At 39.2% G+C, this 144,179-nt stretch overlaps 1 protein-coding gene and 2 pseudogenes across 3 annotated transcripts; all 3 read left to right on the top strand.

Annotated features, from left to right (window-relative positions):
- Positions 1–29,497: 29,497 nt before the first annotated feature.
- TMEM38B (transmembrane protein 38B) lies at positions 29,498–120,123 on the top strand. 2 transcript variants are annotated; one of them, XM_030920112.1, is made up of 7 exons: positions 29,633–29,740; positions 50,434–50,550; positions 52,410–52,566; positions 65,903–66,087; positions 66,911–66,998; positions 88,329–88,446; positions 118,184–120,123. In XM_030920112.1, exons 3-7 carry the CDS (start codon positions 52,460–52,462, stop codon positions 118,397–118,399), a joined length of 714 nt encoding a protein of 237 aa, XP_030775972.1. In that variant the 5' UTR covers positions 29,633–29,740; positions 50,434–50,550; positions 52,410–52,459; the 3' UTR covers positions 118,400–120,123. The 2 variants fall into 2 exon arrangements, with proteins under 2 accessions (XP_030775971.1, XP_030775972.1); XM_030920111.1 differs by lacking the exon at positions 50,434–50,550 and having other exon boundaries at positions 29,498–29,740.
- LOC115893982 lies at positions 98,040–101,645 on the top strand (annotated as a pseudogene). The gene has a single exon (XR_004054033.1). The product of XR_004054033.1 is annotated as a DEP domain-containing protein 1A pseudogene (transcript).
- On the top strand, positions 98,775–99,780 carry LOC104654208 (annotated as a pseudogene).
- Positions 120,124–144,179: the final 24,056 nt, after the last annotated feature.

Below are 144,179 nucleotides of genomic sequence, written 5' to 3'. Positions count from 1 at the left end.
AGACTGGAAGCTAACTCAAAAATCATTCTAGATTCTTCTCTGGTGTCCTCTACTTAAGGCTTGGTGATGGCAGTAGCAAGAATTTATGATTCAAAAACATTATGGTTCCCTGGATGCTACATCCGTTTATAGATCATTTGAGCCCAACAGAATAGTTTCAACAGATTATATAACCTGTGCTACTCTATAACTTAAACAAAAGTGGGGGTGGGCGCCACGGCTCACACCTGTAATCCCAGCACTTTGGGAGGCCGAGGTGGGAGGATCACCTGAGGCCAGGAGTTCGAGACCAGCCCGGACAACATGTTGAAACCCCATATCTAAAAATAATTAGCTGGGTGTGGTGGCGAGTGCCTGTAATCCCAGCTACTCGGGAGGCTGAGGAGGAAGAATCGCTTGAACCTGAGAGGCGGCGGTTGCAGTGAGCCGAGATCGCACCACTGCACTCCAGCAGAGAGCAGACTCTGTCTCAAAAAAAAAAAAAAAAAAAAGAAAAAGTGTTTAGTCTGCAATGGACACCACTAGAAACTTCTAGAAACCAGGTATAAAGAGGTCCATTGATTCATATAGATCATTTGATGGGCTAATGCCAGTCCCTCATTTTACGGAGGAGAAAATGGTTCTAGAGGGATTTGAAGTGACTTCCAGAGGTCACATGCAGAGTTAGTGGAAACCCAGGACCCAGATCCAGGTCTGCAGACACTGTGTTTAGCCTTTCTAGAGCCCTGATCAGCCACCAAGGATTTTAGGATTGAAAATGAAAAAGCACCTTATCATTTTGCTAGTCTCTTTTCAATAGCATTCAGTAATCTTCTTCATATGTCTTTTTACTGAAATTCAATTATTGTACTATGTAAAATGTGATTAGATATATCAACCAAAGATTTTATTTGTTGATGTTTTGTGAATTTTTAACCATTGATTATACTTTGTTATTTAACTGTTAATTTATTGCAAATAAATTATTTAAGAAAAGAAATTGTTCTTTTCATTTAAAGAAAAATATCATAAATTTACTAAGCACATTCACCCCTTCTCTCATCTTCACAGCCACTATCCTGGCTTTGACACGTCCCCGCGACCTCCCACCAGCTCCCCCATGGACTTTAGTATAGAAAAAAGCCCAGCATCACCTGAAATCAGTCTTCTTCCTCTTCATGTCACTTTTCTCACAGCTCCCTAATGGTCCTTCTCAAATCACGGCTGTAGTCATATCACTTCTCTACTACAAAACCTTCAGTATCTTGTCGACCAGATTGAGACAAATGCCATCCCCTAGCAAACCAGGCCCTCTGCAGCCTGGCCCCAGTGTGTCCTTCCCTTCACCCTTCACAATGCCTATACGTAGTCTACATGCCAATGAAACTGCTTTACTTAAAGATCCCTGAACATGCCCACTCTTTGCTACTTGTGACTTTACTCCTGTGATGCCAGATGCTTGGATTAATGCCCCCATTCTCACTTGTTCTACTCACCCCTCCATGTGTGCCAAATTCCACATGGCTGATCTTTTTTCTTCTGGTTGGAGTGCAGTGGCACCATCACTGCAGCCTCAAACTCCGGGGCTCAAGGGATCCTCCTGTCTCAGCCTCCTGAGTAGCTGGGACTACAGGTGCATGTCACCACGCCTGGCTAATTTTTTTATTTTTTATTTTTTTGTAGAAACGGTTTCACCGTCTTGCTCAGGCTGGTCTCAACCTCTTGGGCTCAAGCAATCCTCCTGCCTTGGCCTCCCAAAGTGAGGGGACTACAGGCATGAGCCACTGCACCAGCCCATGGCTGATCTTAAACACCCTCTCTTACGTGAAGTCCTCCTAGATTTCTACTACTTAATCTAATCTCTCCTTCCTTAGAATCCCCTTATGTGTTTTATGATCCTTACTTCTTCTACCTTATGTTATAGATATCTGTGTGTATTGTTTCCCCTAAAAAGCTAAAATCTGCTTGAGTTCAGGAAGAGTTTCTAATATTTAATCCCTACAGCAGCACTGCAAATGACCCCCACTTTCAAAATGTGAAAACTTATGTCAAGACTGGCTCTGTTAAAAGTACTCTTTTAGCTTTCTCTAAAAGATGACTTTGAAATGAAACTTGAACAGGCTGAATTTTTCTGAGAAACCCAAAGTCTAATACTCTTCTTAAAAGTTAGTTTCTCATAATTCCTATTCAAGGATACCCCTGGCAGCACCTGCCTTATGAGGTTTCGTCACCTAAGAATGGCTTGAGATGACCAAAATAAGTATTAAGTTATGCATGACTGGCTTTGTCCCTAAAAAGGCAAAAGATGAAAGAGCCTGGGAGAATGGACAGCTTAACTGCTGACCCACAGGCCAAAGGTTAGCCAAAAGTCACATCCTTAAATTAAAAGGTCAAAGATAAGGAGGAAATCTAAAAGTCCAATGGCAATGCAAAGTGAAGGATTTAAAGGGCAGGTGTTAGGAAGGGAATGCCAAGGAATGAATGCAGTTAAGGGATTACAGAAAGCAGGGGCAGGGTCTCCTGAATGACACTTGCACTTCTGCGCCCATTAGAGTTTACTGTAAACAGAGAAACGCTCCATTTTATTTTCTCTTTATTGCTAATGACTTATCACAAAGAGATTTTGAAGAGCACTAGATTTATAGATAAACCTTATGTTTGTAATCTACCAGCTAGCATTTATTCTAAGAATTTAATTTCCAGAGCCAACAATTCCCTGATAGTCCAATGAAGCAAGCTATTTAATTGTCTTTACTGGTAAGCTTTAAAAACAGAATGTAGTCAATATGCTCATACACTTGAACCTAAGTCATTATCCTTCTAGGAACCTATCAAAAAATAATTGGGCCGGGTGCGGTGGCTCACGCTTGTAATCCCAGCACTTTGGGAGGCCGAGGTGGGTGGATCACAAGGTCAAGAGATCGAGACCATCCTGGTCAACATGGTGAAACCCTGTCTCTACTGAAAATTGTGTACATAAGTACCTATTTCACAATTATTTACAACACTTATAAAATTACAATATTAAGAGGTAAAATCAAGATTGGCTGAGTGCTTCCTTTTTTATTTTATTTTTACTTATTATTTGTTCTTGGAAATAGGGTCTCACTATGTTGCCCAGGCTGGTCTTGAACCCCTGGCCTCAAGTGATCCTCCTGCCTTGGCCTCCCAAAGTGTTGGGATTATAGGCATGAGCCACCACACCCGGCTGGCTGAGTACTTTCTACATGCCAGCACTCTGCCAAGAGCTTCCTGTGTATCAGCTCATCTAATCTTTGTAACAATATTATATTGTTAATATAATATGAGCTATGTTATATTATATGAATAGACTATATCAATATCACTGTTCCCATTTTGCAGATAAAGAAACTGAAGTGTAGAAGGTTATCTAACTTGCCCACATTTCCACTGCAGAGCCCGAATTTGACCCTCAGTTTTTTTTGCTCAAAATCACTGCATTCTGTAAAGCCAGGGTTACTTTTTACAGATAGCGTTCTGTTTTAACATCAGAATTCTTAATTCTTTTTCATCCTACCCACCTTAATGGAACCTTGTGGACTAGGTATATTACCCAATAATGATATTGGATAAACAAACACAACCCCTGAAAAAAAAAAAAAGCTTCCTATTTGGAAACACCAGGCTGGAGTTGACACCATGATGAGACACCATGAAAAGACCGTCATACTGCGCCAGGCTTGAATGTGATACCTACAGGTACAACTTGTTAGTTCCATGGTCTGGACATGGTGACGTGCCAACTTGACATGGTTTTGTTGTTTTCCAGTCACTGCCTTTAACAATGCTCTGCCTAGTCTTCCCTTCCCATCCAGTCATGACGTGTTGAGCTAGTCTGGGCCAATTTGAAAGTCCATCTCATCTCCTTCCTACCTCCAACTCCACCCTGGCTCAAGCTTGACCTAGGTCTCAAGTGTGTGCGCTGGGTAGGTGCACACTCCCAGGGTGGGAGATCCACTCCTCCACCTCTTCTGCTGTCCCCCTTTCGCTTTTAGCTCCTCTGGAGTTGGGGAGGAAGGAGGGTTTAAGGAAACGGACAGTGTTTTGTTCACTAGATATGGAATTGAATTCTTGCTCTCTTCATATATTTTTAAGACTTTTTGCATCAGTTCTTTTTAACTAGTGATATACAAGTACCTGGTTTTAAAAGACTGAAGAACAGCATAGAACAGCCTCTTGGATTCAACAACACTCTACCTTGCACATAGTCTCATAGCCATTGAGATCCTCTTTCCACTTTGGAGGAAGTGGAATGTTGTGGTGAAATACTTTGCGTCTGCGCCAGTAGCCAGATCACTGAAGCATACTTTTTGAACCTTTCACTAAATAAATCAAGATTTGATTTTACCTTATGGCGTGTATATATGTGTGTATACACATATGTTTGTGTGTGTGTACCTGTTCTCTCTCCGCTGACTATAGTACACTGGAGATGGTACAATTGTGCCCCTCACACCTCATACTGGCAATACACAGAGTATGGATTTTGAAAGAGATGTTGACAGTAAGACAGTGGTGACTGAAAAATGCCTGGAAGGGCTGGATAGTCTGTTACATGAGATTGTTTGGTCTGTGAGAGAAAGTAGGGGATGTCATATCCGTGAAAGCTACTGGCATTCCCCTTACTCCTTTCAGTTTGGACTAGTGAATGACTAGAGAAGGTGAGAGATGAGGCTTAGGTGGCCTCAGACCCAGGGTCTTGGGTTCTCTTTAACATTCTAGCCAAAGAGTTGGAGAGCATAGAAGATCTACATAATGAGCCAAATCCCGCAGGAAGGAGGAGCCTGGAGCAAGGGCTGTAAGTAACCTAGGTGTTCTGGGGATGTTCCCAATCTCGTCACCTGGTATGGTAATATTACAGATGGAATATTACCCTAGAGACACCCCCTCCTCAGCTCCTGCTAGACTGAAGATCAGTAACTTTCCCTGCAAAAACTGGCTCCATGCTCAGTTTTTCAGCAGTATGTGGGAGGAGAGCCAAAATGCTCTAATTATTCCTGGATGAGTAGATTTGAAAAGGAAGAAGAGAAAGGGCAACTGAGGACAAAACAATCAAGTAAACAAATGAACAAACAACGCGTTTGCCAAACTGCAGCAGGAAGCCTCTAAAAATCAGTTTTTACCTTGGAACCCTAATCTGGGCAAATGCACTGTGAAATACTCAGGTGTAAAAATTTGTTTTCAGAATACAGTCACATTTATACTTAAAGTGGGGTCTTTTTAAAATTATTATTATACTTCAAGTTCTGGGATACATGTGCAGAATGTGCAGGTTTGTTACACAGGTACACACGTGCCATAGTGATTCGCTGCACCCATGAACCCCTCATCTACATTAGGTATGAAATGGGGTCTTTTTAAGCAAAACTTTAAAAAACACCAAACTTTCAAGGTGTAAACATAATTTTTTCCCCTAAGTACTCCTGTTTAAAAAAATAAGTGTGACCTGGTCAGGTTTAAGTTGATGAGCTGTGTAAAAATTTAAAAATCTGTACATCTTATCATGTGTGGGTTATAATTATATTAAATTAAACTTATTAAATTATTAAATTATATATAAAATAAACTTTTATAAGTTGATGGTGTTTTAAGATCTATAATTTAAATATTTTAGAAGTAATGTTTAAGATACAATTAAGATGAGAGAGAAAAATGATAATATGCCCAAAAAATGGTTATTGAAAAGTTATTTTCTAAAGCTATTTTTAAAGGAAGAAAAAAGGTAAGAGTGGGATTAATAACAGGAGTATTTTTTCTTTTGGAAAATATTTTTGAGTAGATAATTTACTTATATGGTATAAGAATCCAAATTATACTAAAAGACAATTATTGAAAAGTCTTGTTTCTACCTTGTATCTATCAACCCTATCTCCCATCCCTTTTCAGAGTTTAATTATCTTTCAGTAGTTCCTTATGCAAATACAGATGGTTCCCAATTTACAGTGGTTCGAATTAGGATTTTTCAACTTTAAGATGATGAGAAAGTGAAATGCATTCAGTAGAAACAGTACTTTGAGGACCCGTACAACGTTTGTTTTTCACTTTCAGTACAGTATGCAGTAAATTACATAGTAAAGTAAATTACATGTACTTTCAGAACAGTATTCAATAAACAGTCAACACTTTATTTTAAAATCGGCTTTGTGTTAGATGATTTTTGCCCAATACTATTGTTAAGTATCCTGAGTATGTCTTAGGCAAGCTAGGCTAAGTTATGATGTTTGGTAGGTTAAGTGCATTAAATGCATTTTCAACTTAGGATATTTTCAGTTTACAGTGGGTTTATTAAGATGTAATCCTAAATTGAGGAGCATCTGTATAACTCTATATTCTCATGTCCTCCTCTTTTTCACACCATCTTGCTTTTTCTTTTTTTTTTTTTTTTTTAAGACAGAGTCTTACTCTGTTGACCAGGCTGGAGTGCAGTGGTGTGATCTCGGCTCACTGCAACCTCCACCTCCCGGGCTTAAGTAATTCTCCTGCCTCAGCCTCCCAAGCAGCTGGGATTATAGGTGCGCACCACCATACCCAGCTAATTTTTGTATGTTTAGTAGAGATGGGGTTTCGCCATGTTGGCCAGGCTGGCCTCTAACTCCTGGACTCAAGTGATCCACCTGCCTTTTCCTCCCAAAGTACTGAGCTACCATGTCTGGCCTGCTTTTCTCTGGTAAGACTATAACCTAAAGATCTTCCCAAATCATAGGGGACTTTCTCATTCTTTTTAATATCCGCATGTATTACATCATGTCCATTGTGTTGTTTCCAGTCTTTTGCTGATACTAATGCTGCTGCAATGAATAACGTGTAACACGCGATTTCCCAAGTGGGCAGGTACACCTGTAGAATGAATGCAATCTTAGCAGCAATGTATGGGTGCTCTTGTTTCTGCACAAATTCACCTTCAGGTTATGTTGACAATTGCTGGGATACTTGCCAATCTGATAGGTGAAAATGTTGTCTCAAGGTGGTTTTAGTTTTCCTTTTTCTTATTATGAATGAGGCTGACATCGTATGTGATAAAAGAAAAACTTCAGCCAAATTAAATTTAAAGGAGCTTAATTGAGCAACAAACAATTTGCAAATCAGGCAGCTTTCCGAGCCAGAGTAGGCTCTGAGGCTCCAGCACAGCCATGTGGTGAAAGATTTATGGACAGAAACAGGAAAGTGACATACAGAAAAGGGAAGTGAAGTACAGAAATAGCTGCATTGGTTACAGGTGGGCGTTTGCCTTATTTGAACATGGTTTGAACAGTTGGCCACATTTGATTGGCCAAAACTCAGTGATTGGCACAAGTGTAGGCTATGATGGGTTTACTTGTTAAGGTTCACGATGTACAGAGAAACTTTTAGGCTGAACTTAAAATATGTAAGGAGGCAGCAATATGCTCAACTTGATTTAACATGTTTGTGAGTTGTTTGTATTTCTGTTTCTGTGGACTCTCTTAAATGTCCTTTGCCCTTTGTTCCTACTGGGCTGTTGGTCTTTTTTTCTTCCCCAATTTCTAAAAGCTCTTTATCTATGAAGGAGATCAACTCCTTTTCTGTGCTGTGGGCTACAAATATTTTCCCCCAATATTTCATTCGTCCTATGACTTTGTTTATGGTATGTGCCATATATTCAAATTTTATTTTAATATAGTACAATTAATCAATTTGATGGTTCTGGATTTTGAGTTGTAGTTAGAAAGTCTTCCTTTATTCTGAGGTTTTTGTCTTTCTGGATTCAGTTTAAAATCTTGCTGTGAGGTCCTATCTTTGAGGCTTCTGATGCAGGAAATGGGGGGCCAGGAGATGCTGAATATTCCCTCTCTTTTAATAAGACTTCTTACGAACTTAAAATTACATTTTTAAAGTAAATTCCAATTGAAAAAAATATTGCTCCCTCACCACATTCTAAATTTGGCTCTAAAAAAAGGAGTTTCAAAAACGTGCTCCCTGGAACTCTGACACAAGGAAGAGAGAGGACCCTGGGTCCACTAGGTCTTGATAGATGAGTACCCTGTACACTGACCCTTAGCAGGCTGAGCTAAGAGGACACATACCCTTGGGCTGGAACAAAAAAAAATCCAAAAGAGGAAGGAAACGACAAAAAAATAAAGTTTCAGTTGACAACAACTGCTTGACAAGTGTGGCCCAGGAGTGAGACTGCTGGGTCAAGGCGAGGCCTAAGTCTCCTGCTACCCACTGCTAGTCCCCAGGGTAACTGGAACCCAGCGAAGGTGTGGCCATGGGAGGGGGAGGGGCTGTCTGATAGCAGCTGTGGTTGTAGATATGGGGAGGGGGATAAATACCGTGACCTCTTTCTCTCCTCCCACCTGCTGTTCTGCCACTGCCTTACATTGGCCACAACCAACCAAGGCAGGGAGGCCAGAGTGATGGAGGCTGAGGTGCGTATAGGTAAACCTCCTGGGGCATAGAGCAGGCAGAGCATCTTCACTACCCTCTCCCCCAAAAAAGAACCAGATAATATATTTTTTTCTTTTTTGCTGAAGGTCATTCTACCTGATGGGTAATAAATTTTAATGAAAGACCTTCTGATAGCTATGGAGATGGATATGATATATAATATTAATATATATTCTTGCATTGTTTGGAGAAATCTTATTTGGTCATGGTATAATTTTATTTTCATATACAGACAAATTATGTTCCTCATCTATATCTAAACCATTATAATAAAATATTTCTGAAAAAGTCAAACATTTCCACAATGAACCTTTACTAAAATCTATATGGGAAAGCACAAAAATAATTTATATCTCCAGAGTGCCTTGTCTGACTAAGGATACCTTGTCCACTTGCTTTTATGCCACTGCCATTCCACCACTCTGTCTCTGTAAGAGGATGCATGAAACACCATGTGTCCACCTGCAGCCTGAGAGAGATTTGGGCTGTCAGAGTCAATGAGCTTCCTAGGCCTTCCCCTGACCTGCTTCTTACCCTTTCCTCTGGATATGAGGCCTCCAGATCCCCATCTCACACTGAAGGTGTTCCGAATGCTTACCTTGGCTTCTAGCAGATAGGAAACCATCCTGGCCAACACGGTGAAACCCCATCTCTACTAAAAATACAAAAATTAGCTGGGCATGATGGTGCACGCCTGCAGTCCTAGTTGCTCAGGAGGCTGAGGCGGGAGAATCGCTTGAACCTGGGAGGCAGAGGTTGCGGTGAGCCGAGATTGTGCCATTGCACTCCAGCCTGGGCAACAAGAGCGAAACTCTGTCTAAAGAAAAAAATAAAACCAACACAAGAAGAAAGTATTTTCCTACCTGCCTTCCCAGACTAAATTTCTTCCCTAGGCTCCAGAGCTTCTGAAAACAACCTTGCAGTGTCTCCTTCATCCCTCTCTAAGAGGCTTTATGGCTCTAGGCTCCAGGGGGAAAGATGCCCCATCACAGAAGTTGAGAAGGATGGATGAACTGGTAAAACAGCAGAGGAAACAGAGCAAAGACACCCTTTGGGACTAGAAAACACCTTGTACTGTGCTTGGGTATCAGGATACACCTTTTTGTACAGACAACATATATGTATCTGAGTATGGCAAGTTTTATTTGGGGAAAGAGTCAAAATATAAACACTTCAAGGAAGTGTTTCATATTCATTGCATGCCTATTACTGATAGTTTATAAAAGTTATCTTTAATCCTTCTAACAACCATTAAATGGAGGTATTTGCTCCAGCTTACGGTTTGGGAAATTGCGGCTTAAAAAAGTTTTAAGAGACAAACTTCAGATCACACAGCCAACAGCAAGGCAGGCTCTGAGCTCATGTCTGCCTTCAGCAAAGGTCAAATTTATTTTAATATGTTCTTTTGCCTCTAAGAAAGAAACTTCCTGTGAGGTAAATGCTAACTGCAGGCAGGCAATGATGGAAATAAAGAAAAAAAAAATACATAGATTAATTTGGTTGGTGGTCTGAGTTTTCTACCCAGAAGAATTCTTTGGTAAGGAAAAATTATCCAAAAGAAGTGATGGGGATGTCTGTTGCTCGCAGCATTTAAATTACTTTGAATGACACTTAGGAAGATATCTCAGCAGAAGCAAGCCTTCTCTAGCTGGAGGTGATTCCTTCTCTTCTGCACCTGACCTTAGAGGTAAATCTTGTCACAGATCAGGCCTAACCTATGGCTTCCTTTCGCTCCCATAGAGTTAAACATATTTTATGTTCCCTGAGAATCATGGAAACATTCTCAGTCCTCAGAAAGTGCAGGGACTTCTGTGTTTCAGGGCTTCTCCATATTTTTTGGGGGGGTGGTGGGGATTGGGGGAAATAGTCTTTTTTCAACTAGGAATGGTAAAAGAAATGACTTGCTTGAAAGGCAACATTTACTTCACAAATACAGTCCCTTTCTTATGAAAACTTTGATCAAACCCATAAACTGTCTATAGCAGAGAAAGGTGCACCCAGTCAAAAATGTTCCTGTGTCACCTCCTCTAACAAGTGGATTGCTGGGTTTTTCTTTGGTAGTTTTAAAAGTACACCTTACCCAAAGGCCTAAAACAACTACCATCGCCTGGCTTTTCCTTTTCCAGAAATAAAGGAAAGATACGGAAGTCCCATTCAGAAAGTACTGAAGTCAAACATCCAATGGACATTATTCCCTGCAAGTAAACCCCTTATCAGTCTCTTGCAGAGATTCTAAAACGTTATCTCGATAGACCAGATTATGAGGCTGACCCACTCTCAATGCTGAGTAGGAATCAAACGGACATTCTTCTCTGTCAGCAACCCCTGCTTTGCCAATCCAGATAAATCAATTAATGGGATGCAGAGCTGCTGTCTTGCCTTTCTCTTCCCCATGCTTACCTCCCTGAGCTCCCCCAGACTCCTCAGTCCCCTGTTTAATACCATCTAAGAGTCCTTATTTACAAGAGGGCTTGTGCAGGTGCAAGCTTTCAGGCCAGCAGCACAGGAGCGATTGCCCGCCCTCCCTCCCCTTCCATCCTCCAGGCTCCCCTCTTTGTGAGACACTTTTTTCTTTTCTCTGCTTTTCAGACCAAAGACGCCCCTCAGCAGCTAATCTAATCGGATTATGCTAATTTGTACTTCATGAACCTAAACAGCATAACTAGATCTGCAGAGGGCTAAGGCCAGGAAGAGAGGGACAATGACTATGTCAGTAAACCTACCCCCGAAAAAGTGCAAAAAGAATGTATGTCCTGTGTTTAGCCACACAAAGCTGCTCCTCTGGGAAGCCTACAGAGCTCTTGACAATTTAGAGTGCTCAGGAGCAGTCTATGTTCAGAACAGAAAAGGCGGCACAGCGAAGGCACAATAAAGACCACAATGGCAAGCCTGTTTCTCCCTGTGAAAAAGTAAGGCCCCTCTTCTTCCTCTTGCCAGTTTACTGACTTTCCCCTCTTAGCTAATCAATTCATAAATTTGGAAGCTGAAGTCAGGTGGTACAATTCAACAAATATTTATTGGCATCTACTACCTGTCAAGGACTACACTCGGTGCTATGGGATGCACAAAGTTGTCTAAGACTTGGTTCTTGCCCTTCAGAATGTATACTCTGATATTTCCTTATCAGATATATCCTTTTTCTAGGTACAGAAATTAGAAAACACCTCAATGGGGTGATTGCAGTTCCTGTATTCTGTCTGCCTCCTGTTGGCTGACTCTGCTAGTCATTTTCCATAATCTTCCACAGATGGTTTTGATGATTATTTTTAGGTTTTTTTCTTTTTTTTTTTTTTGGTTTTGTTTTGTTTTGAGACAAGGTCTCACTCTGCCACCCAAGCTGGAGTACCATGGCACAATCATGGCTCACTGCAGCCTCAAATTCCTGGGCTCAAGCAATCCTCCTGCCTCAGCCTTCCTAATAGCTGGGACTGTAAGTGTGTGCCACCTAGTGCAGCCAATTTATTTTTATTTTTTGTAGAGACAGGGTCTCACTATATTGCCCAGGCTGGTCTCAAACTTCTGGGCTCGAGGAATCCTCCTGCCTTGGCCTCCCAAGGTGCTGGGATTACAGGTGTTAGCCACTGCACCCAGCATCACGGATAGTTTTTAAAGATAATGTATGTTCATACAAAGCTTTATATTTTATCAAAATATATACGTATATAGTGTAATTTTCATAATAGACTATGAGATAAACAAAACTGGTATTTTCAACCCCATTTTGAAGTCTCGAAACTGAGACTTCAGATATTAAGTGGCTCCTCCAAGAGAAATCCTCCAGTTACCAATTGGACTTCTGATTCCAAAGCTAGTGTTCCCTGTCCTCTCAGTATGCTACCTCACATAAGGCTGGAGGGGACATTACAAGGTCAGCAAGTCGGTTCTCATGCATATGAGTAGGACTGTACACAAAACATTAAAAAGTTTACACTAATAGCCTTTAAGAAGCCTTCATGCATTGTGAAATTGGAGAACTGACCCTCTTCCCCATGAGGCTCTTGATGTCCTCAGTGGTTGGCATGCAGTACTTTTGCTAATTAGTTTCTAAGCAGGCTATACCCTTGGATGATGAAGCCCAAGCAGTTGAAGACATCTTCCCTGGAGATTGTCTGCCACACACCTGTCTCTGTCACAGCTGGCAGTGGAACACGCCTTTCTCTTATCCTGAGGACTTGTTCCCTCTGGGTCTCTCACTGAGCTCCTGCTTCTAATCTGAGAGACTTTTGTCATTCACAGTCCATTTACAGAGCTGAAAAGGTTCACTACCCTGAAATTAATGAATTACTGAGGGCTTCTCGGTCAGATGCTCATTTTGCCACACCTTCCTTTCCACCACCCCCGAAACAGTTTAAGCAGACAGCAACAATTATGCAGCAATGATTAGTTTCTGTCAACAGAAGAAAAGGAGGGCATTTTTTCATCTCTGTTTTCATTCCTGCCCCCTCTCCCTTTTCAAGCTAAAGAACATCCTTATGAATTCTCATAGCTTCAGTTGCTCGTTTGGGATGAGAAGTGGAAGGGCAGAGGGTTGGAGGTGGAAGACTTCAGATAAATTTAAATAAATAATTTCTTAACACTAAAATATCCTTATTCAATTCACAATTGCCTTAGGGTAGCTTGTCTGGAAAGTTTCCACTAATAGTTTTAACTCAATTTTCTTAGATGGTTAATTATTACAGATCAATTTCAGACTTTCTTTTACTACTAGCAATCTAAACAATAATGAATATTTAAACACTTTAATCTTGGTGTTAATTTTGCTGTGGATGGCTTTCTTTTGCTGATGTAATGCTGGCCTGTTGGATTTTTGTGCTCCATCCACATTCTTTTGCCAAATTATCATAATGGGCTAAGGACTAAGGGTTAGGGTGGATGTGGGCTGCAGTGTAGATGATTTGCCAAACCAACTACCTTGACCACATTCAAATTAATTATCATAGACATTGCTCTGTGAGTAAGATGATTTGTTTGTGAAAACTGTAGTGATATAGTTTTTTTTCCTAGAAGATTTAAAAAAATCTGGCTAACATTTAAAAATATCCCTGATGAATAGAAAATATTTGTACTGTATAAGGTTAGGTAAGACTTACTAATAAACATTATTATTATGCTAGAAAATGTATTACTGAATCTATTCTGACAGCTTTTTCCCTTTTGTGTTGTTTAGATTCCAGGATTCTCCATGGGCAGAGTCTAGCTGATCCCTGATGTAGAATACCATGGTCAACTATCCTCTGAACCCCGATTACACAGTAGAGTGCAGTCTCTAATAGCTGCTGCTACTGTTAGTGTAATACAGACCAAACGAAGAATGGAAAGGAGTTATATGTTGGGCTAGAATAGGCAGGATGCCAAAAACCAAGCCTAAATAGCTTTGGGTATTTTGCTTAGGATCAGTTTCTAAGGTAGCACAACAGGAATTCCCACATACAAATGCAACGTAAGAATCAAAGTTCACTGTCATCTCTGGGATTAAAGCCAGAGAAAGTTAACAAACAGAAAAGACCAGACAGTTACCAGATCTAGCAGTTTGGTTTATTGGGGCTTCTTTTTTATTTTTATTTTTATTTTTATTTTTATTATACTTTAAGTTCTAGGCTACATGTGCATAATGTGCAGGTTTGCTACATATGTATATTTGTGCCATGTTGGTGTGCTGCACCCATCAACTCGTCAGCACCCATCAATTCATCATTTATATCGTGTATAACTCCCCAATGCAATCCCTCCCCCCTCCCCGCTCCCCATGATAGGCCCCAGTGTGTGATGTTCCCCTTCCCGAGTCCAAGTGATCTCATTGTTCAGTTCCCACCTATGAGTGAGAACATGCGGTGTTTGGTTTTCTCTTCTTGTGATAGTTTGCTAAGAATGATGGTTTCCAGCTGCATCCATGTTCCTACAAAGGACGCAAACTCATCCTTTTTTATGGCTGCATAGTATTCTATTGGGGCTTCTTATAAAGACATGGGGTATCATCTCTGTGACTGTCCTTCATTATTTATAATGACACAGCTCTCTGGACTGGTGTGTGACAGTGGCTTCCCACTATGGCATTCTTTCCCCCAACTTTGTACTAGGTGTCTAGTCAGAGTAGTGCTGGTCTTTGGACTTTGCACGAAGGTGGCTGTGGAAAGATGCCACATGTTTGAGGTATTGCAGAAGTGGGGGGCAACTTTTCAGTTTCACTCATTGACCTTTTCCCCAGCTCCCGACCCCCACCCACTAAGCACTGCAATTGCCCTGATGTCAGAGGGAGTCCTTGAGCTCTTTCTTCCTCATTCTGAAAAATATAAAAGTTTATCTGCTTTCTGAGCCTAGTCTTTGGTAGATGCATATGCCATGGACCAGGGGCCAGTATACCAATGAATATAGCAGTGGGCCTCAGAGATTCCCAATATAATGCTGGGGGAGGGGATATTTGGGGTGCTTGAGACCATGCTTTTGTGGTTAGATATATAAACAGAAACAAGAGAAGGAGACTGTTCTATGGAATAGTCCTTCATATGGTGGCCACCTTGCCTGCACGACACCTGTTCTTCCACCTACTTAATGCAGAAATTTTTGCATCAGTTCATGGACTTGGATTTCAGCTTCTAGGAGACGGCTATTGTGGATGTTGGGGCTCAGAAAACAATACCTCAAAATGAAGGCCTCAGAATCAGCCTTAAGAGCAAAAGTTTTTCTTTGATCTTTTCCTGCTGTCCTGTCTCTCAGTCCCATTCTCCCCTGAGGCTAGCCATAGAAGGTATTACAAGTAATGGCAAAAACCACAATTACTTTTGCACCAACCCAATAGACTCCCTCTTCCCCAGGATGGGTTAAATTAGTAGTAATCTGAACCCGTTTTCCCCAAAGCTAGCCATAAAACCTAAAAATATTACTCTGACTTGCCTTCTGCCTCGTGTCAGTGATTTTCAGCAAAGCTTCAGGGGTTCTCCTTGGACCCCAAACTTGGAGACCAGAGTCCTAATTAACTTTCAAGCTGGGCACACTGTGACTCAAGATCTGGGAGAATGTCTGCTATTTAGTGGCCTAATTTGCTGCCATGTGATTGACTAGGTCCCATCTGAAAGAAATACCTTGTTTTAAATTCAGGGAGGCGGACAAAACACTATAGTATACAAAATCGGGTTATGATTCTAGAGCATTCGACAGCCAGCTAGTTCCCAGACTTTCTTAACCTCTCTAGTTTGAGTTAGCAGCTCAACCTCCAAGAGCTGTCACAATACCTTGTGTTTCCTGCTGTTACAGCATTTATTATGCCATACAATCTTTGTTCATTTATTTGTGTGCTATTAAAGCAAAGCTTCCTGAAAGCCTGGAGATGTTCTTTATCTGGACATACAGTTGATTAGATGCATGACCAGCCTTTGGGAATTTTGTCATAAATATCTTCCAAGAGTCCAATGTAGGCAGTGATGGTGGTGGTTATTTTTTCAAGTAACTATTGAAGCATTCACCATTCCACTTCTCCTGAATGGCAGTCTTTAGGGGAATTGATGTATTCTCATCTCTATCCTCACTGACTCAGGATCTAGCAGCCAGTAGAGAACAGCTGCTTAATGAATTTCGAGGCTGATTTCAGGTATCCTTGCCACTGAGCTCTGAATTCTGGGGGGATGACACATATTTGTAGCTCCTAGCCAGGCACCTCCAAGAGCCTCATAATATTTGCATGTGTCTGCAGCCCAAATTATATGTTTGTTCAAGCAATAACACAATACAAGAATCTTACCCCTACTTAGGTAAAATTACTTCCTTTCAGGAAGGAGAGGAGGGCCCTTGTAGTATGCAGAGGCATATAATTGAGCCCCATAGTAGACATGGAATCTGCCACTCTATCTGCTTTTTAAGCAGCTCTGCCTCTGAATTTAAATAAATAAATAAATAAATAAATAAGTAAATGACATGAAAAGCCAATCATTTTTAAGTCCTTAGATTACTGGCACCTAAAGATGATCTTGGATGATTAACCTGGAATTATTAACTTCATCTGCTCTGGAAGTAATTCTTTGAAAACAGACCTCAGGGAAGCATGGGATTAAGGAAATTGTATACAGTTTAGCTGTTACGTCTCAGGGTTCCAGAAGGAATCTCTGACTGAGCTGATGACACAGCAATGCCTCTGACAAACACTTAAGTGAGCTAGGCTGGGCTGGGCTGGGCTGGGCTAGGCTAGGCTCTTATCCGTTAGTTCACCATGCTACTCCCAGGCCTCTGGAGAGATAGAAAACCTAAACGGAGCCAAACTGCTTACTAGGTCCCAAGTTGCCTTGTATATTTGTTAGAAGATGTCATTTTACCCACTTTATTGAATTTTTTTTTTTGGGACAGTCTTACTCTGTTGCCCAGGCTGGAGAGCAGTGGCACGATCTCTGCTCACTGCAGCCTCAACCTCCTGGGCTCAGTCAATTCTCCCACCTCAGCCTCCCGAGTAGCTGGGATTACAGGCACGTGCCACCACACCCAGCTAATTTTTTTGTATCTTTAGTAGATATGGGGTTTTGCTATATTGCCCAGGCTGGTCCCCAACCCCTGGCCTCATGTGATCTGCCTGCCAGAGTGCTGGGATTACAGGCATGAGCTGCTGCGCCAGGCCTATTGAAATTTTTTGAAGTATGAAATACATACAGAAAAGTACACAAACCATAAAAGTGCAGCTCTATGAATTTTCACAAAGTGAACACCCCAAGCCCCTAAAACAGAACCCAAACTCCAGAACCCCCTTCCTGCATCCAACAGCAAACACGATCTGGACTTCTAATTTCATAAATTGGTTTTGCCTGTTTTCGAACTCTATATAAATGGAATCATGCAGAACATATTTTTTTAAGTCTCTGGCTTCTTTTAATACCACATTTGTCCGATTTATTGATTTTGATGCAGGTAGCATTATTTTATTCATTCTAATTGCTGTAGAGAAAATTGTATATATATTGCAAGTCTAAACCAAGATTTATTCATTTGTACTACTTTTAATGGAATATTTGTGTTGGGGCTATTATAAATATTGCTGCTATGAACACTTGTGTAGATGTTTTTGGTGAACATATGCCCCCTTTAGAAGTGGAATTGCTGGGTCTGAGGACATGTGTATGTTCACTTTTAACATATATCACTAGTTTTCCAAAGTGGTTGTACCAGTTTGTATGCTCACCAATGGTGTGAGACAGTTCAAGTTGCCTAGCATCCTCACCAGCACTTGGTATTACCTCTTTTTTTTTTTTCATTTTAGCCGTTTTGATAAGCATATCTTACTGTAGTTTATTTGACATTTTCATTAGTATTTCCATGATGACTATTGAAATCAATCACGTCTTCAGAAGTTTACTGATTATTTAGATATCCTCTTTCCTGAATTACCTGTAAAGGCTTTTGACTATTTTTGTACTGAGCTTTCTTAAAAAATTAGTTGTCTTTCTTTTATTGATTTATACAAGTTCTTTATATTTTCTGGTAAGAGTCTATTGTTGGAGATAGATATGTGTGTGTGTTTGGGTATGTGTGTGTGCATATAACAAGTATCTTCTTCTTTTCTTGTCTTTTTACTCTTTTTTTTGTTTTGTTTTGTTTTTTTTGAGATATGATCTCACTCTGTCACCCAGGCTGGAGTACAGTGGTGTGATCTCAGCTCATTGCAGCCTCGACAGCCTGGGCTCAAGCGATCCTCCCACCTCAGCTTTCCCAGTAGCTGGGATTACAGGCAAGCACCACTATGCCTGGCTAATTTTTTTTGTTTGTTTGTTTGTTTGTTTGTTTTTTTGTAGAGACCAGGTTTTGCCATGTTGCTTAGGCTGGTCTTGAACTCCTGGGCTCAAGGGATCCACCTGCCTTGGCCTCCCAAAGTGCTGGGATTACAGGAGGGAGCCACTGTGCCAGGCCCCTTTTTACTCTCTTAGAGTGTCTTTTGGTAACTGGAATTTTTCAATGTTAATGTAATCCTATTTATCAGTTTTTTGTTCTCTGATTAGGGCTTTTTGTGAGAAGGTGTCTTTTGGATGGCAAATCTTTTTTGATGCAACTGTTCACCTGCCTGGGAGAAATCTTTTTTTGGCCTCTGCCAGTGTTGGCATCAGTAGGTTTATGTGGCTGGTCATCCACAATGTCCCTGACATGTCTTCTTACCTCATTGAATTTTTCTCACCTACCCTTTTTGCTCTGGTAACATTGATGCCAGCTGACTATACCTCATCTGTCCTTAGTTTGGATTTCTTAGTCTGAGCTATGATCTGACTGACCAAACTTGCCAACTACCCAGTCTAATTAGCCAGTCTCAACCTCCATTTATCTAATTTTATCTTCAGCCTCTCTTCTGATTATGGATTTGCAGCAGCTGTCAGCCCAGTTGTCCTAACCTCAGTCTAGTAGGGAACATTCCCAGCCTTTATTTAGACTATGTCCTGGCTAACAGTATTTTTATTTTGGCATCTCAAGTTTAGGTGAATTTAGAGGACCAGAGAGACCCTATTAATAGAAAACTTTTCCAAACTGAACTAGTATATTTCAATCTAGAGGACTTGTAGCTGGGAGGATGTGAAAACAGAACTAGAAAAACTCAAGAACATGGCTTTAGTCAAAGCAATAACATCATCTTTATGTATTAAAGGAAGCATTACTGTTATTTCTACTTGGGCCTATGTTATTATACATGTGTAACACTTAAAAAAGGATATAAAACTAAAAAACAAAACACAAACCAAAAGAGAGAAAAAGAAAGAAAAAAGTCCCAAACTTTTTTCTTGGAATGTTACAATTTTTCTTAACTACCTGAAGCCTGCAACCTAAGCATCCTTTTTTATTGCACACTGATAATTCTGTTCAGTTCAATTAGGTCAAACAGATCAATACACTAGAACACAAATTTGACTGCTTTTATGCAGTAAGTAGTTTTTATGAAATTAGGTCCAAATTCTATTCATGACAAGAGAAAATTATTCAAAAGGTCATTACGATATTTGGAAAATAAATTTTGAATTATAATAACCAACCTTTACTGAGGGCTTTCTGTGTGCTGGGCACTGTTCTTTACATGTGTTGATATATTTAACATTTACAAAAAAACCCATGAAGTCCAGATTTTTATTTTTGTCATCCTATGAATGAGAAAACAAGTACAAAGAAACTTGCCTAAAGTACTTCAATTAGCAACTGGCAGGGCCAGGCTTTGACTGAGGATGTGTGACATCATCACCTGCAGTCTTAATCACTGAGCCTCTAAAATCAGTATATTCTATACAATGTTAGTAGTTAAGAAAGCAGTAGGAAAGGAACTTCCAAATTCCTGCTAAGAGATTTGGAGATCTGAATAGTCTAGAAGAAGAGTAATAGTTAAGATTTATCAAGCACTTACCTTGTGGCAGGCACTTGTGAAAGCAATTTATGTATCTGATCTCTTAATTTTGAAAACAACACTGTAAAGTAAGTACTGTTATTCTTATGTTAAAGATGAAGACACAGGCTTATAGAGATTTAGCAACTTTTTTTTTTTTTGAGATGGAGTCTCATTCTATTGCTAGGCTAGAGTGCAGTGGCATGATCTCAGCTCACTGAAACCTCTGCCTCCTGGATTCAAGCGATTCTCCTGCCTCAGCCTCCGGAGTAGCTGGGATTATAGGCGTGTGCCACCACGCCCAACTAATTTTTGTATTTTTAGTAGAGACGGGGTTTCACCTTTTTGTCCAGAATGGTCTTGATCTCTTGACCTCATGATCTGCCCGCCTTGGCCTCCCAAAGTGCTGGGATTATAAGCGTGAGCCACTGCGCTAGCCAGCCACCGCACCCGGCCTAGCAACTACTTTCTGTGAAGTTACACAACGAGTGGAGTGTCTGACTTTAAGGCCTGTATGTTTTATGTTACCACCATACTACACTGCCTCCCAAGGTGAGAATATTTCTCAAATGAACTCAAGATGTAGTCAAGGATATAATTTGATATACTGCTAGCGGCTAGTTAAGCCTAATAGAAAAGTAGCTAAAGAGGTGGAAGATGCAGCCATAAAAAAGAATGAGTTCATGTCCTTTGCAGGGAGATGGATGAAGCTGGAAGCCATCATTCTCAGCAAACTAATACAGGAACAGAAAACCAAACACCACATGTTCTCACTCATAAGTGGGAATTGAACAATGAGAACACATAGACACAGTGGGGGGAACATCACACACCAGGGCCTGTTGGGGGGTGGGGGGTTAGAGGAGGGAGAGCATTAGGACAAATACCTAATGCAAGTGGGTCTTAAAACTTAGACGGTGGGTTGGTAAGTGTAGCAAACCACCATGGCACATGTATGCCTATGTAACAAACCTGCATGTCCTGCACATGTATCCCAGAACTTAAAGTAAAATATAAAGAAAAAAGAAAAGAGGTGGAAGAAGAACCTTTGCTATCATAATCTGATGGTTCCTATCTGAAAGATGGGATACATATTTACTGAGTGAATAAACACTACAAATAACCTGATAGTCCAGTTGAAACAGCAGAGATCAGAAAGGTTTTACATGGGGTTCTCCAAGATGGATTTCCAGTTTTATGAACTACTTGCAGGAAAAAAATTGTTTCCAAGGTTAAATTACTGTTGGATATTATCCCCTTCTTAGATAATCATAATGCATATAAAAAGCTCTGCTGTTATTAATAGTAAAAATATTCTCCTTAGCTTTTTTTGGATTGAGGAAGAATTACCAATTTTTGTATGCAAAACTATAAGAATATCCAGCTTAATGGATAAAAAATAGAATACTGGTAGATTTTTACATTTTACAGATTTTATATCTTATGTGATTTATGGTTATTTAAAGCACATACAGTGATTGAAACATTCCTTGGACTATACATGCTATGCATACATATACAATTCCACTAATTGACCATTATCTTTAACAATAGTCCTGAAAATATATGTAATGTAGACACATTCTGTATGAAAGTTAGACAAGTTTGGACTCAACCAATGAAGTCTGTATTTATTGTTAATTGTCACATGGAAACAGCTTACACTGGAATAATTTCTCTCTGTGATTATTAATCCACCTGCAACTGTATTTGTTCTCTATGTATTTATGGACCCTCCTGACCATGCATGCTCTGGTATTTGGATACATTTATAAATCCCTGGGTATTATTCTTTTTATTTGCCCATACATCAAGTACATGTTGTGTTCTCATTGCTAGTGTATTGGTTTGATCAACCCATCTATTCAGATAACTGACACTTTGTAGGTTCCCAGCTGCAGCCATGTGTACTTCCTTTCAAACCTCACCCATCCATCTCATTCTTTTTTGAGACAGGGTCTTGCTGTGTTGCCCAGGCTGGTGTGCAGTGGTACGATCATAACTTACGGTAGCCTCAAACTCCTGGGCTCAAGTGATCCTTCTGCCTAAGCCTCTCCAGTAGCTGGGACCAGGTGCACCTCACCACTCCGGGCTATTTTTTTTTAAAATTTTGTGGAGATGGGGTCTCATTATATTGCCCAGGCTGGTCTCAAACGTCTATCCTCAAGAAATCCTCCCACCTTGGCCTCCCAAAGTGCTGGGATTGTAAGCATCAACTACCACGCCCAGCATCATCCACCCCGTTTTCTAATCTCCTTCCTTTGCCTGTCGTCTAGTATAACAAGATGCTAATTTATCGTGAAATTCCATTAGAGCCCCTAAGACAAAAGATGTTACTTCAACATTCTGAAAAGACAATTAAGCCCTGTCTATGCAGGACTTAATAAAATATAACAACTGGTCCAGAGAACTTCACTTTCAACAACGTAAGAGGTCAAGAATTTGAAGGGAAATTCATGGAAGGGAATTCAGTGGGCTAGAGGCTTTGCTTTCCTACCCCTCTCCCTGTGAAGAAAGAGGTGCTAACTTCCCCCAAGCCAATTCAGACTCTATGTAAACAGATAAGAAGTTATTTTTTCACATAACAGGAAGTCTGAGAAGGATAATTGATAACTTTGATGATCTGCTATTTTCTCTCATGGTCACAACATGGCTGCCCCAGCTCTAGGCAGAAAGACAAGGAGAAGGGCCAATGTCAAGGGCGTAGGTCCCTTTTATCAGAGAAGCCACATATTTTCATTGATCTATTTTTTTATTTTTTCACCAATATCATATGTCTTGATTATCACTGTAGCTTTATAGTAAATATTGAGGCTGGATGGTGTCAGTCTTCCAACTTTGTTTTTCCTTACTTTGTTTTCAGAAGCATGTCATCCTAGGTCCCCTGAAGTTTTATTTGCCAATATCCTAACACAAGTTCGCGCTTTGCTGAGAGGCTGAACAAACTATGTCTAATGTTTTAACCTGATACACAGAGTTGAATACGTGTGCTGGGTGATTCAACCAATGGTGTCTGCCATAATTTTAGAGTTTAGGAGATCTTGCCATGTGAGCTCCATGGCATCATTGGGGAACCCACAAATACACCCCATGCATGAGTCTGCATTGAGAGCCTGCCATAGAGAAGAATATCAATAGCCAAAAGCAAACCAAGACAAAGAAACCAAAAAACAAAAACTATGACCAACATTTGCTAACTAGAAAGTCTTCCCTTCCTTTTCTCTAATTTCCCTCCTCACTGCTCTAACCCTAGAAGACACAGAAGATGAAAGGAACAGAAGATGAAGAGAGGTTGGAGGCTCCACCATGCCCATTGCCCCATCAAAATCTCTGAGACAGGCAGTCCTGAGCAAATGGGAGGAAAGAAGTTCTGTATTGCATGTAAGATGGATGTTTTAACTGGACTGGACTTTTTATTTTATTTTAAAAATATCTTAAGTTAGCTGGGAATGGTGGCAGGCACCTGTAATCCCAGCTATTTGGGAAGCTGAGGCAGGAGAATCACTTGAACCCGGGAGGCAGAGGTTGCAGTGAGCCAAGATCCTACCACTGCACTCCAGCCAGAGCAACGGAGCCAGACTCCGTTTCAAAAAAAAGGACAAAGAAAAAGAAATCTTAAATGACAACAAAGCAATGGGATCTGCTGAGATAATGTCAAACAGTGGTATGGGGTTACTAATGATTACTAATTGGTCTTCCTGGCCCTTATCTGGTAGGTAGCCTTTTCATTGCTGTAGGGATGCTGAATCTATCCGTAAAGGAAAACTTTAAAAGAAGTATTTCGGTTCTGTTGGACAGGAGAAAACCTAGTAGGAGTAGGAGTACATAGGAAGACTGATTGTAACAGAATAGTAACAAATTTTGGTCTGTCACTGCTGGTGGTGACCTTTCTAGAACTTAGTTTCCTACTTTAAAATAAATGGGTTGGCCAAGCGCTGTGACTCACACCTGTAATCCTAGCACTTTGGCAGGCCGAGGTGGGCGGATCACTTGAGGTCAGGAGTTGGAGACCAGCCTGGACAACATGGTGAAACCCCATCTCTACTAAAAATACAAAAATTAGCCTGGCGTGATGGCAGGCGCCTGTAATCTCAGCTACTCGGGAGGCAGAGGCACGGAATCGCTTGAACCCAGGAGGCAGAGGTTACAGTGAGCTGAGATCATGCCACACTGCACTCCAGCTTGGGCAGCAGAGCAAGACTTGCTCTCAAATTAAAAAAAAAAATTAAAAAATAAATAAAATAAAATAAATGGGTTAAAGAAAATGATTATACTAGACATCTCTTGGGACGTCTGCCTATCTCCCTCCTTTCTCTTTATTTTTTTTGAGACAATGTCTCACTATGTTCCTCAGGGTGGTCTCAAACTCCTGGACTCAAGCAATCCTCCTGCCTTGGCCTCTCAAAGTCCTGGGATTACAGGTCGAACCACTGTGAGCAGCCGCTCCCTCCTTTTTCAGGAAATTGCCTCTGATATGTAGGGATGCTTCAGATCTGAACCACATGACCCAGCCTCTCATCAGAAGTGATTAACCAGGAGTGTACAGCTGTCCCAGGTCAGGACACGGTCTCCCTCCTGGCAATATTCAATAGGGGGACCCAGAGGCTAAGAGATGTTGGCATTGAGTATCATCAGTGACTGAGAGAAGTGCACACCCACCTGTTGCTGCTGGGCCCAGAAATGCTCTGCTTCTTGCTCTTCTTGAGCTCAACTTTTCTTGGCTTTCATGAGATTCCCTAGTAGATTTTTGGCAAATTATTCATTTTGCTTAAGCTGTACAAAATGGTTTTCTATTACTTGTACTCCATGTTACTATTTTTTTGGGGGGGTCCATTCAACTTCTGAAACTCATTTATTCTGTGATTTAATGGTACCTGTTACTCTTGAACAGAGATGTTGAAGAGGAATATGTTGAACTTAAGTGTTAATGACCACAGACAACTGACAGCTATGGCATTGGTGGGTGACTACAGTTTTGGAGGTCCTTACGCTGAAGAAAGTTAGAGATATTTCCATAATAACATCAGGCTTTTAATCAGGTAAGTTTGTACTTGTTATACACGGAGAACATTTTTAGTTTACTAGTTTATATTAGTGGTATGAATGACGATTATAGAAAAGGATTTTAGTTTCCAGTGCAATAAATAAGTGAGCCATGTCAGCTTTTCCAAGACACAATATCCAAGGCCCTATTATTAGATACATGCTGAGTCTAAAGAGTTGAATGTATACTTAAATTGGTTTGACTTCAGTCTCATGCACTGGCATCTAATTATACTGATTGAATTCAGTGGGTATTTTGAGGGCAATTGGTGCTCTCTAGCTAATTCTCCTTGATAATCCTGAATAGTAAAAAAGGTTAAATTCAAATTACATATACTTTGTCTTAAATGTCACATATTAATACATTATCATTTGATACAGTGTGGCTATCAAGTGCTTATCAAAATAACTTTAGAATGAGCATGCCTGACCAAGATACTAAGGTTGAGGAGTGCAATTGGTTCCTTTAATATGAAACTTCCATATCGTGGACTCTAAGGTAATTTAACAAGTTCAATAGCATGGTAGGGTGACTATCGTTAATTGTTGTTTATTTCAAAATTGGCTAGAAGAGATGATTTGATTCATAGTCCTTTAAGATTCAAAAGAGAAAAACAAAAAAGATGATTTGAAGTGTTCCCAACACAAGGAAATGATAAATGTTCAAGGTGGTGGATAGGCTAAATGCCCTGATTTGATCATAACACGTTGTATGCATATATCAAAATATCACATGTACCCCATAAATATGTGCAAGTATGATGTATTAATAAAAAGTTATTATTATAGATTTCCCAAAGTGAAAGGCATGCCACTTAGTGGGTAGAAAGCAGTATTGCAAGGAAGAAACAGCTAGGATTGCATGTATGACACTGGGTTTCAGGATATTGTCAGTTTGACCCAGGAAGATGGATGTATAAACTGAGACTAAGAAGGGTTATATGAATTTTTCTAGAATTAAAGAGATAATTAACATTAGTGACATGACCATATTGTTTGTATTAATAGAGGTATATACTGCTGAAGAAAGCATTTATTCATTTATAACAGTAGTTCTGAACCAGGGGTGATCTTGTGCCCCCCAACCCCTGCCCCCGCCCTAGAAGACATTTGGCAAAGCTGAGACGTTTTTGATTGTCACAAGTGGAAAGTGTGTGTGTGTGTGCATGCACGTGGTTCTGGCATCTAGTACCAGTGATGCTGCTAAACGTCATACAATGCAAGCACAGTCCACCATGACAAAGTATTGTTTAGTCCCAAATGTTCATCATGCTGGTGCTGCAAAACCTGGCTTATAAAAATTAGATTCACTATTTTTTTTTTTTTTTTTTTTTTTTTTGAGACGGAGTCTTAGTCTTGCTCTGTCGCCCGGGCTGGAGTGCAGTGGCCGGATCTCAGCTCACTGCAAGCTCCGCCTCCCGGGTTTACGCCATTCTCCTGCCTCAGCCTCCCGAGTAGCTGGGACTACAGGCGCCCGCCACCTCGCCCGGCTAGTTTTTTTTTTTTTCTTTGTATTTTTTTAGTAGAGACGGGGTTTCACCGTGTTAGCCAGGATGGTCTCGATCTCCTGACCTCGTGATCCGCCCATCTGTGCCTCCCAAGTGCTGGGATTACAGGCTTGAGCCACCGAGTCCGGCCTGATTCACTATTTTTTAACCAAAAAGTGCCTCCAACAGGTTTAGTCAAAACTCTTTTTCAAGCGGGGCGTGGTGGCTCATGCATGTAATCCCAGCACTTTGGGAGGCTAAGGTGGGTGGATCACCTGAGTTCAGGAGTTCAACCAGCCTGGGTAGCCTGGCCAACATGGTAAAAACCTGTCTCTACTAAAAATACAAAAAATTAGCCAGGTGTGATGGTGGGCGCCTATAATCCCAGCTACTCTGGAGGCTGAGGCAGGAGAATTGCTTGAACTTGGGAGGTGGAGGTTGCAGTGAGTCATGATTGCACCACTGCACTCCAGCTTGGGCAACAAGAGCGCAACTCAGTCTCAAACAAACAAACAAACAAACAAAACAAAACGAAAAAACACCCCACGAAACTCTTTTTCGGATATTAATACAATTAGACCAGTTTGGCTTCCTAATGAATAAGCTATACTTTGTAATTTGGATTCACTTTGTCACCAATAATTATGTAATTTTGTATACCCCTTCCAAAAGTCAGAAAGACTTTGAATTTTCACATGTAATTTTCCCAAATCTTGCCTTTCCGTCTTACCAATTTAAAGGTAATTGATAATTAAAATGCAATTGGTTCCTTTAATATAAAACTTCCTAACTGTGGACTCTAAGATACTTCAAAAAGTTCAATAGCATGGTAATTTAAAGGTAAGAAGGAAAGGGGTCTTTCCATCCTCCATTTCCTCCTATGATGCTCCTAGACTAAATAAGTCAACCACTGACCAGAAGCAAATATGGTGAGCACATTTAAATGTAGATGGAACTTGTCTTTTTGTGAGATTAGGATTTAATTTCCCCTAGAACTTTATAAGGAAATTTCTTTAGGCTCTAGGCAGATAGGACCAAGCTTATTCTTACTGTTTTGAAATGCAACAATTTTCAAATTATCTGTAGATCTGAGATAATTCCTTTCTATTGGAATTATTCTGTTTAAGGAAGTAAAGTGCTTGATTTACTTTCCTCATAAAACCTCTGATTTTTTTTTTTTAAAATCAGTGATTATTCACTTTTGCCCTATCGGTGTTAATAATGGATTTAATAGTACCCCAGAATAACACTGGTAAAGACACATAACTCAGTGATGTCTTAAGGATTACATCATATTAAGTATTTTTTTAAGCCCAAAGACTAACCATATATTTTGCAAAATTAAAGACTGTTAAAATGTAAAATATTTAAAGAAATAATATCCAGGCCGGGCGTGGTGGCTCACGCCTGTAATTCCAGCACGTTAGGAGGCCAAGGTGGGCGGATCACGAGGTCAGGAGTTCCAAACCATCCTGGCCAACATGATGAAACCCCGTCTCTACTAAAAATACCAAAAAACGTGGTGGCGTGTGCCTGTAACCAGCTACGCGGGAGGCTGAGGCAGGAGAATCGCTTGAATCAGCGAGTTGGGGGTTGTAGTGAGCCGAGATTGCGCCACTGCACTCCAGCCTGGTGACAGAGTGAGACTACATAGCAAAAAAAAAAAAAAAAAAAAAAGGAAAGAAAAGAAAAGAAAAAGAAGTAATATCCAAACTCTGAGCCTAAATTCACAAAACTAAAATTCCAAAAATAAGGGAATGTGTAAAAAGTATGGAAAGAACAGACTTAAACAGGAAAGTATAATTATTCACAGGTGTTTTCTTTCCCCCTTAGTTTTGCTAGAAAGTGTGCTACAGGTCTAAAGACTTTTCTCTACAGGAAGTGCTTGCTTAGAAAACCACACGTGTAAATATTTGAACAAATCTATTCTTTCTTGATAAGTAATGAAGTGTAGAGATTTACTACAATTTTCCTGCGTTTTAAACACTTAGTGTTTAGGGCAGTACTTCTGACATCCAGCAAAATGCTGGCTACATAGTAAGCACGCAAAAAACATTTTGTTAAATGAATTAAAATTAATGAATAAATATTCAGATAAAAAAATTCTCCTCTTGCAGTGCATACTCCTGTGGAGCTGCTTCACCTACCTAGCAGCTAATCACTTTTCTCCGATTTCCTGGTGCCAGCATGGTCTGTTCACACATCAAATGAAAGTTTGCCAAGCTAGTATTTTTTCTTACCCAAAGCTACTCCTTCTTGTTTCCTATTTATCAGAATGCAACCACAATCCTCCTACCCACCTGTTCCTCATTTTCTTTGACAAATGCTGCCTTTCCGGCCTGTACAGACTGACCCTCACTGACGGTATTCTGCTTCTACCCATGTTTCCCACAATTGTCTCAATTTCTGCTGCCACAGCCTCCACTACCTTTTGCTTGGACCAGTGAATACCCTCCGATTTTCCGTTGTCAGTCGCTTCTCATCAATCTATTCTTAATCTTGTTGCTTGGTTGCACTTCCACGCCCTCATCCTCCACCAAACAACCCGGTTAGCGTAATGATTAGGAGAAGGGATTCTGCCTCTGCGCATAACATATTGATTGATCAAGAATTTAACCTCTGGAGCCAAACTGCCTGGCTTTGTCTGCCATTCGGGGACTTTTCCCAACCTCATTTCTCACTTTGTAGTCAACCCAAAACACCCGCCTCCATCTCCCACCTAGCTTTTGCTTCTCACTTAACTTTTAAAGTCCGGGTCACATGTCACTTTACCCACTTCCCAGAATTGTAATCTTCGTCTAGGAACTGCTCTCGCACGGCAGCTTTACCTCTCAGTACCTGATTTTGTACCATTATGTGCGTTTTTTCTCTTTTTATAAAAAATATCTTTCAGGGAAAGCATAGTTCTTTAGGGCAGGATATTACTGTTTTATCTCCAGTAAGTCACTGTGACTTGCACTGTGGTTGCTCGATAAATGTTAGGTGAATGACATCAATTTACAGAAATAAATCCAACTCTGAGCGTCTCCCCTTGAGGACCGTGTTTTGTTCATTTGCATGCTCTTCAGGTCCTGCGCCGCGTCCAGGATGGGGAAGACGCTGGACCCTTATTAGGAGAACCGAGGCCAGAGCCTCCTGCAGCTGCTGAGAACCCGCTCGCCCCGCCCACCCGCCTGCCGCCAGTGAGCCTGCGGCTCCCTCTAAGAGCGGCCCCGCCCCCTCGGCGCCAGGGCGCACGCGCAGGACTGGAGCCGGCGCGGAGGTGCGGGCGGCTGTGGGTGTCCCCTCTCCTACCCTTCACTGTGCGCGCGCGCGGGGAACCAGTCGCCTAGGCTGCTTCGGTTGCCGCGGTCGGTGGTCGTTATGGACTCTCCATGGGACGACTTGGCTCTGGCCTTCTCCCGCACGTCCATGTTTCCCTTTTTTGACATCGCGCACTATCTAGTGTCAGTGATGGCGATGAAACGTCAGCCGGGTGAGTGCGGGGCGCCGCGGGCCGGGCCCCTCAGAGTGCCCCTGACGGCGAGGACCGTCTAAGTCGGGTGGGCGGCTGAGTGGCCGCTAGCCCAGACAGTTCGATGGTAGAGTTGGAGGGGCGCCAAGGGCCGGTAGGTCCGACTTCCTGAGTGCGGATGGGGAAACGGGCTGGGGAGGACGCAGGCTCTAGTACTTGTCAAAGGAGGCGTGACCTGGGGTCCGCGACCCCGCAGCCGGGACGAGCGGGGTCGACCCTGCCAGCCGCCCGCAGAAGTCCCAGGACTGACAGAAGCCGCCGCCGCGTTTCGGAACTATAGTTACCCGCGCCAGCCCAGGGCTTGCGCGGCCTCCTGGCCGTACCGCCACTCCGTCGCACAGTGTTTGAAAGTCGCGTGAGGAGACAGCAGGTTTCTGACTTAGTCTCTTGGAGTAATAGATGGTTGCGGACTACTCTCCAGTTATGAAAGTTGTACAAGCACTGAAACAAAAAGCCTCCTGTAGCCAGACCAGGATTCCCCTTCACGCAGTGTCCTGACATCCTGCCTAGCACGTGAGAAGCGAGTGCGTTCCCCTTTTCACAGTCACTACGAACACAGTACAAGTAAGAGTTACCTGGCATAGTTTGACTATCTGCAGAACGGGGATGTAGCCTTGAAACAGCATTTTGAGTTCTTTCAGCATGCGATCAAGGGACAGTAGTTGTATTTTATTGGATTTTACACCAGGGTGCGTTTGCTCTAATACTGCTTTACTTTTGTAGTTATTCTACTGTCCTTTTAGTTGTATGGACCTCTTCTTTCTTTGAGGTCAGACATTTCTTTGCCTACTTTCTTTGTGTTCTTGCTGTCTTTCATCACCTTGCCCTACAGAGAGTTGATGAGTGAGGTCTGGAGGATGATGCTGTACCTTTTTTATGGACTGCTTACTGGTTTTAAAAACTCATTAGACCTCAGAAATATTTTTCATTTACGTTGAAGTTTGTAGCTCAGTTTAAATCATTGATACAAATTTTGACCTAGGTAAGGATGGTATTACTGTATTAAAGTAGAACACATTATCTGCATAAGATATTATTTCCTTGATTTGAAAAAAAGTTTTGTTGCTACTACATGTTCAGAATTTGATTAAAAAAAAATTTTTTTTTTGTATAGGCTGAATCAGATGTTCAAATTGTGGTCCAGGGACCCATGGGATTCTCTGACACTGCCAGTTTAACATTACTTTTATAATAATATGCAGATGTTATCTTTGTCACTCATTTTTTCAAAAGTGTACAGTGGAGTTTTCCAGAGGCTGAGTTGTGATACTGTAACATAAGGAAGTAGATATGAGAATCTAACAGTTTTCTATTTGAAGCCAGACATTTGTTAAAATGTGCAACACTATGATTCTTCTCACTAAATGTTTTTTGTTTTAGAAAAGTTATTTTTCATGAAGAATACATTATCATAATTATTATTATTGTTTTTGAGAAAGAGTCTCTCTGTTGCCCAGGCAGAAGCGCAGTGGCGCGATCTTGGCTCCCTGCTGCAACCTCTGCCTCCCGGGTTCAAGCAGTTCTCCCTGCCTCAGCCTCCCGAGTAGCTGGGATTGTAGGCGCCTGCCACCACATTCGGCTAATTTTTGTATTTTTAGTAGTTGAGACGGGGTTTCGCCATGTTGGCCAGGCTGGAAGAATACATTATGTTAACATTTAATACATGTACTTTTTAAAAAGTGAAAACGTGAAAAACAATTGTTGCATAGTGGACAGGTCTATGCAGTCCTACCCACAAAGGCTAAGGAAGCTGAGAGGGTGAGGAATTCAGTTTCTCAGAAAGAAACCTTTAAAAGGGACTTAAGAACAGAAGCCATGTCTTGGGTGGCCCCAAGGAGATGGTGGATCACCCCCATTACCCGACCCCCAACCCCCAACCAGGGATGTGTAGGACAGTTGCTTAAGGGCAGGATTTATGGTAAGTGAAATAGCGTCAAGGTTGTTTGACCTAAGGGCAAGATTGGTAAGTATATACTTTTACACAAGGAACAGTAGATAAAATATAAATCTTAGAAGCAATCCCAGAACTGGGGTGAATCATGTCAACATGGCGGATGTTGGAGTTGCTTTAGCCTCCACAACTATTTAAAATTTTCTCAGTTACAATTTCTAAGATGCTAAGTATTGATACTCGTAACCAACATAAACAAAACCCTTTAGGGTTCTCAAAAAATTTAAGTCAGATTGTTTAAAAGATGTAATTTACATAGAGTCTATTCGCCATTTTTAATAAAGTTCTGTGTTTTTGAACAGACACATACAGTCATTTAACCACAATCACAATCAAGATATTGAACAGTTTCCTCACCCACCCCAAATTCCTTCGTGCACTTTTGTGTAAGCTGTCCCCCATCCTTGGCAACCATTAATCTGTTTACTAATTTTTAGGGATGTAGAGGGCTCCTGAGATTCCAAAAATTGAGAACCATGTGATTATTGAATACTAATATAGTATCATACAGTACCAGTACTTGTAAAGAGGTAAAAATGATAGAATTCAGATGCAGGAGTGAACGGTGTACCTGTTTAGCCTTTTACCTGAAGTGCGTTAGATTGCCCATTTCCTTTGACAGTTCTATTATTGGTCTTCAATATCTTGCCATTCTGATGATCAGAAAACAATTTTTCATTTACATTTGTCATGGTACTGATGAGTTTGTGCCTCTTATTGGTCATTTGTATTTCCTGTAAATTGCTTGATTTTTTTGTCCATTTTCTTATTGGGCTGTAGGCTGTTGTCTTCTATTGACTCTCTTTGTGGATCATGGATATTAGTTCTGTTTATGTCTGTAGTCCTTTTTACCCATAACTCTTGCTATCTTTTAACTTTGTTTATATTGTCTTTTATGGCAGAAGTTTAAACAATTTCATAATATTCTTACTTTTTCATAAAAAATCTATTAATTTTTTTTCTCCTATGTCACCATTGGGATTTGTGTATTTTAAGAAGGGCTTTCTCAGGCCTAAGGTTATAAAAATACTCCTCCTTGATCTTTTTTAAAAAAAATTCTATAGTTCTAAAAAAGTATAGGTTCTTAATCTATCTGCAGTATTTTTTGTTGTATAGATGTTCCTTTGCAAGTATGATCATGGCTGGATAGAACAGTTGGAACTCAGTGGTCTCAACAGAGTATGCTCTATGCTCACTGAACTGGTTCTGCTCTCGACCTTTACTAAGATCATCCCTCCTGCATAGACCTCTGGAGTGTCCTTAGTTCTTGTTTGTTTTCATTAGCCTCTCATTTTTATTTATTTATTTTTTTCTGTGAGCTACTGAAATCCTTTCAATGAATTCTTTATGGCTTAAGTTTGTTGGTTTTTGTTGCTTGTAGCCAAGAACCCGGGTTCCATTTCTTTTTCTAGCCTCTTTATATTAAAGTGTGTTTTGTTGAATACTAATGATAGTGGGTGACTTTGTCTTACTCCTGATATTCCTGAATTTAAAGAGAAAGCTTTTAAAGTTTTCTCAAGAGTGATGTTTGCTATAGGTTTTTATGAGGGATACTTTTAAGGAAGTTTTACTTTATTCCCAACTTTCTAGGATATCCCTATATCTTTACACCATCCTGATGAAGGTGACATATTTTATCAAGTGCTATTTTTTTTTCTAAATCTATTGAGATCATATTGTGTTTCCCATTTAAAAATGTAACGTAGTGAATTACATTATTACATTTTTAAAAAGTGATGAATCATCCTTATATTCTTGGACTAAACTACGTGATACATTATTTTAATTCATTAGGGATTTTGATTTGGCAGTACTTCATGTAAAATTTTTGCATTTATGTTTATAATAGAAATGAGCCTATTAGGTTATTTTATTGTGTGACCCTCAGTTTGGGCCCAAGGTTATGCTGTTTTTGTAAAATAGAATGGGAAGCTTTTCATTTTTTAAGCTTGGGATGGTTTATTTAATAGGCATTGCTTGTTCTTTGATATTTGGTAGACTTCAACTATGTAGTTTTATGTTTCTTGGTATATTTTAATGGGTAAATCTTATTTTTTTTCCAATCCAGACTTAAGTCGTTTTGGTAATTTATATCTCTCCCAGGAATCATCTATTTCTTTTGGACTTCCAAATCTATTGGAGTAAATGCTTACATTATATTGTAGAAAATTCCTCTGGATTCTCCAGTAGCTAATTCTTAAGTGTTATCTATTTCACTTGAATCTTCTGGATCTTAATCACTTTATATCCTATAGTAATTTTTACACCCCATATATGTCTTTTTTTCTTCTAACTCATTTTGAGTAAGATACATTTGTTCAGGCTCTGTCAGTAGATGGAGTGAGTAGCTTGTATTACTCTCCTTTTATGTGGTCAGAATTCCTTTTTCATATTCAGAACTGAAGCTAATATGTGTGTACTCCTCCTACTCCAACACCATTTCTTTTAGATTTTTACGTAGAATATGTATCCGTTACTTAATTGGCAACTTTTCCCTGTCCCCCCAGTGATTGATTCTCTAGAACTCACACCTGCAGTAAACTATAATTCATATATATACTACTACCGGAGTTCTTCATATCTTTACCCTCTCAGATGTGTTACTCCTTGAGACTTTGTTTTGGTATGTACTCTACCACTGCCAGTGCCTCACTCCCTACTTTCCCACCATTTGTATCGGATCATTTGTACTGTCTGCCTAGATCTTAAAAAATGCCCCCGGAGGCAAAATGAGAAAGGGGATTAACTCTTTTCTGCCTAAGGTGTGAAGGACTGCATCCCATTTTTGTTTGGTTCAGGTTTTTGGCTTTAAAATCCCAGGAAAGATAATACTCCTCCACCCTTCTCTGTAACTTTTGCTTCATAAGCAAAAACATAAAAGACATCAGGTAATACAACAAGTGGGATTTTTTTCTTTGTTTACCTCCATTTGTCTTGTGAACAAACATGTGAATCCTCCTGAACCCTGGCATGTGATTGGCTATAGTTTTCAGTCTGGGCTGATAGTGTAAGTTTTTTTTGTTTGTTTTTTCTTTTTTATTGTACTTTAAGTTCTAGGGCACATGTGCACAATGTGCAGGTTTGTGACATATGTATACATGTGCCATGTTGGTGTGCTGCACCCATTAACTCGTCGTTTACATTAGGTATATCTCCTAATGATATTGCTCCCCGCTTCCCCCACCCCACAACAGGCCCGGGTGTGAGATGTTCCCCTTCTGTGCCCAAGTGTTCTCATTGTTCATTTCCCATCTATGAGTGAGAACATGCGGTGTTTGGTTTTCTGTTCTTGTGATAGTTTGCTCAGAATGATCGTTTCCAGCTGCATCCATGTCCCTACAAAGGACATGAAATCATCCTTTTTTATGGCTGCATAGTATTCCATGGTGTATATGTGCCACATTTTCTTAATCCAGCCTGTCATTGATGAGCATTTGGGTTGATTCCAAGTCTTTGCTATTGTGAATAGTGCCGCAATAAACATACGTGTGCATGTGTCTTTATAGCAGCATGATTTATAATCCTTTGGATATATACCCAGTAATGGGATGGCTGGGTCAAATGGTATTTCTGGTTCTAGATCCTTGAATCGCCACACTGTCTTCCACAATGGTTGAACTAGTTTACACTCCCACCAACAGTGTAAAAGTGTTCTATTTCTCCACATTCTCTCCGGCATCTGTTGTTTCCTGACTTTTTAATGATTGCCATTCTAACTGGTGTGAGATGGTATTTCATTGTGGTTTTGATTTGCATTTCTCTGATGGCTAGTGATGATGAGCATTTTTTCATGTGTCTGTTGGCTGCATAAATGTCTTCTTTTGAGAAGCGTCTGTTCATACCCTTTGCCCACTTTTTGATGTTTTTTTTTTCTTTTTATTTTTATTTTTATTTTTATTTTATTTTATTTTTTTTATCAATTCATCATTTATATCATGTATAACTCCCCAATGCAATCCCTCCCTCCTCCCCCCTCCCCCCTCCCCATGATAGGCCCCAGTGCGTGACGTTACCCTTCCCGAGTCCAAGTGATCTCATTGTTCAGTTCCCACCTATGAGTGAGAACATGCGGTGTTTGGTTTTCTCTTCTTGTGATAGTTTGCTAAGAATGATTGTTTCCAGCTGCATCCATGTCCCTACAAAGGACGCAAACTCATCCTTTTTTATGGCTGCATAGTATTCCATGGTGTATATGTGCCACATTTTCTTAATCCAGTCTGTCACAGATGGACATTTGGGTTGATTCCAAGTCTTTGCTATTGTGAATAGTGCCGCAATAAACATACGTGTGCATGTGTCTTTGTAGTAGAATAATTTATAATCCTTTGGGTATATACCCAGTAGTGGGATGGCTGGGTCATATGGTACATCTAGTTCTAGATCCTTGAGGAATTGCCATACTGTTTTCCATAATGGTTGAACTAGTTTACAATCCCACCAACAGTGTAAAAGTGTTCCTATTTCTCCACATCCTCTCCAACACCTGTTGTTTCCTGACTTCTTAATGATTGCCATTCTAACTGGTGTGAGATGGTATCTCATTGTGGTTTTGATTTGCATTTCTCTGATGGCGAGTGACGATGAGCATTTTTTCATGTGTCTGTTGGCTGTATGAATATCTTCTTTTGAGAAATGTCTGTTCATATCCTTTCCCCACTTTTTGATGGGGTTGTTTGTTTTTTTCTCGTATATTTGTTTGAGTTCTTTGTAGATTCTGGATATTAGCCCTTTGTCAGATGAGTAGGTTGCAAAAATTTTCTCCCATTCTGTAGGTTGCCTGTTCACTCTGATGGTAGTTTCTTTTGCTGTGCAAAAGCTCTTTAGTTTAATTAGATCCCATTTGTCAATTTTTGCTTTTGCTGCCGTTGCTTTTGGCGTTTTAGACATGAAGTCCTTGCCCATGCCTATGTCCTGAATGGTACTACCTAGATTTTCTTCTAGGGTTTTTATGGTATTAGGTCTAACATTTAAGTCTCTAATCCATCTTGAATTAATCTTCGTATAAGGGGTAAGGAAAGGATCCAGTTTCAGCTTTCTACTTATGGCTAGCCAATTTTCCCAGCACCATTTATTAAATAGGGAATCCTTTCCCCATTTCTTGTTTCTCTCAGGTTTGTCAAAGATCGGATGGCTGTAGATGTGTGGTATTATTTCTGAGGACTCTGTTCTGTTCCATTGGTCTATAGCTCTGTTTTGGTACCAGTACCATGCTGTTTTGGTTACTGTAGCCTTGTAGTATAGTTTGAAGTCAGGTAGCGTGACGCCTCCAGCTTTGTCCTTTTGACTTAGGATTGTCTTGGCAATGCGGGCTCTTTTTTGGTTCCATATGAACTTTAAAGCAGTTTTTTCCAATTCTGTGAAGAAACTCATTGGTAGCTTGATGGGGATGGCATTGAATCTATAAATAACCTTGGGCAGTATGGCCATTTTCACGATATTGATTCTTCCTATCCATGAGCATGGTATGTTCTTCCATTTGTTTGTGTCCTCTTTTATTTCACTGAGCAGTGGTTTGTAGTTCTCCTTGAAGAGGTCCTTTACATCCCTTGTAAGCTGGATTCCTAGGTATTTGATTCTCTTTGAAGCAATTGTGAATGGAAGTTCATTCCTGATTTGGCTCTCTGCTTGTCTGTTACTGGTGTATAAGAATGCTTGTGATTTTTGCACATTAATTTTGTATCCTGAGACTTTGCTGAAGTTGCTTATCAGCTTAAGGAGATTTTGGGCTGAGACGATGGGGTTTTCTAAATATACAATCATGTCATCTGCAAACAGGGACAATTTGACTTCTTCTTTTCCTAACTGGATACCCTTGATTTCTTTCTCTTGCCTGATTGCCCTAGCCAGAACTTCCAACACTATGTTGAATAGGAGTGGTGAGAGAGGGCATCCCTGTCTTGTGCCAGTTTTCAAAGGGAATTTTTCCAGTTTTTGCCCATTCAGTATGATATTAGCTGTGGGTTTGTCATAAATGGCTCTTATTATTTTGAGATACGTTCCATCAATACCGAATTTATTGAGCGTTTTTAGCATGAAGGGCTGTTGAATTTTGTCAAAAGCCTTTTCTGCATCTATTGAGACAATCATGTGGTTCTTGTCTTTGGTTCTGTTTATATGCTGGATTACGTTTATTGATTTGCGAATGTTGAACCAGCCTTGCATCCCAGGGATGAAGCCCACTTGATCATGGTGGATAAGCTTTTTGATGTGCTGCTGAATCCGGTTTGCCAGTATTTTATTGAGAATTTTTGCATCAATGTTCATCAGGGATATTGGTCTAAAATTCTCTTTTTTTGTTGTGTCTCTGCCAGGCTTTGGTATCAGGATGATGTTGGCCTCATAAAATGAGTTAGGGAGGATTCCCTCTTTTTCTATTGATTGGAATAGTTTCAGAAGGAATGGTACCAGCTCCTCCTTGTACCTCTGGTAGAATTCAGCTGTGAATCCATCTGGTCCTGGACTTTTTTTGGTGGGTAGGCTATTAATTGTTGCCTCAATTTCAGAGCCTGCTATTGGTCTATTCAGGGATTCAACTTCTTCCTGGTTTAGCCTTGGGAGAGTGTAAGTGTCCAGGAAATTATCCATTTCTTCTAGATTTTCTAGTCGATTTGCGTAGAGGCGTTTATAGTATTCTCTGATGGTAGTTTGTATTTCTGTGGGGTCAGTGGTGATATCCCCTTTATCATTTTTTATTGCATCTATTTGATTCCTCTCTCTTTTCTTCTTTATTAGCCTTGCTAGCGGTCTGTCAATTTTGTTGATCTTTTCAAAAAACCAACTCCTGGATTCATTGATTTTTTGGAGGGTTTTTTGTGTCTCTATCTCCTTCAGTTCGGCTCTGATCTTAGTTATTTCTTGCCTCCTGCTAGCTTTTGAATGTGTTTGCTCTTGCCTCTCTAGTTCTTTTAATTGTGATGTTAGAGTGTCAATTTTAGATCTTTCCTGCTTTCTCTTGTGGGCATTTAGTGCTATAAATTTCCCTCTACACACTGCTTTAAATGTGTCCCAGAGATTCTGGTATGTTGTATCTTTGTTCTCATTGGTTTCAAAGAACATCTTTATTTCCGCTTTCATTTCGTTATGTACCCAGTAGTCATTCAGGAGCAGGTTGTTCAGTTTCCATGTAGTTGAGCGGTTTTGATTGAGTTTCTTAGTCCTGAGTTCTAGTTTGATTGCACTGTGGTCTGAGAGACAGTTTGTTATAATTTCTGTTCTTTTACATTTGCTGAGGAGTGCTTTACTTCCAATTATGTGGTCAATTTTGGAATAAGTGCGATGTGGTGCTGAGAAGAATGTATATTCTGTTGATTTGGGGTGGAGAGTTCTATAGATGTCTATTAGGTCCGCTTGGTGCAGAGATGAGTTCAATTCCTGGATATCCTTGTTAACTTTCTGTCTCGTTGATCTGTCTAATTTTGACAGCGGCGTGTTGAAGTCTCCCATTATTATTGTATGGGAGTCTAAGTCTCTTTGTAAGTCCCTAAGGACTTGCTTTATGAATCTGGGTGCTCCTGTATTGGGTGCATATATATTTAGGAGAGTTAGCTCTTCCTGTTGAATTGATCCCTTTACCATTATGTAATGGCCTTCTTTGTCTCTTTTGATCTTTGATGGTTTAAAGTCTGTTTTATCAGAGACAAGGATTGCAACCCCTGCTTTTTTTTGTTCTCCATTTGCTTGGTAGATCTTCCTCCATCCCTTTATTTTGAGCCTATGTATGTCTCTGCATGTGAGATGGGTCTCCTGAATACAGCAGACTGATGGGTCTTGACTCTTTATCTAGTTTGCCAGTCTGTGTCTTTTAATTGGAGCATTTAGTCCATTAACATTTAAGGTTAATATTGTTATGTGTGAACTTGATCCTGCCATTAGATATTAACTGGTTATTTTGCTCGTTAGTTGATGCAGTTTCTTCCTAGCCTCGATGGTCTTTACATTTTGGCATGTTTTTGCGATGGCTGGTACTGGTTGTTCCTTTCCATGTTTAGGGCTTCCTTCAGGGTCTCTTGTAAGGCAGGCCTGGTGGTGACAAAATCTCTAAGCATTTGCTTATCTGTAAAGGATTTTATTTCTCCTTCACTTATGAAACTTAGTTTGGCTGGATATGAAATTCTGGGTTTAAAATTCTTTTCTTTAAGAATGTTGAATATTGGCCCCCACTCTCTTCTGGCTTGTAGAGTTTCTGCCGAGAGATCTGCTGTTAGTCTGATGGGCTTCCCTTTGTGGGTAACCCGACCTTTCTCTCTGGCTGCCCTTAAGATTTTTTCCTTCATTTCAACTTTGGTGAATCTGGCAATTATGTGTCTTGGAGTTGCTCTTCTGGAGGAGTATCTTTGTGGCGTTCTCTGTATTTCCTGAATTTGAATGTTGGCCTGCCCTACTAGGTTGGGGAAGTTCTCCTGGATGATTTCCTGAAGAGTGTTTTCCAACTTGGTTCCATTTTCCCCCTCACTTTCAGGCACCCCAATCAGGCGTAGATTTGGTCTTTTTACGTAATCCCATACTTCTTGCAGGCTTTGCTCATTTCTTTTTCTTCTTTTTTCTTTTGGTTTCTCTTCTCGCTTCATTTCATTCATTTGATCTTCAATCGCTGATACTCTTTCTTCCAGTTGATCGAGTCGGTTACTGAAGCTTGTGCATTTGTCACGTATTTCTCGTGTCATGGTTTTCATCTCTGTCATTTCGTTTATGATCTTCTCTGCATTAATTAGTCTAGCTGTCAATTCTTCCACTCTTTTTTCAAGATTTTTAGTTTCTTTGCGCTGGGTACGTAATTCCTCCTTTAGCTCTGATAAGTTTGATAGACTGAAGCCTTCTTCTCTCCTCTCGTCCAAGTCATTCTCTGACCAGCTTTGATCCGTTGCTGGCGATGGGCTGCGCTCCTTTGCAGGGGGAGATGCGCTCTTATTTTTTGAATTTCCAGCTTTTCTGCCCTGCTTCTTCCCCATCTTTGTGGTTTTATCTGTCTCTGGTCTTTGATGGTGGTGACGTACTGATGCGGTTTTGGTATAGGTGTCCTTCCTGTTTGATAGTTTTCCTTCTGACAGTCAAAAGGACTGTCTGTTGGTCTGTTGGAGATTGCTTGAGGTCCACTCCAGACCCTGTTTGCCTGGGTATCAGCAGCAGAGGTTGCCGAAGATAGAATATTGCTGAACAGCGAGTGTACCTGTCTGATTCTTCCTTTGGAAGTTTCCTCTCAGGGGTGTACTCCACCCTGTGAGGTGTGGGGTGTCAGACTGCCCCTAGTGGGGGATTTCTCCCAGCTAGGCTACTCAGGGGTCAGGGACACACCTGAGCAGGCAGTCTGTCCGTTCTCAGATCTCAACCTCCGCGTTGGGAGATCCACGGCTCTCCCCAAAGCTGTCAGACAGAGTCGTTCGCGTCTGCACCGGCTCCTGCTACTTCCCCTGTTGGTCTTCAGCTGTGCGCTGTCCCCAGAGGTGGAGACTACAGAGACAGGCAGGCTTCCTTGAGCTGCTGTGAGCTCCACCCAGTTCGAGCTTCCCAGAGGCTTTGTTTACCTACTTAAGCCTCAGGAATGGCGGGCGCCCCTCCCCCAGCCTCGCTGCTGCCTTGCGGATAGATCGCGGCAGACTGCTGTGTTAGCAGTGAGGGAGGCTTCGTGGGCGTGGGACCCTCCCGGCCAGGTGTGGGATATATTCTGGTGTGCCTGTATGCTTACAGCGCAGTATTGGGGTGGGAGTTACCCGATTTTCCAGGTGTTGTGTGTCTCAGTTCCCCTGGCTAGGAAAACGGATCCCCTTCCCCCTTGCGCTTCCAGGTGAGGCGATGCCTCGCCCTGCTTCAGCTCTCGCTGGTCAGGCTGCAGCAGCTGACCAGCACCGATTGTCCGGCACTCCCTAGTGAGATGACCCCAGTACCTCAGTTGAAAATGCAGAAATCACCGGTCTTCTGTGTCGCTTGCGCTGGGAGTTGGAGACTGGAGCTGTTCCTATTCGGCCATCTTGCTCCGCCCTCCTTTTTTTTTTTCTTATAAATTTGTTTGAGTTCTTTGTAGGTTCTGGATATTAGCCCTTTGTCAGATGAGTAGATTGCAAAAATTTACTCCCATTCTGTAGGTGGCCTGTTCACTCTGATGGTAGTTTCTTTTGGTGTGCAGAAGCTCTTTAGTTTAATTAGATCCCATTTGTCAATTTTGGCTTTTGTTGCCGTTGCTTTTGGTGTTTTAGACATGAAGTCCTTGCCCATGCCTATGTCCTGAATGGTATTGCCTAGGTTTTCTTCTAGGATTTTTATGGTTTTAGGTCTAACATTTAAGTCTCTAATCCATCTTGAATTAATTTTTGTATAAGGTGTAAGGAAGTGATCCGGTTTCGGCTTTCTACATATAGCTAGCCAGTTTTCCCAGCACCATTTATTAAATAGAGAATCCTTTCCCCATTTCTTGTTTTTGTCAGGTTTGTCAAAGATCAGATGGTTGTAGATGTGTGGTATTATTTCTGAGGGCTCTGTTGTGTTCCATTGGTCTATATCTCTGCTTTGGTACCAGTACCATGCTGTTTTGGTTACTGTAGCCTTGTAGTATAGTTTGAAGTTAGGTAGTGTGATGCCTCCAGCTTTGTTCTTTTGGCTTGGGACTGTCTGGGCAATGTGGGCTCTTTTTTGGTTCCATATGAACTTTAAAGTAGTTTTTTCCAATTCTGTGAAGAAAGTCATTGGTAGCTTGGGGATGGCATTGAATCTATAAATTACCTTGGGCAGTATGGCCATTTTCACGATATTGATTCTATCCATGAGCATGGAATGTTCTTCCATTTGTTTGTGTCCTCTTTTATTTCATTGAGCAGTGGTTTGTAGTTCTCCTTGAAGAGGTCCTTCACATCCCATGTAAGTTGGATTTCTAGGTATTTTATTCTCTTTGAAGCAATTGTGAATGGGAGTTCACTCATGATTTGGCTCTCTGTTTGTCTGTTATTGGTGTATAAGAATGCTAGTGACTTTTGCACATTGATTTTGTATCCTGAGACTTTGCTGAAGTTGCTTATCAGCTTAAGGAGATTTTGGGCTGAGATTATGGGGTTTTCTAAATATACCATCATATCATCTGCAAACAGGGACAATTTGACTTCCTCTTTTCCTAACTTGCCTGATTGCCTCCTTTCTTTCTCTTGCCTGATTGCCCTGGCCAGAACTTCCAACACTATGTTGAATAGGAGTGGTGAGAGGGCATCCCTGTCATGTGCCAGTTTTCAAGGGGAATGCTTCCAGTTTTTGCCCATTCAGTATGATATTGGCTGTGGGTTTGTCATAAATAGCTCTTATTATTTTGAGGTATGTTCCATCAATACCGAATTTATTGAGAGTTTTTAGCATGAAGGGCTGTTGAATTTTGTCAAAGGCCTTTTCTGCATCTATTGAGATAATCATGTAGTTTTTGTCTTTGGTTCTGTTTATATGATGGATTACGTTTATTGATTTGCGTATGTTGAACCAGCCTTGCATCCCAGGAATGAAGCCCACTTGATCATGGTGGATAAGCTTTTTGATGTGCTGCTGGATTTGGGTTGCCAGTATTTTATTGAGGATTTTTGCATTGATGTTCATCAGGGATATTGGTCTAAAATTCTCTTTTTTTGTTGTATCTCTGCCAGGCTTTGGTATCAGGATGATGTTGGTATCATAAAATGAGCTAGGGAGGATTCCCTCTTTTTCTGTTGATTGGAATAATTTCGGAAGGAATGGTACCAGCTCCTCCTTGTACCTCTGGTAGAATTCGGCTGTGAATCAGTCTGGTCCTGGACTTTTTTTGGTTGGTAGACAATTATTGCCTCAATTTCAGAGCCTGTTATTGGTCTGTTCAGGGATTCAACTTCTTCCTGGTTTAGTCTTGGGAGAGTGTATGTGTCCAGGAATTTATCCATTTCTTCTAGGTTTTGCGTAGAGGTGTTTATAGTATTCTCTGATGGTAGTTTGTATTTCTTTGGGGTCGATGGTGTTATCCCCTTTATCATTTTTTTATTGAGTCTATTTGATTCTTCTCTGTTTTCTTCTTTACTAGTCTTTCTAGCGGTCTATCAATTTTGTTGATCTTTTCAAAAAACGAGCTCCTGGATTCATTGATGTTTTGAAGGATTTTTTGTGTCTCTATCTCCTTCAGTTCTTCTCTGTTCTTAGTTATTTCTTGCCTTCTGCTAACTTTTGAATGTGTTTGCTCTTGCTTCTCCAGTTCTTTTAATTGTGATGTTAGGGTGTCAATTTTAGATCTTTCCTGCTTTCTCTTGTGGGCATTTAGTGCTATAAATTTCCCACTACACACTGCTTTAAATGTGTCCCAGAGATTCTGGTATGTTGTATCTTTGTTCTCATTGGTTTCAAAGAACATCTTTATTTCTGCCTTCATTTCGTTATGTACCCAGTAGTCATTCAGGAGCAGGTTGTTCAGATTCCATGCAGTTGAGTGGTTTTGATTGAGTTTCTTAATCCTGAGTTCTAGTTTGATTGCACTGTGGTCTGAGAGACAGTTTGTTATAATTTCTGTTCTTTTACATTTGCTGAGTAGTGCTTTACTTCCAACTATGTGGGTCAATTTTGGAATAAGTGCATTGTGATGCTGAGAAGAATGTATATTCTGTTGACTTGGGGTGGAGAGTTCTGTAGATGTCTATTAGGTCTGCTTGGTGCAGAGTTGAGTTCAATTCCTGGATATCCTTGTTAACTTTCTGTCTCGTTGATCTGTCTAATGTTGACAGTGGGGTGTTAAAGTCTCCCAGTATTATTGTGTGGGAGTCTAAGTCTCTTTGTAAGTCTCTAAGGACTTGCTTTATGAATCTGGGTGCTCCTGTATTGGGTGCATATATATTTAGGATAGTTAGCTCTTCTTGTTGAATTGATCCCTTTACCATTATGTAATGGCCTTCTTTGTCTCTTTTGATCTTTGTTGGTTTAAAGTCTGTTTTGTCAGAGACTAGCATTGCATTCCCTGCCTTTTTTTGTTTTCCATTTGCTTGGTAGATCTTCCTCCATCCCTTTATTTTGAGCCTGTGTGTGTCTCTGCATGTGAGATGGGTTTCCTGGATACTGCAAATTGATGGGTCTTGACTCTTCTTCCAATTTGCCAGCCTGTGTCTTTTAATTGGAGCATTTAGCCCATTTACATTTAAGGTTAATATTGTTATGTGTGAACTTGATCCTGTAATTATGATGTTAGCTGGTTATTTTGCTCGTTAGTTGATGCAGTTTCTTCCTAGCATTGATGGTCTTTACATTTTGGCATGTTTTTGCAGTGGCTGGTACTGGTTGTTCCTTTCCATGTTTAGTGCTTCCTTCAGGAGCTCTTGTAGGGCAGGCCAGGTGGTGACAAAATCTCTCAGCATTTGCTTCTCTGCAAAGGATTTTATTTCTCCTTCACTCCTGAAACTTAGTTTGGCTGGATATGAAATTCTGTGTTGAAAATTCTTAAGAATGTTGAATATTGGCCCGCATTCTCTTTTGGCTTGTAGAGTTTCTGCTGAGAGATCCACTGTTAGTCTGATGGGCTTCCCTTTGTGGGTAACCCGACCTTTCTCTCTGGCTGTCCTTAACATTTTTTCCTTCATTTCAACTTTGGTGAATCTGACAATTATGTGTCTTGGAGTTGCTCTTCTCGAGGAGTATCTTTGTGGCGTTCGCTGTGTTTCCTGAATTTGAATGTTGGCCTGCCTTGCTAGGTTGGGAAAGTTCTCCTGGATAATATCCTGCAGAGTGTTTTCCAACTTGGTTCCATTCTCCCTGCCACTTTCAGGTACACCAATCAGGTGTAGATTTGGTCTTTTCACATAGTCCCATATTTCTTGGAGTCTTTGTTCATTTATTTTTACTCTTTTTTCTCTAAACTTCTCTTCTCACTTCATTTCATTCATTTGATCTTCAATCACTGATACCCTTTCTTCCAGTTGATCGATTCGGTTACTGAAGCTTGTGCATTTGTCACGTAGTTCTCATGTCATGGTTTTCATCTCTATCAGTTTGTTTATGGACTTATCTGCATTGGTTATTCTAGTTAGCCATTCATCAAATCTCTTTTCAAGGTTTGTAGTTTCTTTGCGCTAGGTTCGTAATTCCTCCTTTAGCTCGGAGAAGTTTGATTGTTTGAAGTCTTCTTCTCTCAACTTGTCAAGGACGTTTTCCGTCCAGCTTTGTTCCATTGCTGGTGAGGAGCTGTGTTCCTTTGGAGGGGGAGAGGCGCTGTGATTTTTAGAATTTCCAGCTTTTCTGTGCTGCTTTTTCCCAATCTTTGTGGTTTTATCTGCCTTTGGTCTTTGATGATGGTGACATACAGATGGGATTTTGGTGTGGATGTCCTTTCTGTTTGTTATTTTTCCTTCTAACAGTCAGGACCCTCAGCTGCAGGTCTGTTGGAGTTTGCTCCAGGTCCACTCCAGACCCTGTTTGCCTGGGTATCAGCAACGGATGCTGCAGAAGAGTGAATATTGCTGAACAGCAAATGTTGCTGTCTGATTGTTCCTCTGGAAGCTTTGTCTCAGAGGTGTACCCGGCCATGTGAGGTGTGAGGTGTGAGTCTGCCAATTGGGGGATGTCTGCCAGTTAGGCTACTTGGGGGTCAGGGACCCACTTGAGCAGACAATCTGTCCGTTCTCAGATCTCAGACTCCCTGCTGGGAAAACCACTACTCTCTTCAAAGCTCTCAGACAGGGACATTTACAATTGCAGAGGTTTCTGTTGCCTTTTGTTTGGCGATGCCCTGTCCCCAGAGGTGGACTCTACAGAGGCAGGCCAGCCTCCTTGATCTTCGGTGGGCTCCACCCAGTTCGAGCTTCCTGGAGGCTTTGTTTACCTACTTAAGCCTCAGTAATGGCGGGCGCCCCTCCCCCAGCCTTGCTGCTGCCTTTCAGTTAGATCTCAGACTGCTGTGCTAGCAATGAGGCAGGCTCTGTGGGCACGGGACCCTCCGAGCCAGGTGCAGGATATAATCTCCTGGTGTGCCGTTTGCTAAGACCCTTGGTAAAGCGCAGTATTAGGGTGGGAGCGACCCGATTTTCCAGGTGTTGTGTGTCACGGTTTCCCTTGGCTAGGGAAGGGAATTCCCTTCCACCTTGTGCTTCCTGGGTGAGGCGATGCCTCGCCCTGCTTTGGCTGTCACTTGTTGGGCTGCACCCACTGTCCTGCCTTCACAGTCCAACACGCCCCAGTGAGATAAACCTGGTACCTCAGTTGGAAATGCAGAAATCACCCGTCTTCTGTGTCACTCACACTGGGAGCTGGAGGCTGGAGCTGTTCCTATTCGGCCATCTTGGCACCGTTTCTTCTTTTCTCTGTCTCCTGGGCATTTTATTAGGAAGTTGGAATATGCTGTTTTGGTGGTTGCTAGTAAGAAGTCATTTTAATGGGAAGTTTACATCATTAATTTTAATCTCTCTTATCTTACATTTTAAATGTCTCTTAAGTCTTCATTAAAATAAATACATTTCTTCAATCCTACATTCACATCAAACCACCATTTTGTATAAGACTTCCTGACTATAGTAATTTCTATTACACACAGAATGTATTGTTTTACTCTAAATTCTGATGTGACTATTCTGCTAGCCTCTCTCAAATCATACATAATTAATTTTAGCAAATATTCATTGAAACTCTGTATTGGGCATTATATTAGATATTGAGGATACCACAATGAAAGATGCTGTTATAGCTCTAAAGAGACTTATTGGTGCTTTTTCTCTATTTTTGATAGTGTCATATAAGGTTGCATTACCTTTTCTACACAATAATAGTAGGCATGATTGATTTTAGATATAGGGAGAACATTTTAGTATATTCTATTCCTCACACATTCCTGTAAGGTAGGTATTATTTAACTCATTTTATAGATGACGAATAGTTTTAAGGGATAAAATAACCTTCCTTAAGTCATATAGTTTAGTAAATTATGGAGCTAGTTCTTGACTCCAGATCTGGTTAATTCCAAAATTTCTCACTATTCTGTGCCTTACCTTTGCATGCCCATTTAATGTTCTTGGTTTCAATAATTAGCAATTTCTCAATAAGGTATCATTTGACATGGTTATTTTCTCCAATGATTTCTGTCATTTCTGTGAATTAAATCCTGGAATAAAGTTTGTCATTGTTCCTTTCCTCTAATTTATGCGAGATTGCAAGTTTATAGGTCTAGAATTTACCAGTTCTGGGCATCCTGGAAAGGTGGCAGCAGTGGTGGCAGCCCAGTTTTGCAATGTCTTTATGAATCTCCATGTAAAAACAGGGAAAAGTGCAAAAGTTATCAATAGCTCAATGGATTTTTCAAACACACCCACAATCAATATGCAGATAAAAAGAGAACGTTTATGACCCTCCCCACAGCTTTGCCCCTTTGTTACATGATTTGAAGAGCCAGAAGCCATGTGCAGGGGTTCATGCCTGTAATCCCAGCACTTTGGGAGGCTGTGGCGGGTGAATCTCTTGAGTCCAGGAGTTCGAGACCAGCCTGGCCAACATGGTGAAACCCTGCCTCTACTAAAAATACAAAAATTGGCCGGGTGTGGTGGCACACGCCTGTAATCCCAGCTACTCAGGAGGCTGAGGCACAAGAATTGCTTGAACTTGGGAGGTGGAGGTTTGCAGTGAGCCGAGATCGTGCCACTGCACTCCAGCCTGGGTGACAGAACTAGACCCTATCTTAAAAAAAAAAAAAAGAAAAAAGAAAAAAGAAAGCCAGGTTTTACTCCAGTATGTTTCAGAAATGACAGTTCATAATTTACTTCTGTGAGTTTAAAGAATTTTGCTTAAATTTATTTAATATTTTTTAAATGAAAGAAAAGTTAGAATATTTGGGTGACCTGTCAAAAAGTATTAGTCGGGGAGTATGTTGTGGTAGAAAGAGCTCATAAAGTCAGGAGACCTGCATCTAGTTTAGAGTGTATCAGTAATGGGCTAGGTAGCTTGGGATAAGAACTTAAACTCAGTATTTTATTTGTGTGGTACATGAGCTGTCTAGACCACCACCTGAGCAGTGTTTCCTCCACAGGGGTCTCAGTTTGGGCTCTAAAGAGCTCCTCTACCAAGTTTCTAAATTTTAATAATTTCAGTCTATTTTTTGCTCCCCCAGAGTAGTAACTGCTTTCTGGAACTGAACTCTGTGATAACATAGTATTTACTTTTTGCCTTTTCAATAACCTAGTTAACAATTTTATACCTACCGAGTTCTATTTAAATAACAGTGTTTTCTATCTCTGGACTGGACAGAAACCCAGCAGCAGGGTTTGAACTTCCTACTTTCTGGTTTGCATATATCTTATTAAGATAACTAAAGTACTTGCTACTTGCCGCTCATCAGACCCGGCCAGTATAATGTCATCTGTGGAGATCAGTGTGATGTGTGATCTCTCAATGTGATCAAAATCTCTGGGCTATTTTAGAGAGCAAGAGTGTTAACATAGACCTGAAGCAAGACTGTAATGGTTGAACAAAGCACAAAGTGCTTCTGGGATTTTTTGCAAATTAATATAGGAAGAAAAAAGCATTTGCTTCCAAGTTTTAAGAATTGTATTGATTTGACCCCATAAAAATACTACATCTTGAATGCTAGCTGCAATTACAGTCATGACCTTTCTGTGTTTATAATTCATAGCTATTGTCCAAGATCCAATCTGTCTTATATTTAGATCAAACAGTTCAGTTAGTGGAATGTGATAGCTATCACCACCTTTTCGTCTTTGGTTTTGGCACCAATTTCTGTGGTATTGTTTTTGGTTACTTTGTTGGTGAGGAGAGGAATCTCTAGGGGCTTCGATGTGATCCATTCTACCATATTGATCCTTATGCTACCATGTTGATCCTTATGCCATAAATCAAAGAATCTATATGGGCATTGAGTCAGTTGCCAAGTATGTCTGTTCTAAGTACTCATTAAGGAACTGGGGAATAACTACAAGGTGAGTATGTGGATCTGCCTGGTCCACTATGATTCAAACTTGATCTAAGGCTGGGCGCAGTGGCTCACACTATAATCCCAGCACTTTGGGAGCTGAGGCGGGAGGATCACTTGAGCCCGGGAGTTCGAGACCAGCCTGGCCAACATAGTGAGACCCTGTCCCTGAAAAAATTAAAAAAATTTAAAAACCAAAAACATCCCCCAAGCTTGATCTAAAAGGCCTTGAATTGTGTCATAGATAATCTGTAAGCCTCTGTTGCCTACGTGATTATTTTTAAATAATTTTGATGAAAAAGCATACTTGAGGCATATGGGTTGTTCATTTTTGTCTCTTTTTAAAAAGAAGATAAATCTATAAAGGGGAAAGACTAAATCAAAAGTAAACTAATATGCAATTTAAAAATACTTAATATGTAGAGTTGAAGCTTTGAGAAGGCTAGAACATTCCCATGCTTCTTTCTAAAAGTTATGTCAGCCACTAGCAAGTTGAATGTCAACTGTTTTGAAAATAGCTACAATGCAACTAGTTCTTAAAAACAGGGATACACTCTAGAACTAAAATAGACTGAGTACAACAAAATAAAGAAGTCATGTATGCAGTGCATTAACAAACTATATTTCTAAGTTTTGTTATAACTGTAAGTTCATAAAACTATTTTAAGCATAGTCTAATGATTCATTTTGCCAGAATTTGGGATTATTTTGTAGATGTGATTTTAAGTGCATTTATGGAAGTAGAGCGTGACTTTATTTTTCTTTGTAGCTTTCATTTTATGATGAAGGTATTTATTTATTTATTTATTTTCGATACAGGGTCTCACTCTGGTATCCAGGCTGAATGCATTGGCACTGTCATGGCTCACTGCAGCCTGGAACTCCTGGGCTCAAGTGATTCTTCCACTTTAGCCTCCTGAGTAGCTGGGACTACAGGTGTGTACTATCAAGCCTGGCTAATTTTTTATATTTTGTAGAGATGGGGGGGTCTTGCTATGTTGCTTAAGCTGGTCTTGACCTCCTGGACTCAAGCAATCCTGCCAGCTCGGCCTCCCAAACCAAAGTGTTGTGATTACAGGTGTGAGCCACCATGCCTGGCTGAAAGTATTTTGATATTAAAGTTCATGTGTAATTATTTGCGTTTTAAACATCTTATATTTGGAATTAGATTTAGGTCTCAATGTGACAAATGTTGCTAAGAATTTTGGGGAAAATCATTCTATTGATAGCATATTTCAAACATCTTAATGTAGGACAGAGAAATTTTTTTTTTCTCTTCTAAATGACAGTACATTAAAAATAAAATAATTTGAGTTGGAAGCCAGGTGTGGTGGCTCACGCCTGTAATCCCAGCACTTTGGGAGGCTGAGGCGGGTGAATCACTTGAGGCCCAGGAGTTCCAGACCAGCCTGGCCAACATGGCAGAACACTGTCTCTACTAAAAATACAAAAATTAGCCTGACATGGTGGCACCTGCCCATAATCCAAGTGACTCGGGAGACTGAGGCACGAGACTCGCTTGGATTAGGATGCTGAGGTTACAGGGAGCCGAGATCACTCCACTGCACTCCAGCCTGGGCGACAGAGCGAGACACTGTCTCAAAAATAAATAAATAACTAAGTAAATAAATAAATACAATTTGAGTTAGAGACACTGTTCATATCTAGAATGTTTTATTGGCCTTTTTTTGGGTGTTTTTTGACTTTGACATTTAAAAAATATAAGCCAGTTGTTGTTGTTGTTTGTTTTTTGTTTTTGTTTTCTCAGTAGCCCTCAGTTTGGGTTTGTCTGATTCAATTAGTTCAGGTTGTATATTTTTGTTAGAAATACCATAGAAGTGGCCGGGCTCAGTGGCTCATGCTTATAATTCCAGCACTTTGGGAGGCCAAGGTGGGTGGATCACGAAGTCAGGAGTTCGAGACCAGCCTGGCCAACATAGTGAAACCCCGTCTCTACCAAAAATAAAAAAATTAGCTGGGCGTGGTGGCAGACACCTGTAGTCCCAGCTACTCGGGAGGCTGAGGCAGGAGAATTGCTTGAACTCAGGAGGTGGAGGTTGTGGTGAGCCAAGATCGCACCACTGCACTCCAGCCTGGGGAACAGAGCGAGACTCCGTCTTAAAAAAAAAAAAAAAAAAAAAAAAGAGATACCACAGAAGTGATGATGTGTTCTCAGTGCATCATATCAGCAGTCATTTGATGTTTACAGTGATGTCTGCAAGGTTTCCCCCACTCAGAAGTTATTATTTCCCTCTACAATTAATAAGTAATTAGTTAAGACTCATGTTGAGGTAGTATAAATATCTATTCCTAAGAAACCTTTCACCTTTAGGTTTATTTTGTTACTCTGTTTCTCACCTGTCATGTTGAAAGCTTAGTTTGTTTATTTCAGCTTCTTTATTTTCTAATATACTTAAGATTATAAATGATTCTTATTAAGTCACTTTGACATACTGTCTGAGTACTTACTGTAGGGTTTGAGATGAAAGGAGACAATAAGTGAGAATATTGTTTATAATAATCCATTACTAGGAAACTGGCAATGACAGCTTAAACAGAACAGCATATTTTTAAGGTGCCAAAGTGCCAAAAATCACCCATTAACAAAATGTTTCCAGTCTTGCTTTAAAGAATAAAAGATATGGTTTTTAATGATTTTGATTGGTACAACTATGAATAATAGCTGTTGAAAATTATGAATTTAAGAAGTTTATTTGTTTAGTGCAACTTGTACTTTGGGGCTTGTTTAATAAATATATAATGATTGCAGACCATATTTTACTTTACCATTTCAGGAGCAGCTGCACTGGCATGGAAGAATCCTATTTCAAGCTGGTTTACTGCTATGCTCCACTGCTTTGGTGGAGGAATTTTATCCTGTCTACTGCTTGCAGAGCCTCCATTGAAGTTTCTCACAAACAACACTAACATATTACTGGCATCTTCAATCTGGTAAGCTGCCATTATGGTGACCTATGATACATTTAAACAATTGTGTTGTAAATTGTTAGTAAAATGAATTTTTTTTTTCTTTGAACAATATTTTATGTGCTTGAAAAGTTAATGCATCTACAAGGGAGGAACCCAAATAATGCCAAAGGTTTTTTTTGTTTTGTTTTTTTTTTTTTGAGATGGAGTCTCGCTCTGTTGCCCAGGCTGAAGTGCAGTGGCATGATCTCAGCTCACTACAGCCTCTACCTCCTGGGTTCAAGTGATTCTTCCACCTCAGCCTTTGGAGTAGCTGGGATTACAGGTACCCGCCCCCATGCCCAGCTAATTTTTGTATTTTTGTAGAGACGGGGTTTCACCATGTTGGCCAGGCTGGTCTTGAACTCCTGACCTCAGGTGACCTGCCCGCCTCGGCCTCCCAAAGTGCTGGGATTACAGGCGTGAGCCACCGTGCCCAGCCATGCCAAAGGCTTTAAGTGCAAAGTATGTCTCTTTCTTTTTCGTCTCCCCTTATCTTCTCCCAGAAGCAATTATTGTCTGCCATTGTCTTATGTACCTTTTTTGTTGTTGTTTTTTTGAGCATAGTCTTGTTATGTGCAAGACTGCAAGTGCAGTGGCGCGCTCTTGGCTTGTTGAGGGATGCAGAGGATTAGAGAGACCAGAATGGGTGAATACAGGAGGATATTTATTTTGAGGTACGCACCGGATCAGTGGATTTACTTCCAAAAAGCTGGGCCTTGAACAAAGACAGAGCAAGGTTTTTATAAGCGGGCTTATAAGAGCAAAACAAAAGTAGTTAAGCATATAGTGTATAACTTGTGGCCTTGCATAGCTGGTGACCTTGTAGCTGTGTCAAAAGAAAAACAAGAACTGGCTAAATACAGATAGTTGTAAAACATAGTTATGCTTAAGAGGCAAGGGAAAGGAGTAACAGTAAAGGAATTTGTCTTTCTCTCTTTTTTTTTTTTCTTAACCTTGCTCTGGAGAGGGCGGGGGTGTCTGGAGCCCATTCCTTTGGCCTTGGCTTTTTGGACAGTGTTATCTTATAACTGTCCTTGAAGTGAGCTGCTAAGCAGAGGAAAACTTGTTTTTGTGTTTGTTTGTTTTGTTTTTAACCCTTATTACAGGCTCACTGCAACTTCCACCTCCTGGGTTCAAGTGATTCTCCTGTCTCAGCCTCCCGAGTGACTGAGATTACAGGCATGCGCCACCACGTCTGGCTAATTTTTGTATTTTTAGTAGAGACGGGGTTTCACCATGTTGGCCAGGCTATTCTCAAACTCCTGACCTCAAGTGATCTGACCGTGTCAGCCTCCCAAAGTGCTGAGATTACAGGCATGAGCCACCATGCCCAGCCTCTTATGTGTCTTTAATAGAAGCATTTCCAATATGAAAGGGCATTAAGTATTTGGCCCTAGAGTTTATCTTGTGAACCTAACTGATACACACAGATATACAACATGATAAAATCATATATGTGACCAACTGAAACTAACCAAAAAGTCCAAACAATTATGGCTCATATTATTCTTCTCATACTCTGTTGATTTTATGAGATCTTTAAATTTTATAATTTTGAAGTGAAGAAAAAAATGTTACCTGGAATTGCTTTGAATTCTTGCAAATCCAAATTTGTTATCCTTAAGAGGATTGATCCATCAAGTTTAAAAAAATCTATAATACAAATTATACTGCTTTTTTATATATAAAGCAGAAACTGTGTTTTCTATTAAAAACCATATCATTAAATATATAACAGGAACACTTACAGTTCATTTTTACTGTGATAATTTTAAAATGAATATGTAACCAGTTCTGAAAGGGATATTACAAATAATAACTATAGGAAAAAGTAATCCTGGGAACCTATGGCAGTGTTGAGTTGTTACCATATGTCAGTTAAGTTCTTTATATTCATTGTCATATTTAATCACAGGAGTACTGTAAGGTAGCTATTATTATTTCCATTTGACAAATGATAAAATTGAGGCATAGGGAATGCTGCTATAATTTTCTTGTCTAGTAAGTGGTTGAGCTTAAGTTTTTAACTTTAGAGTCTTCCCACTTTATAGCCACTGTCTCTCACAGATTTGTTTAACCGTCTCTTAAAGTGTAGTCTTGCAGTTGCTATGTGTTTTAAAAAACTTTCCCAAAGACTTTTATTTCTATAACAATATTTTTAAAAGTTATTAGCATTTTGGAAGAATTTTTTGATGTGTATAGATGCTGAAACTATACAAAAAGGAAGATATCCAGAATTTGATACTTTCTATTATTTCTACTTCTGTTCCTATAATACTAACCTTCTGGATGATTGCAAGAGCTTCCTAAGTGGTCTTGCTGCTCGTTTGATTATCCCTTTGAGTCTATTCTTTATTCTTCACGGAGCAGACAAAATTATTACAGTTGGCCTTCTATATCCATGGGTTTTGCATGCTTGAATTCAACCAGCTGTGGATCAAAAATATTTGGGAAAAAATCCAATAAAAAATAATGCAACAATAAAAATAATGCAAATAAAAAAATAATGTGTAACAACGATTTATATAGTATTTATACTGTATTAGGTATTATAAATAATCTAGGGATGATTTCAAATATAGCGGAGGATGTGTGTAGGTTATGTGCAAATACTCTGCTACTTTATATAGGGACTCTCACATTCACAGATTTTGGGGGAGAATCCTGAAACCAGTCCCCCACAGATACTGAGGGACAACTTAAGTTAGAACATGTCACTCATGTGCTCAGTAATTTCTTATCTTATTAAGAACGATCGCAAGGACAAAAAAACCAAATACCACACGTTCTCACTCATAGGTAGGAATTGAACAATGAGAACACTTGGACACAGGAAGGGGAACATCACACACCAGGGCCTGTTGTGGGGTTGGGGGAGATGGGAGGGATAGCATTAGGAGATATACCTAATGTAAATGACGAGTTAATGGGTGTAGCACGCCAACATGGCACATGTATACATATGTAACAAACCTGCATGTTGTGCACATGTACCCTAGAACTTAAAGTATAAAAAAAAAAAAAGAACGATATCCCAAACTTTTACCATGGCCTGTAAAATCCTACAAACTATTCTCTTTCACTTTCTTTCATGTAATGTTTTACAACTCTATTCTTGCTCACTTTTCTCTAGTCACATGAGCTTTGCTAGAGCTTTGCAATTTCTTGAACGTTCAAATGTAAGGTATTCTTCTGCCTCAGTGCCTTTGTACTTGCTTGCTTCTCTTTGTAATCTTTTTTTCCTCAGAAGTGTCATATTTTATCAGAGAGGCCTTCACTGACTAAAGTAGCACCTCCTCTTCCATGACTATCACATCATGTTTCTTTATTTTTCCTCTTAGAATTATTGCTATCCAACATGTTATCTGTTGATTTTGTTTTTAAATGTTGTTTTAACTGTACTGGAATAATAGCCCATCAGAGAGTGAGCCACCATGCCTGGCCCCTGGCTAATTTTTAAAATTTTTATATTTGTTGAGGTAAGGTCTCACTATGTTTCCCACATGGGCTATTTTTTTTTACTGTAAAAGTTCTTTATTCACTATACGTAGAACATGTCCCCTGTAAAATGTACATGTAAATCACTAAAAAGTAAAATTTGGTGAACATATTCTCAATTAGAGAACATACTATATCAGTTGGGATAACAGCTGTCTGCCTTTAAATAATCTAATTATAACACCGAGTCTCCTTCGTATGTAATACAAAGTTAAATACTTATTTTGGGGGTTATTTCCTAGTATGTGTTTGGTGAGGCTGAGTAAACAATTTAATATAACTCTAGTATATTACAGTCACTTCACAATAAATCAGTTTATTACAGATTAAAACAAATCATTTTTTCATTATTTGTAATAATAGGATCAAACACTGGATACTTTTAAATGGCATATAACCACACAATTACTTATCTTTGGTAGTATATTGGGTTCTATAATTGTATTAAGATATGAATGGTGTAAAATATTTTTATGAATAATACACCTCAAACAAAACAATGAGGCCATACTGTAATGATTCACTAGATTGTGCTCAGTAGACATTTACTGAATAAGGGAATTATCTATTTTTCTCCTCAATTATCCAGTACAATGTTTTGCCCACAGTAAGCGCTCAATAAATATTTGCTGAACATACTGACTAGGATAGAGATGAGAAGCGATGGGCCCGCTTAGCTGGATGTCGAATATATTGGAATTTACCTGGGAAGGAGAGTAGTTAAGGAAGATGTAAACTGCATGTGGTGTACAAGTAAATAAATGCAGATCCCCTTCTCTCTCTTTTTTTTGGAGATGGAGTCTTGCTCTGTCGCCCAGGTCGGAGTGGAGTGGCTCTTGGCTCACTGCAATCTCCGCCTCCCGGGTTCAAGCCGTTCTCCTGCCTCAGCCTCCTGAGTAGCTGGGACTACAAGTGCATGACACTATGCCCAACTAATTTTTGTATTTTTAGTATAGCTGGGGTTTCACCATGTTGGCCATGCTGGTCTCGAATTCCTGAGCTCAAGTGACTTGCCTGCATTGGCCTCCCAAGGTGCTGGGATTACAGGCGTGAGCCGCTGTGCCCGACCCACTTCCTACTTTAAATAACCATTATGATAACATACCAGTATCTTGACTTTTATGGTAATCACTTCTTTGAATATTTTAATAATTTTATAACTCAATGTTTATCCTTAGATACTATAGTCATGCCTATTTAAAAATTTCATATGTTTCTTAATTTTTTTTTTAAATAGTTATGCCTTCATTTCTTTCTTTTCCTTAAACTTCATCTGTTGAAGATCCAGAGCCAGTCAATCTGTAAAGTTTTCCATAGTCCAGAGTTTGCTGATTGCATAATCATGGTATATAGATCATTATATTCTTCTGTTCTTTGTGTTTCCTTACAATTAGAAGATTGATGCAGAATCCAAATCAGATTAGGCTAGATTCCTTTAGCAAGACTTCTAAGAGGTCCCGTTTTGTGACATTAGCACCCTTTTACACGTAGTGTCTTTTAGGAATTGCAAAGTGAAGATAGTCTAGTTTTATCTTTTCTTCTTATTTATTAGTTGGAATATTACTATGAATGATGACAGCCTCAGGCCATCTGGTGTGGCTGCTGTCATCATGCCAGCTGCTTCAGGGAGGGCACAGGGAGAAGGTGGACAGCCCCCCATCCCCCACAGCCCAACAGCCACCCTTGGGGCCTCCATGATGGGACTGGGCCAGGCTGGTTCCTGCACGGGCCGAGGGGGAGCTTCAGGTCGCCCCTGAGCTTTGGGGCCACAAAGAGAGCTTGTACGGCAATGTTACCCCTGCCCCGGATGCCAGCCCAGGCCCAGTGAGGACCTGGAACACCCACCCTAGACAGTGAGGGGACTCAGCCCAGTGCCATGCCCCACGGAGCGGAGGGAGCTGGGAACATGCGGGAGCCCTGCCCCTTCCAAGTTGGTGGGGCTGGAGCTCCCCAGGTACAAGTGTAGCTGCCCAAGTCATGGCTGCAACCCAGGCACCCCTGTGCTCTTGGGAGCCAGGAGTAGGCAGTAGCCCCGCCCTCTCTGCAGGGACTCCTCTTTGCTGAGAGCTGCAGATGTGGGGATGACCAGCTACAGAGAGGAGCTACCCTCTCTGTTGAGAGCCGAGCACTTGTTGGGATGACCTGCCTACAAACCACAGAGAGGAGCCTCCTCCCTGCTAAGAGCTGCAGAGACAATGGGAGGACCTGCTTGCAGAGAGGAGCCACCCACCCTCCTCTTTGCTGAGAGCTGCACACTCAACAGGATGACCTGCCTACAAAGAGGAGCTACCCACTGTGGGTCTTCTCTGAGCTGCTCTAACACTAAACAAAGGTTCTCTTTGTCTTGCTCACCCTCCACTTGTCTGCGTCCTTCATTCTTCCTGGACGCAGGACAAGAGCTTGGTCAAGGGTGCCACCAGCCACAGAGGTTTCTGCCCAGAAAGGTGACATCCCAAAGATCCCAAAATACAAATAGATACTTCCTATTTAACATCTATTTGGAAACCAGCTATACAGTTCATACTGGAAAGGTAATGCTTGCTTCTTTCCCTTCATTTACCAATTTTCAGTGTAATGAACTGGATCTCTGTCATCCTCTAAAGATACCAGATTAAAGAAAATAATTACGAGCCCATGGACTAACCGTATTTCATTGGTTTCAATAAAATTTCAGTTATTTTCATATTGAAGCTCAAATTATCCCATGTTTAGCCAGTGGAAGCCTCTTTAGGTTGACTCCTGAGACAGATTTTGAATTAGCTTACTTTCTACCTGGTGTTGTAAGATTCATCTTGTGCTTTTCTTCTGGGATCACTTGTTTCTCTAAGATGGTCTGGTTTCTTTTGGTGAGCAATGGCATTTCAAGACCACGATTTGAGTGCTAGAGACTTCATCTGCTCCTTGTTACTGGGTTGATCATTATGTCTCGGCCTTTTTAGTGAACAGAGCTAGGAAAAATGAAGATAAAATAACTCATGAGTTCATATTCATATTTCTAATTCAAATTCAGGACCATATAGCTTTTATTTATTTTTTTCCTATTACATATATATCTCCTTTCTTGTACCCTAAGAATTTGGATTCTTAAGGACATAGGATGTGATTCAATTAATATATTCTAACATTACTGATTTTTTTCTGTATTATGCACACAGTAGTCTTAGAGTAATGTTCAAAGACTACCAAGGAAATGATTACAGAAATTATTATTGCATATATTCTATTCATTCTCCCATTTTAACAATAAATGTACTATTTTACACTGTCATTTTCAATATATATTACTCCATTTTCTTCTGGCTTAAAGCACTGCTGTGAAAGTCTGGTGATCTTTTAATTTTCTTTCTCTTTTAAGATCTTTTTTTTTCTAGATCCCTAAAGATTTATTTTTTCATTAAAGTCCAGTCATTTAAATAAAATATCTTGATGTTGGTTGTTGTGCAACAGTATTCTCTTGTACATGGTGTGTTCTTTTTGGTACCTACACTTTTTTTTTTAATTGGGAAAGTAATACTAGTATTTGTATTCTTCCTTTGCATTGGTTACGAACTCTTATTATTGGTATATTGGCTCTTCTTTGCCTTTCTTCAAGGATTTTTTAAAAATCTGTATTTCTAAAAAAATTAACCTGCTTTTCATCTGTTTTTCTCTTTTCACCTGCTGTTTCTTTGAAGACACTGTCTGTTATGTTTATTTCTCTTTGTGTTTTCTGGTTTGTTTTTTATTTTGGAAATGATTTTTTTTTCTTTTCTCTCTTTTTTTCTCCTGAGTGTTGAATCTTTGGTTCTCAGTTTTGCTTATTCTTATGTGTGTTCTTTCATGTCTTACATGACATTCTTAATGTCTTTAGCTTGTTTTGAAATAGTTTACAGTTTTGATCTGTTTTGTGGGCACATTTTCCTGAGTGCTTACATTGTCTGTAGGGATTTATTCTGCTTATTGTTTTCTTGTAATAACTTTGTGTAGGATTTGATCTTGATACTTTTGGTCATTTTTATATGAAATTGGCTTTCATAAACTTGCAGAATGTGGTGGAAATATTTTTTTGACTTCACAGAGCTCCTGCTTTTGTTTTTATGTAGTGTTCAAAAGATGTGGACCTGCTTTTTGATATTTCTTGGGTCTCTTTACCTTCCTTGGCTTGGTCTGGGCCTTTTCTTTCTTCTATTCTGCTCAGGTTTGATTCTTCCCAGTTTCTTCTCAGTGTGGGGAGCTCAGGTTCGATTCTTCTCAGTTTCTTCTCAGTGTGGGGCTTGTTATAGAAGAGATCCCTGGTGGATCAGTTTCAAAAGCTTGAAGCTCAGAGGTACTAAATTGTTCCAACCCTTTCAGAACTTCTTTTCATGGGCTCTTTGTCTTATCTGGTATTAGAGATGCCAGAACCCCTGTCAGTTGTATATTTGTGTGTGTGTGTGTGTTTGTGTGTGTTTCCAAATTAGTCTGCTCTGCTTTCCAGTGAATATCCATTAGCTATTTTGGTATTATTTTGGTCTTAAGTTCATCAGTTGCCACCTTGTTGCTTTCTTCTTTCTGCCAAGTAGTACAGTGTTGTGGATGTTGGTGATTTTTCTCTACCCACTTGCATTTTGTGATTTGAGGGGATATCTTGTTACATAGTTTTGTTGTAAGTACAGTTGACCCTTGAACAACATGAATTTGAACTGTGTGGATCCATTTATGTGCAGATTTTCTTCTGCCTCTGCCACCCCTGAGATAGCAAGACCAACCCCTCCTCCTCATCAGCCTACTCTTTGTGAAGATGAAGAAGAATGGAGACTTTTATGATGATCCACTTCTACTTAATGAATAATAAATACATTACTTCTTAAAATTTTCTTAATAACATTTTTTGTGGCTTAATTATAAGAATACATCTGGGACAGATAGGTGACAGTGAAAAAGTTGTACATATAATATAAAAAATATATGTTAATCACCTGTTCATATTATTGGTAAGGCTTCTGGTCAACAGTAAGGTATTAATAGTCAGATTTTGGGGAGTCAGAAGTTATGTGTGGATTGTTGACTGCATAGGGGTTGGCATCCCTAACCCCCTTGTTGTTCAAGAGTCAACTATTGTGCAACGGATTTTGGTTTTCCTGTCTTATTTCTCTGTATGTTTTTATGGGAATTTGAAGAGATCAGAATGTATGCAGCCACTACCATCTTCTCAGAACCCTTACCATTAGTTTTTATGTCCCTTCTGTGGTCTCCTCCCATTCCATCTCTTTTCTTCCACCTTCAGAGGTTATCTTCAACTTTGTGATGTCCGGTGAAATAACTAGAAGCAATAAAAATGCTCATCCACAGAAGAAAAAATATGGATATTAATATAATGGCATTATCCAATAGAGTTTAAGAATCACTTTCCGGCGGGCGCGGTGGCTCAAGCCTGTAATCCCAGCACTTTGGGAGGCTGAGACGGGCGGATCACAAGGTCAGGAGATCGAGACCATCCTGGCTAACATGGTGAAACCCCGTCTCTACTAAAAAAATACAAAAAACTAGCTGGGCGAGGTGGCGGGCGCCTGTAGTCCCAGCTACTCGGGAGGCTGAGGCAGGAGAATGGCGTAAACCCGGGAGGTGGAGCTTGCAGTGAGCTGAGATCCAGCCACTGCACTCCAGCCTGGGCGACAGAGCGAGACTCCGTCTCAGAAGAAAAAAAAAAGAATCACTTTCCTAAAATAAATCTCTTAGGCATAAAACAAGAGAAAATGTCGCTTATGTACAGATATATGCAAGAATGTTTTTAGAAACACTGTTTATAATAGGGAAAACTAGGGACAACTCTGTCAGCAGAGAAATGAATGGATAAATTATGGCACATTAATACTGTTACGGTAAATACTGGTGAAAATTAGTAATTATAACCATACACAATAAGAATAAATCTCAGGAATAGAGCTTAAACAGAAAAATACATATGATTCTATTTATAAAACTTCTAACAACTATATTGTTTATGGATATAAACATGCTAAAACTACATAAAAAAGCTAAGATTTGTATTCAATATTATGTTACTAAGATTCATCTGTGTGTTTGTATGTAGCTATAGAACATACCTTCCCCCTGCTGTATAGTCCATTGTATTAATATCTGTATTTTATTCTTTTGTTGATGGCAGTTTTATTGGTTCTAGGTATTTTGTTAGGCATTACAAAACTACAATAATAGCAAGTACTTACACAGCATTTACTGTGTCTCAGTTTTCTTTTTTTTCATGTATTTATTATTATTATTATTATTATACTTTAAGTTCTAGGGTACGTGTGCACAATGTGTCTCAGTTTTCTAAGTGTTTTACTTACATTATCTCACTTAAACCTGACAAGAACCCTGTGACGTAGGTATTATTTTATTCAATTACATGTTAAAAAGCATATAACTGAGACATGGAGGGGTTAATAACTTGCCTGAGGTGTCACAGTTACTGAGTAATTGAAGCTGGGATTCCAACCTGGGGTATCTAGTCCTTTAATCTTTACTTACACAGTATATTGTTTTGTGCTCTGGAAACAGGAATGTTATCTTTGTCTTCAGAGATCCTTAAATATAAAAAATGTATGGCTTAAAGACATAGTGTATTTTACTATTTTCTTTTGTGAAGTTTTCATATTTAGAACAAATTTGTAATCTTTGCTTCATTTGAGGTGTTTTTTTTTTTTTTTTTTGAGACGGGTCTTGCTCTTGTTGTCCAGGCTGGAATGCAATGGCACGATCTCGGCTCACTGCAACCTCTGCCTCCTGGGTTCAAGTGATTCTCCTGCCTCAGCCTCCCAAGTAGCTGAGATTATAAGCACCCGCTGCCATGCTGGCTGATTTTTGTATTTTTTAGTAGAGATGGGGTTTCTCTATGTGTTGTCAGGCTGGTCTTGAACTCCTGACCTATGATCCGGCTGCCTTGGCCTCCCAAAGTGCTGAGATTACAGGCATGAGCCACCGTGCCTGGCCCATTTGATCTTAATTTGAGAGATAAAATGATGTTAGAAATGTTTTTAAACAAGCAAGCAAGGTAATCTTTAGTACAGTAGCTCATAGTGTATATATCTGGAAATCAGCACCATCTACTGGCAAAGAGAAACAATAACTTGGTATGTCATAGTATTGTTTGGAAGACAGTGTACACTTTCATAGGTTTTATTTGTTTTGAAAAGCTGTGTCATTCTGTCTGTATTTTTCAAAGCATATACAAAAAATTGGCAATTTGTTGGGGTGGTAAGAGCAAGAACAAAGCTGTCATATTGGACTAACATGAACTGTATTTAATTTATCATTGTGTTTTGTCTTAGTTAAGTGATACTGTCTTCCATAGAGGAGTGGAATTGATAGTAGAGTGAAAACAGAGTTCTCAGTGACTAAGCCTGGGAAGCTTCTCTCTGCCTTACTTTTTGTATTAACCTAAATTCTACTCTCATTTTTTCTTAAACTGGTTGAGATTTCATTTGTTAGTGGCCTAGGATCTTGTTTGTATCCCGTTTGAGATTTTTATGCTTTCGTTACTTTTTTCTCTCTATTAACTTAACCTCTCCAAGTTAAATGTATGAGAAATCAATTGCTTTCTCATTCCACTTCTTCTCTCTTTTTCCGATGCGTTTTCTTTAGGCACTTTACAAGTTAAAGTTACCTTACATGTGATAATTTTAGTTAAAGGTGAAATTATGTTTACAGAAGGGGTTACAAGGTTATTACCTAATAAGTGTTGGTTGAGGGATCTATTAAAAGAATTTTAAAAAGCTAATTTGTTAGAGAGCAGGAATGGTTGTTGAGGGTGCCATTAGTCTGATATGTTTACTTGTAAGTCTACTGAGCACAATAAACAATTGTTCTTTTGCCCTGTGGCTACTTAACTCTCAAATGAAAATAGATTTTTTATTTAAAACGTTAGCTTATTGTAGTTGTGCTTTAGAAAGATCTGATTAAATAGAAGAGTTGCAATAATTGCAAATTTTTTTGTGTTATGCTATGATGTCACATAGTTGAATATAAAAGTCCAAGATTCCTATTGTAATAGTATAAGTTTTTAACTCACGTTAAAGTCAGGCTTAGTTTACGGAATGAAAATGGGTCATTTGTAATATTCTTTTGGTTGTTTTTTGAATATTTTACTTTTGGGTGCTAATTACTGCTAAGGTGAAAACAAATCCCCCTTTCTTAATGTAATCTGTAATAGATACAAAAATATTTTTGTTTTATTAAAAATACATTTAAAAATTAAATGTGTATACTTTCCCCATTACCTAACCAACTTCTTAGAAATTAGTTCTATATTCAAAGAGAAGTATACAGAGACTTTCAAATTTTCTATGAATGTGTAAAAATTTTAAATCATACTGGTTGTTTTTAAAATTCTTATATGAACATGTAAAATTTTAAAGCCATACAAATGGTTTTCAGAAATCTTTTTACTACTCTCAGATAGTTTATTCTTTTTTCTCAAACTTTTTAATTATCAACTAATGCTTTGATTTGCTATATTTTGTATTTTGTCTCTAGATTGATTGCTAATAAATGATTTAATTCAGGGCTACTTTTCATCATGCTGAGTTTTAGGTTAGAGGGTAACATGAATGATTCCTGTCATCTGAGAACTACTATCGTTCATTATGAGCATTATAGCCTTTATTTTATACTATAAAGAAAAATGTACAAAGAGCTATTTTTAGGCATAGGAACCAATTGGTTTAGTTTTACAGAGCCATCAGAATGTGGTCTCAGCTGAGATGATGAAATAAAACAAGAATCCCAAAGTCAATGCCTATGGTAATATTTGAGTGGCACCTTGAAGAATAGGAAGGAATTGGTAAGTGGAGATGAAGAAGAAAGGGTGCTTTAGGCTAAACAGACTATTGTATCTTTTTATTTAGTCGCTGAAGCAGTATTTTGGCAAGCATTCCATATTTCATGAACATTGAAGAATTCTGACTTTATAAATCATGCATTACAATAGGATTAATAGCTTCTTTTAAAAGAGATATGATATTCTTTTATGCCATGTCTTTTATTCATCCCATTAGAAAGAAGATATGTTCTACTTTAAGCACAAAATTGTCTGCCAGAGTACTTGGAGAATGGCAAGAAAAAAGCAGTATGTTTTCCGATAGATCTTACTGCTAGTATTTGAACAGATGCTTAGAACAAATGAAGTTTAAAAAAATAATTTACCAGAGATGGGATGAATTATTTTTAATCACAATTTAATTTTGTTAAAACTTAAGCTTAGTGAACTAAATTAAAGAACAAGCTTCATATTCTTTCAGTTGTATAGAAATGTATTTTTCCTTAATATTAATCTGCCTTCTTGTGAGCCATCATGTACCTTTGTATAGATTGTAGTTTATGTCCTGCACAGTGGGGCACAGGTGAATATGTTAGTTGGGATTGAAATGTAGCCCTTGCTGTTACCAAAGGGCCCTTTCTCTAATTCATTTTCCCAGAGGACAAAGACACTGTGTAGGAGTCCCTACCCCTGGAAATGATTATACATTTGTTTTGTTACTGGATTCAGCACTTAGCTTCTAGAACAATATAGGCACAAATTAAGAACTCACTAAATATTTCATATATCTATAAAGTATTCAGAAGTCCACAATTTACATTTGCCTCTGATCATGACTTTTTGGCAGATGACATATGTTTCATGTGATTTAAAAAATTGACTCCCTACCCAAGTTGTGCTTTTATTGAAATCAAGTTAAATGTTTATATGGAAAATTTCATTTGTTGTATTTTGCCAAATTGTTACTGCTGTTAGGTTGGATTTTAATTTCTGTTCTTCTGATTCCATTTATATATTAAAATGTGTACATTTTATTTTCAGGTATATTACATTTTTTTGCCCGTATGACCTAGTTTCCCAGGGCTATTCATATCTACCTGTTCAACTGCTGGCTTCAGGAATGAAGGAAGTGACCAGAACTTGGAAAATAGTAGGTGGAGTCACACATGCTAATAGCTATTACAAAAATGGCTGGATAGTCATGATAGCTATTGGATGGGCCCGAGGTAATATTAACAATATGTGTTCATAAATATTCTCTTATTGGTGTATTATTAATACCATTACTGAACAGTTCTCTAGTTACATTAATGGATCACATAGTTTAATAACAGAGACTTTTTGGAAGGTAAAAACCTTGTTTCTGTTGGCTAGTAAATTCAAAACTGGTACTAGTCATAAGCCATTATTTTGAGACCATCTTATGATAGAAAATTTTTATGATTGGTTTCAGATCCCCAGAACCAGAAAGATTTATAGTTAATTAAAGTATAGTGCCACTGTAAATAAAATAAGTTTACATAAGAAATTATGTGGTACATGTGAACAAAAAATACTGCTCTGTCTTTTCTGTGTTTTTTTCATTCAGAATTACTAGAAATAGTAAATATGATTGACTGTGGGTTCATAATCACTGAACTTTGCATCACTTGCCTTTTTGTTTTGTATGTAGGAATTGAACACAACTCTCTAACTTCTTTTTACAATATACTGCACCTAAAACTGGTCATATCAGGAAAGGAAATGTATAAAGCAGAGGATTTTGTTTTTCAGTTCTGAAACAAACCTCTAACCATATCTTTGTGCCCAAGGCCCCAGTTTTGACCTTAATTACAGTACAATAGACAGTTGCCATGCTGGTGAAAGAGAAGAATTGCAGTTGTTTTAGTACCCTAAATATGCAAGGCAACTTTTTTCTTCTTCCCAAGAATTATATTTTGGGAATCCTCTTGGAATTTTTTTTATCAGGTGATAGAATTATGGCTCCCTTTAAATATGTTTTTCAAGAAAATTTGGCTAAATATTTTTGTTTTATTTTCATATTTTTAGGTGCAGGTGGTACCATTATAACGAATTTTGAGAGGTTGGTAAAAGGAGATTGGAAACCAGAAGGTGATGAATGGCTGAAGATGTCATAGTAAGTTGGTATAAATTATACTGAGACCTAGATGTTTATCCTTAGATCTTACCACATTTCTTTTTTTTTTTTTTTTTTTTTTTTGAGATGGAGTCGTTCTGTCGCCCAGGCTGGAGTGTAGTGGCACGATTTCCACTCACTGCAAGCTCCGCCTCCCGGGTTCACACCGTTTTCCTGCTTCAGCCTCCTGAGTAGCTGGGACTACAGGCGCCCGCCACTGCGCCTGGCTAATTTTTTTGTATTTTTAGTAGAGAGGGTTTCACCATGTTAGCCAGGATGGTCTCGATCTCCTGACCTCGTGATCCGCCCGTCTCAGCCAAATCCCAAAGTGCTGGGATTACAGGTGTGAGCCACCGCGCCAGGCCACCAAATTTCTTTTTAAGAACATTTTAGGGACTTTAAATGTGGGTGGAATATAGCTGAAAAAATAAATAGTAATGATAATGGGAAGAGAACTAGCAAATTTTATTCTTTTAAAAAGTCTGCTTTCTCAAATGTAGTTTAAAATATATGTTTTCCTTCTCTGTGGGTTTCTCTCTTTAGAAAACAAAACCAAACAAAAACCTCTAGATGATAGTAGAATTGTGGGAAGAGTATATATTTATGAAGTGAAAGCTATGTAGGAATAGACTTCTCTGGATGCAAATGAATAGGTGATAGGCTCTTGGCATTTTCATTAATGACTATGACATCATCCAGATTTCAGGCTATATACATAGTTCTGATAGTAAAATGTCAAGTTTATGGGCTCAAATCAATACATTATAAAGTCCTTTGAGTGGCTTTAAAAAATGTCAGTTGGGCTTAATTACAGATAAAAATAAGAGAAAGATTATAGAAATAACCCATTGTGTGATACAAACTGCCTTTTGCATCTATTTAAGATAATCTGTTCTCTGAAGACACTGACTTAGTCTTATTTATTAATTTTTTAAAGAGACAGATTCTCTTTCTGTTGTTCAGGCTGAAGTGCAATCATGTAGTCATAGCTCACTGCAGCCTAGACCTCTTAGGCTCCAGCAATCCTCCCACTTCAGCCTCCCAAGTATTACTAGTTGGGACTACAGGTGTGTGCTATCATGCCTGGCTAATTTTTGTATTTGTATTTTTTTTTTTTTTTTTGAGACAGGGTCTTATTCTGTCACCCAGGCTGAAGTGCAGTGGTATGTCACTGCAGTCTTGATCTCTTAGGTTCAAGTGATCCTTCCACCTCAGCCTCCTGAGTAGTTGGGACTACAGGCATCTGCCACCATGCCTTGCTACTTTTTAAAATTAGGATAAAGGGTCTCATCTCACTATGTTGCCTCGGCTGGTCTTGAATTTCTGGGCTCAAGCGATCCTTGTGCCTTGGCCTCCAAAAGTGCTGGGATTACAGATGTGAAGCACCACACCCAGCCAGTATTTTTATTTTTGTAGAGATGGGGTCTTGCTATGTTGCCCAGGCTGGTCTTAACTTTTGCCTCAAGTGATCTTCCTTCCTTGGCCTCCCAAGGGTCAGGGATTACAGGCATGAACCACTGTGCCTGGCTGGACTCAGTCTTTTTTTTTTTGAGTCGGAGTTTCACACGCCAGGCCAGAGTGCAATGGTGTGGTCTTGGCTTTGCAACCTCCGCCTCCCAGGTTCAGGCAGTTCTCCTGCCTCAGCCTCCTAAGTAGCTGGGATTACGGGCGTGCCCCACTACGCCCAGCTAAATTTTGTGTTTTTAGTAGAGATGGGGTTTCACCACTACGCCTGGCCCAGACTCAGTCTTAAATAAGTCACAGATACGTTTCTGATGTACCTAAAAATGAAGTAGCGAAATATAGTTACTGTTCCCATAATTCAAGAAGGAAAAGACTTAGAGAATGGTGGCTATAAGAAGCAAGGTGAGGAAAGACTTCATGTAAAAATAAGCTCATTTTCTAATTTAAATTGGATTAAAAATAGATTATAATGAATTAAAAATGAAGATTGAGGGCCGGGCACAGTGGCACATGCCTGTAATCCTAGCACTTTGGGAGGCCAAGGCAGACGGATCGCCTGAGCTCAGGAGTTCGACACCAACCTGGGCAACATGGTGAAACTCCGTCTCTACTAAAAATACAAAAACTTACTGGGCATGATGGCATATACCCAGCTATAATGGGTATATAATCCCAGCTACTCAGGAGGCTGAGGCACGAGAATCACTTGAACCTGGGAGGTGGAGGTTGTAGTGAGCTGAGATCGTACCACTGCATTCCAGCCTGGGTGACAGATCGAGACTCTGTCTCAAAAAAAAGGTCAAAAGGCAGTACAAGTGATGAAGTACATTTGTGTGAACTAACAAATTTCAGGATATTTAACTTGGAAAATACCCCTTTAAGTTTGAATGAAGTAGTTTAGAAATAGAACAAAGGAGGCTTTGATTAATGATAAGTTATAAATAAGATATTCTTGATATTCAGGGGAGATTTTTCTCATTTTGATTATATGCCTTGAAACACCTTCCGTAAAACATTTTTTTGGGCTTTTATAACCAAAATGAAATTATGTTTCTACTTTGTTCAGAAACCTTGCATTGACTCCTCCAAGTGGCCTATAAGGCCCTCCAAATGTGCCTTTCCTCCTTTCCAGTTTGCTTTGATTTCATCTCTTGGTATTATCTCCCTTGCTCACTTTACTCCATGCTTGAGCAAGTCAAGTGTGGTCTGGTTTAGCACTAGCTTTTATCACTACCTAGAATGATTTTTCTTAGATCGCTAGCTCCGTTACCTACTTTGCTCAAAGTATTTTCTCAATGCTTCCTTCTCAGTGAGGACTACCCTGCTTAAAATTGCAACACCTCCTTCTATTTTACTTTTTTCTACAACATTTATCATCTTCTAACGTGTTATATAATTTACTTAATCGTTATATTTATTCTCTCCTCCCCTTGGCTCCTCTCCCCACCTTTCAAAGAATATAAAATGCCAGGGGCAGAGATTTTTGTCTCTTTTGAATGCTCTTGTGTCCCAAGCACCTAGCACATAGTAGATAATACATACTAGATGACTGTATGAATTATCAACAACTGGGTCAAGTGAGATAGATCATTGGTTCATTATGATGGTTTGTGTTTATGTATATGGTCATGTGTTGCTTAACAATGGAGATATGTTCTAAGAACATTTCATCGTTGTGTGAATGTTATCAGGTGTACTTACACAAACCTATATGGTATAGCCTACTACACACCTAGGCTATATGGTATAGCCCATTTCTCTTAGGCTACAAACCTTTACAGCATGTTACCGTAGTGAATACTATCGACAATTGTAACATAGTGGTAGGTATTTGTGTATCTAAACATATCTAAACAGAAAAGGTGTGGTAAAAATATGGTCTGAAAGATAAAAAATGATACACCTGTATAGGGTACTTACCAAGAATGAAGGTGGCAGGACTGGAAGTTGCTCTCTGTGAGCCATTGAGCAAATGGTAAGTGAAGACCTAGGACATTAGTATACACTACTGTAGACTTTATAAACACTGTACACTTAGGCAACACTAAATGTATAGAAAAATTTTTTCTTTCATAATAAACCTTATCTTACTGTAACTTTTTTTTAAAATTCCCTTTATTTTTAAAATTTTTTATTTTTAAGTATTATGGATACATAATTGTACATATTTATGGGGTACATGTGATATTTTCAACCAGGCATACAGTGTGTAATGACATCAGGGTAATTGGGATATCCATCACTTCAAGCATTTATCATTTCTTTGTATTGGGAACATTCTGATTCCACTCTTTTAGTTATTTTGAAACGTACAGTAAATTATTGCTAACTATATTGTACTATTATGCTACCAAATACTAGATCTTATTCCTTCTACCTAACTGTAATATTTTTACTTGAGAAACTTTAAATTTTTAAAAACTTTTTAAAGCTTTCATAGTAACACTTAGCTTAAACACAAACACATTATACAGTTGTAAAAAAATATTTTCTTTCTTTGTATTCTTATTCTATAAGTGTTTTTCTATTTTTAAGATTTATTTGTTTTTTACTGTTTAAATTTTTTTTGTTAAAAACGAAGACACAAACACACACATTAGCCTCGGCCTACACAGGGTCAGGATCATCCATATCATCATCTTCCACCTCCACATCTTGTCCCACTTGAAGGTCTTAGGGGCAATAACGCACATGGAGCTTTCATCTCCTATAATAACAGTGCCTTCTTCTGGAATATTTCCTGAAGGATCTGACTGAGGCTGTTTTACAGTTCACTTAAAAAATAAATAAATAAGTAATAGAAAGAGGCCGGGTACAGTGGCTCATGTCTGTAATCCTAGTACTATGGGAGGCTGTTGCAATCTCTACCTTTTAATTGGAGGGTTTAGTCCAATTAATTTGTAACTTGGGGTAATAAAATATATGACTATATATAAGTTGTATTCAGATAACGTAATTATGGATATGGTTGCATTTAAGTCTATGATTTTATTATTTATTGTTTCCTCTAGTCCTTCTTTTTGCCTTCTCTTGATTCCAAGATAATATTTGTAGGAATTCCACTTTAATTTACTTGTTGGCTTATTAGCTATACCTCTTTGAATTATTATTTTCACTGGTTGTACCAGCAATTATATTTTCAATTTTTCGTAGACTACTGAGAACGTTGTACTGCTTCATATCCATCATCTCACATAGTTTCTCATTTTTTATGTATGCAGCAAGAGCAGCCACAGTCTACCCATTTAACAAAAATCCTGAATACATTACACTATAATTAGCTGTAGTCCTTGTGTTATACATTAGATCTTTAGACTTGTTCATCCTACATGTGTGCTCCTTTGTATCCATTGACCTGTATTTCGCATTTCCTCCCCCAACCCTGCCCATTGGTAATTGCTGTTTTATTCTCTGTCCTTGTATATTTGACTTTTCTTTCCCCGAGATCCCATGTATAAGTGAGATCATGCAGTAATTTTCTTTCTGTGTCTGATTTATTTCATTCAGCATAGTGTCCTCTAGATTCATCCATGTTGTGGCAAATGGCAGGATCTCCCTTTATAAGGCTAAATAGTATTCCATTGTATATACAAGGTGACTATCTCTTATTTGAAGTGGTTGGGACCAGAAGTGTTGTGGATTTCAGATATTTTTGGATTTTGGAATATTTGTATTGTATACTTACTTGGTTGAGTGTCCCAAATTCAAAAACCTGAAGACCAAAATGTTCCAATGAGTATTTCTTTTGATCATGTTGGTACTCCTAAAGTTTTGTATTTTAGAAGATTTAGAATTTCAGATTTTTGGATTAGGGATGCTCAACCTGTATATATCACAGTTTCTTTATCCATTCATCCGTTGATATGGTTTGGTGTTTGTCTCCTCCAGCTCTCATGTTGAAATGTGATTCCCAATGTTGGAGGTGGGGGCTGGTGGGAGGTGATTGGATCACGAGGGCGGATCCCTCATGAATGATTTAGCACAATCCTCTTGTGATAAGTGAGTTCTTGTTCACTGAGTTCTCACAAGATCTAGTTGTTTAAAAGTCTGGTTCCTTTCCCTCCTTGTTCTCTTGTTCCCAGTCTCACCATGTGGTGTGCTCCCTTTTTGTCTTCTGCCATGGTTGTAAGTTTCCTTAGGCTCTCACTAGAAGCTGTGCAGATTTTGGTGCCACGCTTTTACCTCCTCCAGAACTGTGAGCCAATTAAGCCACTTTTCTTTATAAATTGCCAAGTCTCATGTATTTCTTTTTTTTAAATTATTGATATTATACTTTTAAGTTCTAGGGTACATGTGCACAACATATAGGTTTGTTACATAGGTATACATGTGCCATGTTGGTTTGCTGCACCTATCAACTTGTCATTTACATTAGGTATTTCTCCTAACGCTATCTCTCCCCCAGCCGCCCAACCCCAACAGGCCCCAGTGTGTGAAGCTTCCCTCCCTGTGTCCGTGTGTTCTCATTGTTCAACTTCCACTTATGAGTGAGAACATGCAGTGTTTGGTTTTCTGTTCTCGTGATAGTTTGCTGAAAATGATGACTTACAGCTTCATCCATGACCCTGTAAAGGACATGAACTCATCCTTTTTTATGGCGGCATAGAATTCCATGGTGTATATGTGTCACATTTTCTTTATCCAGTCTATTATTGATGGATATTTGGGTTGGTTCCAAGTCTTTGCTATTGTGAATAGTGCTGCAATAAACAAATGTGTGCATGTATCTTTATAGTAGCATGATTTATAATCCTTTGGGTATATACCCAGTAATGGGATGGCTGGGTCAAATGGTATTTCTAGTTCTAGATCCTTGAGGAATCGCCACACTGTCTTCCACAGTGGTTGAACTAGTTTACATTCCCAGCAACAGTGTAAAAGTGTTCCTATTTCTCCACATCCTCTCCAGCATCTGTTGTTTCCTGAATTCTTAATGATCGCCGTTCTAAGTGGCGTGAGATGGTATCTCATTGTGGTTTTGATTTGCATTTCTCTGATGACCAGTGATAATGAGCATTTTTTCATATGTCTATTTGCTGCCTAAATGTCTTCTTTTGAGAAGTGTCTGTTCATATCCTTTGTCCACTTTTTGATGTGGTTGTTTGCTTTTTTCTTGTACAATTGTTTAAGTTCTTTGTAGATTCCAGATATTAGCCCTTTGTCAGATTGGTAGATTGCAAACATTTTCTCCTATTCTGTAGGTTGCCTGTTCACTCTGATGGTAGTTCCTTTTGCTGTGCAGAGGCTCTTTAGTTTAATTAGATCCCATTTGTTTATTTTGGGTTTTGTTGCCATTGCTTTTGGTGTTTTAGTCATGAAGTCTTTGCCCATGCCTGTGTCCTGGATGATATTGCCTAGGTTTTCTTCTTGGGTTTTTACGGTTTTAGGTCTAACATTTCAGTCTTTAATCCATCTTGAATTAATTTTTGTATAAGATGTAAGGAAGGGATGCAGTTTCAGCTTTCTACTTATGGCTAGCCAATTTTCCCAGCACCATTTATTAAATAGGGAATTCTTTCCCCATTGCTTTTTTTTGTCAGGTTTGTCAAAGATCAGATGGTAGTAGCTGTGTGGTGTTATTTCTGAGGCCTCTGTTCTGTTCCATTGGTCTATGACTCTGTTTTGGTACCGGTACCATACTGTAGCCTTATAGTATAGTTTGAAGTCAGGTAGCTTGATGCCTCCAGCTTTGTTCTTTTTGCTTAAGATTGTCTTGGCTATACAGGCCCTTTTTTTTGGTTCCATATAAACTTTAAAGTAGTTTTTTCCAACTCTGTGAAGAAAGTCAGTGGTAGCTTGATGGGGATAGCATTGAATCTATAAATTACCTTGGGCAGTATGGCCATTTTCATGATATTGATTCTGCCTATCCATGAGCATGGAATGTTCTTCCATTTGTTTGTGTCCTCTTTTATTTTGTTGAGTAGTGGTTTGTAGTTCTCCTTAAAGAGTTCCTTCACATCCCTTGTAAGTTGGATTCTTAGGTGTTTTATTCTCTTTGTAGTAACTGTGAATGGGAGTTCACTCATGATTTGGCTCTCTATTTGTCTGTTCTTGGTGTATAGGAATGCTTGTGATTTTTGCACATTGGTTTTGTATCCTGAGACTTTGCTGAAGTTGCTTATCAGCTTAAGGAGATTTTGGGCTGAGAAGATGGGGTTTTCTAAATATACAATCATGTCATCTGCAAGCAAAGACAGTTTGACTTCCTCTCTTCCTATTTGAATACGCTTTATTTCTTTCTCTTGCCTCTTTGCCCTGGCCAGAGCTTCCAATAACTATGTTGAATAGGAGTGGTGAGAGAGGGCATCCTTGTCTTGTGCCAGTTTTCAAAGGGAATGCTTCCAGTTTTTGCCCATTCAGTATGATACTGGCTGTGGGTTTGTCATAAATAGCTCTTGTTATTTTGAGATACGTTTCAACAATACCTAGTTTATTGAGAGTTTTTAGCATGAAAGTTAGTTGAATTTCGTCTAAGGCCTTTTCTGCCTCTATTGAGATAATCATGTGGTTTTTGTCGTTGGCTCTGTTTATGTGATGGATTACATTTATTGATTTGCATATGTTGAACCAGCCTTACATCCCAGGGATGAAGCTAACTTGATCATGGTGGATAAACTTTTTGATGTGCTGCTGGATTCCATTTGCCAGTATTTTATTGAGGATTTTTGCATCAACGTTCATCAGGGATACTGGCCTGAAAGTCTCTTTTTTTTGTTGTGTCTCTGCCAGGCTTTGGTATCAGGATGATGCTGGCCTCATAAAATGAGTTAGCGAGTATTCCCTCTTTTTCTATTGATTGGAATGGTTTCAGAAGAAATGGTACTAGCTCCTGTTTGTACCTCCAGTAGAATTCAGCTGTGAATCTGTCTGGTCCTGGACTTTTATTGATTAATTGCCTATTAATTATTGCCTCAATTTCAGAACCTGTTATTGGTCTATTCAGAGATTCAACTTCTTCCTGGTTTAGTCTTGGGAGGGTGTATGTGTCCAGGAATTTATCTATTTCTTCTAGATTTTCTAGTTTATTTGAGTAGAGGTGTTTATAGTATTCTCTGATGGTAATTTCTATTTCTGTGGGATTGGTGTTGATATCCCCTTTATCATTTTTTATTTCATCTATTTGATTCTTCTCTCTTTTCTTCTTTATTAGTCTTGCTAGCGATCTATTTTGTTGTCTTTAAAGAAAAAACAGCTCCTGGATTCGTTGATTTTTTGAAGATTTTTTGTGTCTCTATCTTCTTCAGTTCTGCTCTGATCTTAGTTATTTCTTGCCTTCTGCTAGCTTTTGAATTTGTTTGCTCTTGCTTCTCTAGTTCTTTTAATTGCGATGTTAGGGTGTTGATTTTAGATCTTTCCTGCTTTCTCTTGTGGGCATTTAGTGCTATACATTTCCCTCTACAAACTGCTTTAAATGTGCCGCAGAGATTCTGGTAAATTGTAGCTTTGTTCTCATTGGTTTCAAAGAACATCTTTTTTATTTTTTATTATCATACTTTAAGTTCTAGGGTACATGTGCACCACGTGCAGGTTTGTTACATATGTATACATGTGTCATGTTGGTGTGCTGCACCCATTAACTCATCATTTACATTAGGTTTTTCTCTTAATACTATGCCTCCCCCCTCTCCCTACCCCACGACAGGCCCCAGTGTGTGATGTTCCCCGCCCTGTGTCCAAGTGTTCTCATTGTTCAGTTCCCACCTATGAGTGAGAACATGCAGTGTTTGGTTTTCTGTCCTTGTGATAGCTTGCTCAGAATGATGGTTTCCAGCTTCATCCATGTCCCTACAAAGGACATGAACTCATCCTCTTTTATGGCTGCATAGTATTCCATGGTATATATGTGCTACATTTTCTTTATCCAGTCTATTATTGATGGACATTTGGGTTGGTTCCAAGTATTTGCAATTGTGAATAGTGCCGCAATAAACATACATGTGCATGTGTCTTTATAGTAGCATGATTTATAATCCTTTGGGTATATACCCAGTAGTGGGATGGCTGGGTCAAATGGTATTTCTAGTTCTAGATCCTTGATGAATCGTCACACTGTCTTCCACAATGGTTGAACTAGTTTACACTCCCAGCAACAGTGTGAAAGTATTCCTATTTCTCCACATCCTCTCCAGCACCTGTTGATTCCTGACTTTTTAATGATCCCCATTCTAACTGGTATGAGATGGTATCTCATTGTGGTTTTGATTTGCATTTCTCAGATGACCAGTGATGATAAGCATTTTTTCATGTGTTTGTTGGCTGCAAAAATGTCTTCTTTTGAGAAGTGTCTGTTCATATCCTTTGCCCACTTTTTGATGGGGTTGTTTGATTTTTTTCTTGTAAATTTGTTTAAGTTCTTTGTAGATTCCAGATATTAGCCCTTTGTCAGATTGGTAGATTGCAAACATTTTCTCCCATTCTGTAGGTTGCCTGTTCACTCTGATGGTAGTTTCTTTTGCTGTGCAGAGGCTCTTTAGTTTAATTAGATCCCATTTGTTTATTTTGGGTTTTGTTGCCATTGCTTTTGGTGTTTTAGTCATAAAGTCTATGCCCATGCCTATGTCCTGGATGGTATTGCCTAGGTTTTCTTCTAGGATTTTTATGGTTTTAGGTCTAACATTTAAGTCTCTAATCCATCTTGAATTAATTTTTGTATACGGTGTAAGGAAGGGATGCAGTTTCAGCTTTCTACATATAGCTAGTTAGTTTTCCCAGCACCATTTATTAAACAGGGAATCCTTTCCCCATTTCTTGTTTTTGTCAGATTTGTCAAAGATCAGATGGTTGTAGCTGTGTGGTGGTATTTCCGAGGCCTCTGTTCTGTTCCATTGGTCTATATCTCTGTTTTGATACCAGTACCATGCTGTTTTAGTTACCGTAACCTTGTAGTATAGTTTGAAATCAGGTAGCTGGATGCCTCTAGTTTTGTTCTTTTTGCTTAGGACTGTCTTGGCAATGTGGGCTCTTTTTTGGTTCCATATGAACTTTCAAATAGTTTTTTCTCTGAAGAAAGTCATTGGTAGCTTGATATATAAATTATAGATAGAATCTGTAAATTACCTCGGGCCGTATGGCCATTTTCATAATATTGATTCTTCCTATCCATGAGCGTGGACTGTTCAAAGAACATCTTTATTTCTGCCTTCATTTCGTTATTTACCCAGTAGTCATTCAGGAGCAGGTTGTTCAGTCTCCATGTAGTTGTGCGGTTTTCAGTGAGTTTCTTAATCCTGAGTTCTAATTTGATTGCACTGTGGTCTGAGAGGCAGTTTGTTGTGATTTCTGTTCTTTTACATTTGCTGAGGAGTGTTTTACTTCCAGTTATGTGGTCAATTTTAGAATAAGTGCTGTATGGTGCTGAGAAGAATATATATTCTCTTGATTTGGGGTGGAGGGTTCTGTAGATTTCTGTTCTGCTCAGCTCTGGGCCTCATGTATTTCTTTATAGTAACATAAACAGCCATCTGTTGATGTACACTTAGGTGGTTCTCCTATCTTGGCTATTTGAATTTGGTTTACTAATATTTTTTACATCAGAGAGATTGGCCTGTAGTTTTCTTTTCTTTTCCTTTCTTTTTTTTTTTTTTTTTTTTTTTTTTGTGGCATCTTTGTCTGGATTAGGCATGAGCTGATGTTGGCCTCTGAAAATGTGTTAGGCACATTCCCTCTAGCTCTATTTCCTTGGAAGAGTTTAAGAAATACTGGTATTATTTCTTTTTTGAAAGTTGGTAAAAGTCAGCTGTGAAGCCATCTAGTTCTGGGCTTTTTAGTCCCTTGGGAGACTTTAAGTTTATATTCCAGTCTCTATTTGTTATTGACCTGTACAGGCTTTCTAATTCTTCCTGCTTTAATCTTGGTTGGTTATATTTTTTAGGAATTTATTCACTTACTCTAGGGTATCCAGTTTGTTGGCATGTAATTGTTCATAGTAGTCGCTTATTATTCTTTTTATTTCTTTGGTGTCTGTTGAAATGTCTCTACTTTTATTTCTGATTTTATTTAAGTCTTCTATCTTTTTTTGCTTAGTGTAGCTAAGCATTTGTCAATTTTGTTTGGATTTTCAAAAAACTAACTCAGTTTGATTGATATTTTCCCCTGTGTTTTTTCTATTTGATTTATTTCTGTATTTTTTCCTTCCTAGTGCTAATTTTCAGTGTTCTTTGTTCTTTTTTTATTTCCTTGATACATAATGTTAGTTATTTATTTGAAATATTTCTTTTTTTAATGTGGATATTTATTGCTATAAACTTCCCTCTTAGACCTACTTTTGCTGCATCATGTAAGTGTTGGTATGTTTTGTTTCCACTGTCATTTGTTTCAGAATATTTTTAAATTTCCTTTTTGATTTCTTCTTTGACCCATTGGTTGCCCTGGAGCATCCTGTGTAATTTTCACACATTTTTGAATTTTCCAAAATTATTCCTGTTGTTGATTTCTAGTTTGATACTGTTGTGATCAAAATGACACGATGTGATTTTAATGTTATTAAATTTGTTAGGACTTGTTTTGCAGCCTAACATGTGGTCTATCCTGGAGAATGTTTCATGTGCACTAGAGAAGAATGTGTATTTTGCTGTTGTTGGATGGAACATTCTATAGATGTTTATTATTGTATTGCTGTTTCATCCCTTCCTGTCTATTAATATTTGCTTCATATATTTAGTTCCTCCAATGTTGTGCACATACATATTTACAATTATTATGTTCTCTTGATGAATGGACTTTTTTGCCATTAAATACTGACCCTCTTTGTCTTTTCTGAAAGTTTTTGACTTGACGTCTGTTTTATCTGCTGTATGTATACCCACCTCTGCTCTTTTTTGGTTATCATTTGCATGGAATATATTTTTCATTCCTTTACTTTCAGTTTGTGTGCATCCTTAAAGCTAAAGTGAGTTCCTTGTAGACAGTATATATAGTTGGATCTTTTTTTTTTTTTTAAATCAGTTCAACCATTATATATCTTTTTTAGGGAATTTAATCCATTTACATTCATCCTAGGAAAGGACTTTTCTCCTGCCATTTTGTTAATTGTTTTCTGTTTGTTTTGTAGATCCTTTGTTCCTTTCTTCCTCTTGTTATTTACCTAGGTTTATTTCATTTCTCTTTCTAATTTGCATATTCACTATATTTTTTTGTGTGGTTACCATTGGGCTAACTTTAAGAATCTTGTAGTTAAAGCAGACTATTTCAAGCTGATAACAGCTTAACTTTACTCACATAAAAGTACTCTAGATATTTTCCCTATTCTTCATTTATATTTTTGTTGCCTTAATTTACTTTTTTATCTTTTGTGTGTTCCTTAACTTCGAATTATAGCTGTTGTTTTTGACCATTTTGGTTTTTTATGTTTATACTAGAAGATTGAAAGATTTATGTAGCACCATTACAGCACTGTGGTATTCTGACTTTGATTTTGAAGTTGTCTACTGGTGAATTATATACTTTCACATACTTTCTTGATAGTAATTGTTGTCCCTTTGGTTTCAGTTGTGGCACTCGTAAGCATTTCTTATAAGGCTGGTCTAGTGGTGATGAATTCTCTCATCTTTTGCTTATCTGGGAAGATCTTTATATAACCTTAATATCTGAAGAATAGCTTTGCTGGGTATAGTATTTTTGGCTGACACTTGTTTTCTTTCAGCTCTCTGAATATATCATCCCATTTTCTCTTGACCTGTAAGATTTCTGTTGAGAAGTCTACTGATTATCTAATGGAGATTCCCTTGTATGTGACATGTCAGTTTTCTCTTGATGTTTTTAGAATTTTCTCCTTGCCTTTTACTTTTGATGGTTTGGTGATTATGCATCTTGGTAAAGATGTCTTTGGGTTGAACCTGTTTGGGGACTTTTGAGCTTCCTGGATCTGGATATCAGTATTTCAACTAAGACTTGGGAAGTTTTCAGCAAATTTGATTTATTAAAAAAATTTTTTTTAGAGACAGAGTCTTGCCCTGTTGCCCAAGCTGGGGTGCAGTGTCATGGACATAGCTCACTGCAACCTTGAACTCCTTGGGTCAAGTGATCTTCCCCACCTCAGCCTGTCAAAAATAGCTGGTGTTAGAGATTGTTCCACCATGCCTGGCTAACTAAAACACATTTGTTTTTGGTAGCGATAGGGTCTCATTATGTTGCCCTGGCTTGTCCTGAACTCCTGGCCTCAAGTGACCCTCTCATTTTGGCCTTCCAGAGTGCTGGGATTACATATGTGGATTATTTTATTAAATAAGCTTTCTGTCCCTTTTACTGTCTCTTCTGCTTCTGTGGCTTTCATAATGTGAAAATTTGCCAGATAGTGTCCCATAAGTCCCATAGGCTTTCTTTACTCTTTTTCATTCTTTTTCCTTTTTTTCTCCTGACTGGCTGATTTCAAAAACTTGTTCTGAAGTCACAAATTCTTTTTCTACTTTTCTAATCTGCTGTTGAAGCTCTATTTTTTTTTTTAATTTCATTCATTGGATTCTTCAGCTTCAAGAGTTTTGATTGGTTCTTTTTAAATGATTTCTGTCCCCGTTGAGTTTCTCATTCAGATCTCTAATCATATTCCTGGTTTTGTTGAATTGTCTGTCTGTATTCTCTTGTATCTCACTGAGTTTCCTTAAGATCATTATTTTGAATTCTTTTTTAGGCAGTTTATAACTTTTCATTTCTTTGGGGTCAGTTACTGGAGGATTACTGTGTTTCTTTTGTGGTGTCACATTTCCTTGCTTTTTTATATTTTGTGTGTCCTACCCAGCATTTATATCTGCACATCTGGTGGAACAATCACCTCTTCCAAACTTTACATAGTGGTTTTCATAGGGAAAGGCTTTCACCTGTATATACCAATTGGGCAGGGTATGGTGGCTCTTATTCTGAGTGGGCACACTGGTGTAGTTTCTGTGCAGCTTCTTTAACTATAATCAGTGTCATTGATGACTTTGGGTGCCTAAGTGGCTTAAGCTTTAAGAGTTTGTTGCAGCAGTACTGGCAGCATGAGTTATTAGGATCCTCAGTTGCAAGGACTTTGGGGTCCTCAAGTTCTTGTTTTCCCAACAATGGGAGCAATCCTAACTGAGGGGATCCTTCTTGGTGTCTGATCTGACATGGCCCACAGGCAGTCACAGCAGTGCTGGGCTGCAGGGTGCATGCTCGGATTGGCTGTGGAGCCAGTGTGCTGAGCTCAGGGTCTCTTGAAACTACTGTAGCACCTGGGACTTGGGCTGCACATTTACTCTATGAGATCTGAGTAGATGCAGATTGGCCACAAAATTAGGGTCTGTGATGCTGAGGTTCGCCACAGCAGCTTGCTCTCGTGGGGCAGGGACGTAGCTGTGACTCTGATCCTGGGAGCAGGGCACAGAACTGGCATAGCTCTGGAGAAGAAGGGGTGCTCCAGAGGCCTGAGCCCCAGAGAGCAAGAGTCCCAGAGTCAAGAGTACACACCAGAAACTCAGGCCCTGGGGCATGAAGCACTGTGCAGGGGGGACTCTGGACCCTAGGCTGGTAGTACACAGCAGAGGCCCAAGTTTTGTGAGGCCAGGTGCAGCAACAACAGTTACCCAGTAATGGTGGAGCACAGCTGTGTCTTGGGCCCTGGAGGGCAAGGAGTAGCACAAGGATGACTCTACTCTCTGAGGAAGTGGGATGCCTCAGCAGTGTAGACTCTTCCAGTTCTATGGAAGTAGGGTGTTGCATTCGTTCCTCCTGGAAGACAGGGTGGTTCAACTCAACCAATGCTCTATTTCCCTGGGATGCAGGGCCCTGCATGTTTCAGTTGCCAAGGGGGATCAACTGCTTGGCTAGACCAGTGCACATGTTCCCTGGGAGGTGGGGTGCCATGTCAGCTCTGGTGCTGCTTTGGCTCAGGTGCCAGAGGTGTGACTGCTCTGCTTGGCCAAAGCCCTCATTTCTCAGAAGGTGAAGTGCTGCATTAGCTTAGACCCTGAGGAGTAGGATGCAGAAACAACTGGGATATAGGGGATGGAGTGGCTCCATAGCAGCTTGACCCCAAGAGTAGGGCATTGTAGCAGGTAGGCTTGAGGATGGCAGGTCACTAGACAGGCATGTTACAGTGACAACAAAACCTCAGGGATGGAAGGGTACAGTAACTATTTATGTACAGAGCAGGATGCACTCCCAGAGATGCTGTGCTTTCAAAATGGTATAGCACAGTAGCAGGTAGGGCTACAGAAGATGAGGGAGGTGTAGGATTCTTCCTTGGGGTGAACACAGCCATATGGACTCTGGGCAATTCCCTCAGCTGGGTTCAGTACCTATGAGGGCTGCAGAAGTCCACAGTGGTGAAGACTGTGGGTGTTCATCATAGTGATGATGGTTGTTGGGGTTCTGTTGTTTACCTTTTCTTGGAAGGGAGAAGTCCCTCCTGATTTCAAGCTGACCTTCTCAGGGGAAGTAGTGGTGGAGACAAGGACTTTTCTTCCCTTCTCTATGTGGCCATACTGTGTTTTTGTGCTCTATGGAGTTGCTTCTGCTCCTTTGCGGCATTCTGGTACTCTCCTTTAGTTATTTTCATCAAAATGTAGTTGTTATTTATTGTTTTGTTTGTTTGTTTTGGGGTGGAGGGCAGGGCTAGGAACTTGTAGTTGGCCACCTTGCCAACATCACTCTATTTTCTTGTTTCTTATGCTTTTGACATCAGTAAGAATCCATTGCCAAATCTAAGGTCATGAAGATATTCCCCTGTGTTTTCTTTAAAGAGTTATCTTAAAAGAAGCTCACAGATCCATTTGAGTTAATTTCTTTTCTTTTCTTTTCTTTTTTTTTTGAGACAAGATCTCACTCCATCACCCAGGCTGAGTGCAGTGGCACTGTCACAGCTCACTGCAGCCTCAACTTCCCAGCCTCAAGCAATGCCCCCATCTCAGCCTCCTGAGTAGCTGGGACTACAGGCATATATTGCCACACCCAGGTAATTTTTATCTTTTATTTTTTGTAGAGATGGAGTCTTGCTATGTCACCCAGGCTAGTCTCAAACTACTGGATGCTAGCGATACTCCTGCCTAGGTCTCCCAAAGTGCTGGGATTATAGGCATGAGTCACTGTGCCTGGCCTGAGTTAATTTTTATATATCATATGAATTAGGGGTTCACCTTCATTCTTTTGTATGTGGATATATAGTCCCAGCACCATTTATTGAATTATTTTCCCACTGAATAGACTTGGCACCCTACTAGAAAATTAGTTGAACATAGATGTATGGGTTTATTTCTAGACTGTCTGTTCTATTCCATTGTCTATGTGTTTATCATTGTGCTAGTACCATACCGTTTTGATTACTGTAGCTTTTTAGTTAAGTTCCCAAATTGGGCAGTGTATGTCCTTTAACTTGGTTCTTTTTTTTTTTTTTTTCCAAGATAGTTTTGGCCATTCAGGGTCCCTAGCAATTTCATGTGAATATGAGGCTTCCTTAAAAATCCTAGGTAATTTTTTCCATTTCTGCAAAACAAAAAAAAAGTAATCAAACAAAAAACAAAAACAGTGATGGAATTTTGATAGAGATAACATTGACCCCGTAGATCGCTTTGGAAATTGTTGCTCTCCTATAACAATATTAAGGGTTCCTTTTTCTTTTTTTAGACAGAGTCTCACTGTGTCCCCTAGGCTGGAGTGCAGTGGAATGATTTCAGCTCACTGCAGCCTCTATCTCCTGGGTTCAAGTGATTCTCCTGCCTCAGCCTCCTAAGTAACTGGGATTACAGGCACATGCCACCACACCAGGCTAATTTTTGTATTTTTAGTAGAGACAGGGTTTCACCATGTTGGCCAGGCTGGTCTTGAACTCCTGACATCAAGTGATCTGCCTGCCGTGGCCTCCCAAAATGTTGGGATTATGGGCATGAGCCACCGTGCCTGGCCAGTTTTAAGTCTTCCAATGTATGAACATCGGATAGCTTTCTATTTAATTAGATCTTATTAAACTTTTTTTTTGAGACAGAATCTTGCTCTGTCACCTGGGCTGAAGTGCAGTGGTGCGATGTTGGCTCACTGCACCCTCTGCCTCCTGGGTTCTAGTGATTCTCCTGCCTCAGCATCCCAAGTAGCTGGGATTACAGGTGCACACCACCATGCCCAGCTAGTTTTTGTATTTTTAGTAGAGACAGGGTTTCACCATGTTGGCCAGGCTGGTCTCAAACTCCTGGGGTCAAGCGATCCACCCTGTTCAGCCTCCCCAAGTGCTGGAATTACAAGCATGAGCCACCACACCTGACCCATAGGTATTCTTTAAATGCTAGTATGTGGAATTGTTTCTTAATTGCCTTCATATTGCTTATTGCTGCCAGTTCATTTAATAAAAAAATCTAGTCCTGCCAAAAACAAAGTCAAATTGTCCCTTATCCCCACAGTAACTCTTTTAGAGTGTTTTCCTTCTTTTCCTTCTCTACCCCAAGTTTTAAGAAGTAAAATACACGTATTGTGGAAAATTTGGGAAAATGTTAACATAAAAGAAACTTGTAATACATTGTTTAGTGACAATTTCTGTTAATGTGTCAGTATATTTCTATATTTTTCTGCATAAACATATTTTTACAGTAAATAAATGCAGTAAGACTGAATAATGGTTTCTAAAGTTCTAATGGTTTTCAACCCCTGAAACCTGAAATGTTACCAATATGAGAACACACTCTTTGCGTATTTGCAAATTAAAAATCTTGAGATGAAGAGATCGTCCTGGATTTCTGGTGGGACTGAATGCAGTCACATGTATCCTCATAAGAGGAAAACAGAGGGAGATTTGACCACACATCTCAGAGATTAGAATGATATAGCCACAAGCCAAGGAATGCTGGTAGCTCCCAGAAGCTGAAAAAGACAAAGAATGGATTCTTTCCTAGTGTCTTCAGAGGTAGTGTAGCGCTACTGACACTTTGATTTTGACTGAGTGATACTGATTTTAAAATTCTCTATTTTAAGCCACTGAATTTGTTGTAATTTATTACAGTAGCCACAGGAAAGTAATAGAGATTTTGATACACGATGTGGTGTGCTGCTGTAACAGACACCTGGGATTAGATAATTGGTGGAGGCTAGAGGAATTTTGAAGTGTGCAGTAGAACTATGGATGTTAAAGGCACTTCTGGTGAGGGATCTGAAGGAAGTGAGGAGCATATTAGAGAGAGCCTATAAATATATAGTCTTAGAGAATACGTATATTGTTAGAAGCAAAATGTTGGTAGGAATGTTGTTAAAAGTGCTGGTGAAGACTTGGAAGGAAATGAGGAACATGATATTGGGAACTGGAGAAAGGTTATCCTTGTATATAGTGGTGGAAACTTAGCTGCACAGTTGTTTGCCACAGTTGTGTGGAAACCATAACTTGTAATCAGTAAACATGGATATTTTTGCTGAGGAAATTTCTAAGCAAAGTGTTCCAGGTGCAGCCTGGTTTCTTCCTGATGCTTATAGTAGAGTGCAAGAGGAAAGAGTTAAATTGAGGGAATGAATGCTAGTAACCAAACAAATGAAACCCCTCAAAACCAGGACTCTATCATTTGGGAAATTTTCAGCCTGTTGGGACTGCAAAGTTGATAAAACTGAGATTCACTCTGGAAAGAAGTGAGGGTGTGACTGGACAACTTTTCCTAGTGTTGAAGGGATTGGATGTTTGACTCATGGATCCATTCAATCATTATAGCAGAAGCCAGGGATAGAGAGGAAGTTATCCAAGAAAGATCTGTGAAAGACTCTTTGCCTAGTGACATGGATTGGTGTGCATACACAGGAGACCCAATGGGGATTTGGAAATATTAAATCAGAAGAAACACTGCCAGCTTGGACTGAAAGGAGAAAGACAGGATTAAATGAAAGAAGGCTGTCAGACTTTTAAAATTCTGCAGACCAGAATCGGGCTGATAAAACTGCTCACCTGCAAACATATGCTTGAAAAAGGAAGGAAAAGGAAGAATGACTTCATGGTAGGAGCTACAGGCCCAGAGGCCTGAGGCCAGGCCCATAGTCTGGATTCAGGTGCAGAGGCCAGAACCACCAATGTAGAGGTTGAAGCTGTGGACTCACCTCAATCCAAAGAAGATTATTACCAGGCCTTGAATCCTAATGGAATTTGCCCTTCTGGATTTCAAAATGGCTTGGGTCTGTTGAACCTTTTTCCTTCTCTTTTCTCCCTTTTGGAATGGCAATATCTTTAACTGTTATTCAGTGCTTATTTCATCAATGCATTTTGGAAGCAGATAACTTGTTTGCTAGTTTCAGAGGAAACTAATATAGTAAGCGTAAGGATTTTCTAAATGCATTCTAATCTTTTAAACAAATCTCATACTCCAATTTAAAATGGACTTTTTCCTAAATTTAAGACCTTCTCCAATGCCTTGCCCCAGTGCATTGTCTATGAAATCCTTATTCCTTAGATTCAACCCTTAAGATAATACAATCCAAAATAGTAGATGTATATGCCAAGGCAGTGCTCATAATGAGCCACCGTGGTGCAGGAAACAAACAGTGAGAAAGAGAAGCAAAATATCCTTAAAACAGATATAATTCCATGTTTTTATCTTATCCTTTAAAAATTTTAATTTTGTGTACATTTTATAATGCAGTTATATATAATTTCCAAATTAATTGATAGCCATAATTTGGGAATGCTGTAAAACTTTTTTTTTTTTTTTAACCAATAGGGATGTACAATCAAAAAGGTTTAGAGACTACTGTTCCAAAACATGACTGTTGGCAGTGCATTTGGTGGTCCCGCAGATCTGTTTCTTTCTTCAACAGTGTTTGGATGGAACAGATATGGGGACTAAAGAAAAAAAAAAAGAAGAAAACAATAAAATAAAAATGACTGTTACTCAATCATATTGTTAAGCGAGATCCAGAACCTGAAAAAGACAAAGAGTGGATTCTTTCTTAGAGTCTCTAGAGGTAGTATGACCCTACTGACACTTTGATTTTAACTGAGTGGTACTGATTTTACATTTTTCTGTTTTAAGCCACTGAATTTGTTGTAATTTATTACAGTAGCCACAGGAAAGTAATTCAGGTTTGGTCTATTGTCCAAACTTCACCCTGTTTTGAACTCAGTCCTTTGCTTGTAATAATTAAATAAATAAAGTAATAAAATGACTTATAGGAACCTTTACATTTGTCCTGTTTTGCAGTGTGGCATTCTTAGAGTTTATCATTTATCTTTTTTACTTGTAAGATAGAGAGCTAGGCAATGATTTGTTACTGAGATATACTTTAAATATGCGGCAAATATATAACATAAAGTAATGCTTCTTATTTGGTAAATTAGCATCTTATTTTAGACTTTACAATCTAAGCATTAATATATTAGCTAAAACTAATATGCTGTGCTGGAGTTAGCTAAATGATGGGCTGGAGATGGCTTTTATCATTTTATGAGAACCAATTGTGTACCTCTCTCCTCTTCCATGCAGCAGCCTGACATTGGCCATGATGGGAGTATTTACATCATGGAAATAGGCAAATGCTAAAAATCTGGCCTTTCTTTTCCTCGACTCCACTCTGTGAGCTTTTTAGCACTGTAAGGTTCTTAATGACTAATTCCAAATCATGCTGTACAATGTGGAACTTTGAAATCCTTTATGAAAAAATTGTTTTATGGCCAAATATGTTTCAGAAATATTGCATATAGAAATGTACTCTTTTTGTTGGAGAGTCAGAATATGTATAATTATTCTAAAATCTATAGTTTATGATGTGAAGAAAGGTATTTAACTTTGTATAACTCAGCATTTTCAACACTTTTTAAAGTGTATTAACAAAACTCATCTTTGCATTACATCTATTAATAACCCATTAAATTGATGTTTTGCAGAGCACTCTTTGAAAAAGATGGAGATATGTCATATTTATTACTTGCTGATTTAAAATGTGTTTTATTTTCAGCCCTTCCAAGGTAACCCTTCTGGGGTCAGTTATCTTCACATTCCAGCACACCCAGCATCTGGCAATATCAAAGCATAATCTTATGTTCCTTTATACCATCTTTATTGTGGCCACAAAGGTAAGAATTCAAAGTACCTATAATTATTACAAATCCTGTATAACCATTCCCCTTTGATACAATTTCGCGTACTGGGCAAGTAAGAGGAACATTTATTTATTGTTATTATCTAAGAGGAAGAATTTGGGGAGGTTTACTCAGTACATCTATGACTTTCTGAAACTTAACTTTTCTGTGATTTCTTATTTGCTTTATGCTAGGGCTATCAGGAAACACTTGCAGTTAGTCTAGTAGTATATTGGAGAAGAGAGAGTAGTCGAAATAGCCAACATTGATCAGAGACTGCAAAGATGATACTGTCTCATTTGTAAAATGAGATACTTGAGATAGATATTCTCTGAGTTTCCTTTAAGCTCTAAAATTTCAAATATTTTATATAGGACATATTTGTGGTCATTCTTTTCTATTAATATTGCCTGGGTGGAAGCTTTATTCCTTCTTAAAGATAGATTAGAGACAGGCAGTCTTGGGTTCAAATCCCAGCTTTGCTGGCTAATCCTTGAATAGACAGGCCGCTTAATGTCGCTGAATCCTAATTTTCTCGTCTTCATTGTACAATTGTTGAGAGGATTAGAGAGGATGCATGTCTTTCTGTCACTGTATCTGACGTATCTTATGAATTTTATTTGCAGCTGTATCATGAGGCTAATTCTGACTATTCATACCATGAATAAGTATTGTTCCCTGTTCACAAGTAGACAATTGATTTTATAATAAAATTATTATTTAAGTCTGGAAAATTTTATGGCCACCTCTATTTTAGACTAGATATTTTTGGCTAAAAACTTATCTTTAGGATTTTTAAAAGGAAAACAGGAGAGATAATATGTGTCTTAGGATGAAGTCACTGTATGAATCATTCATTTTTGTTTCAGTAGTCTCTGAAATGGAGATGGTCTGTGGCTGTAATTCAAGTAACAAATATTGGAGGCAAAATCTCTTCACATGTAGTCTCTTCCAGTCCTCAAATTTTGAGCTGTATATATTTTTTCTAACGGCTTTATTGAGATATATTTTCCATACTGTGTTAGTCTGTTCTCATGCTGCTAATAAAGACATACCTGATACTGGGTAATTTATAAAGAAAAATAAGTTTAATGGACTCACATTTCCACATGACTGGGGAGGCCTCACCATCATGGCAGAAGATGGAGGAGGAGCCAAGGCACATCTGACATGGCAGCAGGCAGGAGAGCTTGTGCAGGGGAACTCCCATTTATAAAACCATCAGATTTCGTGAGACTTACTCAGTATCCCAAGAACAGCACGGGAAAGACCCTCATGATTGAGTTACCTTCATCTGGCCCCTCCCTTGTACAATTCAAGGTGAGATTTAAGTGTGGAGATATGAGTGATGTATGGTTTGAGCCAAACCGTATCACATATCATACAGTTCACTTAAAGTGTATAATTGAATAGTTTTTTAGTATATTCATGGAGTTTTGCAATTATCACTACAAATCAGTGTTAGAACATTTTTATCACTCCAAAAAGAAACATTGTATTCTTTAAAAGTCATTTCACATTTTCCCCAATACTTCCAGCTATAGGTCATTTTATTTATCCACTCATCAGTTGATGGACATTTTGATTGTCTCACTTTTTGGCTAAAATGAATAATAAGCTGTGAACACTCATGTAAAAATTTTTGTGTGGACATGTGATTCATTTCTCTTGAGTATATCATCTATGAATGGAATTTTTAGGCCATATGTTAATTCTGTTTATCCTTTTGAGGAACTGACAGATTGTTTTACAAAGTAGCTTTATCTTTTTATATTCCCACCAGCAATGTATGAGATTTCCAATTTCACCACACCATTACTAGCGCATATTATTGTATTTTTTGTTATAGCCACCCTAGTGGGTGTGAAGTGGCATCTCATTGTGGTTTTGATGTACATTTCCCTGATGACTAATGATGCTGAGTATCTTTTTTGTGCTTGTTAGGTATTTGTATATCTTCTTTGGAAGATCATGTGCCCATTTTTAATTTATATTTTGTTTTAATGTTGAGTTGTAAAATTCTTTTCATATTTTGGATACTAGAACCCTATCAGACTTAATGATTTGCAGATTTTTTTTTCCATTCTGTAAGTTTTTTTTTCACTGATAGTGCCCTTAGAAGCACAAATTGGTAAAATTTTGATGAAGGCCAGGCTCAGTGGCTCACGCCTGTAATCCCAGCACTTTGAGAGGCTGAGGTGGGCAGATCACCTGAGGTCAGGAGTTTGAGACCAGACTAGCCAACATGGTGAAACCCCATCTCTACTAAAAATATAAAAATTAGTTGTGGGTGCCTATAATCCCAGCTACTCAGGAGGCTGAGGCAGTAGAATCACTTGAACCAGGGAGGCAGAGGTTGCAGTGAGACGACATTGCGCGACTGCACTCGAGCCTGGGCAACAGAGAAAGACACTGTCTCAGAAAAAAAAAAAAACAAAAAACAAAAAACAAAACCAACAACCCTTTTTTTTATGAGTCCAGTTTACCTATTTTCTCTTTTATTATGTGTTCTTTGTATGTCATAACTAAGAAACCATTGCCAAATCTAAGATCATGAAGATTTACCTCTATATTTTCTTCAAGAGTTTTAGTTTTAGCTCTTGTATTTAGTTTTTATGATCTGTTTTGGGTTAAGTTTTGTGTATGGTATGATGAACAGTCCAGGGTTTTTCATGTGGATATCTAGTTTTTCCAGCACTGTTTATTGTAAAAACAATTCTTTTCCTTTGTGAATTGCCTTTACAATCTTGTCAAAAATCAGTTGACTGTAAATTTGAGGGTTTATTTCTGGATTCTCAATTTTATTCCATCCATATGTGTGCCCGTCCTTATGCTATTACTACTATGTCTTAATTGTTGTAGCATTGTAGTTAGTTTTGAAATCAAGACGTGTGACTGTGGAAGGATGCAAGATGGCTGATTAGAAGCAGCTGTGATCCATGGCACTCATGGAAAGGAGTGAAAAGGGGTAAGTGAATTCAGCATCTTCAACTGAAATACCCACCTTGCAGTGGGACTGTCCAGGCAGACAGCTCAACCCACGGAGAAGGAAGAAAAGCTGTGGGGTGGGGGACCCTGGGCTTTGGAACGCCCAAATGGTTTGGACAAGGAAGGTCCCCTCCAGTGCAGCACACCTCCTCTACCAAAAAGCAGCCAGACTGCTTTTTTAAGCGGGTCCCTGATTCTGTTCCTCCTGAGTGGGTGAGACCTCCCAATAGGGATCTCCAACCACCTCCTACAGCTGGGAACAGCATGGAGCCAAAGGAACCCCCACTGCCAGCCAAGGGAAGCAATGAGTGATTATGCAACCTTGCCCAGGGATCCACGCTTCTGTCATGGACCTTTGCAACCCGTGGATCAGGAGATCCCTTTGTGAACCCATGCCACCAGGGTCTTGGGTCTGATGCACAGAGCTGTGTGGAGTTTTGGCAGAGCACACACAGAGACACAGGAGTTTATATACTCTGGCCCTGGGGTCCCCAGCAAGTGAGGAAATCCATCCGTACATATTCCTAGGAAGGGGGCTAAATCCAGGGAACCAAGCAGCATCATGCTGCAGGCCCCACTTCCATGGCATCTCACAATCTAAGACCCACTGGCTTGGGTTCCAGTCTGCCAACAGCAACAGGCTGGAATCTGCCTGAGACAGGTCTGAGTTCCTGGGTGGAGGGGCGGCTGGTATCTATGCGGTTTGGTAGACTCAGCCGTTCCAGCCTGCCGGCTTTGGAGAATATGAACAGTCCAGATGAGGAAGGGTCCCCCACAATGCAGCACAGCTGCCTTGGTAGGTCATGGCCAGACTGCTTCTTTAGGCAGGACCCTGATTCATTCCTCCTCACTGGGCGGGACCTTCCTGTGGGGCCTTCAGCCACTTCAAAAGGGTTCTATTGGGACGTAGCTCTTAGGGGGAGGAGTGGCCACCATCTCTGTGGTTTGGCAGACTTAGCCACTGTAGTCTGCTGGCTTTGGAGAATACAAATGTTACAGATGAGAAAGGGTTTCCCCTCAATGCAACACAGCTGCTTTACTAGATCATTACCAGACTGCTTTTTTAAGCTGGACCCTGATCCATTCCTCTTCACTGGACAGGACCTCCCTACAGGGACTTGATCCATTCCAGCCAGGGTTCTCCATCTCTCCCTGGGATGGAGCTCCCAGAGGGAGGGCCAGTCACCATCTCTGTGACTCAGTTGACTCATCCATTCTAGGCTGTCTGCATTGGAGTGCCCAAATGGTTTGGACAAGGAAGGTCCCCTCCAGTGCAGCACACCTCCTCTACCACAAAGCAGCCAGACTGCTTTTTAAAGCAGGTCCCTGATTCTGTTCCTCCTGACTGGGTAAGACCTCCCAATAGGAATCTCCAGCCACCTCCTACAGGTACATTCGGTCTGGCAGCAGGTCAGTACCCGCCTGGGGCAGAGCTTCCAGGGAAGGAGCTGACTGCCATCTTTGCTGTTTCATAGCCTTCACTGATGATACCTCAGGTTTGGGAAAAACCAAGGTTACTAAGGTCTGGAATGGACCCTCAGCAAACCACAGCAGCCCTATGGTAGACTGGCCTGACTGTTAAAAACAAACAGAAAACAACAACAACATAAACAAAAAAGACCCCATAAAAACCCCATTTGAAAGTCAGCAACCTCAAAGATCAAAGGTAGATAAACCCACAAAGATGAGAAAGAACGCAAAAATAGTGAAAACTCAAAAAGCCAGAGTGTCTTTTCTCCCCCAAATGATGGCAACATCTCTGCAGCAAGGACATGGAACTAAGCTGAGGCTGAGATGCCTGACTTGACAAAAGTAGGCTTCAGAAGGTGAGTAATAATGAACTTCACTGAGCTAAAGGAGCATGTTCTAACCCAATGCAAAGAAGCTAAGAATCATGATAAAACAATAAAGGAGATGATAGCCAGAATAGTCAGTTTAGAGAGGAACATAATTGACCTGATGGAACTGAAAAACACAACATGAGAACTTCACAATGCAATCACAAGTATGAACAGCAGAATACCTGAAGCAGAGGAAAGCAGCTCAGAGCTTGAAGACTATCTTTCTGAAATGAGACAGGCAGACAAAAATAGAGAAAAAACAATGAAAAAGAATGAACAAAACCTCTGAGAAATAGGGGATTATGTAAAGAGACTTAACCTGTGATTGGAGTACTTGAAAGACACGAGGAGACTGGAACCAAGCTGAAAAACATACTTCAGGATATCATCCAGGAGAACTTCCCCCACCTAACAAGACAAGCCAACATTCAAGTTCAGGAAATCCAGGGAACCCCAGTAAGATACTCCATGAGAAGATCAACCCCAAGATGCATAATCATCAGATTCTCCAAGGTTGAAATGAAAGAAAAAATGTTAAGGGCAGCCAGAGAGAAAGACCAGGTCAGCATCAAAGGGAAACCCAGCAGACTTAACAGCGGACCTCTCAGTGGAAACCCTACAAGCCAGAAGAGATTGGGGGCCAATATTCAATATTCTTAAAGGAAAGAATTTCCAAACCAGAATTTCATGTCCAGGCAAAATAAGCTTCATAATTGAAGGAGAAATAAGATCCTTTTCAGACAAGCAAATGCTGAGAGAATTCATCACCACCAGGCCTGCCTTGCAAGAGCTCCTGAAGGAAGCACTAAATATGGAAAGGCAAAACCATTACCAGCCACTACAAAAACACACTGAAGCACAGACCAGTGACACTATGAAGCAACCACATAAACAAGTCTGCAAAATAACCAGCTAGCATCATGACGATAGGATCAAATTCATGTAACAACAATACTAACCTTAAATATAAATGGGCCAGATGCCCCAATTTAAAGACCCAGAGTGTCAGGCTGGATAAACAGCCAAGACCCATTGGTATTCCGTCTTCAAGAGACCCATGTTCTGCGCAAAGACACACATAGGCTCAAAATAAAGGGATGGAGGAAAATTTACCAAGCAAATGGAAAACAGAGAAAAAAGGCAGGGTTGCAATCCTAGTTTCAGACAAAACACACTTTAAAACCAATGAAGATAAAAAAAGACAAGTGTATTACATAATGGTAAAGGGTTTAATTCAACAAGAAGAGCTAACTATTCTAAGTATATATAAACCCAATACAGGAGCACCCAGATTCGTAAAGCAAGTTCTTAGAGATCTACAAAGAGACCTAGACTTCCACACAATAATAGTGGGAGACTTTAACACCCCGCTGACAATATTAGACAGATCATTGAGACAGAAAATTAACAGAGATATTCAGGACCTGACCTCAGCTCTGGATCAAGCAGACCTGATAGATAGCTACAGAACTCTCCGCTCAAAAACAACAGAATGTATATTCTTCTCATTGCCACACAGAACTTAATATAAAATTGACCACATAATTGGAAGTAAAACACTCCTCAGCAAATGTAAAAGAACTGAAATAATAACAGTCTCTTAGACCACAGCACAATCAAATTAGAACTCAAGATTAATAAATGCACTCGAAACCAGACAACTACATGGAAATTGAACAACCTGCTCCTGAATGACTCTTGGGTAAATAATGAAATTAAGGCAGAAATCAAGAAGTTCTTTGAAACTAATGAGAACAAAGAGACAGCATACCAGAATCTCTGGGATGCAGCTAAGGCAGTGTTAAGAGGGAAATTTACAGCACTAAATGCCCTCATAAAATCCTAGAAAGATCTCAAGTTAACAACCTATCACCTCAACTGAAAGAACTAGAGAACCAAAAGGAAACCCCAAAGCTAGCAGAAGACAAGAAATAATCAAGATCAGAGCTGAACTGAAGGAGATAGAGACATGAAAAACCCTTCAAAAAAAATCAACAAATCCATGAGCTGGTTTTTGGAAAACATTTATAAATAGACTTCTAGCTAGACTAATAAAGAAAAGCAGAAAAGAATCAAACACAATCAGAAATGATAAGGGGGATATCACCACTGACCCCACAGAAATACAAACAACCGTCTGTATAAAGAACAATATACTATAAACAGAGAATAATAGAAACACCTCTGTGCAAATAAACTAGAAAATCTAGAAGAAATGGATAAGTTCCTGGAGACATACACCCTTGCAAGACTGAACCAGGAAGAAGTTGAATCCCCAAATAGACCAGTAATGAGTTATTAAGTTGAGGCAGTAATAAATAGCCTACCAACCAATAAAAGCCCACGACCAGATGGATTCACAGCTGAATTCTACCAGAGGTACAAAGAATTGCTGGTACCATTCTACTGAATCTAGTCCAAAATATTGAAAAGGAGAGACTCCTCCCTAACACACACTGGGGCCTGTCAAGGGGAGGTGGAAGGAGGGAGAGCATCAGGAATAATAGCTAATGAATGCTGGGCTTAATACCTATGTTATGGAATGATCTGTGCAGCAGTCCACCATGGCACACATTTACCTGTGTAACAAACCTGCACATCCTGTACATGTACCCCAATCTTAAATGAAAGTTGAAGAATAAAGAAAAATAAATAATAAAAAAAAGTGTGACTCCTCTGAATTTGTTACTCTTTTTGAGAATTGTTTGACTATTCTGGGTCACTAGCATTGCCATATGAACTTTGGAATCAACTTCACAATTTCTGCAAAGAAGCCAGCTCTTATTTTGATAGGGATTGCTTTAAATCTGTAAATTGATTTGAGAATAATTGCCATCTTAACAGTAAGGTTTCCAATTCATCAACACAGGAGTTCTTTTGATTTAGTTTGGCCGTCTTTGTTTTCAATATACACGTCTTACGCTTTTTTTTGTTAAATTTATTCCTAAGTATTTTATTCTTTTTTGATTTTATACTAAATACAGTTGTTTAAAAATATAACTTCCAGGTTATTACAAATATGTAGAAATACAATTGATATTTGTATATTGATTTTGTATCCTGCAACCTTGCTGAACTCATTTATTAGTTCTAATAAATGTTTTAAAAGGTAGATTCCTGGCTGGGCATGGTGGGTCATGCCTGTAATCCTAAGCACTTTGAGAAGCCAAGGTTGGCAGATCACTTGAGGTCAGGAGCTCGAGACCAGTCTGGCCAACATGATGAAATCCTGTCTCTACTAAAAATACAAAAATGAAGGTTTCAGTGAGCCAAGATTGCGCCACTGCACTCCAGCCTGGGCAACAGAGCCAGACTCCATCTCAAAAAATAATAATAATAATAAAATAAATAAATAATAAAATAGAAGAAAGATTCCTTAGGATTTTCTATATGCAGGATCATGTCATCTGCAAATAGAGATAATTTTACTCTTTCCTTTTCAATCTGCATGTCTTTAATTTTCTTGCCCGGTTATCCTGGCTAGAACCTCCAGTATAGTGTTGATAGAAATGGAGAGAATGAACATTCTTGTCTTTTTCTTGATCTTAGAGAGAAAGCATTTGGTATTTCACCATTAAGCATAATGTTGGTTATGGGTTTTTCCTAGATGCCTTTTAGCAGAGTAGGAGGTTAATTCCTTTCTACTCCTAGTTTGCTGAATGGGTGGGAGCTGTATTGTTTTTGAGTTTCTAACTTTAATCTTTAAAGAAAATGAATGTATATTGTGGGTTTGGTAAGAATAAATAAATAGTGCTGGTATCTTACATTTTCTTGAGTTACAGGATCAGCTTTTGTTTATGACCTAATTTGTGGAATAAAAATGATAATTTTTCTTACAATTGTTGCTGGATGTAAAGTTCTATATTTTAACACCCAAACTTAAACACCATACTGCAATGTCATAATAATAAAGATATTTAAAAATTGGGAAGCATACAATGTTGAACTTCTTTTATAATATTTCTCAACATTTTTCCTAATTAGAAAGTATATCCACCAGTTTGTAAATAGAATATTCATTTTTAACTAATTCATTTGCCCAAATCCCATTTAGAGTTTACTGAAACTGATAATATATTTCATAATCTTAATCATTTTTTTATCTTTTAAATTTTATTTCAATAGTTTCTGGAGAACAGGAGTTTTTTTGGTTACATAGATAAGTTCTTTAGTGGTAATTTCTGAGATTTTGGTACACCTAAGCAGTGTATACTATACCCAATGTGTAGTCTTTTGTCCTTCATCTCTGTCCCACCCTTCCCCTCAGGTCCTCAAAGTTCATTGTATCATTCTTATGCCTTTGCATTCTCACAGCTTAGCTCCCACTTATAAGTGAGAACACACGATATTTGGTTTTTCATTTCTGAGTTACTTCACTTAGAATAATGGTCTTCAGCTCCATCCAGGTTGCTGCAAATGCCATTATTTCGTTCCTTTTTATGGCTGATTAGTATTCCATGGTGTATACATACATACCATATTTTCTTCATCCACTTTTTGGTTGATGAGCATTTAGGCTGGTTTCATATTTTTGCAATTGCTAATTGTGCCGCTATAAACATGAGTTTGCAAGTGTCTTTTTCATATAATGACTTCTTTTCCTCTGTGGAGATACCCAGTTGTGGGATTACTGGATCAAATGGTAGTTCTACTTTTAGTTCTTTGAAGAATCTCCATACTGTTTTCCATAGTGGTTGTACTAGTTTATATTCCCACCAGCAGTGTAAACATGTTCCCTTTTCACCACATCTACATCAATGTTTTAAAAATATTTAAAAATAAAAGTTGACTCTATAAGGAGTATTGTGAAATAGAGCTGTTGTGAAATAAAGCAGAAGGAATGGTAAAGAATGACTAAAACTGAAAAGAGGCTGTTGAGTTTTGAAATTAAGAGATATTTGGTGATCTTAGTAAAAGCAATTTCAGTGGACTGGTAAGGGATAGAAAAATGATTGTAATCAACTGAGGTGAATAAAAAAGTTAAGATGAAGAGTATAAACTATTTTAAAGGGATTTGGAGGGAGTATAAACAGGAATAAAACTTGGAAGAGCATTTTGGCAATATCTGAAAAGGGTGAAAATTCACATACCTTGTGACCTGTTAACTCTGTTTTTAGGTATAACCAACAGCAGTGTTTCCCAAGGTATGGTACAGGCCCAACTTTATCAGGATCCCTTTAAAAAAATGCTTTAGCAGTTGCTATTCAAATTGGCGGCGGGGCTGATGGTTGTGCTGAGACTCGTCACTGCCCAGGCTGCTGGGCCTGAGTGTTGCCTTCACCGCCATGGACACCACTGGGTGCTGACAGACCTATGGAGAGTCTGGGTGTGCCTCTTGGGCCTTATCGGGCCACCAAGCTGGAATACACTTCAGGCAGGCATGTGTTATTAGTCCTACTTTACCAGTGTGGACACTGAGGCTCACAGACGTTAGATGCCTTCTAAAGTCACATCTACAGCAAGTGGCAGAGCTAGAATTCAGATCTTCCTGGTATGGCAATCTTAAATGGATTCTGCTACTTATGGAATGAAGTTACCACATCTTTTCGAGCATGAATGCCTCTAAGAAAACATAGGCAACACTTAAAAAAATATGGCAATTGTTTCACAGCAGGAGAAGCAGTGGATTGACTTTATGACCTATTAAGAAATAATAGCAATTGTAGTCCCAAAGTTACAAGGCAACAGACTATCCAACTGTTGAGGATATTTCTTAAGAATCATGTAATTGAAAATATCAAAGGCAGGTGGGGATCAGAAAATGTTGATGATAATAACCAGCTCTTCAGATTTCCTGCTACTTCGCCACTTAAAACTCTACCATGAAGGCATCCAGAATTGAGAAAAAACAACATAGAGAACTTTTCCAAAGATAAAGATAGTATTTTTAAATGATGAGACTGATCTCGTAGAACTCCTAAAAAGCATGGAATACATTTATCTCAGGAAAACACTGAGAAAATAAAGCATGAAATAATCAATGAAGATCAAGAAAATGCAGTTGGTAATAGAGAACTAAGCCAGGAAGATGTTGAAGAAATTTCGAGATATGTTGTTCTGATCTACCTGCAAACCATTTTAGCTGTGCCATCCCTAGAAGAAGTCATAAATCCAAAACAAGTAATTCCCCAATATACAATGTACAACATGGCCAATACAAGTAAACATGGGGTAGTCATACTACAAAACAAATCAGATGACCTCCCTCACTGGGGATTATCTGTCAGGAGGCCTGGCAGATTGGCCAAGAACTCATGATATGAATAATTCAACTTACATTGGATTTGAACAAGATGTATTCAGAACAATCACAGATTATTTTCTAGATCTCCCTGAACCTCTACTTACTTTTGAATATTACAGATTATCTGTGAACATTTTGGTTATTTGTGGCTATGTCATAGTTTCAGATAGATCCAGTGGGATACATAGAATCCAAGATGATCCAGTCTTAAAAATTCCTTCACTTAAACAATTTGAATTCCTTCAGATCAACTGAGTACCTTCTTCTCAGTCTACTTCATAGAGAAAAAAGAAGAATCAGATTATTCTGAGAGACTACAGATAAGCAATCCAGGATTTCAAGAAAGATGTGCTAAGAAAATGCAGCTAGTTAATTTAAGAAACAGAAGAGTGAGTGCTAATGACATAATGGGAGGAAGTTGTCATAATTTAATAGGGTTAAGTGGTATGCATGATCTATCCTTTAACAGCAAACCAAGCTGTTGTTCTTTGGAAGGTATTGTAGATGTGTCAGGGAATTCAAGTAAAGAGGCATCCAGTGTGTTTCATCTATCTTTTCCAAACAGAAGGACAAAATAATAAACTGTTTTTAGAGTCTAAGCCCAAAGAGGAATTCCTGTTGAATCTTCATTCAGAGAAAAATACTCAAAAGCCATTCTGTGCTGGTTTTAAGAGAACCACTACTTTGACTGCTCAAGACCAAGAGAACTTGTGTAATGGGAAATGCAAGTCAAAACAGCTTTGTAGGTCTCAGAAGCAGTACAAGAAGGAATAGTTATATCAATACACCAGTGGCTGAAATTATCATGAAACCAAATGTTGGACAAGGCAGCACAAGTGTGCAAACAGCTATGGAAAGTGAACTCAGTCTAGTGCCACAATCAATAAAAGACTCTGCAAAAGTTCAATAGAATTTTCAGAAAATTCTTTACTTCCAGCTTCTTCTGTGTTGACTGGCACACAGAGTTTCCTGCAACCTCAATTAGAGAGGGTTGCCATCGATGCTGTACAGTTATGTTGTTTGTTACTTCCCCCACCAAATTGTAGAAAGCTTCAACTTTTAATGCATATGATTTCCCAAATGAGTCAAAATGTTGATATGCCCAAACTTCATGATGCATTGGGCACGAGATCACTGAGGATACATACCTTTTCTTGGTGTGTGCTATGCTGTGCTGAAGAAGTGGATCTTGATGAGCTTCTTGCTGGAAGATTAGTTTCTTTCTTAACAGATCATCATCAGGAAAGTCTTCAAGTACCCTCTTACAGACTGCAGCGGAAAAACATCTTGACTACTTACTTAAGAAAGGGACATATTGAAAATCCTGGAGATGGACTGTTTGTTTCTTTGCCAACTTACTCATACTGTAAGCAGATTAGTGCTCGGGACTTTGATGAGCAAAAAGTTTCTACCTCTCAAGCTGCAATTGCAGAACTTTTAGAAAATATTATTAAAGACAAGAGTTTACCTCTAGAGGAGAAAAGAAAAAAGCTAAAACAGTTTCAGAATGAATATCCCTTGATATATCAGAAAAGATTTCCAACCACGGAGAGTGAAACAGCACTTTTTGGTGACGAACCTACAATCAAGCAACCAATGCTGATTTTAAGAAAACCAAAGTTCCGTAGTCTAAGGTACTAACTGAATTAAAAATCATGTAATAGTTGTGGAACTTTTATAAATGAAACCATATCTGAGAATGTAGCTAATGGAAAGGAAGTCTGTTATTAATAAAGTATTTCTAAATAAACACATTATGTAAGGAAGTACCAAAATCGTTGTTTATCAATGTGAGACTCCTAGGAAACTAACTAGATCTCAACTGAGAGCACATAACAATAGGTGATACCAAATACTTTTTGTTTTTACCACAGCTATCCAGTAAGGCTATCATGATGTGTACTAAAATTTTATTTACTTGAATTTTGAAACCTGAGCTGTGTTCATCAAGATTAAACTGTAATTCTGTTTTTAAAAGAAAATTTATCTGCATATGTGCAAGTTCTGAGATATTAGCTAATGAATTGGTTATTTGGGGTTACTTCTTTGTTTCTAAGTATAAGAATGTGAAGAATATTTGAAAACTCAATGAAATAATTCTCAGCTGCCAAATGTTGCACTCTTTTGTATATTCTTTTTCCACTTTTGATCTACTTATATATATGTGTGTGTTTTTAAAATATGTATATATTTTATCAGATTTGGTTTTGCCTTAACTCTTATCCCCAACTGCTTCAGTCATTCATTTGTTCTATATATATATATATATTTTGAATTCTAATATGCATAGTCTGTTAGAAGATGGGGATATAAAAGAAATATAAGGCAATCATATATTCATTCAAAAGATACTTATTTAGCAACTGCTATGTGCCTTTCATTGTTCCAGATATGTGGAGACAATGATAAATAAAATATATAATCTCTTCTATAAGGTATTTATTTTTAATCAAGGGAGATACACTTATCAGATGCTTAAAATAACAACACTACCCACTGAAATCAGGGCATATATAATCATTCAGCTCAAGACTGACTTCTATGATGATGGAATAGGTCTCTAAGCTAGTGGTTTTCAAATTGGTGCACATTGGACTCACCCGAGGAGTTTTAAAACAGCCTATATGCCTAGGGCCTAACTTACACTAATTAAATCTGAATTTTAGGGATGTTGTATAGGGATTAGTATTTTTTTTAATCTAGGTGATTCCAATATTCAGCCAACTGTGAGAATCAATGTCCTCAATGCTTTTTTAAAACATGTTTATAAGTGTCAAGATAGTGGCACATTGACTTTATTTTTTCATTGGAAGAAAATGCCTGCCAAGTATAAATGCCTCTCATCTTTTACAAGGTTCTTCAGGTTTCTGCTTGATTGACTTGGTACAAACTTGAAGCAAGTTGCCTTCTATTTTTTACTCCAAGATTGTTTGATATCTATTCCTTAAGTGTAAAGAAATATATAATGCCTGGGTTGTAATAAAATCTTAATGTTTAATGACTATTCTAATTTCTCAATATAATTTCATACTATTTCTCTATAAAATGATAGTGTTCCATTTAACATTACTGATTTTTATTAAAAATCTGGACAGAGAATTATAAATATGACTTTATCCTAGAAACTCTGGCTATAAAATTATTGGACCAAATTGAATTCTTTCTAAGGCATTCGTATGCTAAAACTTTCTTTGTTTATAGATATGTAAAATGTGAGTTATATTGCAAATTGAGATTAAAATTATTTGGGGTTTTGTAACAATTTTAAAAAATACTTTAGCAAAGTAGCATTTAATATTTATGAAATTATTAGAAATGAGCTCCTTTAAAAATTTTTAAAAGTCAACTTTTTAGAAGTGTAATTGATTCATAATAAACTATATTCATGGATAATCAAGTACATTCCGTCTAGGAGTACATTTTGATGAGTTTTGGCAAATTTGTATAGCTGTGCAACCACTACCACAGTCAGTGTATGAAACATTTCTATCATTTCGGAGCTTTCCCTTGTACCTTGCTCTAGTAAATCCCAAGCCACTATCCATAGCCCCAGTGTACCATTTATCCACTTTATATCACTACAGATTAGAGTTGTCTTTTCTGTAGTTTCATATAGAGTCATAGAGTATGTACTCATTTTGTTTTTGAGATTTACCCATATAATTACATATTCCTAAGTAGTATTAGGTACCACAATTTGTTTTTCCAGTTATCTGTTGATGGGTTTTGGTGTATCTCCAGCTTTTGATTATTTGAATAAGGTTGTTATAAATAAAGCTGCTATGAATATGCGTACATATATGTCTATACATAGACATGTATTTTCTTTGTCTTCTTTTTTATTTTTTTTGAGACAGAGTCTTGCTCTGTTGCCCAGGCTGGAGTGCAGTGGTGTAGAAATAAGCTTGTCTGTAGGACCTACATAGCCAGCATTGCCATTACTGGAGCCATCAGTGAATTTTAAGATGCCCAGATTTCGTATTGTTCAAACACACATGCTCTACAAACAATTTGTGCAGTTGGTACAATCACAGGGTCCTGAGGCAACATTCATCCTCCTTAGTTTACAAAGAAGATGACAGGATTAAGAGATTAAAGTAAAGACAGGCATAGGAAATCACAAGGATATTCATTGGGGAAGTGATAAGTGTCCATGAAATCTTCACAATTTATGTTCAGAGATTACAGTAAAGATAGGCATAAGAAATTATAAAAGTATTAATTTGGGAAACTAATAAATGCCCATGAAATCTTCACAATTTATGTTCTTCTGCCGCGGCTTCAGCCGGTCCCTCCGTTCGGGGTCCCTGACTTCCCGCAACAGTATTAGGTACCACAATTTGTTTTTCCAGTTATCTGTACATGGGTTTTGGTGTATTTCCAGCTTTTGATTATTTGAATAAGGTTGTTATAAATAAAGCTGCTATGAATATGTGTACATACATGTCTATACATAGACATGTATTTTCTTTTTCTTCTTTTTTATTTTTTTTTGAGACAGAGTCTTGCTCTGTTGCCCAGGCTGGAGTGCAGTGGTGTGATCTTGGCTCACTGCAACCTCCGCCTCCTGGGTTCAAGTGATTCTCCTGCCTCAGCCTCTCGAGTAGCTGGGAATATAGGTGTGTGCCACCACGCCTGGGTAATTATTTGTATTTTTAGTAGAGAAGGAGTTTCACCATGTTAGCCAGGATCGTCTCAATCTCCTGACCTCATGATCCGCCTGCCTCGGCCTTCCAAAGTGCTGGAATTACAGGCGTGAGCCACTGTGCCTGGCCAGACATGTATTTTCATTTCACTTAATAACTAGGAGTAGAATTGCTAGGTCATCTGAAAAGCATATGTTTATCTTTTTAAGAAACTGCCACACTGTTTTTCAAAATGGTTGTTATCATTTTACATTCCCACCAGCAATGTATGAGACTTCTGATTGTCCTAGATCCTTGTTAATTATTTGGTATTATCAGTCATTTTAATTTTAGCATTTTATAGGTATGAGGTGATACCGCATTGTAGTTTTATTTTGCATTTCTCTGGTGGCTAGAGACTTGAGCGTCTTTTCATGTGTTTACTGGCCATTCATATATCATCTTTTGAATAGTGTCTGTTTAAATATTTTGTCCATTAAAAATTATATTATTGAGGGCGGAGCAAGATGGCTGAATAGGAACAGCTCCAGTCTCCAACTCCCAGCGCGAGCAACACAGAACACCGGTGATTTCTGCATTTTCAACTGAGGTACTGGGGTCATCTCAGTAGGGAGTGCCGGACAATCGGTGCTGGTCAGCTGCTGCAGCCTGACCAGCGAGAGCTGAAGCAGGGCGAGGCATCGCCTCACCTGGAAGCGCAAGGGGGAAGGGGATCCGTTTTCCTAGCCAGGGGAACTGAGACACACAACACCTGGAAAATCGGGTAACTCCCACCCCAATACTGCGCTGTAAGCATACAGGCACACCAGAATATATCCCACACCTGGCCGGGAGGGTCCCACGCCCACGAAGCCTCCCTCACTGCTAACACAGCAGTCTGCCGCGATCTATCCGCAAGGCAGCAGCGAGGCTGGGGGAGGGGCGCCCGCCATTCCTGAGGCTTAAGTAGGTAAACAAAGCCTCTGGGAAGCTCGAACTGGGTGGAGCTCACAGCAGCTCAAGGAAGCCTGCCTGTCTCTGTAGTCTCCACCTCTGGGGACAGCGCACAGCTGAAGACCAACAGGGGAAGTAGCGGGAGCCGGTGCAGACGCGAACGACTCTGTCTGACAGCTTTGGGGAGAGCCGTGGATCTCCCAACGCGGAGGTTGAGATCTGAGAACGGACAGACTGCCTGCTCAGGTGTGTCCCTGACCCCTGAGTAGCCTAGCTGGGAGAAATCCCCCACTAGGGGCAGTCTGACACCCCACACCTCACAGGGTGGAGTACACCCCTGAGAGGAAACTTCCAAAGGAAGAATCAGACAGGTACACTCGCTGTTCAGCAATATTCTATCTTCGGCAACCTCTGCTGCTGATACCCAGGCAAACAGGGTCTGGAGTGGACCTCAAGCAATCTCCAACAGACCAACAGACAGTCCTTTTGACTGTCAGAAGGAAAACTATCAAACAGGAAGGACACCTATACCAAAACCCCATCAGTACGTCACCACCATCAAAGACCAGAGACAGATAAAACCACAAAGATGGGGAAGAAGCAGGGCAGAAAAGCTGGAAATTCAAAAAATAAGAGCGCATCTCCCCCTGCAAAGGAGCGCAGCCCATCGCCAGCAACGGATCAAAGCTGGTCAGAGAATGACTTGGACGAGAGGAGAGAAGGCTTCAGTCCATCAAACTTATCAGAGCTAAAGGAGGAATTACGTACCCAGCGCAAAGAAACTAAAAATCTTGAAAAAAGAGTGGAAGAATTGACAGCTAGACTAATTAATGCAGAGAAGATCATAAACGAAATGACAGAGATGAAAACCATGACACGAGAAATACGTGACAAATGCACAAGCTTCAGTAACCGACTCGATCAACTGGAAGAAAGAGTATCAGCGATTGAGGATCAGATGAATGAAATGAAGCGAGAAGAGAAACCAAAAGAAAAAAGAAGAAAAAGAAATGAGCAAAGCCTGCAAGAAGTATGGGATTACGTAAAAAGACCAAATCTACGCCTGATTGGGGTGCCTGAAAGTGAGGGGGAAAATGGAACCAAGTTGGAAAACACTCTTCAGGAAATCATCCAGGAGAACTTCCCCAACCTAGTAGGGCAGGCCAACATTCAAATTCAGGAAATACAGAGAACGCCACAAAGATACTCCTCCAGAAGAGCAACTCCAAGACACATAATTGCCAGATTCACCAAAGTTGAAATGAAGGAAAAAATCTTAAGGGCAGCCAGAGAGAAAGGTCGGGTTACCCACAAAGGGAAGCCCATCAGACTAACAGCAGATCTCTCGGCAGAAACTCTACAAGCCAGAAGAGAGTGGGGGCCAATATTCAACGTTCTTAAAGAAAAGAATTTTAAACCCAGAATTTCATATCCAGCCAAACTAAGTTGCATAAGTGAAGGAGAAATAAAATCCTTTACAGATAAGCAAATGCTTAGAGATTTTGTCACCACCAGGCCTGCCTTACAAGAGACCCTGAAGGAAGCCCTAAACATGGAAAGGAACAACCGGTACCAGCCATTGCAAAAACATGCCAAAATGTAAAGACCATCGAGGCTAGGAAGAAACTGCATCAACTAATGAGCAAAATAACCAGTTAATATCATAATGGCAGGATCAAGTTCACACATAACAATATTATCCTTAAATGTTAATGGACTAAATGCTCCAATTAAAAGACACAGACTGGCAAACTGGATAAAGAGTCAAGACCCATCAGTCTGCTGTATTCAGGAGACCCATCTCACATGCAGAGACATACATAGGCTCAAAATAAAGGGATGGAGGAAGATCTACCAAGCAAATGGAGAACAAAAAAAAGCAGGGGTTGCAATCCTTGTCTCTGATAAAACAGACTTTAAACCATCAAAGATCAAAAGAGACAAAGAAGGCCATTACATAATGGTAAAGGGATCAATTCAACAGGAAGAGCTAACTCTCCTAAATATATATGCACCCAATACAGGAGCACCCAGATTCATAAAGCAAGTCCTTAGGGACTTACAAAGAGACTTAGACTCCCATACAATAATAATGGGAGACTTCAACACTCCGCTGTCAACATTAGACAGATCAACAAGACAGAAAGTTAACAAGGATATCCAGGAATTGAACTCATCTCTGCACCAAGCAGACCTAATAGACATCTATAGAACTCTCCACCCCAAATCAACAGAATATACATTCTTCTCAGCACCACATCGCACTTATTCCAAAATTGACCACATAATTGGAAGTAAAGCACTCCTCAGCAAATGTAAAAGAACAGAAATTATAACAAACTGTCTCTCAGACCACAGTGCAATCAAACTAGAACTCAGGACTAAGAAAATCAATCAAAACCGCTCAACTACATGGAAACTGAACAACCTGCTCCTGAATGACTACTGGGTACATGACGAAATGAAAGCGGAAATAAAGATGTTCTTTGAAACCAATGAGAACAAAGATACAACATACCAGAATCTCTGGGACCCATTTAAAGCAGTGTGTAGAGGGAAATTTATAGCACTAAATGCCCACAAGAGAAAGCAGGAAAGATCTAAAATTGACACTCTAACATCACAATTAAAAGAACTAGAGAGGCAAGAGCAAACACATTCAAAAGCTAGCAGAAGGCAAGAAATAACTAAGATCAGAGCCGAACTGAAGGAGATAGAGACACAAAAAACCCTCCAAAAAATCAATGAATCCAGGAGTTGGTTTTTTGAAAAGATCAACAAAATTGACAGACCGCTAGCAAGGCTAATAAAGAAGAAAAGAGAGAGGAATCAAATAGATGCAATAAAAAATGATAAAGGGGATATCACCACTGACCCCACAGAAATACAAACTACCATCAGAGAATACTATAAACGCCTCTACGCAAATCAACTAGAAAATCTAGAAGAAATGGATAATTTCCTGGACACTTACACTCTCCCAAGGCTAAACCAGGAAGAAGTTGAATCCCTGAATAGACCAATAGCAGGCTCTGAAATTGAGGCAACAATTAATAGCCTACCCACCAAAAAAAGTCCAGGACCAGATGGATTCACAGCTGAATTCTACCAGAGGTACAAGGAGGAGCTGGTACCATTCCTTCTGAAACTATTCCAATCAATAGAAAAAGAGGGAATCCTCCCTAACTCATTTTATGAGGCCAACATCATCCTGATACCAAAGCCTGGCAGAGACACAACAAAAAAAGAGAATTTTAGACCAGTATCCCTGATGAACATTGATGCAAAAATTCTCAATAAAATACTGGCAAACCGGATTCAGCAGCACATCAAAAAGCTTATCCACCATGATCAAGTGGGCTTCATCCCTGGGATGCAAGGCTGGTTCAACATTCGCAAATCAATAAACGTAATCCAGCATATAAACAGAACCAAAGACAAGAACCACATGATTGTCTCAATAGATGCAGAAAAGGCTTTTGACAAAATTCAACAGCCCTTCATGCTAAAAACGCTCAATAAATTCGGTATTGATGGAACGTATCTCAAAATAATAAGAGCCATTTATGACAAACCCACAGCTAATATCATACTGAATGGGCAAAAACTGGAAAAATTCCCTTTGAAAACTGGCACAAGACAGGGATGCCCTCTCTCACCACTCCTATTCAACATAGTGTTGGAAGTTCTGGCTAGGGCAATCAGGCAAGAGAAAGAAATCAAGGGTATCCAGTTAGGAAAAGAAGAAGTCAAATTGTCCCTGTTTGCAGATGACATGATTGTATATTTAGAAAACCCCATCGTCTCAGCCCAAAATCTCCTTAAGCTGATAAGCAACTTCAGCAAAGTCTCAGGATACAAAATTAATGTGCAAAAATCACGAGCATTCTTATACACCAGTAACAGACAAGCAGAGAGCCAAATCAGGAATGAACTTCCATTCACAATTGCTTCAAAGAGAATAAAATACCTAGGAATCCAGCTTACAAGGGATGTAAAGGACCTCTTCAAGGAGAACTACAAACCACTGCTCAGTGAAATAAAAGAGGACACAAACAAATGGAAGAACATACCATGCTCATGGATAGGAAGAATCAATATCGTGAAAATGGCCATACTCCCCAAGGTTATTTATAGATTCAATGCCATCCCCATCAAGCTACCAATGAGTTTCTTCACAGAATTGGAAAAAACTGCTTTAAAGTTCATATGGAACCAAAAAAGAGCCCGTATTGCCAAGACAATCCTAAGTCAAAAGGACAAAGCTGGAGGCGTCACGCTACCTGACTTCAAACTATACTACAAGGCTACAGTAACCAAAACAGCATGGTACTGGTACCAAAACAGAGCTATAGACCAATGGAACAGAACAGAATCCTCAGAAATAATACCGCACATCTACAGCCATCTGATCTTTGACAAACCTGAGAGAAACAAGAAATGGGGAAAGGATTCCCTATTTAATAAATGGTGCTGGGAAAATTGGCTAGCCATAAGTAGAAAGCTGAAACTGGATCCTTTCCTTACCCCTTATACGAAGATTAATTCAAGATGGATTAGAGACTTAAATGTTAGACCTAATACCATAAAAACCCTAGAAGAAAATCTAGGTAGTACCATTCAGGACATAGGCATGGGCAAGGACTTCATGTCTAAAACACCAAAAGCAACGGCAGCAAAAGCAAAAATTGACAAATGGGATCTAATTAAACTAAAGAGCTTTTGCACAGCAAAAGAAACTACCATCAGAGTGAATAGGCAACCTACAGAATGGGAGAAAATTTTTGCAACCTACTCATCTGACAAAGGGCTAATATCCAGAATCTACAAAGAACTCAAACAAATATACGAGAAAAAAACAAACAACCCCATCAAAAAGTGGGGAAAGGATATGAACAGACATTTCTCAAAAGAAGATATTCATACAGCCAACAGACACATGAAAAAATGCTCATCGTCACTCGCCATCAGAGAAATGCAAATCAAAACCACAATGAGATACCATCTCACACCAGTTAGAATGGCAATCATTAAGAAGTCAGGAAACAACAGGTGTTGGAGAGGATGTGGAGAAATAGGAACACTTTTACACTGTTGGTGGGATTGTAAACTAGTTCAACCATTATGGAAAACAGTATGGCAATTCCTCAAGGATCTAGAACTAGATGCACCATATGACCCAGCCATCCCACTACTGGGTATATACCCAAAGGATTATAAATTATTCTACTACAAAGACACATGCACACGTATGTTTATTGCGGCACTATTCACAATAGCAAAGACTTGGAATCAACCCAAATGTCCATCTGTGACAGACTGGATTAAGAAAATGTGGCACATATACACCATGGAATACTATGCAGCCATAAAAAAGGATGAGTTTGCGTCCTTTGTAGGGACATGGATGCAGCTGGAAACCATCATTCTTAGCAAACTATCACAAGAAGAGAAAACCAAACACCGCATGTTCTCACTCATAGGTGGGAACTGAACAATGAGATCACTTGGACTCGGGAAGGGGAACATCACGCACTGGGGCCTATCATGGGGAGGGGGGAGGGGGGAGGAGGGAGGGATTGCATTGGGGAGTTATACATGATATAAATGATGAATTGATGGGTGCTGACGAGTTGATGGGTGCAGCACACCAACATGGCATAAGTATACATATGTAACAAACCTGCACGTTATGCACATGTACCCTAGAACTTAAAGTATAATAAAAAAAAAATTATATTATTATTGAGTTGTAACAGTTCTCTGTATATTCAGGATGTCAATCCTTGGTGAGATATATGTATTCCAAATAATTTTCTCCCAGTTTATGCTGTTCCTTTTTATTTCTTTAGTGTTGTCTTTAGAAGAGCTGAAGTTTTAAATTTTGATGTTTACTTTACTAAATTTTCCTTTCATGGTCCTTCTTTTTGTGTCCTATTTAAGAAATTATTTTATTCCTCAAGGTTTTGAAGAGTTTTCACCTGTTTCTTCTAAAAGTTTTATAATTTTTGCTTTTTTTTCTGTGTTTTTTTTTTTTTAATTATACTTTAAATTCTAGGGTACAGGTGCACAACATGCAGGTTTTTAAAATATATATACATGTGCCATGTTGGTGTGCTGCACCCATTAACTCGTCATTTACATTAGGTATATTTCCTAATGTTATCCCTCCCGCCCCCCCCCCCCCCCACCCCACAACAGGCCCTGGTGTGTGGTGTTCCCCACCCTGTGTCCAATTGTTCTCATTGTTCAATTCCCACCTATGAGTGAAAACATGCGGTGTTTGGTTTTCTGTCCTTGCGATTGATGGTTTCCAGCTTCATCCATGTACCTACAAAGGACATGAACTCATCCTTTTTACTTTTAGAGTCTGTGAACCATTTCAAAATAAGTTTTACGAGTCCTATGAGGTAAGGGTCAGGTTTTTTGTTTTTTTTTTTTCAATGAATATGAAGTTGTTACAACACTGTTGAAAAGACAGTTCTTTCCCTCATTGAATGATCTTGCCACCTTTGTTGAAAATCAGTTGGCTTGACCTATGTGGGTCTATTTCTGGAGTGTATTCTGTTCTGTTGATTTATATGTCTATTTCTAGCCAATACTAAACTGTTTTAATTACCATAACTTTATAGTAAATCTTAAAATCAAGTAGTACAGTTTCTCCAACTTTATTCTTTTTTCAATATTTCTTAGGATAGTCTACATCTTTTATATTTCTAAATAAGTTTTCTGATTAAGTTGTCACTTTTTATGGTAAAAACACCTTCTGGAATTGTTTTTGAGATTGTGTCTATAGATTAATTTGAGAAGAAATCAGGTCTTAAAAAGATTTAGTCTGTTGATCTCTGAACATGGTATGCTTCTCCATTTATTTAGGCCTTCTTTAAATTTTTGGAGTACTATTTAGTGATTTTCATTGTTTTATATGTATCTTGTTAAATTTAAATTTATCCTGAAGTAGTTCATATTTTTGGATGCCTTTAGAAATAGTAGTTTTTCAAATTTCAATTTGGAATTTTACGTTGCTTGTATTTAAATATGTAGTTAATTCTTACACATTGTTCTTGTATCCTGTGATCTTGCTGAATTTGCCTGTTGGTTCTGGTAGCTTCTGTGTAGATTCCTTAGCATTGTCTATATACATGGTCTTGTCTATGATAAAGATAGTTTTACTTTTTCCTTTTCAATCTGTTTTTTTTTCCCCCTTGCCTTATTATATTGGCTAGAATGTCCTGTACAATGTGAAAGAGAAATGGTGAGAATAGACATCTTTGTTTTGTTTGTGACCTTAGTGGAAAAACATTCAGCCTTTTACCATTTGTATGATGTTAGCTATTAAGCATCTTATAGATGTCCTTTATGAGGTTGAGGAAGTTCTCTTTTATTTCTAGTTTGCTGAAAGTTTATCATGAATGGGTGTGGGATTTTGTCAAATGCTTTGTTCTGTATCAGTTAAAATAATCATAGGGGTTTTCTCCTATATTCTGTTAATATAGTAGATTACATTGATTATTAAAATGTTACATAAATCTTTCATTCCTGTGATAAACCCCGTTTAGTCATGATACAGTTATCAGTCATGGATATTACTGAATCCATTTTTTAAAATATTTTCAAGGATTTTTTTTCCTGTGTGTTAATGGATATTGGTTTGTAGTTTTCTCTGTAACTTTTTTCTCTTTTTTGTATTAACATAAAACTGGGCTTTTTAAATAAATGGAAAAGAATTTCTCTGTTGTCTGAGTTTATGTAGGTTTGATATTATTTATTGGTAAATGTTTGATAGATTCACTAATGAAGTCATTTGGGCCTAGAATTTTCTTTAAAGGAAGGTTTTTGATAACAGTTTCTTACATAGATATAGGGCTATGCAGATTTACTTGTGTCTGTTTTACTAAGTTGTATTTATTAAGGAATTTGCCATTTCACTGAAGTTTTTTATTGTTGGCATGAAATTGTTCATAATAGGTTTTGGTTATCCCTTTAATGTCTGTGGAATTTGTGGTAATGTCTCTCCTTTCATTCCTGATATTGGTAATCTGTGTTTTCTTTTTCTGTCTTTTAAAAGCACTCTACCTAGAGGTTTGTCAATTTCATGGATTTGTTTCAAAGACCCAGCTTTTGGTTTCATTGGTTTTTCTGTTTTAGATTTCATTAATTTCAGGTCTTTATTATATCCTTCCTTCTGTTTATTTGGGGGTTTACTTGGTTCTTCCTTCAGTATAAAGAAAAGATTGATAAATTTGACTCCATAAATTGTTTTTTAAAGTTGCATGGCAAAAGCCACTGTGGACAAAGTCAAAATATAGCTATCAAATAACTGATAAAATACTTACAACATATATCAGAGGGCTGGTGTGCCTGATATATAACAACCTCTTAAAAATTAAGGGATAAAGGACCAAAATCTGATGGAAAAGTTAAAAGAAAGTTATCAACAAACAGTTCACACAGAAAAGATCGGGAAATGTTCCTCAAACATATTAAAAAATGTGGAACTCATACTTGAGAAACATTAACTAAAATAACACTTGAGATACCATTTATCATTCATCAAACTGGCACAAAATTTTAAATTTTTATTTTATTTTACTTTTGAGACAGGGTCTTGCTCTGTCGCTCAGGCTGGAGTGGAGTGGCATGATCACGGCTCACTGCAGCCTTGACTTCCCAGGCCCAAGCGATCTTCCCACCTCAGCCACCTGAGTGTAATTGGGACTACAGGTGTGTGCCACCATGCCTGGCTAATTTTTGTATTTTTTGTAGAATTGTGGTTTCACTATGTTGCCCAGGCTGGTCTCAAACTTGGACTCAAGCTACCTGCCCGCAAACTAAAAGTTTAAAAGTCTGGCTACACATTCTGTTGATGAGGCTGTGGAGAATCAGGCACTCCTGCAAATGTTCTTTTTCAGTGTTTTCTGGATTTCTTCTATATTTGTGTTTTTTCAATATATTTTTAGCTATTCTTGTTTATTGATATGAACTTTAATAGCAATTTGTCTAGCTCTGTAAAAAACCATGTTATTTTTATTGCAATTGTGTTCATTGTTTATTGCAATTTATAAGCTAATTTAGGGAGGCAGTTATAGGAAGACAAGCATGGAATGAGACAGGAGTGAGGACAGAGCCTTAAAGTTCTCTAATATTTAGAGAACGGAAATCTAGAATGGGAAATGGAAAAGGAGTGATTGATGAGAGTTTTAAGGAGGAGATAGTTTTAAGGAGTGTAGATGTGCTGAATACTGATGAGAAGTGTCTTCAGGTAATGTATTGCTTAATACATGAATGACAGACACTGTTCTTAGGCCCTTTTGGGGATCCAAATGATCATATATACATTGAATAAGATGTAATGTATATATTTTATTCATTGATGCATTGAATAAGATGTAATGTATTGTTGAATACATGAATGAGGGGCACTGTTCTTAGGTGCTTTGGGGGATATAAATGATTATATAAACATTGAATAAGACCCAAATCCTATTCTTAAGGTATTATTGTCTAAAAAGGAACATGAGATATGCTAACTCAACTTTTTAAACTTTATGAGGAGAGGTACTAAGTTTGCAGTATTCATCACTGCATCATTAGCATTGAGTCTAGTGTATATAGTTGATTTTTAATATATATTTGTTGACTAATAAATGATCAAAATGCTCTTTCACAGGTCTCTAATTATTGCACACTTAAAGATATATACCAGAAATGAACAGTTCATTTGCCTAGCTGTTTTTACATTTGTAAAAATATAAACCCTATGATTTTAATTTATTTGAATCATTCACGTTAATAATTAGCAAAGTCTGAGGGAATGGCATAATCTATGGAGAAAGCATAGAGTGATCAGAAAACCTACTTGAATATGCCATGTGCCATTAGGGATTCATTTTAGGGCCAAGTGACTTTCATTGGAAGACACTGATAAGGGCCTGTTGGAATAAACACGAGTTACACTGCAAAGGATTATTTGAATTTGGGCAGATGGAGACAGGAAGAAGTATGTTCTGGATGAAAAGAGATTAATTGTGCAAATTTTTCTTATATAGCTATATTAAGGTATCCTTTGAATTAATGCTATGAAGTAGATGTTATATTTATTCATTCAGTGTATTCTCAATGCTAAGCACTATAGAGAATATAAAAGTAGATATAAGTGCCATTTGTACTTATATTGTGTGTCACATTTTACTGGACATTTTGAAATGGTGTAACTTGAGATATCATATAAACAATTTCTTTACCTGAATTAATGTATATTTTAGGATATGTTGAAAATACCAAAATATTTTTAGGGCTTCTATTTTCTTTTGTTTCCTCTCCTTTTTAAGTAAGAGACTATGAAGCCAAATACTGTTTAATTTAGGTAATATGCTTTTTCTTTTAATAGTTTGCTAAATAAGGAGACAGTTTGATGTTTTATTTGTAAAAGAATAAGGATTTATTCTATTTGTCACAATTATATTTGTCACCTTGTTAAATCAAGGTCTGGTAAGAGGCTGATTTCACAGAAGTTTGTCCTTGAACCTCATATGTCTATCTCAGCAGCAATTTCTGATGCCAACAATACTTCTCAACTGAATGATGAGTCTTTTGGGAGTGGAGATTCCATTAAAACACTCGACTTTGAAAAATACTTATTATAGTTCATGTTCTCAGAAAATATTTTAAACCCTGACACTCTTCTCTTTTGGATTTTGTAAAAAAAAAAAAAAAAAAAAAAAAAAAAAAAAAAAAGACATTGCTATTTTCCTGACAGTAGACCATTGTTTTTTATTTGAATTCTATTATCTTTTATTTGCAGTCCTTAAGTCAAGCTATGACCAAGGTGATTATGCTGGTGTGTCTCATTGTAACTATTTATTCTAAGGAATAATTTAATATAAAAAAATCCTTAGATCTTACCCAATAATGGCATAAACTTGGAGGTTAATGTTATATTTAAACTCCTCATTTTACATTCTCTCCAGGTGTGTACACTCATATTTATGCATTTACCTTTCACTTGTGTGATAAATGACTTCCAGATCTATATCCATTATTTAAATGTTCCTGGGAAATCTCCATTACTGCCCTTACTCTTCTTTACTGTTTGGCAATTACTGATTTACTTGCCTATCTCTGACTAGTATGTAAGCTCCTTGAGTGCAGGGACTACATTTAACATCTTCTGGAAGACAGTTGTTAATGTTAATGCACAAGCAGAATATTTTAATCGTATTGTTAGTTTTAGATTTAGTGTTGTATTGCATTTCAGTTTGCCCTTCTACAGTGTAACGCTTTTGGGGTCTTACTTTAAGCCTGAAATATATCCCTGGGCAATTTCACCTCGTCTGACCTTGAATTCCAACTTATCTTCCCAGTACCAAGCAGCTGGCTGCTAAAGTGTCTGCTCAGCTCTTTGGCCTCCCAATTGTTGCTGTCTGCTAGACTTTTGGATTCTCTTCCTTCTTATGTATGCAAAGTTTAGGGATTGGTAAATTCCTCCAGGGTGAATTGCACAAGGATTTTAGGGCTCACTTCCATGCGGTTTCCTCCTCTTTGGGCTGTATTGACCTCAGGTCCTCACAGCTTTGGCCTTCTCACATTCCAACCTATGGCTCCTTATCCCCCCTGGACTTCTGCTTTCTATTCCCCTGTGCTGTGAATTTAGGTACATATCTTCACAAGAAAAAGCAAGGGTGAATGTGGAACTCACTTTATTCAGCTTTTTTTCTCTTGGATAGTAGCCCCATCAGGTTATGCCTATTTCAGTTGTTTGTCAGTGTCTTTTAGCAATTACTTTATGTACTTCTGTCTTTTGTTGATTTTGGTGAGAGACTGAGTCCTGATAGAAGCTATTTAATCATGACTGGCCTGAAGTCCATGGGCTTGTATTTAAAAAAATTGTTTTAATTGAGTTCAAATTCACATAAAATTAGCTGTTTTAAAATATACATTTCGGTGATGTTTAGTACTCTCACAATGTTGTGTGTGGGTGTGTTTTTAATTTATATAAATTATAGTACACCATGGCTCTTGTTTTGTGTCTCATTTTCACCTAACAGTATGTTCTAAGAATTTTTTGCTTTTTCTTTTCTAGTCTAACTATTGCATAGTATGCATTTAACTTACCTATTCCTTTTGTGATGAACATCTACTTTTCTTCCAACTCCCCACACTGTATTGCAACTAGTAAGAATTTATTCTTGATAACATTTTCCCCAAGCAGGTAGGTTATGTAGGGGTCTTCTTTGGAAATTTGGTCCCCAAAATTTCTAGTTTGAGTCATTGTCTGTGTTCTGGAGGAATTGACTCTTGGGGAAATTCCTGGATTCTTTGGAGCTATTCTAGACTTGAAAGTTCTCCTCCCAGATTTATGTTGGCATCAGTCTAATTTCTTGAGTATATCTAAACATCTGTGAACACTGTGCATTTTGCCACATAAAGGAATGGGAGCACTCTCTACCCCTTGAGGTCTTGGTTCCTTTATATAAAAATATATATGGAAAAAATTGGGGGATAGAGACTCTACAATCTGTTGAGGGTGGTATTCTGCAATTCACTAAAAGTCTGTGTCTTTAGATGATGATAGTCAGTGTATTTGGTAATCGAACTCAAAATCTGGATATTGCAAACTTCTTTACCACTTATTAGCTTTGTGACTTTGGGCAAGTTATTTAACCTCTCAGAGCCTTGGTTCCATGTCTCACTGATGAGGGTAATAATAGAGTAGTTGTTGGGTTAAAATTAAAGAGAATGACAATGTAAAGCACTTATCTTAGTTCTGACACAAGTGCATGGTAATGTTGATATTTTATCTTACTTCCTTTGAATACTAAATGCATTTTTGTGAAAGTAGTTATTCTGCTCATTTGGCACCCCAAAATATGGTACCTTGTATTATTTTTAATGAGTTGTGTTCTTTTCCATTAAGTATAATCTCATGGAAAACAGAGATTTTACCAGAATGTAGCTTAAATTGCTTTTCCTGCAGTTTACATTAAGAATGCATTTTGATTTTTTTCCTTTGTTTTTCTCTCTCTTGAGAAACAAAAAGCATTTGTATTTAAATTCAAAAGTGAACTTTTTTCCCCCAGATAACCATGATGACTACACAGACTTCTACTATGACATTTGCTCCTTTTGAGGATACATTGAGTCGGATGCTCTTTGGCTGGCAGCAGCCGTTTTCATCATGTGAGAAGAAAAGTGAAGCAAAATCACCTTCCAATGGTATTGGTTCATTGGCCTCAAAGCCTGTAGATGTTGCTTCAGATAATGTTAAAAAGAAACATACTAAGAAGAATGAATAAATTTACTTGATGAGCTCTACAAGGCCAAAAAAATTTTTTTTCTTATCTACCTGTTAGATTGTATGTGATGTGAAATGAAGACTATAAATATGGAATGGAGGTGACAGAAAGAAAGAAATTCTTTGTGTGAGGAAGACTTCCCCTTTCTGGATTGTAATTCTTGAGTGTTATGAGTGTATCATGTGATTATGCTTTTCTGGTATAAGGGATTGTGTTGTGATTATTTGAATAGTTTTATATTGATAAAAGAAGGCAAAATTTTTTAAATGTTAGAAAAAGCAGATCTGTCATTGCAAAGTAACAAAAATTTTAAACTTTTAAAAATTTAGATATTTTCATATTTTTAAAATTTGAATCTATTTGAGCTTTAGTTCAGCAGAATTAAATTTTTACTTTACATTATCATTAAAATTGCTAGGTATGGAAAACAATTCCCATTTTGTTCTGAACACTGAGAAGAGTAAACTTTTCCTAAAACACTTTATATTATAAATGAAAATAAATTGCTGCTTTATATTTTAGATATAAACATCATATTTTTTATTAATACCTACATCAAATGGAAAATATCTGAAAGTTTTTTCCATAGCAGATATTTTCTACTAGAAGTAATTTTACTACTTTTCATTTAGAACAGAGTATGAGTCTTAATCTGAAGTCTTTCTCATGCCCTTGTTATAAAAAAAAAAAAATACTGTTTTTTCCCTCAAGAAAATCAAGGGTGTAATTTTTAATAAAGTGTTAATCCCATGTTTTGTTTTGTAATTCTCATTTTAAGAGCTTGACTGATTTTTTTATCTCTCATTAAAACACGTTTGTTTTAATTGTAGGGGAAATTAATTTTCTCAGCATTTTGCATGTTCTTTCTAATCTTCATTGGTCTGAATATATTGGTAGTAGTTACTGTAATTATTCAACAAAAAGTATCTCAGTTCAAAAATTTTTCCACTATGTCTTCTTTCTAGTGGCTACTGTTTTAGTTTCTAGTTGAATGTCTCTGACAAGCTTTCATATGGTTTTGTTATATTTTCATCTACATGTACATGTGTTATTAATTTTATTTTAAATGAAAACTAATCACCTTCATGTGGAAATGCTCTGAGAATTGTCCTCAGGCATTTGGTAGTAACCAGCTAACCAAGAAGAAACAGAGAAACCAGAACTTCATATGGCAGTCCATTCAGATGAAAAATGATGATATAAAATCTGGTTCCTTCTTAGCAAAATAAAAAACAAACAAGAAAAGATACTAAATGATGTTAGATTTTCTTACTTTATGATTTAAAAGTCCAGTTATAACATTAAAACTCTGTAACCTAGTTTCTTTTACCAAAACCATGAACCTACTACCCGTATCAGGTATTTTGGATGGTTTAGAAGTACTGAAATCACATTCAAGTTGTTGTTATTATTTTAAATTTTCAACAAATGTAAACACCAGCAGGTACTATACTTTTACTTGCTTAAAAAAATTGGGAGGGGGCACTTTTCATAGTCTTGGAATGCTAACAAGTTTATTTTTAATATTGTGACAGAAAGCATCAAGTATTTAAGAGCTCTGTATTATATTTGATACTCTTACAGTTAAAAACTTTTTAGAATTAATACATTGTTAATTATTGACTGGTTTTAAAGTTTGGGTTTAACGATAGTTGAAATGAAAGGACTCTTGTTTTACACTTGTATTAAAGACAAATTTATTAAAATAAGTTATTTAGCACCAATGGAGTATTACATTATTTTTATGTTTCTTTTATATTTTTCATGAGGTAGAGTTTCAGAACTCATCTAGTGTTTTGACTAATATGGTATATATTCAGTGATTACTGTCCAAATGGGACATTGGTAGAAACTTTATTAATCTATGCAAGTATCCTATAATCCTCAATTCAAGGCTCTTAATGTAAAAAATATACGGGAGAATACGGCCTAGGCCTGAAACCCCCATCCTGAATCTATTCAGGTCGCCTGTAGAGTCTTGACTTGGATTTGCAAAGCAGGTTGTTAGACTCCTTACCCAATGTGAAGTGTGAATAAGGCCTATAGACCTGCCTCACACAGCTAATCAGAGGTGGTACTGAGAAAGTCAAGTCCTAATAGGTCTCCTTAAAAAAAAAAAAAAAAAAAGAGACAAAAAGCTGGCAAGAATATGAGCCAGCTTCCCTCAGTGATCTCACTCTCAAGTAAAACATGGCCAAATGAATATCAAACTGATTTATCAGATTAATCACTCTTCCTTACTGAGGGAGTATCAAGTAAGGGCTGGAGAGAGACAAGATATGTGGAGCGGGCGGGTTTCAGTGGAAATGATAGCCTCCCTGTGGGTGGAGACCAAAAGGTAGAGAGATGAGAGAAGAAGGGAGACTCTGGTGTGTGTGTGTGTGTGTGTGTGTGTGTGTGTGTGTGTGTGTGTGTGTGTATATATATATATATATATTTTTTTTTTTTTTTTTTTTGTGGTCTATTCCTTAAAGCCCGGACACGTTTCCATTAAAATCCACTTCACATCACAAGTTGATTACAATTGAGTGGAACATTGCAGGTTGTAAATAGAATAATGTGTTCAGAATGCTCTCCCTTTCCCCCGGTAAAGCCCTTTATATTGTTTGCCCCAGGTGCAATTCACATCCTTGGTAATATTCATTCAGTTGTTTATTCAACAAATATTGAGTACCAGTTATGGGTCAATCATTGTCCTAGGCTCTAAAGATAACAGAAAACAAGAAAAATGCTTTCTCCCTTGGAGTTTATATTCTGGTGGTGGAGAGACAGATAATAAACAAATGTGTTCTTGTAGTGGTAATAAAAGTTACAAGTAAATATTAAGTAGGACATAGGGATAGAAAGTGAGGGGAGTGGGATTGTTTGTTACAATAGGACTGCTAGGCCTTTCTGTTAAAATTGCATTTTAACAGAGACCCGAAGGACATGAGGGAGCAAACCATGTAGACTTGTGGGTAAGTGTAAGGTTCATACTGATCCTTCATATACTTGATTTAAAGCATATATTCCCCCCAAATTATTGAATTTATTTTTCTTTTTAAGAACAATTTTACTCTGTAGTTTGTAACAGACAGTACCTCTTAAACTATTTTTTACAGTTTTTGTTTCTTGAGGTAAGGTTTGCATACAATAAAATGCACAAATAGTAAGTGTACATACCGTGAGTTTTGAAAAATGTATACAAATTTATAACCTAAACTTCTGCTTGGACATATTACTAGCACTTCTGGAAGTTCCTTTCCAGTTAACTCCCCTACAACTCAACTTAATAAAACTGAGTCATACAATATGTTTTCTTTTGTGTTTTTTTTACAACTCAGCATAATGTCTTTGAAATCATCCATCTTGTTGCATTTATCAGTAGTTCATTCCTTTATAATTGCTTAGTAGTTTTACTATATGGGTATACCATAGTTTTTATCCTATTGATGCACATCAGTGCTGTTTCTTGTTTGGAGTTTTCTGAATAAGCTACTCTGAACATTTTTGTATAAGTTTTTGGTGAACATTTTGGTGAATGATTTACATTCCTTTGGGCATATACCCAGTAATGGGATTGCTGGATTGAATGGTAGTTATAAGTTCTTTGAGAAATCTCTAAACTGCTTTCCACAATGAAGTAATATACATTCCTACCAGCAGTGTATAAGTGTTCTCTTTTCTCTGCAGCCTCACCAGCATCTGTTATTTTTTTACTTTTTAATAATTGCCTTTTTTTTTGAGATGGAGTCACACTCTGTCACCCAGGCTGGAATGCAATGGCACAATCTCTGCTCACTGCAACCTCCGCCTCCCAGGTTCAAGCGATTCTCCTGCCTCAGCCTCCCAAGTAGCTGGGATTAGAGGGTGTGTCACCCCACCTGGCTAATTTTGTATTTTTAATAGAAATGGGGTTTCACATATTGGCCAGGGTGGTCTTGAACTCCTGACCTCAGATGATTCACCCACCTCGACCTCCCAAAGTGCTGTGATTACAGGCATGAGCCACCATGCCCATCCAATAATTGCCTTTCTGACTGATGCGAGATGGTATCTCGCTATGGGTTTGATTTCTATTTCTGTAATGGTTAGTGATGTTGGGCATTTTTTCATATGCTTGTTGCCATGTGTATGTCTTCTTTTGAAAAGTGTTGATGTTCTTTGCCACCACCCGTACCCCTCCTTTTTTTTGAGACTGAGTCATGCTCTGTTGCCCAGGCTGTAGTGCAGTGGTGCAGTGGCACAATTTTTGCTCACTGCAACCTCTGCCTCTCGAGTTCAAGTGATTCTTGTGCCTCAGCCTCCTGAGTAGCTGCAATTACAGGCGTGCACCACCATGCCTGGCTAATTTTTGTATTTTTAGTAGAGACAGGGTTTCGCCATGTTGCCCAGGCTGGTCTTGAACTCCTGGGCTCAAGCAATCCACCCACCTCGGCCTCCCAAAGTGCTGGGATTACAGGTGTGAGCCACCGCCCCCCCCCCCAGCCCTTTGGCCATTTTTTAATGGGGTTTTGTTTTTTGCTTGTCAATTTAAGTTCCTTGTAGATTCTGAATGTTAGACCTTTGTCAGATGCATAGTTTGCAGATATTTTCTCCCATTCTGTAGGTTGTCTGTTTACTCTCTTGATAGTTTCTTTTGTTTCCCAAGGCAGATGTCCAGAATGGTATTTCCTAGGTTATCTTCCAGAGTTTTTATAGTTTTCAGTTTTACATTTACTTCTTTAGTCCATCTTGAGTTGAGTTTTGTATGTGGTGGAAGGAAGGAGTCCAGTTTTAATCTTTAGGATATGGCTAACCAGTTATCCTGACACCATTTATTAAATAGGGAGTCCTTTCCCCATTGTTTGTTTTTGTCAGCTTTGTCTAGGATTAGATGGATGTAGGTGTGCAGCTTTATTTCTGGGTTCTCCAATGTGTTCCATTGGTCTGTCTGTCTTTGTACTAGTATCATGCTGTTTTGGTTACTATAGCTTTGTAGTATAGTTTGAAATTGGATAGTGTGATGCCTCCAGCTTTGCTGTTTTTTGCTTAGGATTGCTTTGGCTATTTGGGCTCTCTTTTGGTTCCGTATGAATTTTAGAATACTTTTTTCTAATGCTGTGAAAAATGTTGTTGGTAGTTTGATAGGAATAGCATTGAATCTGCAAATTGCTCTGGGCAACATGGCTATTTTACCATGTTGATTCTTCCTATCCATGATCATGGAATGTTTTTCCATTTGGGTTGTCTCTGATTTCTTTCAGCAGTGTTTCATAATTCTCACTGTAGACATCTTTTGCCTTCCTGATTTGCTGTATTCCTAGGTATTATTTATTATTGTTATTTTGTGGCTATTGCAAATGGGATTGAATTCTTGATTTGGCTCTCACTTGGGCATTATTGTCATATAGAAATGCCACTGAGTTTTGTACATCGATTTTGTTTCCTGAAACTTTTCTGAAATTGTTTATCAGCTCTAGGAGCCTTTGGGCAGAGACTCTGAGGTTTTCTAGGTATAAAATCATATCATCTGCAAAGAGAGATAGTTTGGCTTCTTTCCCTATTCAAATGTCTTTTATTTCTTTCTTTTGCCTGATTGCTCTGGCTAGGACTTCCAGTACTATGTTGAATAGGAATGGTGAGAGCAAGCATCCTTGTCTTGTTTGGTTCTGAAGGGGAATGCTTCCAGCTTTTGTCTGTTAGTGTGATGTTGGCTGTGGGTTTGTCATAGATGGCTTTTGTTATTTTGAGGTGTTTTTTTGATGCCTAGTTTGTTGAGGATTTTTAGCATGAAGTTATACTGAATTTTATTGAAAGCCTTTTCCGTGTCTATTTAGATGATCATGTGTTTTTTAAGTTCTGTTTATGTGACGAATCACATTTATTGATTTGTTTATATTGAACCAACCTTGCATCTGTGGAATAAAGCCTACTTGATTGTGGTGGATTAGCTTTTTGATGTGCTGCTGGATTCCATTTGCTAGTATTTTGTTGAGGATTTTGGTATCTATGTTCATCACGGATATTGGTGTAAAGTTTTCTTTTTTGTTTTGTCTGTGGTGGGTTTTGGTATCAGAATGATGCTTGCCTCATAGAATGAGTAAGGGAGTCCCTCATTCTCAGTTTTTTTTGGAATAGTTTCAGAAGGAATACTCTTTGCAGTATTCACAGTAATATCATTTTCTCCCCCATTGGATATTAGGAACAGTATAACAAGGAGGGTGTACACCTCCTGTGATATTGGGAGTAATATCATCCTTTCCCCCCATTGATATTAGGAAAAATATCACAGAAATACACCTATTGGAAGTAATATAATCCTCTTCTTTCCTAAATATTAGAAACTATATCACAGAAGAAGTGTACACCTTCTTGAAAATTGGGAATAACATCATTCTCGCCACCGCTCAATGTTAGGAACAGTATGGTGGAGCAGGGGTGTACAGCCCCTGCGATTTTAGGAGTAATATCATCTTCTTCCCCCCCCCCCCCCCGGATATTAGGAACAATATCACAGGAAGGTGTACACCCCTTCGCTATTGGGAGTAATATCATCCTCTTGCTCCCTGGATAGTAGGAACAATATCCCTGGGTGGGGCGGGGGAAGCTGTGTACAACCCCTGTGATATTAAGAGTAAAGTCATCCTCGGCCGGGCGCAGTGGCTCCACCTGTAATCCCAGCACTTTGGGAGGCTGAGGCGGGCGGATCACAAGGTCAGGAGATCGAGACCATCCTGGCTAACACAGTGAAACCTGTCTCTACTAAAAAATACAAAAAATTAGCCGGGCGTGGTGGCAAGCGCCTGTAGTACCAGCTACTCGGGAGGCTGAGACAGGAGAATGGCGTGAACCCGGGAGGCGGAGCTTGCAGTGAGCCGAGATGGCGCCACTGGACTCCAGCCTGGGCGACAGAGCAAGACTCCATCTCAAAAAAAAAAAAAAAAAAAAAAGAATAAAGGCATCCTCTTTCACCCTGGATATTAGGAACAATATCACAGGGGGAGTGTACACCCCCCATGTGATATTGGGAGTGATATCATCTTTTTCCCCCTTCCTGGACTGTAGGAACAATATCACAGGGTGGGGGTGTACACCCCCTGCAATATTGGGAGTAATATATTCCTCCACGTTCTGGATATTAGGAGCAGTATCACATGTATCTGTATATTAGAAAAAATATCACAGATGGGGTGTTCACAACCTGTGATATTGGGGCTAATACCACTTTCTCCGAACCTGGACATTAGGAACAATATCACAAGGTGGGTATATACCTGCTGCAATATTGGTAGTAATATCATCTCTTTCTCCCTGGACAGTAGGAACAATATGACAGGGGGGTGTACACCCCCTGTGATATTGGGGATAGGATCATCCTCTTCCCCCTGAATATTAGGAACAATATCACATTTGGGGTGTACACCCCCTGCCTCATTGAAAGTAACATCATCCTCTCTTTCCATGGTTATTAGGATCAATATATCAGGCAGTGTGTATGCCTGCGATATTGGGAATAATATCATCCTGTCCCCACCTGGATATTAGAAATAATATCAAAGGGGGAGTATAGAACCTCTTCAATTTTTGGAGGAGTATCATTCTTCTCCCCACCCCAGGATATTAGAAACAATATCACAGGAAGGTGTACGTGTTTTGCAATATTGACAGTAATATCATCTCCCCCCTTGAATATTAGGAACAATATCACAAGGGGGGTGTACGCCCCCTGCGACATTGGAAGTAATATTCTCTCTCCCCCCAGGATATTAGGAAGACTATCACAGAGGGGTGGGTGTACACGCCCTGTGATACTGGTGGTAGTATCCTTTCACCCTAAATACTAGAAACAATACCGCAAAGGAGGTGTACACCCCCTGGGATATTGGGAGTAATGTCAACTTCTACCACCTACATATTAGGAAAAATTTCACAGAAAGTGTGCACACCACCTGGAATATTGCAAGTAATATCAACCTTTCCTTACCTGGATATTAGGAAAAAATATCAGGGGGTGTACACTCCCTGCTTTATTTTGGGTAACATCATCTTCTCCACCACTTGATGTTAGGAACAATGTCGAAGGTGGTGTACACACCCTGCAATATTGGGAGTAATATCACCTTCACTTCCCCCCTGGATATTATGAACAATATAACGAGGGGGGTGTACACTCCATGCGATGTTGGGAGTAATATCATCTTCTCTTTCCCTGGATATTAGGAACAATATCACAGAGGTGTTGTACACCTTCTGCGATATTTGGAGTAATATCATCCTCTTTTAACCTGGATATTAAAAACAATATCACAGCGGAGGTGTACACCCCTGTGATATTGGGAGTAATACTATACTCTCCCCACCTGGATATTAGGAACAATATCACAGTGTTACAGTGGGGTGTACACTTTTTGCAATGTTGGGAATAATATCCTCTTCTCTCCCCCTGGATATGAGGAAGATTATCACAGGGTTGGTGAACACCCCCTGCGATATTTGGAGTAATATTCACACACCCCCGGATATTAGGAACAATATCACATTGGTGTGTACACCCCCTGTGATATTTGGAGTAATATCATCCTCTCCCCTCCTGGATATTAGGAACAATATCACATTGATGAGTACACTCTCTGGGATATTGAAATTAATATTATTCTTTTCCCCCATGGATGTTAGGAAGAATATCACAGGGTTGTGTACACCGTCTGCGATACTGGGAGTAATATCCTCTCCTCTCTGGATATTAAAAACAATAGCACAGGAAGTGTGTACCCCATGCGATATTGGGAGTAATGTCATCCTTTCCCCCAGGCATATTAAGGACAATATCACAGTGTGTGTACACTTCCTGTGGAATTGGGAGTAATATCATCTTTCTCCCCTCTGGATATTAGAAACAATATCACAGGGGAAATGTCACTTCCTGCGTTATTGGAGTAATATCATGTTCTCCCCACCTGAATATTAGAAACTGTATCACGGGGGGGTGTACACCCCCTGCGATACTGAGAGCAATATCATCCTCCCTTTCTCTGGATATTAGAAACAATATCATGGGGGAATGTACAGCCACTACAATATTGGGAGTAATATCATCCTCTGCCCTCCTAAATAGCAGGAACAATATCAAAGTGGGAGTGTACACCCTCTGTGATATTGATAGTAATATCACAGTGTGATATGGCTCATATCACCAGGGGGAAAGAGAATGATATTACTCTCAATATCGCAGGGGGATACAACCCCCTTGTGTTATTGTACCTAATATCCAGGAAGAGAGGATGATATTACTCCCAATATCGTAACTGGTCAAACCCCGCACTGCAATATTTTTCCTACTATCCAGAGTGAAGAAAGATGACATTACTCCCAATATTGCAGAAGGTGTTTACCCCCCCGAGATATTGTTCCTAATATCCAGTTACATCTGCGATATCTGTCTCAATTTCGCAGGGGGTGTACATCCACCTGTGATATTGCTGCTAATATTCAGAAGGGAAGAGGATGATATTACCCAAATATCGTGGGGGTTGTACAGTCCCCCTTTGATATTGTTCCTAAAATCCAGGGGGGAAGAGGATATTACTCCCAATGTTGTAGGGGGTGTACACCCCTTCAGTGATATTGTTCCTAATATCCAGGGGTATATTAAACCCAATATGGAAAGGGGTGTACACGCCCCCATGATATTGTTCCTAATATTCAGCAGGGTGCAGGGGAGATAATGATGTTACTCCCAATATTGCAGGGAGTGTATAATCTTCCTGTGATATTGTTCCTAAGTAATATGACTCCTAATATCGCAGAAAGTGTACACCCCTTCTGTGATATTATTTCTAATATCCAGACTGGGGAGAGGATAATATTACTTCCAAAATCGCAGAGAGAGTACAATTCCCCTGTGATATTGTTCCTAATATCCAGGAATGGAAAGGATAATATTACCCCCAATATTACAGGGAGTGTACACCCCTGTGATATTGTTCCTAATATTCAGGGGTGGAGAGGATGATATTAATCCCAATATCGCAGGGGGTGTATACCCCCCTGTCATATTGTTCTTAACATCCAAATGGGGAGAGGGTGATATTACTCCCAATATCGCAGGGGGTGTACACCCCCATGAGATATGGTTTCTAATATCTGGGAGGGGGAAAAATTATATTACTCCGAAAAGCAGAGGGAATTTACACCTCCACCCCCCATGATACTGTTTTTAACATCTAGGGAGGGAGAGGATGATATTACTCTCAATATCACAGCAGGCGTCCACCACCCCTGTGATTATTTTTCCTAATATATAGAGAAGAGAAGATGATATTACTCCCAATATCCCAGAGGGTGAACAGCTTTTTTTGTGGTATTTTTCCTAGTATCCAGAGGTAAAGACGATGATATTGCTACCAATATCAGAGAAGGTGTACACACCTCTTGCGATATTGTTCCTGATATCTAGGGTAGGAGAGGATGATATTACTTCCAATATCACAGGAAGTGTATACCCCCTTGTGATTTTGTTCCTAACATCCAAATGGGGAGAGGATAATCCCAACATTGCAGGGGGTGTAAGCCCCTCCCTGTGATATTGTTCTGAATATCCAGAAGGGAGAGGATTATATTACTCTCAATATCGCAAGGGGTGTACACCACCCCTGTAATATGGTTTGTAATTTTCAAGAGAGAAAAGGATGATATTACTCCTAATATCGCAAGGGGTGTACTCCCCCTTGTGATATTGTTCGTAATATCCAGGGGTGAAGAGGATGATATAAATGCCAATGTCGCAGGGTGTGGTCACCTTCCGGTGACATTGTTCGAAATATCCAAGGGGGAAGAGGATAAAATTACTCCTAATAGCACAGAGGCTGTACACCCGCCCTGTGATATTCAATGAAAGAGAGGGTAATATTACTCCCAATATCGCTTTCTGTATTCATTCCCCTGTGATATTGTTCGTAATATCCAGGGAGGAAGACGAAGACATTACTCCCAATATCGAAGGAGTGTACTCGTCCCTGTGATATTGTTCATAATATCCAGTCGGGGAAAGGATGATATTACTCCCAATACCGCAGCAGGTGTACACCCTCTATGATATTGTTCATAATATCCAGGGAGAAAGAGGATAATATTACTCCCAATATCCCAGAGAATTTACACCCTCCTGTGATGTTATTTGTAATGTCCAGAGAGGAAGAGGATGATATTACTGCAAATATCGCAGGGGGTGTACATCCCCTGTGTTATAGTTTGTAATGACCAGAAGAAAAGAGGATATTTCTCCCAATATTGCAGGGGGTGTACACTCCCCTGTGATATTGTTCATAATACCCAAGGGGGAGAGGATAATATTACTCTAAATATCGAATGGGGTGTACAGATGGAAGGGAAGGGGAGAGGATGGTATCAATTCCAATATCATACACTCCTTGTGTGTACACTCCCCTGTGATAATGTCCTTAATATCTGAGGGAGAGAAAATGATATTACTCCCAGTATCATAGGGAATGTCCACTCCCCTGTGATATTGTTTGTAATATCGAGGAGTGGGGGAAGATAATACTACTTCCAATATCACAGGGGCTGTACACCCTCCTGTGGTATTGTTCATAATATCCAGGAAGAAAGAGAATGATATTACTCCCAATATCGCAGGGGATGTAAACCCTCCTGTAATTTTGTTTGTAATATTCAGGAGGGGAGAGGATATTACTCTCAATATCACAGGGGGTTTACACCCACCCTCTAATATCTAATATTGTTTCTAATATCCAGGAGAGCAGAGGATATTACTCCCAACACTGCAGGGTGTGTACACCATTTTTGAAATATTGTTTCTAATATCCATGGGAAGAGAGGATGAATTACTCCCAATATCACTGGGAATGTATATCCTTCCTGTGATATTGTTCCTAATGTCCAGTTTGGAAGAAGATAGTATTACTCCCAATATTGCACAGAATGTACATTTCCCCCCGTGATATTTTTCCTGCTCTCCAAAGCAGGAGGATATGATATTACTCCCAATGTCTCATGGGGTGTATAGCCTCCCTGTGATATTGTTTCTAATATCCAGGTTGGGAGAGGATGATATTATGCCCAATATCGCAGGAGGGGTACAACCCCACTTTGATATTGTTCCTAATCTTCAGAGTAGTAGAGGATGATATTACTTCCAATATTGAGAAGAGTTTACACCCCCCCCCCGCCAAGATACTGTTCCTAATATCAAGTAGGGGAGAGGGTGATATTACTCCCAATAGCACAGGAAATGTACACCCCGCATGTGTACACCCCCTGTGATATTTTTCCTAATATTGGGAGGAGTGGCTGATATGACTCTCAACATCACATGGGGTGTACACCCCGCTGTGATATTGTTCCTAATATCCAAGTGTGGAGAGGATGATACTACTTTCAATATCGCACAAGTGGTACACCCCCCGTGATATTGTTTATTATATCTAGGATAGGAGAGTAAGATATCACTTTCAATATCATAGCAGGTGTACACCTCTTCTGCGATATTGTTTCTAAGATACAGAAAGGGAGAGGGTGATATTATTCTGAATATCGCAAAGGGTGAACACCTTCTTTGTGATGTTGTTCCTAATATTCATGGGGGGAGAGTATTATATTACTCCCAATATCGCAGGAAGTGTAAACCCTTTTTGGATATTATTCGTGACATCCGGTGTTGGAGAGGATGATATTACTTCCAATATTGCAGGAAGTGTACAACTGCTTGTGTTATTGTTCCTAATATCCAAGCGGGAAGAGGATAATAGTATGCCCAATATCACGGGGGGGGGGGGGGGGGGGGCGTATACCACTCCATGTAATATTGTTTCTAATATCCAGGAGGAATAGAATGATATTACTCCCAATATCACAGGGGGTGTACACACCTTTTGTGGTATTTTTTCTAATATCTAAGGAAGGGAGAGGATAATATTACTCCCAATATCACAGGTTTCTATACACCTTCCTGTGATAATGTTTGTAATTAAAAAGGGGAAATATGATATTATTCCAAATATTGTGAGCACGCTGTGTAGACTTGCCTCTTATCCAGGGGGTATTATTGCCCATATGGTGGGGGGTGGACACTCCCCTTTAATATGGCACGTAATATCTAGGGGGAGAGAAGGGTGATATTACTCCCCATATGGCAGGGGTGTGGACACCCCCCTGGCATATGGCTCGTAATAACCAGGGTGGGGAGAGAGGGGTGATATTACTCTCCATACGGAGGGGAGTGGACACCCCCCTGGCACGTGGCTTGTAATACTCAGAAGGGGAGAGGGGATGATATTACTCCCCATATGGCGAGAGGTGTACACCCCTCTGCCATATGGCTTGTAATACCCAGGGGTGAAAGGGGGGTGATATTACTCCCCATATGGTGGGGGGTGGACACCCCCCGGGCATATGGCTCGTAATACCCACAGAGGGGGAGAGGGGTGATATTACTCTCCATATGGCAGGGAGCAGACAACCCCCTGGCGTATGGCTCGTAATACTCAGGGTGGGAAGAGGGGGGTGATATTACTCCCGATATGGTGAGGGGTGGAATCTACCCTGCGATATTGGGAATAACATCACCTCCCTCTCCACCGCTTGATATGACAAACCATATGGCAGGTGGGGTGGACACACCCCGCAATTTTGGCACTAATATTATCCTCGTCTCTCTTTTTGAATATTAAGTGTAACATTACAGGTGGGGTGTACACCCCCGGCGTTATTGGGAGTAATATCATTTCCACCCCCCACCCCAGATATTAGCAACAATATCACAGAGGTGGTTTACACCCGCTGAAATATTGAAATTAATATCATCTTGTCCTTACCTAAATATTAGGAACAATATCTTTGGGGTGGTGTACACCCCTTGCAATATTGAAAGTAATAACATCCACTCCCTCTTCCCTTGATTATTAATTACAAGTCACAGGGATGTGTACAGCCCCTTGGATGCTGTAAGTAACAGCATCCTTTCCTTCCCTGTATGTAAGGAAGAATATTACAGGAGTGTGTGTACATCCTCTGCGATACTGGGAGTAATATCATCTTCTCCGCCCTGAATATTAAAAACAATTTCACAGGGGGTTGTACACTTTCTGCGATATTTAGGGTAATATCATATTCTTTTTCCCTGGGTATTAAGAACAATATTATGGGGGGGAGGTGTACACCCCCTGTGATATTGGATGTAATGTCACCCTCTCTTTCCCTGGATATTAGGAACAATATCGTGCAGGGGGTGTACAACCACTGCGATATTGGGAGTAATATCATCCTCTTCCACCCCTAGATGATAGGAACAATATCACAATGGTGGTGTGCACAGCCTCCGCTCTTGGGAGTAATATCAACTTCTCCCCCTGTGAATATAAAAAACAATATCATGGGAGGAGTGTGCAGCTGCAGGGCTATTGGGAGTAATATCATCCTCTTTCCCCCTGGATATTAAAAACCGTATTTCAGGGGGTGCATACCACCCCTGCGATATTGGGAGTAATAACATCTTACCCATTGGATATTAAGAACAGTATCACAAAGGGGGTGTACAAACTTTGCAATATGATGTCACAACCTCTCCCAACCTGGATATTAGGAATGATATCATGGGGGGGGGGTGTACACCCTTTGTGGTATTCACAGTAATATCATCGTTTCCCACGTTGGATATTAGGAACATTATCACAAGGGGGGGGGGTGTACACCTCCTGTGATATTGGAAGTAATATCATCCTTTCCCCCGTGGATATTAGGAACAATATCACAGAAAAGGTGTACACCTGCTGTGATATTGAAAGTAATGTCATCCTCTCCTTTCCTAAATATTAGGAATTATATCACAGAAGAAGTGTATACCTTCTCGGAAATTGGGAGTAATATCATCCTCTCCACCGCTCGATATTAGAAACAATATCACAGGGGAGTGTACACCCCCACCCGTGATATTGGTAGTAATATCATCTTCTCCCCCACTGGATGTTAGGAAAAATATCACAGGAAGGTGTACACCCTCTTTGCTATTGGGTTGGGAGTAATATCATCCTCTTGCTCTCTGGATATTAGGAACAATATCCCGGGGGGTGGGGTGGGTACAACCCCTGCAATATTAAGAGTAATGTCATCCTCTTTCACCCTGGAATTTGAAACAATATCACAAGGGGAGTGTACACTCCCTGAGATATTGAGCGTAATATAACCCTTTCCCAATTCGAATATTAGAAAAAAATACCACAGGAAGGAGGTACGCCCTGTGTGATATTGGGAGTAGTATCACCTTCTCCTCACACTGGACTGTAGGAACAATACTGCAGGGTGGGTGTGTACACCCCCTGCAAAATTGGGAGTAATATATTACTCCACCTTCTAGATATTAAGAGCAATACCACATGGGGGTGTACACATCCTGCAATATTGGGAGTGATATCATTCTTTTTCCCACCCTGGGTATTAGAAACAATATCATGAGGTGGTGTATACCCTTTTGTGATATTGACAGTAGTATGATTTTCTCCATCCTTGAATATTAGGAACAATATCACAAGGGGGGTGTACAAACTGCGATATTGGGAGGAATAGCATCCCAACATGGATATTAAAAACAGTATCACAGGGGAGATGTACACTCCCTGTGATATTGGGAGTAATATCATCCTCTCCCCACTTGGATATTAGGAAAAATACCACAGGGCGGGTGTACAACCCCTTCAATATTGGTTGTAATATTATCCTCTCTCCCCCTGGATATTAGAAACAATATCACAGGAAGGTGTACATCCTTTGTGATATTGACAGTCATATTATAGTCTCCCCCCTTGAATATTAGGAACAATATCACAAAAGGGGTGTACACCCCTTATGATATTGGAAGTAATATCATCCTCTCCCCCCTGGGATATTAGGAAAAATGTCACAGAGGGGTGTATACCCCCTAGGCACAATTTCACAGGAAGTGTGCACACCACCTGGAATATTGGAAGTAATATCAACCTTTCCTTACCTGGATATGAGGAAAAATATCAGGGGATTTATACCCCCCATGATATTGAGAGTAACATCATCTTGTCTACCACTTGGTATTGGGAACAATATCAAAGGTGGTGTACACACCTGCGATATTGGGAGTAATATCACCTTCTCCCCCCAGGATATTATAAACAATATCATGGGGGTGGTGTACACCCTCTGTGATGTTGGGAGTAATATCATCTTCTCTTTCCCTGGATATTAGGAACAATATCACAGAGGTGGTATACATTTTCTGCTGTATTTGGAGTAATATCATCTTCTTTTAACCTGGATATTAACAACAATATCACAGGGGAGGTGTACACCTCCTGTGATATTGGGAGTAATAACATCCTCTCCCCACCTGGATATTAGGAACAATATCACAATATTACAGGGAGATGTACACCTTTTGCAATGTTGGGAATAATATCCTCTTCTCTCCCCCTGGATATGAGGAAGATTATCACAGGGTTGATTGTAGGGAGACCCCCTGAAACTATTGCTATGGAATAAAAGATAAAATGCTCCTGATTATTGTAAATACAAAATTACATGCAGGATTGTGTAAAGACAATGCCAGGATGGACTGCCTGAATGAGCCAACAGCACGTAATGTGCTTCACCCTGCAGGGAGCCTATGAATGGACATGCAGTCAGGGAAGTTTCACAGCACCAAGATTCCTAACCCAGAAAAGCAGGTGTTCATAATTCTGGGAATGGAATGCGACCCTCGTGGAGAGCCTATAAATGGATGCATGGTTGTGGGGGGGCACCTGTCCATATGGATAAGATAGGGCTATAAATACTCTCATCTTGCCACAGCTCTTCTAGGCCTCTTTAAGGTTAAGGCATACTCCCTTCTGAGAATTTCTGGTCTAACCGGTTGTCTAGCTTCACGTCCTGTTACTATGGATTGTCTGTAACCAGCTTTTGCTGCAACTGTTACTGCTGATTAATATCTTGCTAATCATAGGTTATGGATAGACTGTGTTTCTGTTTTAAGGCTCTGTTAGAAATTACTGATGCACACACTATATTGTAAATTCTTACCTATGTATACTGTACTTCTGCATATAGATGTTATGTTAAAGAATTACTTAATCCAGGCCGGGCGCAGTGGCTCAAGCCTGTAATCCCAGCACTTTGGGAGATCGAGACGGGTGGATCATGAGGTCAGGAGATCGAGACCATCCTGGCTAACACGGTGAAACCCCGTCTCTACTAAAAAAACACAAAAACCAGCCAGGCGAGGTGGCGGGCGCCTGGAGTCCCAGCTACTCGGGAGGCTGAGGCAGGAGAATGACGTAAACCAGGAGGCAGAGCTTGCAGTGAGCTGAGATCTGGCCACTGCACTCCAGCCTGGGTGACAGAGCGAGACTCCGTCTCAAAAAAAAAAAAAAAAAAGAATTACTTAATCCCCATGTGACCATCTCACCTCACAATCAAATAACCCTAAATCCTTCACTAACCTACCCCCGCCCTCACTAAACTTAATAATAAATGCTGGCATATCCAGTGCATTGTTGGCACTGCAGGACTAAAAGACGGTGACCTCCCTGGACCCAGCTTTCACTATCTTATGTGTGTCTATTATTTCTCGACCTGCCGATCCACCTGGGAGCAAAGAGAGAGCCCTGTTGCATCGTGGGCTGCTGGCTAGATCCTGCAATAGTTGATGAACACCCCCTGCGATATTTGGAGTAATATCAACACCCCCGGATATTAGGAAGAATATCACATTGGTGTGTATACCCTTTGTCATATTGAAAGTAATATCATCCTTTCCCCTGCTGGATATTAAGAGGAATATCACAGGGATGTGTGCAACCTCTGCGATATTGGAAGTAATATCATCCTCTCTTCCCTGGATATTAAAAACAATATCAGAGGTAGTGTGTACCCCCCAGGGGTGGTGTATATTCCCTGTGATATTGGGAATAGTATCATCCTCTCTCCCTGGAATACTAGATAAAATATCACAGAGTGGTGTATATCCCCTGTGATATTGGTAGTAGTATCATCATCTCACCCTTAAATTTTAGGTACAAAATTACAAAGTGGGTGTACACTCCCTGAGATATTGGGAGTAATGTCCTTCTCTACCCCCTAAATATTAGGAACGATACAACAGGAGGTGTGTACACCATCAGCAATATTGGAAGTAATGTCAACCTCTTTCCACCTAGATATTAGAAATAATATCACAGGGGTGGTGTACACCCACTTTGATATTGAGAGTAATATAATCCTCTTCCCCCTGAATATTAGGAACAATATCACAAAGGGTATATACACCCCCTGCAATATTGGGAGTTATGTCATCCTCTTCTCCCTGGATATTAGGAACAATATCTCACGAGGGTGTACACCCCCTGCTATATTGGGAGTAATATTATCTTCTCCTCCTTGGATATTTAGAACAATATCACAAAAGGGTGTACACACCCTGTGATATTGGTGGTAATATTATCTTCTTTGCCCCCAGATATTACAAACTATATCACAAGGAGAGTGCACACCCTCTGCGATGTTGGGAGTAAGATCATTCTTTTTCATTCTGGATATTAGAAACAATATTACACGGGAGGTGTACACCCACTGTGACATTGGGAGTAATATTTTCTTCTTCCTCCATGGATATTAAAAATAATATCACAGGGGTGGTGCACACCTTCTGTGATATTTGGAATATCATCCTCTCCCAACTTGGACATTAAAAACAGTATCACAAGGGAGATGTACATCCCCTGCTATATTGGTAGTAATAGCATCCCCTTCCATCCTGATATTAGGAACAATATCACAGGGGCGTGTACACCCCTTGCAATATTAAGAGTAATAGCATCTTATCTCCACCTGGATATGAGGAAGAATATCACAGGGTGGGTGTACACCTACTACGATATTAGGAGTAATATAATCCTCTCACCCTCTAAATAATAGGAACAATATTACATTGATATGCACATTCTTTGTGATATCGAAAATAATATCATCCTCTTCCCCCCTGGATATTAGGAAGAAGATCACAGGGGGTGTATACCTTCTGTACATATTGGGAGTAATATCATCCTCTCTTCCCTGGATATTAAAAACAATGTTACGGGATGTGTGAAACCTTCCTGTGATATTAAGAGTAATATCCTCCTTTCACCCGCTGGATATTAGGGATGAAATCACAGGGGGTAATATCATCTTCTTCCCCTGTGGATATTAGGAACAATATCACAGGAGGGTTGTAAACCTCCTGCGTTATTGGAGTAATACCATTCTATCCCCCTGAATACCAGGAACAATATCACAAGATAAGTGTACAGTCACTGCGATATTGACAATATTATCCTCTCCCCCCTTGAATTAGGAGCAATATCATAGGGGGGGTGTACACCCTCTTTGATTTTGTGAGTAATATCATCCTCTCCTTCCCTGGATATTAGGACAATATCACAGGGTTAACATATTCCCCCTGCAATATTGAGAGTAATATCATTTATTCCTCATAAATATTAGCAACAATATCCCAAAGAGTTTGTACACCCCTGCGATATTGGGAGTCATCTCATACTCTCCCCTCTGGATATTAGGAAAAATACCACAAGGGGTGTGAACATCCCCTGCAATATTGGGAGTAATATCAACTTCTTCCCTTCTGGATATTAGGACCAATATCACAGAGAGTGTGTACACACACAGCGGTATTGGGAGTAATATCATCCTATTTCTGCCTGGATATTAAGAACTATATCACAGGGGAAGTGTATACTTTCTTCAATATTGGGTGTAATATTATCCTTTCCCACCATGGATATTAGGAACAATATCACACCGAGTTGTACACCCCCTGCAATATTGGAAGTAATATTATCTTCTCCCCCACCTGCATATTAGGAACAATATCACGGGAAAAGTTGTACACCCCCTGCAATATTAAAAGTAATGTCATCCTGTCTTCCCCTGGACATAAGAAACAATATCACAGGGGAGTCTACAACCCCTGCGATATTGGGAGTAATATCATCTTCTTCTCCCCTGAATATTAGGAACAATATCACAGAAGGCATGTACACCCCCTGTGAAAATGGGGTAATAACATTTTTACCCCTCTAAATATTAAAAACAATATCGCCTGGGGGGTGTACATCCTCTGCGATATTGAAAGTAATATAATCTTCTCCCCATTTGACTATTAGGAAAAATATGCCAGGGGTTTGTACACTCCCTGCAATATTGGAAGTAATATCATCTCTGCAATATTGGAAGTAATATCATCCTCTCCTCCCTTGAATATTAGGAACAATATCACAGGGGGAGTGTACACACTCTGAGATATTGGGAGTAATGTTATCTTCTCTCTCCCTGCATATTGGGAACAATATCACAGGGGTTGGTTACAACTTATGCGATGTGGAGAGTAATATCATCCTCTCCCACCCTGGCTATTAGGAACAATATCACAGGGGAGGTGCACATCCCCTGCCGTATTGGGAGTAGTATCATCCTCCTCCCACCCGGGATATTAGAAACAATATTACAGGTGGGTGTACACCCCCGCAATTCTGGGATTAATATCATCTTCTCTCTCTCCCCCTGGATAGGAGGAAGAATATCACAGGGTGGGTGTACACCCCCGTAATATTTAGAGTAATATCATCCTCTCCCCTCCTGGATATGAGGAACAATATATCACATTGATGAATACATCCCCTGCAATATTAAAAGTAATATCATTCTTTCCCCCTATGAATATTAGGAAGAATATCACAGGGGTGTGTACACCATCTGCGATATTGGGAGTAATATCATCCTCTCCTCCCTGGATATTATAAACAATAGCACAGGAAGTGTGTACCCCTATGCGATATTGGGAGTAATATCATCCTCTCCCCCCAGGCATATTAGGCACAATGTCACAGGGTGTGTACACCCCTGTGAAATTGGGAATAATATCATCCTTCTCCCTTCTGGATATTAGGAACAATATCACAGGGGGAAGGTACACCTCCTGCAATATTGGAATAATATCATGCTCTCCCCACCTGAATATTAGAAACAGTATCACAGGAGGGGTGTACACCCCCTGCGATATTGAGAGTAATATCATCCTCCCTTCCTCTGAATATTAGAAACAATATCACAGGGGGGTGTATAGCCCCTGCAATATTGGGAGTTATATCATCCTCTGCCCCTCTAAATAGCAGGAACAGTATCAAGTGGGAGTGTACACCCTCTGCAATATTGATAGCAATATCATCGTCTCCCCCCTTCGATATTAGGAACAATATCACAAAAGGGGTGTATACCCCCTGTGATATTGGGAGTAATATCATCGTCTCTCCTCCTAAATATTAGAAACTATATCATAGGGATGGTGTACACCCCCTGCAAGTAGTATCATTCTCTCTCCCCTAAATATTAGGAACAATATCCCAAAGAGGGTGTACACACCCTGCGATATTAGGAGTAATATAATTTTCTCCCCACATGGATATTAGGAACAACATCACAGGGATGTGTGCACCCCCTGAGATATTAAAAGTAATATCATCCTCTCCCCCCATCAATATTAGTAACAGTATTACAAGGTGGTGTGTACATCCCCTGTGATATTGAGAGTAATATCATCCTTTCTTCCCCTGTATATCAGGAACAATATCACAGGGGGATGTCCTCCTTCTGAGTTATTGGAATTAATATCATCCTCTCTCTTACTGGATATTGAAAACAATGTAACAGGAGGGGTGTACACCCCCTGAGATATTGGGAGTAATATCATATTCTTTCAACCTCGATATGAGGAACAATAGCACAAAAAAGTGTACACCCGCTGCAATACTGGAAGTAATATCATCTGTTCTCCCCGTGGATATTAGAAATAATATTTTCAGGGATGCACACCCCTTGCTATATTGGGAGTAACATTGTCCTCTCCTACCTGGATATTGGAAAAAATGTCATAGAAAGTGTGTCCACCCCCTGCAATATTGGGCGTAGTATCACCTTCTCCAAACCTGGATAGTAGGAACAATGTCAAAAGAGAGGTGTACACCTTCTGCAATATTGGGAGTAAAAGCATTCTCTCCCCGCCAGAGAGTAGGAACTATAACACAGGGTTTTTTGTGATATTGGGAGTAGGATCATCCTCCCCGCTGGATATTAGGAACAGTATCACATTTAAGGTGTACACCACCTGCCATATTGGAAGTAACATCATCCTCTTTTCCAGTGGTTATTAGGAACAATATCGCAGGCAGTGTGTACACCTCTTGCAATACTGGGAATAATATCATCCTGTCTCCAACTGGATATTAGGAACAATATCACGGAGGAGGGTACACCCTCTTCAGTATAGCTAGTAATATCATTTTCTCTACCTTGGGATATTAGGAAGAGTATCACAGGGCATCATATACCACCTGCGATATTGACAGTAATATCATAGTTTCCCCCTTTAAATATTAGGAACAATATTACAAGGGGGTGTATGCCCCTGCGGTATTAGGAGGAATATCTTCCTCTCCCTCCTGAGATATTTGGAACAATATCACAAAAGGGTGTACACCCAATGTGATATTAGTAGTAGTATCAGCCTCTCACCCCTAAATATTAGGAGCAATATCACAAAGGGAATGCACAATCCTTGCTATATTGGGAGTAATGTCATCCTCTATCCCTTGGATATTAGGAGCAATACCACGGGGGGTGTGTACCCCACCTTCAATATTGGAAGTAATATCAACTTCTCCCCAGCTGGATATTAGAAACAATATCACAGGGTTCAGTACACCCCCATCGATATTGGAAGTAATACCATCCTCTAGCCCCTAAATATTAAGAACAATATGACAATATCACAAAGGGGGTCTACAGCCCCTGTGATATTGAAAGTAATATCATCCTCTCCCCCTTGAGTATTAAAAAAATCACAGGAATGTGTATAACCCCTGCGATATTGAAAGTAGTATCATCCTCTCCTCTGGATATTAGGTAGGATATCACAAGTGGTGTGTGCACTTTCTGGGATATTGGGAATAATATCATCCTGTCTCCCCTGGATATTAAAAACAATATCACGGGGGGTGTACACTCCCTGTGAGACTATGAGTAGTGTCATCCTCTTCCCCCATAAATATTAGGAACAATATAACCGGGGAGGTGTACACTTCCTCGGCATTGGGAGTAATATCATCCTCTCTCCCTCTGGATGTTAGGAACAATATCACAGAGAGGGTGTACAATTCCAGGTATGTTAAGATTGATATCTTTTTCTCCCCTACTGAATATTAGAAACAATATTACAGGCGAGGTGTACACCAACTGCGATATTGGGAATGATATTCTCTACCCCCTGAATATTAGAAACAATATCACTGGGGGTTGTACACCACTTGTGATATTGGAGATAATATCATTTGCTCTTCCCCAGGATATTAGGAGCAATATCACAAAGGGAGTACACTCTCTGTTCTATTGAGAGAAATATTATTTTCTCCCCATCTGGATATTAGGAACAATATCACATATCATCCCCTTCCAACTTGGATATTGGGAAAAATATCCCAGGGGGTGTGTACACCCTGGATATAAAAAAGAATATCACAAAGGGAATGTACACCCCTGCGATATTGGGAGCAATATTATACTCTCCCCTCCTGGGTATTAGGAACCATATCAACAAAAGGGGTGAACACTCCCTGCTATATTGGGAATAATGCATGCCTAGATATTAAAAACTGGAAGTGAGGTTTACACTCCCTTTGATATTGATATTAATATCATTCTCTCTTCCATTGAATATTGGGAGCAATATCACAGGGTAGGTGTAAACCCCCTGTGATATTTACAGTAATATCATCATTTCCCACATTGAAAAATACCGATATCACAAGTGGGATTTACACTCCGTGCGATATAGTGAGTAATATTATCCTTTCCATTTTTAATATTAGGAACAGTACACGGGGGGATGTACACTCTCTGTGATATTGGGAATAATATTATTTTCTTCCTCACTTGATACTAGGAAAAGTATCACGGGGCATGTACACCCCCTGAGATATTGGGAGTAATATCATCCTATACAACCCCCCTGCGATTTTGACAGTAACATTGTCGTCTTCCACCCTGGATATTAGGAACAATATCACAAGGAAGGTATACACATCCTGCAATATTGGGAATAATATTATCCTCTGCCTCCCTCGATATTAGGAACAATATCACAGGGAGGGTGTACACGCCCCACGATATTGGGAATATTACCCTCTCACCCATAGGATACTAGCAACATTATTACAGAGATCTGTAAACCCCTTTTGATACTGGGAGTAATGTCATCCTCTCTGCTCCTGGATATTAGGAACAATATCACAGAGGAGGTGTACACCTCCTGCGCTATTGGGGGTAATATTGTCATCTCCTGCCATGAATATTAGGAACAATATTACAAAATGGGTATACAACCCTGGGATATTGGAATTAATATCATTATTCTCCCCCTGGATATTATAAACAATATCATGAGGTGGGGGTTGTACACCCCCTGCGATATTGGAAGTAATGTCATCTTGTCGCCCCCTGTATATCTTGAAATATATCACAGAAGAACTGTACAGCTTCTCTGATATTGAGAATAATATCATCCTCTCCCCCACTCGATATTAGAAACAGTAACGCAGGTGGGGTTTACCCCCTCTGCCATATTGGGAATAATATCTTCCTCTCTCCCCATGGAAATTAGGAACAATATCACAGGAAGGTGTACACTTCCTGTGCTATCGGTAGTAATATCATCCTCTCACCCTCTGTATATTAGGAACAATATCTCAGGGGGTGTGTATAACCCCTGTGATACTGGGAGTAATATCCTCTCCCCCGCTAAATATTAGGAACAATATTACAGGGGCAGTGTACACTCCCAGCGATATTGAGTGTAATATAACCCTCTTCCAACCTGGATATTACAAACAATATCACAGGGGCGATGTACATTCCCTGTAATATTGGGAGTAACATCAACTTCTCACCCCACACCCCAGGCAGTTGGAACAATATTACAGAGCGGGTTTACTCCTCCTGCGATATTGAGAGTAATATCATTCTCTCCCTTCTGATTATTAGAAGCAATATTACATGAAAAGTTTACACCTCCTGCAATAGTAAGAGTAATATCCCCTTCCTCCACCCTCGCATATTAGGAACAATATCATGGGGGGTGTATGCCTCCCCCATATTGACAGTAATATAATCTTCTCCCTCCTTGGATATTATAAAAAATATCACAAGGGAGGCATACACCCTCTTCGATATTGGGAGTACTATCATCCTCTCCCCACCTGGATATTACTAACAACATTACAGGGGGGTGTACACTTCCTAAGATATTGAGTGTAATATCATCCTCTTCCCAGCTGGATATTGGGAACAATATCATAGGGTGTGTGTTCATTCCCTGCGATATTGAGAGTAATATCATTCTCTCCCCCCTAAATACTAAAATACTAAAAACAATATCACAGAAAGGGTGTACACCCCCTGTGATATTGGTAGTAATATCTTTCTCTGCCCCCTTGGATATTAGAAACAATATCACAGAAGGGGTGTACACTCCCTGCGATATTAGGAGTTATATCATCTTTTCACCCATTGGTATTAGTAACTATAAAAAGGAGTGGTATACACACCCTGTGATATTAAGAGTAACATTCTCTCCCTACCTTGATATTAGGAACAATATCACAGTGGGGAGTGTACATCTCCTGAGCTATTGGGGTAATATCTCTATTACCCC

The sequence above is a fragment of the Rhinopithecus roxellana genome, chromosome 16 (genome assembly GCF_007565055.1).
Source record: "Rhinopithecus roxellana isolate Shanxi Qingling chromosome 16, ASM756505v1, whole genome shotgun sequence".
Classification (NCBI taxonomy): Eukaryota; Metazoa; Chordata; class Mammalia; order Primates; family Cercopithecidae; genus Rhinopithecus; species Rhinopithecus roxellana.
The sequence above is the reverse complement of the archived record's forward strand: the minus strand, read 5'-3'. Positions and strand labels throughout refer to the sequence as shown.

Bases quoted from the DNA above. Each gene is read 5' to 3' on its own strand.
- TMEM38B (XM_030920111.1), top strand. From the start codon at position 29,629: ATGGACTCTCCATGGGACGACTTGGCTCTGGCCTTCTCCCGCACGTCC. The intron at 29,741-52,409 runs GTGAGTGCGGGG...TTACCATTTCAG, and splicing joins GGCGATGAAACGTCAGCCGG to GAGCAGCTGCACTGGCATGG. The intron at 66,088-66,910 runs GTAATATTAACA...TCATATTTTTAG, and splicing joins AGCTATTGGATGGGCCCGAG to GTGCAGGTGGTACCATTATA.